Genomic DNA, 120,423 nt, shown 5'->3' with positions numbered 1-120,423 from the left:
AAGGAAATTATTTGAGATTTGTGAAAGGCTTACACCAATAAAGCCCATCAAAGTTAGAGCATTCCCTCTCAGGCCTAGTAGGTGGGCGTGTACAGTGAAGAACAATCTGGGGGTACCTACCCACGACACTTAGCATGCACATGTCATTTGACCAAGAAATTCCACAGAAATACTCATTCAACTGCCCTGTCGTTTAAGTGCAAGGATGTTCATTACAGCCTCAGATTTGAAACAGCCTAACTCTCCATGAGTATGAGATTGATTCAGTAAATCATGGGACCTCCATTCAATGAAACAGTATACAGTAATTACAACCAATAAGGTAGTCTTTCCAACAAATGGTGCTGGGAAAATTGGTCTTCCAAATGCAAAACAAACAAAAATGAACCTTAGACCTTACCTTGCCCCATACATAAAAATTAGCTTGAAATAGATCACAGACCTAAACGTAAGAGCTAAAACTATTAAACTTCTAGAAGAAAACAGGAGAAAATCTTAGTGACCTTGGATTAGGCAAAGATTTCTCTTTTTACATTAAAAAAAATTTTTTTAATTGAGTTATTGATAGGTTACAATCTTGTGAAATTTCAGTTGTACATTAATGTTTGTCAGTCATGTTGTAGGTGCACCACTTCACCCTTTGTGCCCACCTCCCACCCCACCTTTCCCCTGGTATCCACTAAACTGTTCTTGGTCCATAGTTTTAAATTCCTCATATGAGTGGAGTCATACACAGATTGTCTTTCTCTTGCTGGCTTATTTCACTTAACATAATTCTCTCAAGGTCCATCCATGTTATTGCAAATGGAATGATTTTGTTCTGTTTTGCAGCTGAGTAGTATTCCATTGTATATATGTACCACATCTTCTTTATCCATTCGTCTGTTGCTGGACACTTAGGTTGCTTCCATGTCTTGGCTATTGTAAACAGTGCTGCAATAAACATTGGGGTGCACAGGACTTTTGGGATTGCTGACTTCAGGCTCTTTGGATAAATACCCAGTAGTGGGATGGCTGGATCGTATGGTAGTTCTATTTTTAGTTTTTTGAGGAATCTCCATACTGTTTTCCATAGTGGCTGCACCAGTTTGCATTCCCACCAGCAGTGTATGAGGGTTCCTTTTTCTCTGCAACTTCTCCAACATTTGTTGCTATTAGTTTTAGATATTTTTGTCATTCTAACGGGTGTAAGGTGATATCTTAGTGTAGTTTTGATTTGCATTTCCCTGATGATCAGTGATGATGAGCATCTTTTCATGTGCCTATTGGCCATCAGTATATCTTCTTTGGAGAAATGTCTGTTCATGTCTCCAGCCCATTTTTTGATTGGGTTGTTTGATGTTTTGTGGTTGAGTTGCGAGAGTTCTTTACATATTATGGATATTAAGCCTTTGTCAGATATATGACTTGCAAATATTTTTTCCCAGTTAGTGGGTTGTTTTTTTGTTTCAATCCTGTTTTCATTTGCCTTGAAGAAGCTCTTTAATCTGATGAAGTCCCATTTGTTTATTCTTTCTATTGTTTCCCTTCTCTGAGAAGGCATGGTGTCCAAAAAGATCCTTTTAATACTGATGTCAAAGAGTGTACTGCCTACGTTTTCTTCCAGAAGCCTTATGGTTTCAGGTCTCACCTTTAGGTCTTTGATCCATTTTGAGTTTATTTTGGTGAATGGTGAAAAAGAATGGTCAATTTTCATTCTTTTACATGTGGCTTTCCAGTTTTCCCAGCACCATTTGTTGAAAAGACTTTCTTTTCTCCCTTGTATGCCCTCAGCTCCTTTGTCAAAGATAAGCTGTCCATAGATGTGTGGTTTTATTTCTGGGCTTTCACTTCTGTTCCATTGATCTGTGCACCTGTTTTTGTACCAGTACCATGCTGTTTTGATTACTGTAGCTTTGTAGTATGTTTTGAAGTCAGGGATTGTGATGCCTCCCGTTTTGTTCTTTTTTCTCAGGATTGCTTTAGAAATTCGGGGTCTTTTGTTGCCCCATATGAATTTTAGGATTCTTTGTTCTAATTCTGTAAAGAATGTCATTGGGATTCTGATTGGGATGGCGTTGAATCTGTAGATTGCTTTAGGTAGAATGGACATTTTAACTGTGTTTATTCTTCCAATCCATGTACATGGAATGTCTTTCCATCTCCTTATGTCGTCATCCAATTCTTTCAGAAAGGCCTTGTAATTTTCATTATATAGGTCCTTCACTTCCTTAGTTAAATTTACCCCAAGGTATTTTATTCTTTTTGTTGTGATTGTGAATGGTATTGTATTCTTGAGTTCTTTTTCTGTTGGTTCATTACTGGAGTATAGAAATGCTACTGATTTACGCAAATTGATTTTATACCCTGCAACTTTGCTGTAGTTGTTGATTACTTCTAACAGTTTTCCAATGGATTCTTTGGGGTTTTCTATATATAAGATCATGTCGTCTGCAAACAGCGAGAGTTTCACTTCTTCCCTCCCTATTTGGATTCCTTTTATTCCTTTTTCTTGCCTGATTGCTCTGGCCAGGACCTCCAGTACTATGTTAAATAAGAGTGGTGATAGAGGGCATCCTTGTCTCGTTCCTGTTTTTAGGGTGATGGCGTTCAGTTTTTGCCCATTGAGTATGTTGGCTATGGGTTTGTCGTATATGGCCTTTATTATGTTGAGGTAGTTTCCTTCTATGCCCATTTTGTTCAGAGTTTTTATCATAAATGGCTGTTGGATCTTGTCAAATGCCTTCTCTGCATCTATTGAGATGATCATGTGGTTTTTATTCCTCAGTTTGTTGATGTGGTGTGTCACGTTGATTGATTTGCGGATGTTGAACCATCCCTGTGTCCCTGGTATGAATCCCACCTGATCATGATGTATGATTCTTTTGATGAATTGCTGAATTCTGGTTGCCAAAATTTTGTTTAGAATTTTTGCATCTATGTTCATCAGTGATATTGGCCTGTAGTTCTCTTTTTTCGTGGTGTCCTTGTCAGGTTTTGGTATCAGTGTGATGTTGGCCTCATAGAATGTGTTAGGAAGTGTTCCATCTTCCCTAATTTTTTGGAATAGCTTGAAAAGGATAGGTATTAAATCCTCTCTGAAAGTTTGGTAGAATTCCCCAGGAAAGCCATCTGGTCCTGGGGTTTTATTCTTTGGGATGTTTTTGATTGCTGTTTCAATCTCCTTCCTTGTGATTGGTCTGTTCAAATTGTCTGCCTCTTCTTGAGTGAGCTTTGGGAGATTGTAGGAGTCCAAGAATTTATCCATTTCCTCTAGGTTATCCATTCTGTTGGCATATAGTTTTTTGTAGTATTCTCTTATAATCTGTTGTATTTCTGCAGAGTCTGTTGTTATTTCTCCTCGCTCATTTCTGATTTTGTTTATTTGAGTTTTCTCCCTTTTTTTCTTTGTAAGTCTGGCTAGTGGTTTGTCAATTTTATTTATCTTCTCAAAAAACCAGCTCTTTGTCTCATTGATCCCTTCTACTGCCTTTTTCGTTTCAATAGTATTTATTTCTGCTCTGATTTTTATTATTTCTCTCCTTCTGCTGACTTTGGGCTTCATTTGTTCTTTTTTCTCTAGTTCAGTTAGGTGTGCTTTAAGGTTGCTTATTTGGGATTTTTCTTGTTTGTTAAGATGTGCCTGTATTGCGATGAATTTTCCTCTTAATACAGCTTTTGCTGTATCCCATATGAGTTGGTATGGCGTGTTATCATTTTCATTTGTTTCCAGGTATTTTTTTACTTCTTTAATTTCTTCAATGATCCATTGCTTGTTCAGTAGTGTGTTGTTTAGTCTCCGCATCTTTGTGCCTTTCTCAGCTTTTTTCTTGTAATTAATTTCTAGCCTTATAGCACTATGATCTGAGAAGATGCTTGTTATTATCTCAATTTTTTTAAATTTGTAGAGGCTTGCCTTGTTTCCCAACATATGGTCTATCCTAGAGAATGTTCCACGTGCACTTGAGAAGAATGCGTATTCAGCTCTTTCAGGGTGAAGTGATCTATATATGTCTATTAAGTCCAATTGTTTTAGTTTTTCATTCAGCTCCACTATTTCCTTGTTGATTTTCTGTCTGGATGATCTGTCCATTGATGTGAGTGGGGTGTTGAGGTCCCCTACTATTATTGTGTTGTTTTTAATATCTTCCTTTGGGTCTGTTAATAGTTGCTTTATGAATCTTGGTGCTCCTGTGTTGGGTGCATAGATATTTATAAGCGTTATTTCTTCTTGATGAAGTGTCCCTTTGATCATTATATATTGTCCCTCTGTGTCTCTCTTTACCTGTCTTATTTTGAAATCCACTTGGTCTGATATGAGAATTGCAACACCTGCCTTTTTTTCCTTGCTATTTGCTTGAAGCATTGTCCTCCACCCCTTCACCCTGAGTCTGTGTTTGTCCTTGGGGCTGAGGTGTGTTTCCTGGAGGCAACAAATTGTTGGATCGTGTTCTTTAATCCATTTTGCCACTCTGTGTCTTTTTATTGGAGAGTTCAATCCGTTCACATTGAGAGTGATTATTGATGCATGTGGAGTTAGTGCTGTTAATCTGTTGCTCATTATCTTGTTTTCCTGTGTTTCTTTTCCTGTTTGCTTTAGACTACCCATTTAATACTGCAATTTCTTATGCTGGGTTTCTTAGATTTTTCCTTATTTATGATTTGTGACTCTGTTCTGTATTTTAGTGTCTACCTTGAAGTTTGTATTTAGAATCTCATGTATAATATAGTCTATTCTCTGGTGGTCTCTTACTTACTTGACCAATACTGATTTAGACCCTTTGCTCTTCCCCTCCTAAATAATTATTTTCATTTTTTATTCCAACTTGTCTTATTAATTGGTAGTTAGAGTGCTAAGATCGTCCTTGTTTTGGTAGTTTCCTTACCTTTACCCTAATGCTACAATTGAATATTTGCTATCCTGTTCTGGTTCTATCCATCGGTCTCCCTAGTCTGTGGATTGTGTCCCCTTTCTCCGTTTTTTCTTTTTTCAGGTATGAGAGCCTTCTTGAGGATTTCTTGTAATGGAGGGCTTTTGGTTACAAATTCCCTTAACTTTTGTTTGTCTGGAAAAGATTTAATTTCTCCCTCATATCCGAAGGAAATTCTTGCTGGATAGAGTATTCTTGGCTGCAGATTTTTATCCTTTAAAGCTTTGAATATGTCACTCCATTCTCTCCTAGCTTGTAGGGTTTCTGTATAGAAATCCGCTGACAGTCTGATAGGGGCTCCTTTATAGGTTATTCTCTTTTTTTTTCTTACTTCCCTGAGTTTTCTTTCCTTATCTTTCCTTTTTGCCAACTTTACTACTATGTGCCTTGCAGTAGGTCTTTTTACATTGACAAATCTAGGAGATCTAAAACCCTCCTCTATACACATTTCTCTGTCAATCCCTAGATTTGGGAAGTTCTCTTCAATAATTTCATTAAGCACACTTTCTGCTCCATTTTCCTTTTCCATATTCTCGGGAATTCCTATGATCCTTATGTTCTTACTCCTCATTGAATCCATTATCTCTCGGAGATTTTCCTCATTTTTTTTAATTCTTAGTTCTCTTTCTTCCTCTTTCTGGTGCCATTCAGCCTGTCTATCTTCGATTATGCTAATTTTCTCCTCTATGTTGTCTACACGGGCATTCAGAGAATCCATATTCTGTTTTATCTGGTCCATTGTGTTTTTCATCTCAAGTAATTCTGTTTGATTCTTCTTTATGATTTCAATCTCTTTTGTGAAGTAACTCCAGAACTCGGCTTGTTTCTCTATCTTTCTCTCTACCTCATTGAGTTTTTTTATTATAGCTGCTCTGAACTCATTATCACTTAGTTTACCTAATTCCAAGTCCTCAGGACTTAATTCTATGTTTTTATTGTTTTCCTTCTGGTCTGGGGCTTTTATAAATTGCTGGATGGTAGAGGAGCGTTTTTTTCTCATGTTGGTAGAATTCAGTTGCAGTTACAGCCTGTTGCCACTAGATGGGGGTCGAGAGCGGCATGTTAGCTCTCTGCCTTGGGGCAAGATGGCTGCGCCCACTGGCTTTGCTGGGGGGGAGGGGCTGTTACTCACACGCACCGGTCTGGGTTCAGATCAGTTCTGTTCTCTGGTCTCCCAAGGCCCTTGATTTATAGGGTCCCCAGGGACGGAAGCTTTTCCCCCGTCAGCGGGTCTCCACTGAATCAGCGGCAGGAGTCCTGGATAATCCCCCTGTCGCACGGCCCCTCCCCCGCTCCTTCCCGACCCGCGCCTCAGCGATCGCAGACTCTAGGGGAGGGAGCGATGCTCTCTCCTACCGTTCCAGAGCCTCCGAGGGTGTAAAGCTAGGTTTATGATCTCCGCCTTCTTGGTATTGTAGGTCTCTAATGAGCTGGTATTATGTTTATTCTATGAAATTCAGTTCTTCCAATCTTTTGTTGTATTTTGGAGGGGAGAGAATCCTGGGTCAGCTCACCCCGCCATTTTGCTCCTCCCCCTTCCTAAAAAAATTTTTTTAAATAAAAATTCTATGTATTTAAGTGAACACATGTTGTTTTGATATACGTATACATTGTGAAATGATTACTGTAGTCAAGCTAATTAACATATCCATCACCTCATGTAGTTACCTTTTTTCTAGTGAGAACGCTTAAGAACTACTTTTTCAGAAAATTTCAAATACACAACACAGTATTGTTAACTATAGTCACCATATACATTAAATCTCTAGAACTTATTCATCCTATATAACTGAAACTTTGTACCCTTTGACCAATGTCTTTCCATTCTCCACCCCTACCCCTAGTATCCATATTTTACTCTCTGCTTCTACAGAAAAAGAGTTCTTAAGGGGCTGGCCCCATGGCCGAGTGGTTAAGTTCGAGCACTCTGCTGCAGGTGGCCCAGTGTTTCGTTGGTTCAAATCCTGGGCGCGGACATGGCACTGCTCATCAAGCCACGCTGAGGCAGCGTCCCACGTGCCACAACTAGAAGGACCCACAACGAAGAATATACAACTATGTACCGGGGGTCTTTGGGGAGAAAAAAGAAAAAAAAAAAAGAGTTCTTAAATAGGACACAAAAAGTGCAAACCATAAAAAAATAAAAATGTTAAATAAGACTTCATCAAAAATTTGAAACTTCTGCTCTTGGAAAGACAATGTTAAATTGAAACAACAAGGAGGAAATATCTGCAAAACACATATATGACAATGGATTTCTATTGAAAATATATAAAGAACTTTTACAACTCAATAACAATGAAACAAACAACAAAAAGAAATGGGCAGAAGGTATGAATAGATCTTTTACTGAAGAAGAGACCTTGATGGTAAATATGCACATGAAAAGATACACAATATCAATAGTCATTAGGAAAATGCAAATTAAAGCCATAATGAAATACCACTACATACTACTAGAATGGCTAAAATTAAAAAGAATGACAATTCCAAGTGTTAGTGAGGATGTGGAGCAACTGGAACTCATACGTTGCTAGTGGGAATGCAAAATGGTGCAACGACTTTGGAAAATACTTTTGTAGTTTCTTATGAAGTTACAGATATACCTACTACACTACCAAACAAGTCTACTCTTGGGTATTTACCCAAGAGAAACGAAACATATATTTCTACCCAAGATTTGTACATGAATGTTCATAACCACTTTATTTGTTATAACCAAAAATGAGAAACAACCCAAATGGCCGTTAACTGGTGAATGGATAAACTGCGTATGGTGTGATACTACTCAGCATTAAAATGTAGTGAACTACTGAAACAAGTAACATGGATGAATCTCAAATGCATTTTACCAAGTGAAAGAAGCTGGTACAAAAGGATACACACTGTATACTTCCATTTATATGGCGTTCTGGAAAAGGCAAAACTATAGGGATGGAGAACAGATCAGTGGCTGCCAGGGGCAAGGGCTGTGAGAAGAGACCTGACTGCAAAGGGAACTTTTGATGGTGACGGAAGTGTTCTTTACCTTCATTGGAATGGTCGTTTGTCTACTTTGTCAAAACTTATCAAACTGTACTCTTAAAAAGAGCGGGTTTTATTTTATGTAAATTTTCCCTCAATAACCTTGACTTTAAAAAAATAGGAAAAAGATAGTTCATATGTATGCACTGACATGGAAGCGTGTCCATGGAATATTGTTGAGTGAAACTGGAAAGTTGTAAAGCATCTGACCAAACATCTGAACAGACAAGCAAATCTATTTATCAATTATTTATGTGTACACAGAGGAAGATCTAGAATGATATATACTACACACTTGGGGATGGAACTATGTGGGATGAGGGAAGAAGGAGGGAAACATTCCTTTTTAACCTTATACATATTTGTATTGTTGAAAATTTTTACAAGAAGTATTATTTATTTTGTACTTTAAAAATGAAAGGATTTTTTGTTTTCAAAATCGAATTCTCGACAACCTTAGGAGTAACAAAGAAGGAAGAAAGGAAAAAGGTGTCTTTCCTGCATGTCTGAGGTCCAACAAGTCCCTGTCGACGTGCTGAGAGGAGCAGATAGACCGTTATTGATTGGTCGTAGCAAAGAACAGAGCTCTGAGCCTCATCTTTCTGGCCCAGAACTAACGATGATTCACTTATGCCGAGGTCCTGGCCACCTCTGGCTGGCAGCTGCCTCAGCAGGAGGGAGACAAGACTGGGCAGAAGCCTGGAAAAGCCCCTCTTCACAGCTCCCTGTCCCCAGGCAACTTGAGCTGAAGGCACAGGCAGAACTGATGGAGCCTCGAGATGCCAAGGAAAGAGCCATCAGAGAACAAGAAGAACTAAGTCGTCTAATGAGACTAATCCGACTCAGCCAGGCTCTGAGCGTGCAGTTCCAGCCCGGGGCAGAAGCTTGGCTGTCCTCACTTTCAGGGAAGAGATTTGTGCTGGGCTGGCGTTGAGCCACCTGGATGTAATCACAATAGTGATACATCTTACCCAATACAGTCTTTCCCAACCTGTGCTGCAGGTGCACCCATTCTAAGACGTACTTCATCTTTAAAAAGCAGAAGAGTTCACATAAATTGAGAAACGCTATTTTATGTCCCTCTTGGAAATTTACAATATATATTAGCATACCACTGGGAAGTCCTGCAGTAAAGAAACCCATTTGCTTTGCTTTTACCCCTAAAAGTATTTGACCCCTAAACGCATTTTAATTTAATTCCTATTATTTAATTCCCTCTTTCTTTTTTTTGTATCTGTGTTTTATACAATAAACATGTTACTGGTGTGCTAAATAAATAATTATTATGTAGGACTTTATTTTTTCCATCATTTTTTTCCATTTGAAGTTCACAATGGAGGCAGTGGGACTAGACTTATAATTTCCTTTTTACAGATGAGAAAACTGAGGTTTATGTGAGTTTCCGGGGACAGTAGCAGATTCAGGTCATTGTCTGGCAGGTGGAGTGATTACCGGCGAGACTGGACCTGAACCTCCGTGCTGACACACCAGCCAGATGCCATCAGTGCTCCCAGACCTCAGGGCTAGACTCACTCTCCAAGGGAACATCAGTCAACCACGTCTTTCCCTGAAGCCGGACTCAGAAATGCTGTGAATCCAAGAATCGTCCAGCTCTGAAGATACGAAACGACATTCTTGGCAGGGAGATAGGAAGCTCACACCTTTTATGACTGGATGTAAGAGAGGGCTGAAGAGTTCAGAGGAGATCCCAAGATGGTTTATGACGACCGAGGATTGATCGTTCTTGAACTAAAAGACTGTAGGAAGGGAAAACATCCCGAATCCTGAGCAAAGCCAGTTCCCTGACGGTACTTATTTTAAAAATGATAGAAATAAATGAGCTCGAAATAATAGTTAAGCTACCCAAGGGCATAACAAATCTCAGCCCCACTCTCGCAGGTGAGGTGGTAGCTTTGCCCAGGTTTCCCCTAAGGTGAACCCCAGAAAACGTAGTTGACATTTCCCTCCCTCATTTCCTTCCATCCAGTCCAAATGCATAGTCCTAGTTTACCATTCCCTGTTTGTGCTTACCAGGTGTTCATCACAAAATTTTATTTTTATATATTCCTTGGCAGAACGTTACCACCCCCAACCCTACCGCCTCCCCCTTCCCCCCGCATCACCTCCACCACCATCTCACCTGGAGACAATGTTCCTCTTGTGTTCCAAGAGGTCAGAAGGGGTGGGAAGGAAGGTCCACCACACATTTCGATTCGCCCCAGGTAAAGACAAAGCATCATCTATTTCCAAAGCGTGGACCTAGACTGTGCAACTAAAGGTGGAGATCAAGGGCGTGTGGCCGTGTCTCTGGCAAGGCCCCAGAACAGGACTGTTCCTAACACACTGATAGGCCAGTACCGACCAAGACTCTGAAGTAAACGGTGGTCAGGGGCACTGCCCTTGCCACGTATAATTGCGCAAACTCTCCTCCTTGTCGTGGCAAAAGAGATCTCGGCCCATATTGCAATAATTGGGAGCTGTGAGGAGTATTTTAGAATCAAAGACCTTTAGGAAACAATCACCTAAGAGATGGAGAACATACAGAGGCACCCAGCCCCACCCTGCTTTGGGGTCTGCGTTCCAATGAGGCCCTATAATTCCTTTAACTGGGAGATTCTCCCATCCTGCAGGCTATGGGGAACAAACTGTGCAAACGTGGGCCTCAGTATGTTCTGGACTCAATCCGCTTCTTAAAGCCTTAAAGTGCTTTAAAAATACTCAGCCACAGGGAAAGGGCTGTCTGCAAGGCCAAAATATACACCTACACAATCGGGGATAAGAGCACAGGCAATTTTTTTTTTTAAGTACTAGAGAGAGAAAAATTTTCCATCCCAGTATCAGAAATTCTGTGATTACCTGTTTCCTTATATACAGAGTTGCTGAACGTAACTGCAATGTTTTAGAAACACACGGACGTCTTCAGGAAGTAGATGGACAAGGCTAACCTGGAGAAGATGGAAACAGAAAAAGAAAAGTTCGGGAAGGTGAGAGAGAGGTCAGAGGATTCATTCATTCATTCAACAAATGTTTACCAAGCTCCTACTGTGCCCCAGTCAAAGATCTGGGAGTTGGGGATTCAGCATGAACCGAATGTACAAAATTTCTTGCCCGCAGGAACTTACATTCTCCTTGGGGTCTCAAGACAGACGAGAAGCATATACTGTAGTTTAGTGGCATTCAATGTGACAAATTGAAATGGCAAGCAATAGGATATATTGGAGTATATGAGGAAGCCATTGGTATAAACCTAATTCGGCCTGACTTTGTTTTTTCCAAAAGGGCCTGACTGTGGCCATTGAGCATGCATTGTATATCTGCTTAGACATTTTGAGATAAAGGTGCAACTTCCCTCCCCCTCCCAACGTTGGCATCTCCTTAAAGATTAAGCATCTTTCTTTAGGCTGGGAACTGATTGCAGCGCTCATCTGTGACCGCCCAGCTCGAGGCAACAGACCTGCCACCCTGCGGGGTTCACCGAGACGGCAGACCTATCTACTGTTTCCATCAATCACTGTGCCGACAGAGCAGCCTCGTGACTATTGTAAAAGGGACATTTCAGTCATATGTGAAACATCCTCTTTGAGGGTATATAACCAACCTGTGTACCCCCACTTCTTTGGAGGGCTCTGTTCCTTTGTGGAAAGACTCTCCCGGGTTATAATCCTCAGATTTCAGCTCAGAATAAACTCACCCAAATTTTCATTTATAGATTGGTTATGGATTATTTTCGTCAACAAACGTAATGCAGTATAATGGTGAGAGAGAATTAATCAGGAGGGCCTCCATGAAGGGAGGTAAGAGGTAAGGGATGAAGAAGTAAGAGATGAGTTTTGAGTACAGTTCTCACTGTAGATTCATGGAAGAGTCTGAGGCAATTCTAACCCTAAGGGGTAAAAGTACTGATACCCATCAGCTTCACTGTTCACTAAACACCCATTTTGCTTGTACACGTTTTATTTCTTACAAGCCTCATGGCAGCTCCACAAGGCAGATGTTACCAAATCTGTGTTAGAGACGAAGAAACAGGCTGACACAGACAGTTTAGGCAAGTGGCCAGGACCACTGAGCTAGAACACAAAGCTGGCTGCCTATCCCGAAGCCTGTGTTCTTTACCCCACACTATCCAGCCCCGGGTCCAGACACCACAGGGAATGGGGAGGCAGGTGAGGGGAGCAGCCCCGGCCCAGGGCACAGAGTGGGCGTGATCATGGCCCTTCCGGGGCCAGTGGCAAAGCCTCTTGGTCAGAGAGGCCTCAGTGGGAAATAGAACGAGCTGAGCTAAGATGGTAGACGCAGGCAGATTTTGGTGGCCTGGATACCAGAAGGTCACTTCCAAATTCGAATGACTGGACAATAGGGGGCCATTTTATATGTGCTGAGTGCATTCCAGCTCCTGCTCACGCTGAGAGTTGCCAGCAGGGATGATTTGCCTTGAGTTTTCCTCAGCCTGCCGGCCTCTTCCAGAATCCCTGCTCTTCCCTCTCACTCGGAGAGCCATGCCCCGACCCCTTCGTGTCCAAACTCTCCCAGTTCCCCCAAGTTTCAAGGTTCCCTCCTCCATGAGGACTGTGCCGGGAAGGATGTGTTCCCTCCTGGGAACTTTCCTAGTGTGTTCCCTGATTTTCCTTCTTGGCACTTGGAGGGCAGTGTACATGGCAGCAAGAGAACCATGGCGTAAAGCCAGGTAGGAGCTGGTTGGAATCCTGGCTCGGCCACTCACTAGCTGAGGAAACTCTCGGGAGTTCAGTACAGGTAACATTCTCTTACGGGGTTCCGATGAAGTGTTAGGGATTAACCTCGAGGTTCCTTAGACTAGGAATAGCCAGATCTCAGGACTCATCTCTCCCGCTCAGGACGCCTGACTAGGGGCTCCGTGCAAGCCTTAGCGGCCAAGTGGGAATCAGGGACACTATTAATTGTGCTAACAACCAAGACAGATTCTGGCAAAAGCTGAGCTGGGGGTGTGGGTTAGGCCTGGAAGCCACAGAGTGTTGCCTGCTTCCTCCCCAAGGAATCGAGATGACCATTTTAATTCCTAAAATGCCTCATACTTCTTTGGGGTTCTGCCTGCCTCTGGTCCAGGGACAAGAATGAGGAGGGTGGAACAGAGGCAAGACCTGGGCGAGCAGCCCCTAGGAAGCCTCCTGACAGCGTGCACAGGAGAAACATAGGCAGCCCAGGCTGCAGAGCTGGTCTTTAAGGCAGAGTGACCCTACCCATGAGCAAAATGGCCCTATGAATGTCCTGGGTTCTGACCAACCAGACTGACAACTCCTTTTCTTTTGGAGGGCTTGGGGACATGGATTTAGAAGGGGGTGGCCCTGGGTGGCTTTGACATTATGGATTCAATATATAGCTTCTAAAATGCCTTACACAATGCCTTGCCATGTGGTAGGAGTGATCTAAACTATTCAGAAGTAAGAATATTTACATTTGTGTATATGTATATGTGTAAATGTAAATGTGGCTCTAGTCTGTGCTTTCAACCTTGCAATATAGTTATTTAGGTACATGTTTTATTTCTCCAAGTAGATTATTAATTCCTTGAGCATAAGGCCCATGACTCCTTCATTTCTTTATTCCCCCAAGTGTCAAATCTGACACACAGTAGGCCCTCAATACATGTTGAATGAATCAATGAATTGATTTCACAAGATAGATAAACTACATTGCCATATATCCAAAACCTTGAGAGTAATTCAGCCTGGGCCAAGATTCCGTTTGCAAAGCCTCAGAGCAGGCTTGCCCCTTGCCAAAGGAAGCATAGATTTGTAGCTGCAGAGGCTTTAAGGCATCTTTCCACAGTCCGGCCTGTGAACGTGAGGTTCCAGAGTCCCCCGTGTGAGCTGGTGACTGGGTGAGTGCCTGGGCTCCCACCTGCCTCCCCTGAGCTCTCTCCACCACGTGCCAGACACCTCCCACGTGAGGCATGCCACCTGGCCTGGAACAAAAGGACCAGCTCTGCCCAATCCTGGCTTCAGGAAACGTGATGTCAACAACTCCTGAGAAATAGTCTTCAGAGGGGAAGAGGCTGCCATACCCTCCATTATAGTTTATGATGCTCCGCACAATGTCTGGAAAATGCATCAGCTGCGTGTATTCATTTGCTATGGCTGCCAAAACAGAATGCCATAGGTTGGGTGGCTTAACAACGACGTATTTTCTCACAGATCTGGAGGGTAGAAGTCCAAGGCCCAGGTGTCTGCAGATTTGGTTTCCTCTGAGGCCTCTCTCCTTGGCTGGCAGATAGCCACCTTCTTGCTGTGTGTTCATATGGTCTTTCCTCTGTGCGCAGACATCCCTGGTGTCTATCGAAATTTCCTCTTCTTATAAGGACACCAGTCAGATTGGGTTAGGGCCTACCCGTGAAGCCTCATGTGAACATAATCACCTCTTTAAAGGCCCCATCTCCAAATACAGTCTCATTCTGAGGTACTGAGTATTAGAGCTTTGACATACAGATTTGGGGGTTAACACAATTCAGAAGGACCAGATTCAAGTCCATCTCCTGGCTGTGTGATCATGGGCAAGTTGCTAAGCCTGTCTGAGCTTTCACTTCCTCACTTGCAAAGAAGTTTTGTGAGAATCAGAGGAATTACCGTGTAGAGAGTGCCTGGTACACACATTGCTTAAAGAATGCTGGTCCCCCTCTCAGCCTATATGTGGGAATGTTTGGACTCTTTTATGTACAAGGCAACTTGCTTATGAACTCCTGGTGGGATGGGAGGAGAAGAGTACTCATGGCTCCCTTTAGCCCTGTCCTATCCCAAGGAGAAAGGACGCCACTATGGAGCGGGTGTATTAAGGGCATTTTTCTACCACGGTGCTGGTCTAGGCACAGGAAACAGATCAGGTTTCAGCTACCTAGTATCAAGCATACTGAGAGGATTGGAACATCTTTCTAGGTGTGGACACCTAACACCCGTTGATTCAAATGAGAGGTGAAGTTCTGGTATAGATTGGGCTGGACTTTCTAAAGCCCGGAAATGAGAGAGTTCATTAATACCTGAAACTGACAGCAAAAGCTGTGATTCTTGCTTGAACTATCGCCTGAGATCTGTGAAAGGGGGGATGCGATAAAGCTTATTTAGGAGCCTAAAACGTTCAATAAACTGGTTATCAGTACTTATTATTTCTTGTCTCTTTGGTGTCTTATATCCATTAATGCCCCTAAAGCACTGCAAATTCAGATCTTTCAACTTCTCCCACGATATGAGGGTCAATCCACAGCATTCTCCTAACTGAGTTTTCCTCTTTGAATAAAATCTTATATCTCATTTGATTTTCCCATTTGCCCACAGAAAACCCCAAACTTCTTACAAAATGCTTTTTAAAAAGCATGATAAAATAAAGGCCATATATGACAAGCTCACAGTTAACATCATACTCAACCAGTAAAAAGCTGAAAATTTTTCCTCTAAGATCAGAAACAACACAAGAGTGCCCACTCTCATCATTTCTATTAGTATAGTACTAGAAGTCCTAGCCAGAGCCATTAGGCGAGAAAAAGAAATAAAAGGCATCCAAATTGGAAAGAAGTAAAATTCTCTCTGTTTGCAGATGACATGATCTTATATACAGAAAACCTTAAAGACTCCACAGAAAAGCTGTTAGAACTAATAAACGAACTCAGTAAAGTCATGGGATACAAAATCGACATACAAAAATCAGTTGTATTTCTATATGATAACGAAATATCTGAAAAAGAAATTAAGAAAACTCCATTTTCAATAGCATCAAAGAAAATAAAATACTTAGGAATAAATTTAACCAAGGAGATGGAAGATCTGTACATTGAAAACTATAAATCATTGATGGAAGAAATTGAAGAAGACACAAATAAATGGAAATATACCCTGGGTTCATGGATTGGAAGAATGAATATTGTTAAAATGTTCATACTACCCGTGCCCATCTATAAATTTAATGCAATCCCTATCAAGATTCGAATGGCACTTTTTACAGAAGTAGAAGAAACAATCCTAAAATTCCTAAGGGGCCACAAAAGATCTTGAATAGCCAAATCTTGAGCAAGAAGAGCAAAGCTGGAGGCATCACGTTACATGATTTCAAAATACATTCCAAAGCTGTATTAAACTGTTCTGAACAGGATGGTCCTGGTGTATAGGTCAATCAAACAGAATAGAGAGCCCAGAAATAAATCTACACATTTACCATTAGTTGATCTTCAACAAAAATGCCAACAACATACAATGGGGAAAGGACAGTCTCTTCAATAAATGGTGGTGGGAAAACTTGATATCCACATGCAGAAGAATGAAATTGGACCCTTATCTCACACCCATACAAAAATCAACTCAAAGTGGATTAAGGACTAAAGCATATGGTCTGAAATTATAAAATTACTAGAAGGAAAACACAGGGAAAAAGCTTCTTGATATTGGTATGTGCAATGATTTTTTGGATATGACAGGCAGCAAAAACAATAGTAGTAAAATGAGATTGCATTAACCTAAAAAGCTTCTGCACAGCACAGCAAGGGAAACAATCAAGAGAATGAAGAGACACCCTACAGAACGGGAAAAATATTTGCAAATCATATATCTGATTAAGGGGTTCATGTCCAAAATATATAAGGAACTCAAATAATTCAAACAAGAATACAAATAACCCAATCAAACAATGGGCAAAGGTCCTGAACAGACATTTTTCCAAAGACACCCCAATGGTCAACAAGTACATGAAAAGATGCACAACATCACTAAGCATCACAGAAATGCAAATCAAAACCACAATGAAATATCACCTCATGCCGGTTAGAATGGCTATCATCAAAAAAACAAGAGCCAGTCTTGATGGCCTAGTGGTTAAAGTTTGGTGCACTCAGCTTCAGCAGCCCAGGTTCGGTTCCTGGGCGTGCAACCACACCACTTGTCTGTCAGTAGCCATGCTGTGGTGGCAGTTCACATAGAAGAACTGGAAGGATCTACAGCTGGAATATACAACTAAATACTGGGACTTAGGGGAGGGAAAAAAAAATAGAGGAAAATTGGCAATAAGTGTTAGCTCAGGGCAAATCTTTCCCAGCAAAAAAAAAATAAAAAAGACAAAGATAACTAGTGTTGTGGAGGATGTGGAGAAAAGAGAACCCTTGTGCACCATTGGTGAGAATGTAAATTAGTACGGCCATTATGGAAAACAAGAATTAAAATTGGTTCATCAAACATTAAAAACAGAATTATGCCTCAATAAAGCTGGGGGAGAAGCATTTAAAGTGCAATAAGACTGAAACAGAGGTGCCACCAACACAACTGCAGCCTTTGGCTTTGTAACACGGGTTTCTCCAGGCTTGGCTGTATGATGGGTCGTAATAAGAGCCCAGCTCTCCTGTGGGAAGTTCAGGCCCTTAACGCCCTCCATCTCTCCCTTCTGATTCCGGATGCCCTCTTGTTCCATCTAAGGGCAAAGAGCGCTAGCCTGTTCATCCTGATGCATCCTTCACAAGGGGTTGGAAACGTGGGGCTCCTGCTCATTACAGCTCATCCGTGGCTCTTGTAGCCCCGGGGAAAGGCGTTCTGGGTGCCACAATGCCAGGCAGCAGGGAGACATCCTCTGTCGTGTTTACAGTGTATCTACTCCCCCTGCTCCTCCCTCTGGCCCTGCAAGGGTGGTCTGCAGGCTAAAGGGGGGAAATGCTCTCCCACCCTATGGAGAGAGCCCAGTGACTTTAGATCCTCCCCTTCTGAGGGCTCTAATGCAAATGTGGATGATGGGAGGGGCAGAGGGCGGCGCCAGGGCAATCCGTGGCCTGGTGCAGGCGGTCCAGGAGCTCATTCTCTGCAGCTCTCTGAAGGCGTGGCTGGGGCCAGAGGATCTTCAGAGACCCAGGCTCCTTGTAATATCCGTGCCCATCTTTCTCTGCCTTATATGTGGGACGCCCGCCACAGCATGGCTTGATAAGCTGTGTGTAAGTTAGCACCTGGGATCTGAACCAGCCAACCCCACGCCTCTGAGGTGGAAATGTGAAAACTTAACCGCTGCACCACCAGCCTGGCCCGTCGCCTGCTCTTCTTGAATCAAGCTTGTGCATACCAACTTTCTCTTTCCTGAGGGGTTGACTTCCTTCTCATGAGGCTTCTTGGTTCCTTATGCAAATTGATCCTCATCAGCCCTCTGTACTGAATCTGCAGAGGGCACACATCCTGGTCCTTCTCTCGAGCCCAGCAGTCTTTCCTCCAACTTGTATACCACTGTGGCACAGAACCAATTCACATCCAACACCACTTTCCTCTCCTTCTGACAGCCTATGCTTTGGAAATGAGGCCAGACATCAATGTACACCTGGACAGGAGAAAAATGGCCCAAATTTTCTCTCTTAGATGCCTGAAACTAAAAACTTAAGAATCTGGAGTAAATGGGTCTAACTTTAGCATGTGTCGGATCATCCAAAGGGCTTGTTAAAGCACAGATTTCTCAGTTGCTGACTCAGAGCATCTTGGAAGTTCGGTGAGGATTTGCTTGCTTTTTTCCTTTTTTTTTTTTTTTTGCTGAGGAAGATTAGCCCTGAACTAACATATGTGCCAGTCTTCCTCTACTTTATTTGTGGGTTGCTGCCACAGCATGGCTGACTAGTGGTGTAAGTCTGCACCTGGGATCCAAATCCGTGAACCCAGGCTGCTTAAGTGGAGTGCACCAAACTTAATCACTATACCATGGGGCTGGCCCCCAAAGGATTTGCATTTCTTATGTTTCTAGGGGTTGGTGCTATGCTGCTGCTGCTATGGGCCACATTTTAAGAACCACTGGTCTAAGGGTTCAGTTAGTAAAATGAATGTATCTTCAGTGATTGAATTATTGGGGCATTCTTATCCAGATGACCATTTTGAGGAAGGAATTCTGGACAAACTTACTTACAACTTCCTTGGGAAATTCTAATTTTCTAACAGTGCTCTTCTCGTCTCGTGTCTTCTCCCTATGTTCCTCACCTTTAAACATCCCTTCAAACGTTACATCCACCCTAAAAGTAGATATAACCATATTTTCAAATTTTTGTTTGTAACTGCAGTTCCCTTTATTGGTGCACAAATTCTCAGAACTGAGGCATCCTAGAAGAGGCCTGTGGCTTGCAAATTCAAAAACATATTTTGAATCGAGGTCAATTTAAAAATATATCTGATTACTCTTTTTTCTATCTTTCTTACGCACTCCAATTCCCCAGTAACAATTCCCCCCTTACATATCCATTTGAATTCCATTTTTAAAGCTTAACAGTTTTTTTTTTTTTTTCCAGATTGGCACCTGAGCTAACATCTGTTGCCAATCTTCTTTTTTTTCTTCTTCTTCTTCTCCCCAGAGCACCTGCAGTACATAGTTGTGTATTCTAGTTGTGAACACCTCTGGTTGTGCTATGTGGGACACCACCTCAGCATGGCCTGATGAGCTGCGCTAGGTCTGTCCCCAGGATCTGAACCAGCGAAACCCTGGGCTACCGAAGCAGAGTGCACGAACTTAGAAACTCGGCCACGGGCCGGCCCCAACAGTTGTTGAATTAGGAACTTCACAAACTCAAGGCAACTGATAGGTGGTAGCACCCAGTGTGCAAATGACCTTCTATAGTAGTTGTCCATTTTTATTCCTGTCCTATTTCAGTCAGTCTGGGAGATTCCTGGAAAGATCATGTGCTAAAAGTATTTCCATTCATATTATTAGTTGGTTCCATAAATAGCCAATTTGTTCTACTTTTCTCTGGATCATTCTCAACCCTATTTACCCAAGTTGAGTCATGTTGTCAAAGAAAGCTGAGATGACTTATATTCAAATAGCTCCAACTTGTTAGTCCTGGTGTACAATTATAAACACATTTAGAGAAAAAGAAAATAACACCAATTTATAGCATTATTTTGTTGGCGATCTCTCTCTCGCCAGCCAGCTAGTGGTCTATTTTTATTTAAAATGGAGTCTGGCTTTTAAAAAATAATAATGTAAAGTGTCTATTATGAAATGGTTTAATGGCCGAATCAATATGTATTAAAAGATCTATTGGGAAGCAATTTTCAAAGACCCCAAAGCCAAAGTCTTTGGTGAGCACTTGCTCTCTCATTCTGCTGGGTCTCGTGAGCGCTGTCTCCTGGTCTGTTCAGTTCCATGTCGGCAGGAATTTGAGGCGCAGCTTCAGCTGCACGCAGGCAGGCACATTGCCACGTGTTATGGTTGCTGAGAAGCTGGGCTTACCCTATTTCTTTATCACTTTATCGCTGCTGTTTCTTATAGTTTGCCACTGTTCTTCTTTAGGTTATCTTGAGATTTTTTTTTCTCTAAATTTTAACCCCAGTATTTTGCGAGATAATCAAAATGGAAAAATACAAAAGCTCTCAATTCGAAATCATAGGCCCACTTGTTCTCTTTTACATCTTTTCTCTTTTAAAATTTTCCCTTCAAGATAAAACCATACAATATGTGATCATAGAAAAGTCACTTAATTTCCCTGAGCCCATTTCCTTATCTGTAACATGGGGATAATAATAATTGCTCTTCTCAAAAGGTTGCTGTGAAGATGAAATAAAATTATGTGTATGAAAGCTCTTAAGGGTTATGCAAACTTGACTATCATTATCATTACCTCAAATTCAGATCACAACAATACCGATAATCAACATTAATTGCTACCTAAAACAGAACAGCCCTCACTGTTGGAGCTTTCTTTAAAAGTGTTATAGTGGGGGCCAGCCCAGTGGCATAGTGGTTAAGTTTGCACACTCCACTTCTGCAGCCCAGGGTTTGTGGGTTTGGATCCCGGGCAAGGACCTAGTACCACTCATCAAGCCATGCTGTGGAGGCATCCCACATAAAGAAGAGGAAGATGGGCACAGACGTTAGCTCAGCAAGTCTTCCTCAAGCAAAAAGAGGAAGACTGGCAACAGATGTTAGCACTGGGCCAATTTTTCTCACAAAAAAAGTTATGCTATAATACAGTCATGCATTACTTAATGACAGGGATACCTTCTGAGAAATGCATCATTGGGTGATTTCATCACTGTGAGAACATCATAGCGTCCTTACACAAAGCTTGATGGTATAGCCTAAGTACACCTAGGCTACATGGTACTAGTCTTTTGGAATCACCATCCTTTATGTGCCCCATTGTTCACTGAAATGTCATTATGTGGCACATGACTGTATTGAGATTTTAGCCATTTTTTCTTCTACATTTTTGTCTTGTTTTCCCAAAGCCCTCCATTCCTCGAGTCAGTGGCATTCACTACCTTAGGGGGTAGGTAGGTCACCCTAGTCTGGGGAATCCCTGAGCAGAAGCAGCCATTGCTTGACTCCCCAGAGCATGGACTGCAAGGAGAAGTCACATCCAACATGTCACCTGACGGGAACATTACAACATCTGAGGGAGAAGTCCAGGCAGATGGGCCTGAGAGAGGTCTGCAGAGACCTGGACATCCCAGCATACAGCAGGGAATGTGGCAAGAAACTCCCCATGTCCCCAGAGGGACATGGAAGAATGAGCGGATTCCTACGAGGAAGAGCCCTGGAAGATTGCAAAGAGTGGATGCTATTTGTAGATTAACAGGGCGAGGGGCTGAAACCCAAGGCGGATGAAACCTTAGGACGGGGCTGCCATGAGGAGAGGGAACAGTTGTGGAAGCTGGCTTCCAAAGATGGCCCCCAGTGAACCACACCTCCGCACCGTTGTGTCCCTGTGTAGTCCCCTCCCACACTGAATCTGAGTTGGCCCTGTCACTCACTCTAACCAAAAGAATGCAGCAAAAGCAACCCTGGCACTTCTAGGCCTAAATCTTAAGAAAGCCTGGCAGCTTTTACTTTAGTCCTTATGGAAGTCAGCTGCCCTGTGAAAAGCCCAGCTTACCAGCTGCAGAGAGAAGCCATGCAGAGAGGCCCTGGAGGGGAAGACACTGCTCACGGAGAGAGACCACGTGGAGGAGTGCCGAGGTGCCAGGGTGGGCCTAGAACCAACCAGCATGTGACCAACAGGAACAAACCTGCAGTCTGAAAAAGTCAGGCTTATTGATCCGTTGCAATGAGACAGACTGCACCCCAGAGGCAGTGCGGGGCGTCTCACCAAAAAGGGTAGAATTAGTATAGGATTTGAGGGAGGGGTGGAGTTTAGGTGGAATATAAATGAAGTTGGGTTTTTGTTTGTTCATTTTAGAATTGAAAAACCATTTTATTAAATTGAAGTCATCAAGGAAACTCAGTGTAAAGTGACATTAAGAGCCAACAATTTTCATGCAAAGATGTGGAGAATATGCGTGCACTGTGTGAGGAGGGATGAGGTGGCTCGAGGAGTGGGGTGCAGACAGAGGACGGGAGACGAGGGCTCGAGAAGGTCTCAGTGTCCTAGCCCAGTTACAGATTGCAGCAATGGAGTTCCGCTAGGACTCGGGCAATGGGAATGAGACACTGCTGTGCCTGGCTGTCCTGGCAAGTGCCAATGGATCAAAGTCATATACAGCATTCCCATTCTTTCAATGTCCATCATTTTCTAAAATTGAGATGCCACATTTCACAGGCCATGAATTCACAGACCATAAAATTCACCATTTTAGAGCACACAATTCAGTTATTTTTAGTATTGGATCAGGGTTTCAATAGGCTCAAAGCAAAGCAGGCTCCGTGTAAAGGATTCGACAGCAGGTCTGGACTGTGAAGTGGACCCCAAGGTCCTGTTTACTCAGATACTGTAAAGTTATGATAGATGAAGAATGTTGTGTCCAGAAACTCTGCATCTGAGTTGCAAATCAAGGCTGTTTCTCTGTGTCCAAGTGACTTAGCTCCTCCAGGCAAAATTAGGGCTCGTCATTCTTACTGATAAAAGTTTCTGAGGGGCCGGCCCAGTGGCGCAGCGGTTAAGTGCGCACGTTCTACTTCGGTGACCTGGGGTTTGCCGGTTTGGATCCCGGGTGCAGACATGGCACCGCTTAGCACGCCATGCTGTGGTAGGCGTCCCACATATAAAGTAGAGGAAGATGGCCATGGATGTTAGCTCAGGGCCAGCCTTCCTCAGCAAAAAGAGGAGGGTTGGCAGCAGTTAGCTCAGGGCTAATCTTCCTCAAAAAAAATAAAAAGTTTCTGATAATGATTTTAGAAAACAAAGTTTCTCATCACTAAGAAAGACGGTTGTTAGGCATTTCCTGTTGCAGTGTGTCCTTAGATGAAATACCTCCTACTATTACCTTTGCATGTGGCTTTATCCATGTCTGTTAATCCAGCCTGATGAATAGCTAGGCAGATTTTTTTACGTCGTTAGCTTTAGTGAATTTTTGCTTTCCCGGAATAAAGAAGGCAACTCAGATCTTCCAGCCCAGTGGAGCCTATAGAGGACCTGGCAGCTCCAGCTGTCATGAGCGACCTCAAGTGAGGTGAAAAGAATCAGCTGAGCCCCAACAACCTACAAAACTGTTAGAGATAATAATGTCTTGCATTTAGCCCTACATATGGGGATGGTTTGTTACACATAGATTATTGAACCAGCCATGCTTGAAGCAGACTTTCCCTGATGGCGGGTTGATAAGACCCCTGACAATTAGTTCATCCTCAGAGGTGAAGGAGTGAACCTAAATTAGACGAAGCGCTTAGTCCAGAGAGACTGTCAACCTCTGGTAATGGAAGTCAGAGAATGGTTACCTCTCGGGGGTGGAGGGTTGACTGGAAAGGGCAGGAGGGAGCCCTCTGGATTATACATTATACATCTTGATCTGGGCAGTGGTTATGTGGATACGTACTGTATAGCGTTCATTGAGCTCTACACTGAAGACGCCAAGTAAAAATGGAGCTCAGAAGTTCATTTCTATTATAATAAAGAAAAGTCAACCAATTCTGTGACATGTACACCTGCCAAAAACATACTGTACAAGTGAAAATAAGGGATTATGACAGATGCACGATGTAAACAAACATTTATGTAGAAAAAGCTATTAATTATGAGCCTAAGCATTGACTGACCAAGATGCCAAGGAGGAACACGACTGAGAACAGGGAATTTAAGAACAATATAAAATTACAAAATTGCTTGAATATTCATTCTCACAATTCCTGTTTTATGAATTAGATTAGAAGTACACTGTGCCCTCCTCAACGTCATGGTCACTGGAATTAGAGATGGAAGGAAGCTTTGAAATCATCTCTCCCTGGTTCTCAGACTGGGCTACACACTGAGATCACCTGGGGACCTTTAAACAATAGTGGTGCCTGGGTCCCACCCTAGAGATTCGGATGTACCTGGGCTGCGGTGTGGCCTGGGAATCAGGATTTTTAAAAGGTCCCCAGGTGATTTCTGCAGGCTGCCAGGGTTGAGAAGCACTGGTTAATTTCAACCACTCTTTGCACAAATGAGAACACAGAGGCCCGCTACTGACAAATGGCTTGCCAAATATCCATTAATTGGCTGCAGCCAATTTTCTCTGCTGTGCCCTAATAGAGGGAACTGTGGCATGGATAATGACAACCAGCGAATAATCTAAAGATAATTTCTATTTGGTTTGGGAAAGCAGCACGTGACTTCCCGGCCACAGACTGGCCTGGCTAATTCAGTTAGTCTCATATGAATGTGTCTTTTCCTGAGTTTATTCTGACAGCCCAGGCCTGTGCTGAGGTGTGGAAGGAAGGCGGCCAAATTAAATGTTGGCCCTGGCCAGTTCTCCAGGGGGCAAGAGACAGGCTGTCCAAGGCGCACAGTAACTCCACGGATGTGGGGACTTCTTTTACCAGAGGGTTCCACAGCAGGACAAAGCTAGCTTTTTCCTGACCCTTTACTCTGTGAGGGTTGGGGGCCAGGGTGTAAAGAGGGAGTGAGGGGTGAGGGGCTGACGGTGATGGAGGAGCTCTCGTGTGCCAGGGGTCGTGATAAGCATTTCTATAGATAACATATGCTCCAGGAAACATGAGGTAGGCATTCTATTACCCCCAGTATAGAGATGAGGAAACTGAGGCTCAGAGAGGTTGTTTAACCACCAAAGCAGAGCCAGGAATGGAAACTCAGGCTTACTATACTCTGTCCAAGAGGGACAGTCTCGGCCCGAAGCTGAAAAGCAAGCTGCAGGTGGACTTGGGTCAGATCCTTGGATTTTAAGTCCTGCTGACAATCTCTGCCTCTCTAGTTTTCAGCTCTCACAGCCTAAAGGCACAGTGAAGAGACCTCCAGGAGCACCTGTGGCAGCCACAAGGAACAGAACTGACCGAGAGCCCAGACGCTGCTCTCTGAGATCTGCCACCTGCACTGGTGCCAAGCCCACGGCCCCAAGGCCGTGCTGCTCCCCTCCAATGTCTGCGTCCAGTAGGATGGGAAGCGGGGGCCCATTCCTAGGAGATGCGGGACTCTGAGAGAAGCCCTGCCAAATCTTCCTTAGACTGCGTGGCAGCCAGGATGCTTCCACCCAACCTTCCTTCCCTCCCTCCTTTCCTGGGGTCAGGTCTGCACCGCAGGCTGAAGGCTCTCCCAGCCTGTTCCAGCCCCTCCCTTGTTTTCTCTCACACAGATGTTTCCTTTAATAAAATTCTCCCATGTTTAACCCCATCTTGGCATCTGCTTCTCAGAGGACCTGGACTAAAGCAATGCCCCTCCCCGCTGGCACCCTCAACCATCCACACATCACTGTGGGAGGAAAGACGGGGGAAAGGAGGTCACCTTCTGCTGACTCACCTAGGGGAACTTGGTCTGAGATTCTGAAAGTGACTACAGAAGAACAGATTTCTCAGCAAGTTTGCCTCCATCCTTGGTCTCAGTGCCACGAAAGAAGGAAGTCTAGGCCACAAGTAATTGACTAGAACCCCAACCAGCCCTAATTCAATTGCCAAGAAATCACCTTTTATTGCAGGTACCCACGAGCACAAGCATAGTTCCACCACACGCCCAGCAGGGTGAGAAGTGCAGGATAGGTCACCGAGAGGCCGAAGAAAAGACCCAGAGACAGAGAACGAGACATATGGGTTTATTGGGGAGTTACTCACAGGGAAGGTCCAGCAGTGGCCGGCTGGAAGAAGTGTGCACCACTACCACCCCCTGAGAGAAGCTGGCTTAAGTAGGCAGAGGAACAAAGCTGCATGCTTGCCAAGGGGGCCTGTCCCTGCATTCCAAGGATCAGAGCCTTCTGGAGGGCCTCCGTGTTCCCTCAGGCTGCAAGGGTCTCTGTGCTAACTCTGCCATGAGAAAACAGCCGGGTTGGCCAAGCCCAGGACTGTCATCATCATGAGTGCTGGCACGCAGCCTAGACGAGGAGCCTCAAGGACACATGGTTTAAAGGGCACGGAGGCTAGTGCCCCTGCAAGTGCCAACTTGGAAATGGTAGGGGTTCTTTCCCAATCTTGTTATGTCCTTTGGGGAGGACATTCAAACTCTGCAGCCTCAGTAACTCCTTGCAGGGGGATTTTCTTGTCATCTTTTGCTCCTCCTCAAGGAAGACAGCAGATAAATGATATGCTGCTTCTAAAGGTACGCTGATTCTCAAACACCTAGAAGCAAAGGGGTGCATGCCCACAGTCACCAGTATGAGGTAGCTTTGTTCTAGAAGCACTAGCCAATGCCACTAGCTAAAAGAATGGAAGGAGAGGCTTAAAAAATCAATTAAGGCATGGAATTAATATATAAAATATGCGAATAGCTATAAATAAATATAGTGGAAATAAGAACTTATTGACAATAGCAACAAAACAGATTAATGTCTAGGAACAAATTTAACCACAGTTGTATAGGGTCAATATGATGAAAACTTCAAAACTCCACTGAAGGACAGAAAAAATTCTTTAATATATTCAAAGATACCTTATTCTTGAATAGAAATAATCAATATTTTGAGATCCTATTCTCTAAATATTCGTTTAACATGTATATGACTATGTTATAAATATCCATTTAATGCCACTCTGTAGTAACCATGTCTTTTTCTTTTCTTTTCTGATGCTTTTACAACCGGGGCCTTGCTGACCCTGGAGGGGCTGCCCCTCCCAGGTTAGCTAATTCCCAGAAAGCAAACAATTCGCCTTTCACATGCAAATCAACCAATCCAGAGCCCATATGCCAACCTCCCTCTTTATCACACTCCTTATGGACTCTCACATTCGGGACCTCTAGCCCCCTGCCTAATCACCCCAGGGCCATGTACCAGACAACCAGGGGCAGCCCCTACACCCCAGCCCATGGAAATTATTCAAACTAGCGAACCCTAAACCTGTTGATCTTGCCTCACCTCTTGCTTCCTGAGGAAACCACAATAAATGCTTCCACCCACTAGTTCTCCTATCTAGGCCTGAGTCAAATCTTGGCATTTTCTCCTTTGGCCCTGCGTGGTGTGGCATGACCTCTCCTCTTGGGAACAGGGAATAAGAAACTATCCTTCCAATAGCAATCATTTCCTGATCTGTTAGGCTTACTGAACCTCAAGTTTTTCTATTAGTACACTATATTTCAAAACACACTCCAATGAAAATACCAGATTTTTTTTGTGCTACTAAAGTTAATATGAAAAAATAATCAAGTGAAGATAACCAAGAAAATTCTGGAAAAGAATAATGAAGGGAGGGTGGTGGGGAAAGGGGATAGATGGAGCGGCTGATGGAGGGTGGGGTGGCAGGGATGGCACTATGAATTATGAAATGGTTTTATGAATGTAGTGGACATAAATTTCAGTCCACACACAGCACTCAAGTATGAAAGAAATATTCATTTTTAGTTACTCAGTTTTAATTTTGACTTCCATTTTACCAGTGTAGAAACTAAATTCAGTCATGTCAGGGCCTCATGGCCCCAACCCCCAACCCCCATATGCTCTAAGAACTGTCGGGTTCACCCAATACCCAGGCCTCGAGTGGGTTTCTGATCCTTGGTAACTCATCTATCTACCCTACATCCTGTCTGAAGTTGTTTGCTGCAGCTTTTGTGATACAAACCCCCCCGGGTCACCTCGCCCACAAGCAAATGTCCATGATGTTTATATTGCTATACGCCATGTGGAAGTGAACTCTTCAGGGGTGAACTCACAAAGGAGCTGGCCAAACAGGAGCAAGAGGACGCAGGCCCTGGTAGACGAGGAGTGGCTGACATCTGGGTACACAGGCACTCAGTCGAGTTGGGGAGGGAGATAGGAACTCAGTTCAGTATGAACATCGTGAGCACTGACAGAGGCACACACAGGGAGGCAGGACAGCTTCACGGAAGAGGTGACTTTTGAGCTGGATCGTGAAGGATATGTCTGATTCCACATGACAAAAATGGGTGGGAGGGCACAGAGCACTGCAGTGGAAATGGCATGAGCAAAGCTCAGGCTAAGGGGAGACCAGCTCTGATTTCCCGAGCCCACCGTGACCAGTGGAGCGAGGAGGCAATTCCTGGGAACATGCCAGGACCAGGGAAGGAGCCTCGAGATGAACCATATGGCTGGAGATGAACCACTCCACAGAGCTGGCTCTAGTGACCACTGGATAGAAGGAAGGAGATCATGGATGATGCCATCTCTCTGTGGGTATTTCCAGGTCTAAGCCTGAATGTAAAGTGTTCCTTTCAAACTCTGAAACTGGAGATCCAGGAGTTTCTAGATGTGTCTTCCTCTGCTCCCAGATTGGACGGGTACCCATACAACCTGGATTCACCATGGGTTCACCGACCAGCTAGCCCCTCTCCTGAAAGAGAAGGCCTCGGAGGGGAGGGGAGATCCCAGAAAATCCAGTGAAAACCAGGGTGTAGGCAGGCCTGCCTGTCAGATGTGAGTCCGAGGTGTACTTTTACGAGCACTGGAGCTCTGGGAGGAATTCACAGGATCCTCAACTCTCTTTATCCATAGTACTCCATTCTCAGACTAGCAGCAGCAAACACAACCAGAAAACCCAGCTGACTCAAACTCCCTCTGCATACATGTCACTCTCCACAGCAGTTGGCAGAGTCAGTTTTATCAAAGTTATTCAGCCATGTTTCCCATGTGGAATTTAACTGGTTTCCAACTTTCTTCCTATGAAATTCTATCCTAGTCACTCTAAGTTTGCATTTATTTTAGTCACATGCCACTTCTTCACTGGAACGTACTGCTTCCCTACTGCCTAGCTAAGTGTCTTGAAAATAGCAAAGGAAGAAAACTATTTTTAGATTTAATGCTATCTTCATTTCCCTTTGGGGTTCAAAAGTCCTAATAGTTCTTTGTAAGAGATTTGAGACTTTTTTTTCTCAGGAAAACTCACCTCATATAAGCTGAGCTTATATGCTTCTAAGGGGCATGTGCGAAATAAACAGAAAATATCCACTGAGCTCCTTCCAACCATCATGAATTATACTTCAACTATTACTTAGTAAAGCCCTGCAGAGCAGGTGGCTGTGTAAGGAAGTGGAAACACACAGCCCTTCTTTTCCAGGAAATGATGAATCAACCTGGGGACTTAAGATCCACTTACTTGAAAAGTGAAACTACACTGCTAAACAGGTCATAATTCCAGCCAGTGTTCTCCTCTTCTCTAAAGCAGCATCTTCCTAATGCACAGCGGCATTTTTTGAACACCTTCTACACGCCAGGCATTGAGCTAGGAGCTTCTGGATGGCTCTGTGAATCCCCAAGCAACCCCATGAAGTGTGAGAGACTGTGAAAGAATATTAGTAGAGGAACCAGCCCTAAGAAGTCATTTCCCACCCTGGATTCTTAGTTTTCCTAAATCAAGAAAACAACCATAATCTTTCAAAGTTCAGTTTTTATGAGGCACTCGAGTATTCCACATCCCAGGATCACATAAGAGTGTTCATTCTTAAACTGGGAGGTGCAAAAGTTTTATCCAAGTAAGTTTGACTACCAACCAACAGATTCATTTTAGAGGGGCTCGTTCAGTATCTTCTGCTTCTACGGAAAAATTCCTACGGAGACTAACTTCAAGATCACTTTTACAAACTAAGCAGTCAGCAGACAGCGTCAACAAAGTGCTCCTGGACTAATCCGGACTTTATATGCTCCCACTGACCTCTGCTGGACAATCTATTAACCCACCAACACTGTTTTTTCCCTTGAGATAATTTGGCTAGGGAAGGAGCATTTTCCCCAGATCGTACCTAGTATTTAGATTTCGAGAGTTCAATTCACAAATATTCATGAAGCCCTCCACACTACCTTACAGTGAAATCTTGTACCACACTTGGCTGCCAGAGGCAAGCCTCCACGGGCAGAGCGGGACACTGGTGAGGGTACAGGAGCTACCCACTCTCAACCCCACTTTGACACTTGTTTGACACTCGGTGTGATACTCCCTCTGTTCTTACGCAGCCCAGGCTCTCTAGTGTATAGCTTAGAGGTACACAGGAGTACCTGCCAACTGGGCCCAACTTCAGGGGCCTCTCGGATAAAACCCGAGCTCCTTGCAACTATCTGCTAGGTTCACATCCCAAAGCTGGAGTCCGCCCCGGTGTGGAGGTCACGTGTGCCCCTTACCATCCAGTGGAGACAAGCCTGATGTAGACAGTGCAACAAGTTGAGCTTTGATATAAAGGCCTATGCTCCAATTCATATAAAACTGCAGATAATAAACAAGAATGACCCTGAAAATAAGTGATACTTTTCCATTTCTAATATTCTTTTAAAATAGTGTTTCTGATAACGAAAATTACATCATTATTTTGATTTTAAAATTTTGTAAAAGAAGGGAAAAAATAAAGCAGAAATAAAAATTACCTATAATCCTATCATCAAGTTATACTAAAACTTTGGTTTATTTTGGGCCCATCTTTTTTCTCCGTGTACGTGTGTATGTATGTGTATATATGTATGTATATTCTGATCTGGACCCACCCATTTTATAGATTGCCTTTTCACATATTATATTGTGATTGTTTCTCCATTAATAAATGTTCTTTAACACCATTTTTTGTTTCATGATGTCGACAGATCATAATGTGTGTAACCCATGGCTTATTATCAAACAGGGGCATCGTTCCTAAATAAAACTATGCTGAATGGCCTTATATATATTTGACCAAATATTTCATTACTTCTTTGGGATACATTCTCTAAATAGGCTCACTGAGTCAAAAGGTATGAGGTATGAACATTTTCAAGATTCCAAATAGAAGCACGACTAGAATTACTCTGCAGAAACTCCAGCTTCCACCACCGCCGAGCAGGGCCCATCTCACTTCACCCTCACTCATGTTGCAAATTATAATTTAGAAAGTGCTTTGCCAAGTGGATAGGCAAAAAAAGGTTTTTCAGTCTAACTTACACATTTGTATTTATTCATACTCATAATTTTACTGACCATTTATATTTTTTCTGTTAATCATACATTCATGTCCTCACCCATTTTTCTATTAGTGCATTAACATTTTTCTTACTCAGAAGAGTTCTTTATATATTAAGGCTGTTGACTCTGTTGCTCTCAATGGGGTACACACAAGCTAAGGTTGCTAATCCAAATATACCCGGAAATTATTAGTTTGGATGTGGTGTGACTTCTCCTTTGGCTCAATAAGTTCTTTCCAGGAAAACAAAACAAAATAAAAACCCAACTCATAAAGTACAGAACAAGCCCCATTAAATACTGGGGGGACTAAGGTATGAAGTGGTCAACAGATAAACTATGAAGTAGCAACAGCCCACGTACTCCAGCCTCCTGAACATGCCTCTGCATGAGAGAGTTCTTGGAGCCTTTTTCTTCAGAAGACATTTTTAAAAGATGTGTGACCTTAAGAAAGGGTTTATGTAGAAGCACACTGCCGTGGGACTCAGAAGTTAGGCAGCTGCAATGCTATCGTTTAATAAAACCCGCTCACTTCTTTCAGCCGTGAATGGTTACTTCTGTGGTAGAATACTGATTATTTTTCTGTTTTTAGCCAATTACTTTACTATAAAATGTCATTTGGAAATGTTTTTATTTCTTTTTGCACAAGAATTTTAACATTAAGGTAATTTTGCTGTGGGAAATAAAATTCCATCTTACAGGAAAGAGAAAACTCCTTAAGACCACTCATTGGCATCTTCATTTAAATATTAGAGCGGGTCAGCCAGTGAAACTCCTAGAAGAAAAAAAGACAACAAACATTCAGTGAAAAGAAATAAGTGTCTGGGGCTGGTCCACTGGTGTAGTGGTTAAGTTTGTGTGCTCTGCTTCAGGGGCCTGGGGTTTGTGGGTTCGGATCCCGGGCGTGGACCTACACATTGCTTATCAAGTCATGCCGTGGCGGCATCTCACACACAAAAGGTTAAAGGAAGATTGGCACAGATGTTAGCTCAGGGACAATCTTTCTTAAGCAAAAAGAGGAAACTTGGCAACAGACATTCGCTCAGAGCCATTCTTTCTCATCAAAAAAAAAAAAAAAAGAAAAGAAACAATTGTCTTAAACTATATTCTCACTGTTTTGCTTTCTCTAAAACCTAAAACTCTCATTATAATTACACTTACCATGATGGTAGTAAATGAGATTTATCTTTGGTCTACTGCTTTTCCCAAAAAGGAGCTAAAAAACTGTAGTGAACCTGTCTTGTCTTTCGAAACAACCTAAAATGACTTTCTGGGTCCTCCTCCATTAATAGAGTCTGAAAGAACCAGAAATACACTCAAAAGAAGAAAAGAAATGAAGGCAGCCCAAAGAAGGCTGAGCCCTGCGGTCTAAGGCCCTGCGTAGGAAAAGCAGTGCACAGAAGCCTTTCCCAGGACCAACATTCTACACATGCGGCCTGGGCACGGCAAATGCAGAGAGTAGGTCCTCCCTGTATTATAGCAGGAGGCAGCCAGCCTGCACTGCCAATCAACGACAAAGGGCAGATGGACACACAGACAGTCAATGAAAATCAACAGCTTAGAAACTATAACATGTCCAGAATTCTATTGGAATGAGGATAAATAATGTTGCAGTGGTAGATGAAAGAAATATAAGGATAAACCTCATGGAATTATAAAAGAGGAGATAAGAATTTGTATTTCTGCAGCCATACCTCCAAAAATTCATGAAGACTTGGAGAATAGAGCATTAGAAGCAGAGCATCAGAAAGGTGAGCTCACTAGCAGAGAAGGCACAATTCATTAGGGCGCTTCTGTGACTAACACAGGTCTCCAGACTGCCTATTTTGTGTGTGTGTTCTGAATGTGTTCATCAAGCCTCTTACAGTGGCTTTAGTTCCGCTAGCACTCTGATGCTCTGAGGCCAGGAGGAGGGCATCCTGGGTTGCAAAACTAACGTTTCAGTTATTAGAAAGTATATACTCAGTTATAAATAAAATGACATGAGATTTAAAAATCTGTCTGTTGGGTGTCTGGTTAGCAGAAATCATTTCAACAAATAGATTTTTTTAAAAAAAGAAAGGCAATCAGTAAGCCCATAGAAGTACAGAGCAGACTCTGAAAGTTGTTAATCCTACTTTAAAACAGTCTGCCTGCTTGCTCCACATAGACCCCTGCTAATGCCACCTACACATCACCTTTCTGGCCTAGTCTTTCTGTGCTCATCTTCTTCTTCAACACGCTTCTTCTTGAGTATCTCTCCTCTCTGCTATGAGGTAAATGCAAGTATATGCAGGTATCTCTCTCTCTTTTTTAACTGAAGTATAACTGACATATAACATTATATTAGTTTCAGGTGTACAACATAGTGAGTCCATATTTGTAAACACTGCAAAATGATCACCACAGTTAGTCTAGTTAACATCCATCACCACACATACCTACGCGAATTTTTCTTCTTGTGATGAGAACTTTTAAGATCTACTCTCTTAGCAACCTTCAAATATGCAATACAGTATTATTAACTATACTCATCATGCTGTACATTACATCCCTATGACTTATTTTATGACTAGAAGTTTGTACTTTTTGACCCCTTCACCCATTTCACCCCCCCACCTCTGGCAATCTCCAATCTGTTTTTTCTATCTATGAGCCTGGTTTTTGGTTTGTTTGTTTTCAGATTCCATATAAGTAAGATCATATGGCATTTGTCTTTTTCTGTCTGCGTTATTTCACTTAGCATAATGCCCTCAAGGTCCACCCATGGTGTCACAAATAGCAAGATTTCCTTCTTTTTATGGCTGAATAATATTCCATTGTGCATATACCACATTTTCTTTATCCATTCATCCACTGATGGACACTTAGATTGCTTCCACATCTTGGCTATTGTAAATAATGCTGCAATGAACATGGGGGTGCATTTATCTTTTCAAGTTAGTGTTTTCGTTTTCTTCAGATAGATACTCAGAAGTGGAATTGCTGGATCATATAGTAGTTTTAGATTTAATTTTTTTGCGGAATCTCCATACTGTTTTCCATGGTGGCTGCACCAATTTACATTCCCACTTACAGGGCATAAGAGTTCCATTTTCTCCACATCCTTGCCAACACTTATTTCTTGTCTTTTTGATAATGGCCATTCTAACAGGTGTGAGGTGGTATCTCATTGTGGTTTTAATTTGCAATTCCCTGATTATCAGTGAAGTTGAGCATCTTTTCATGTACCTGTTGGCCTTCTGTATATCTTCTTTGGAAAAATATTGTTCAGATCTTCTGCCCATTTTTACATAGAATTGTTTTTTTGCTATTGAGTTGTATGAGTTCTTTATATATTTTGGATATTAACCCTTTATCAGATATACGATTTGCAAATATTTTCTTCCATTCAGTAGGGTGTCTTTTCATTTTGTTGATGGTTTCTTTCACTGTGAGGAAGTTTTTTAGTTTGACGCCGTCCCATTGTTTATTTTTGCTTTTGTTGACTTTGCTTTTGGTGTCAGATTCAAAAAATTATCTCCAAGACTAACGTCAAGGAGCTTACCACCTATGTTTTCTTTGAGGAGTTTTATGGTTTCAGGTTTTACATTCAAGTCTTTAACCTATTCTGAGTTAATTTTTTTGTACAGTGAAGACAGTGGTCCAGTTTCAATCTTTGGCTTGTGGCTGTCCAGTTTTCTCAACACCATTTATTAAAGAACTGTCTTTTCCCCTTTGTATATTCTTGGCTCCTCTGTCGTAAATTAATTGACCATGTATGTGTGAGTTTATTTCCAGGCTCTCTATCCTGTTCCATTGATCTATGTGTCTGTTTTCATGCCAATACCATACTGTTTTGATTACTATTGCTTTGTAACATAGTTTGAAATCAGGGAGTGTGATGTCTTCAGCTTGGTTGTTCTTTCTCAGGATTGCTTTGGCTATTCAGGGTCTTGTAGTTCCATATGAATTTCAGGATGCTTTGTTCTATTTCTATTAAAAATGTCATTGGAATTTTGATAGGGATTGCATTGAGCCTGTAGATTGCTTTGTGTAGTATGAACAGTTTAACAATATTAATTCTTCCAACCCAAGAGCATGGAATATCTTTCCATTTATTTGTGTCTTTTTTAATTTCTTTGACCAGTGTCTTATAGTTTTCAGTGTAGAGAATTTTCATCTCCATAATCAAATTTATTCCTAGGTATTTTATTCTTCTTGATACAATTGTAAATGGTATTGTTTTCTTAATTTCTCTTTCTGATAGTTCATTATTAGTGAATAGAAACACAACAGATTTTTGTGTATTGATTTTGTATCCTGCAACTTTACTGAATTCGTTAATAGTTCTAACAGTTTTTCACTGGAGTCTTTAGGGTTTTCTATATACAGTATCATGTCATCTGCAAACAGAGACAATTTTACTTCTTCCTTTCCAATTTGGATGCCTTTCTTTCTTTTTCTTGTCTGATTGCTCTGCCTAGGATTTCTAGTACTAGGTTGAATAGGAGTGGCGAGAGTGGGCATCCTTATCTCATTCCTGATCTTAGCGGAAAAGCTTTCAGATTTTCAGCGTTGAGTATGATGTTAGCTGTGGGCTTGTCATATATGGCCTTGATTATGTTGAGGTATGTTCCCTCTATACCCATTTCATTGAGAGTTTTTATCATAAATGGACATTGAATTTTGTCCAATGCTTTTTCTGCATCTGTTGAGATGATCACAATTTTTATCCTTCATTTTATTAATGTGGTGTATCACAGTGATTGATTTGTGGGTACTGAACCATCCTTGCATCCTCAGAATAAATCCCACTTGATCATGGTGTATGATCCTTTTAATGTATTGTTGAATTCAGATTGCTAATGTATTGTTGAGGATTTTTGCATCTATGTTTATCAGGGATACTGGCCTGTAATTTTCTTTTCTTGTGGCATTCTTGTCTGGTTTTGGTTATCAGGGTAATGCTGGTCTCATAAAAGGAGCTTGGAAGCATTCCCTCCTCTTACCTTTTTTGGAAGATTTTCAGAAAGATTGGTATTAATTCTTTGAATGCCTGGTAGAATTCACCCGTGAAGCCCTCTGGTCCTGGACGTCTTTCTGTTGTGAGGTTTTTGATTATTGATTCAATATTCTCAATAGTAATCAGTCTGTTCAGCGTCTCTATTTGTTCATGATTCAGTCTTGGTAGGCTGTACGTTTCTAGGAATTTATCCATTTCTTCTAGGTTGTCAAATTTGCTGGCTTAAAATTGTTCATAGTAGTCTCACGAGCCTTTGATCATTTCTGTAGCACAGTTGTAACATCTCCTCTTTCATTTCTGATTACTTATTTTTTTTTTGAGGAAGATTAACCCTGAGCTAACTACTGCCAGTCTTCCTCTTTTTGCTGAGGAAGCGTGATCCTGAGATAACATCTGTGCCCATCTTCCTCTACTTTTTATTTGTGGGACGCCTACCACAGCATGGCTTGCCAAGCTGTGCCATGTCCGCACCTGGGATCCGAACCAGCGAACCCCAGGCCACTGAGAAGCAGAATGTGCGAACTTAACCACTGCACCACCAGGCTGGCCCCTCTGATTTTATTTATTTGAGTCTTCTCTCTTTTTTTCTTGGTGAGTCTAGCTAAACATTTGTCAATTTTACCTTTTCAAAGAACCAGCTCTTAGCTTTGTTAATCTTTTATATTGTGTTTTCAGTCTCCATTTCATTTACTTCTACTCTGGTGTTTGCTGTTTCCTTCTTTCCACTAACTTTGGGCTTTGTTTGTTGTTCTTTTTCTAGTTCCTTGAGGTATACAGTTAGGCTGTTTGAGATTTTTCTTGTTTCTTGAGGTAGGCATTCATTGCTATGAACTTCCCTCTTAGAACTGCTTTTGCTGCACCCATAAGTTTTGGTATGTTGTATTTCCACTTTCATTTATCTCAAGGTATTTTTGGATTTCTCTGACTCATTAGTTATTCAATAGCATGTTATTTAATCTCCACATATTTGTGACTCTTTCAGTTTTCTTCTTATAACTGACTTGTAGTTTCATACCATTACAGTCAGAAAAGATGCTTGGTATGATTTCAGTCTTCTTAAATTTACAAAGACTTGTTTTGTGGCCTAACATATGATCTATCCTGGAGAATGTTCCATGTGCACTTGAGAAGAATGCATATTCTGTTGCTGTTGGAATGTTCTGTATATATCTATTTAGTCCATCTGGTCTAATGTGTTGTTTAAGGCCAATGTTTCCTTATTGATTTTTCTATCTGGATGATCCAGTCATTGATGAAAGTGCAGTATTAAAGTCTCCTACCATTATTGTATTGATGTCTATTTCTCCCTTTAGGTCTGTTAATATTTGCTTTATATACGGTTGACCCTCTATATCCATGGGTTCTGCATTTGGGGATTCAACCAACCATAGATTGTGCATTATGTTTATGATCCACATTTGGTTGAATTCATGGATGTGGATACCGAGGGATGATCGTATTTATGTGTTCCTATGTTGGGTGCATAAATATTTACAAATGTAAATACACTTACAACTGTTGGATCGACTCCTTTATCATCATGTAATGCCCTTTTTTGTCTCTTATTACAGTATTTGTTTTAAAGTCTATTTTGTCTAAGTATAGCTACTCCAGCTTTCTTCTGGTTTCTATTTACACGTAATATCTTTTTACATCTCTTCACTTTCAGTCTGTGTATCCTATATCTGAAGTGAGTCTCTCGTAGGTAGCACATAGATGTGCCTTGTTTTTTCATTCAACCACTCTATGTCTTTTGATTGGAGAATTTAGTCTATTTACATTTAAAGTAATTATTGATAGGTATGTGCTTACTGCCAATTTTGTTCATTGTTTTCTGGCTGTTTTGTACTTCTTGTCGGCTCCTTTTGCCAAAATCTCTGATATCTGTTTTTAGAGAAATAGACTTTCAGTAGAATTCTACATATTTTATGGTTTCCAAATTAGTTGATTTACATTTCATCGATTGTCCAGGAGTCTGTTTACCCATTTGTTCACTGCCTTGTTCAACAAAGAAAAAGATCTCACAGCTGATATATGTATGAAGAACAAAGACAGAAACTACTCAAAAAAATTATCTGCTCTGAAAACAGTGGCTGATATGCAAGGTGTAAGAATGGAGGATGGGTATATAGAGAGGGCAAGTGGCAGAACCAGGATCAGAGTACAAAATTACGTGTGAAAAGCAACTGAATCTGGGATGGGAAAGGATCATGCTATATACTTTATTACTTATTTTACTGCTATAGTCTACACTGTAGTTTTGCTTTAGAGGCCAAAGTAACAAATTTTGAATGTAATTGCACAAATTGTCCTATTATAGTCTCATCTCTCACTGTGCTTCCTCCACTCTCTGTCTTCCAGCCACTCGGGGCTTTCAGTTCCTCAGACCTATCCTGTTCCCTCCTGCCACAGAGCCTTTGCACGTCTCTTTCCTCGCCTCTTTGCTGAGTTGGTCTCTACTTATCCTTTGGATTTCAGCATCACTTCCTCTGAGAAGCCTTCCCTGTGACCCTAATATAAATCAGATTCCTTTGTTGTATGTTCATTCAGAACTGGTTCCTTTCCTTCAGAGCAATGCTTCATTCTGTCATGATGCATTCACTTGACAGGTGACTGGACTGTCCCTCTCCCCTACTGTACTATAAGCTCCATGAGGTGAGGGCTGAGCTTGGTTTTGCTCACCAGGCTATTCTCAGCACCTGACACAGCACGCCTAATACATATCTCAACAAATATTCACTGAACAAACAAATGCATGTGCCAGACCCAGAAATGGTTTAGAAAGGACTTTTGGGGGTGGGAGAGGAGATGCATTTCTGCTTTCTGCTTAGCAATCACATTTACCTGGGGCTTCCGTGTAGCTTGCGGTTCAATCATAATGTTGATAAGAGAAGGTTTAGTTGTGTCTGCCAAGCTCTGACTCAGGCACTTTTGGAGTTCTTCTGGAGTTTGTACAAAATACCCTTTACCTCCAAATGCAGTCATGACCTGCTCATAATGTGCGTTTGGCAGAAGAGAGAGTGGCGGGGCTCTGAAAAAGAGGGTCATAAGTCAACAGAAAAAGAGTCAGTCTCTGAAATAATTTGTGGAAAATTTTAGGCTGAACTGAAAGGCATAATTTTATGTCCAACACTTAGACTGAGATGCCAGTACACTAAACTTTCCATATTTTTTTTATTGTCTATACATCAGTGTCGAATAGAACCTTTGTAATATGTGAGGTGTGACGATGGAAATATTTTATACTTGTGCTAGCCAGTATAATAGCCACTAGCAACCTGTTACTGTGGGCATTTAAAATGTGCTAGTTAAAATGAGGAAATGAATTTTTAATTTAATTTAAATAGCCACACGCAACTAGTGGCTGCTATACTGGACAGTGCAGGCTACACCATCAATACCTATGAATCCAAAAGAAAAAGAGAAAAAAAGAAATGTCACCACAAAATAAGTAAGTAATAACAAAACAACAAATGAAATCAGTGAGGCATAAGCAAACATACCCAGACCTTGCTGCACTCCCAGGCTGACACACAGATTCATAGCTCTCTCACACCCCACAGCCAGCTACAACACTGTCTCAGTTTGGCTCTGCTACCAGATGATCAAGATTTAGCTAGGTGATAAAAAGAAGGAGGAGTTCTGGATCATAAATAATATGTAAACATCCAGATTCCTACACGGTGTAGCAAGAATAGCAGGACTGGGAGCATTTTGCAATAATCTCTTCCATTAACAAGGCTTAGACTAGGGGCTGGCCTGGTGGTGCAGTGGTTAAGTGCGCACGTTCCACTTCTCGGTGGCCTGGGGTTCACCGGTTTGGATCCCGGGTGCGGACGTGGCACCGCTTGGCACGCCATGCTGTAGTGGGCATCCCACATATAAAGTACAGGAAGATGGGCACGGATGTTAGCTCAGGGTCAGGCTTCCTCACCAAAAAGAGGAGGATTGGCAGTAGTTAGCTCAGGGCTAATCTTCCTCAAAAAAACAAAACAAAACAAAACAAAACAAAACAAGGCTTAGACTCAAACTCATTCATCTGAGCCTTCAGTGGCTCCCTGATCATAAACTACTTATTGAAGCACCCAATCACGGACAGTTGTGCAAAGAGAAACTATGCAGACAGGGTTCCTGCCCTTTATAGGGGCTGACAATATAAACAAACAATACTCACACCACAACACATTCCAATACAGCCAACTTTTTAAAGAGAGCTTAAAATAGATGAGAGAAAGTAAATAAACATTGTTCTGGGTTACTTACACAAAAGTAGCATCTCCAAATTTCAACATTTCCTTCCAAGTATCTGCATTGAAACCTTGGTAAATTCCATTATTATTCACCACCAGAAGTACAATTGGCAAGTTGTACCTAAAATTGAGAGCAAAATATAAAGGAAATCTAAATCTAAAGCAATTTCTTTAATTTGGGGTGAAATTTTCACTTAAAAATGGATAGTTTTCCATAAGCTTTTTTGTAATATTAGGGTAAGACGAAAAATTAAGCATTTGTTATCCTAATAAGAATATCAAATCATTAACAGAAACATCATGGAGCAGTGGAAAGAATGCCAGATCACGGGGGCAGACCTGATTCTACCACTACGCAGCCATGGACCTCAAGCAAACAGCTGAGCTCTTCTAAACCTTGGTTTTCATAGATCCAGGTATTCATAAGAATGATACCTTGCATACTTAAAACCCTCTACAGCATCACTTCTACCTGGTGCCCACGGGTACTGTTTGAAAAGTATCTTTTTATTGAACTCCTCACAGACAACTAGCAGTTGCTACATACTGTGGAAGGCACGCAAGAGACTAGTGTACATTTTCTCCTTTCAAACCACTTCACCCAGAATCAGAAAAACATTATATGGTGTGATAACTAGAGAAAAAGAGAGTATTTAACAATGTGCTAAACACTCTGGTGAAGACAAAAAAAGGCTGACTACACTTTACTAATGATTGACAAAAGAACCTGGGCTTTATTTTCTAGAGACATAATTTCTGAGATCAGGTATAAAAACAAATCTAAACTGCAGACTGTTAAGTAACAGGATGGTGGCAACTACTTGCTCACCCTGCTCAAACGGAATCATTACTTTCTAGGAGGCCGCCTTCCCTATAAATCATCTTTTTGGCATAGACCACTTGGTTGTCTATACAGATATTCTAACAGGCACATACCTTCCCTCTGATCTTGAAAGTTTTTCATGCCAAAGCTTTGAAAGCCCCAAAACGCAATTTACAAAAGTCCTAATAAGAGCCCTGGCTAAGAATACAATGGTTTTACTAGAGTTTAAATAATTGGGGAGAAAACTCCCCCATACTTCTGTAAGAGGATCTATAACTCATGCGTTTCTCCATGAATGCTGGTGACTATAAACACAATCTGAACAGGTCGCATTCACCTTGAGCTTCACCTAGATTATCTCACTTGTTCCTCACAACCATCCTCAAAGGTAGGAGCTATTACTATCCCCATCCCTATTTTAGAGGAGACTGAAGCTTGGTTAAGTGACTTAACCCAAGTCACTTGGCTCTGACACGGGTGAGCGAGTATTTAAATCCAGGCCATCTGACCCAGAGGCCGTAGTCTTAACTAGTAAGCTCTGCTGTCTCCCTGCACAAAACAAGCTTTTCTCAGACCAGAACTTTTTCTAGGGACCTCAAAACCAGTTGCACATTTTTGGCATGCAGTAAAGAGGTCATGAACACACTGTCCTGGATGAGAGAGACCCTGGGGTGATGACTGAGTCTTCTCAGAGTGCAGCACAGTGCTGTGCCTGCGGTACCTGGCACATGGCGGACACTCAGTTCAGTATTAACAAGTGCTTAGGCTGCTGGGCCTTGTGCGTGATTTTTCACCTTTTGGAGAAAGAAATGCTCTGACCGGGAGGCTGTTTTACCTGCAGATGGTCTCCACTTCCAGGCCAGAAAACCCAAAGGCACTGTCTCCTTCCACACAGATGACCCGCTGTCCTGGGTTTCTATCTTTAGCCACTACAGCAGCTGCAATGGCAAATCCCAAACCGACTCCCATCGTTCCAAAAGTACCAGCATCAAGCCTGTTGGGGAACAAAGCTAAAATGAAGCCCTCTAAAGCATGTCATAAATCTAGGTATATGCACATGGTTCATGGAAAAATAAAATACAATAAAAACATCCTCTTTCTTTAACGTGAAGTTTTTGAACTGTGAGGAACTAATTTGTCAAGGATAAGCAGAATGAGAAGAAAACGTCACTTGCGATTGCTTGGAAGACCGTGAATATCTTCTTAGAACAATGACTATACAAATTATCACCTTATCTCGAGGACATATGAAGCATAAAAACTCTACAAAACCTCACGGAAGAATACCTTTAGATGAACTACATCCTTAAAAACTGAACATGTATAATTCTCAAACGTTTTATTAGTCTGCATGGTTGTAGTTTCAAATTTAACATGTTACAGTTCATCGATAATTGCTTTCTTTAGAAGGCTTACCTGTGCCGAGGAAGGTAGTTTTGAAGCACAGTGCGTCCAATATCCATAGTATTTGCTCCTTCACTTACCACGAAACAGTCCTTGGGTAGTTGTTCTTGAACATGGTAGAACACCGTAAAATAATTCATAGGCAGGGAGTTTTTGGAAGCTAATTCCTAAAATATTAGAAGGAAATATAATCAGATTAGATTGAGCTACAGCGAAGCTAAACAGTGCCAAAAAGCTACTACCAAACTTACGTGGAAATAGGCAACAACTATAAACTACAAGGTTTCCAAATGGCCACCACATGGCCACTCTGAGAAGCTAATTGATCTGTGAACAGTCCTGGAGGACAAGCCAAGAAAAATACGTCCCAGAGTCCCAGTTTGGGACACAATCAAATAACAGGGAATGTCCCTCTTTCTGGAGATCCACAATGCACATTAGCATATTAAAGACTGAGAAGTCCTATAGTAAAGATAGCTGGACACAGTCGGTTAAATAAAACTAAATCATCTCATTTGAGCACTTTTAGGAAAACACTGACCTAGAAAAAGTGAAATTTTTGTACTAGAATATTTTCGTCTGAAATATGACCCTAAGGGGCCGGCCTAGGGGTGCAGCAGTTGAGTTTGAGCACTCCGCTTCAGAGGCCCAGGGTTTGCCAGTTCGGATCCCAGGCGTAGACCTGCATGCTGCTTATCAAGCCACGCTGTGGCAGGCATCCCACATGTAAGATGGAGGAAGATGGGCACAGATATTGGCTCAGGGCCAATCTTCCTCAGCAAAAGGAGGAGGATTGGCGGTAGATGTTAGCTCAGGGCTAATCTTCCTCAAAAAAAAAAAAGACCCGTGAAATATGGCCCTAAGCTAAAGTCAGAATTTTAGAAAATCTGGTTCTTCCCCAGACTGGAGAATAAAGCAGATACGCTTCATCCACTATTCTAAGGAGTCTCTGAATGGAGGGAAAAACAGCAAGGTAAAAGCCTTCGTCTAATCATATGCCTCTCAGAGCTGAGAGAATGCCATGAGGGGCTTCAGCTGCAACAGTCCCATCTGATCCCAGCACTGCGCCTCACCTGGGCTGCTCTGGTCCCAGCACGGCCCCTTCACCTGGGCTGCTCTGGTCCCAGCACGGCCCCTTCACCTGGGCTGCTCTGGTCCTAGCACTGCCCTTCACCTGCGCTGCTCTGGTCCCAGCACAGCCCCTTCACCTGGGCTGCTCTGGTCCCAGCACGGCCCCTTCACCTGGGCTGCTCTGGTCCCAGCACGGCCCCTTCACCTGGGCTGCTCTAGTCCATTGGAGATGATACCCAGGATGGATGAGGGATCCTCCTACACTCCTGCACCAGAGCAGAGAGGAAGTTCCTTCCATCTTATACTAAGGAGCTTTCCAGGGAAAGGAAGGGATTAATCATGACACTATTCAGAAAACAAAGTTGGACTGGCTCTCAACAGGAGAAACAGTCACTGATTAAAATTCCAATGAAAGATAAATCATGTATAGTCAATTCTGCTTGTTTTGAAAATGCAAATTTACTCCAAGACAACTGATATATTAGGGAACAATATGAGCATAATTCGAACTGCGTATCTGCTTAGGCATGACTGCATCAGTGAAAAATGCTACATGGACACAGAAAGTGGCACCCGGTTGAACCAAGATGCATAGGAATACACAAAACTGAAAAAAATCAGGAACAACTTTTCTCCCAATCAAAGAGAAAACACTCTATATGAAGATTTTTAAACAGAAATAGCCAAATCCTGAAGAAGCGGCTCATTTCAGTGCTCGCAGTGGATGGTTTGGTGGATTCACATATTACTACAATTTCCAAAGCCTTGAGCTAACAGGCAAAACCACGCATGGGGACGAGGGAGTCACAAAAGAACTTCCAGGGGCGACACAAACGCCAACTGAGAAAGAAGGCTGTAAATGTTCTAACCAAAACAAACAAACCAACAAACAAACAAACGTGAGGTGATGGATGTGCTAATTAGCTGGATGAGGGGAAGCTTTTCACGACATATATGTTATCAAATCACCGTGATGTACCTTTAAATATCTTACAATTTTATATGTCAATTATAGCTCAACACAGATGAAATTAAAACAAAAAAAGAAAAAGAAAAAGAAGGCTATACATTAGATCACACTTTCAATTTTGATGAAATACCTATCTATCATAAATGCATGCCTTGGAGGACTTATACCTTAAAAGTAGAAGAACATGCCCCAGGATTTAAGGTTCCAAAAGATCTCTTAAGTGTGAGCTGGTGCCAAGGTCAAACTGAGGACACCCATTCACACCCACTCCCACAGACTCTTACAACTTTCTGTCCAACGTCAGACCCTCCTTCTACCACTTCACAGTAACTCACAGGCTGAAACCCTTCCAGTGCCCACTTTCACAAGAAGCTTCAGGTCTTTTTCAAGGAAAAGTGGCATATTTATTGTTATATATATTTCTTGACCATTTAACATGTGTTAAACTTTCCCACCAGTTTTATTAGGTTCCTATCTTAATGTTCACAAAGTTTTTGAGAGTTATGCCCCTAAACTCTTTTTTCCATGAGCCCTGTGGTTTTACTGCATGATTTTGCATAATGCGGTGATTTTCAGGAATGCGTATCTCACGACAGAACTGACTGAACCATGAACCCGAAGTGTTCTTGACTTTCTGTGGGTCCCGTATTACCTTGGTTACAGCTTCATTGCTCTTCATTTTTTCTCTCAGAGTTTTCCACCACTTGCTCTCTGGAGGATACTGCCACGGTGTTCTATCAAATTGTTCTAAAAGCTAAAAAACACAAACTTTTTCTTTCTTTTTTGAAAATAAACTTAAATCATATTAACATAAAAATCTTTCTTTCTTTCTTTTTTTTTTTGCTGAGGAAGATTTGCCCCAAGCTAACATCTGTGCCAATATTCCTCTATTTTATATGTTGGGCAGTGCCATGGCATGGCAGCTGACGAGTGGTGTAGGACTGCGTCTGGGAACTGAACCTGGGCCGCCATGCACTGAACTCAACCATCAGGCCACAAGGCTGTCCCCGAAATGCCTTCTTAAAGAAGACAATACTGCTATACTATCCTTCCCTTCACATCACTTACACTCTTTGTTTTTCCTCTAGGCAGCAAACAACTGATAGACAATAAACAGGTAAGATGGAAAGCTTTTGTTTGGGTCAGTGCAGACTTCTGCCAGATGCTGGGATTGCCACAGAACAGAATGGAAGGGCCACCTCCTCCACACCACACAGCCAGGGGCTTTTAAGTCCTCCTCAGTCTTTGACATGAAAAAGAAAATCATCCCCTCCATAGGACCCTTGCAGGAAGGCTGACAGCCCCAAATACCTAGGGATTCCCATGATACAGACCAAATGCTCCGGAGCATTCTAATATGTGATTGGGGACCGCAACCTAATATTGTATAATCTTGATAACAATACCAATTTGTATCCAAAATCAAGTGATAAATATGACTATATTTTATCTCTTGTCACAGTGAGATGCTTAAATTATGTACAAATAATAAAAATCTGGACAAGTCACTGATTACAATTTGAAGAGTTAAAAATCTCTTTATTGCCTGAAGAAAGACTAAGCTGGATTTTTCCAGTACATAAAGCCATTTCTTGGCTGTAAGTTCAGTTCCTCTGGACGCTGTATTATAGTTTTTCAGGTAGCTGAATCCTACTTAATAAATCACTATTTGCCTACTGAATGCCTTTAAATTTTCAATCACCTTCCAAAAATGTTAGCTTAACTTACATAAAAATGATACAAGGAGTTGTATATATAAGGAGTTATATACAAGGAGTTGGATTTACCAAGTTCCAAAGTTATACTTAAGAATAGCTTTCCAGGGGGTGGCCCCGTGGCCAAATGGTTAAATTCACGTGCTCCACTTGGGCAGCCCAAGGTTTCGGTGGTTTGGATCCTGGGCGCAGACCTAGCATCGCTAATCAGGCCATGCTGAGGCGGCATCCCACACAGCAGAACTAGAAGGACCTACAACTAGAATATACAACTATGCAATGGGGGGCTTTGGGGAGAAGAAGAAAAAACAAGATTGGCAACAGGTGTTAGCTCAGGACCAACCTTTAAGGAAAAAAAAAGAATAGCCTTCCAGAATAAATTTTGTTTAAAACAGATGTTAGTAGACCTGTTGCCAAGTGAATCAAGATGTAACATTTTCAAGAACTGAGTATTCCCTAAAGACCAAGCCACATAAACCAAAACCCAGGCAAAAGCTCTTACCTGTTTAGTGACAGCATTTATGTCTCCTAACAAAGTCACAGCAGGTCTTACATTATTCCCCAATTCTTCTGCACAGATATCAACCTAAAAAACAGACAAGGCTGAAGAACAAGCCATGTTTATTCTTAAAAATCTTTAAGAAGTCAATTAAGGCTGAATAAACTGTATACATAACATATGATAAAGAAATTCTGATATTCAAGAAGCTTCTTAACAAAAGTAAAAATCCATACAACTTTTATGAGTATCATAGCTAGTACAGAAACCTCACCATCTTCTCTCATTTTAAAATTTACTCTGTAGAATTTTGGTATTTTTCCATTATCCCCACAGGCATGCATTCGACTTGATCAACTATAGTTTTGAATCTAATCAAATAAAGCTGTACTTAATTACACTGGAATTCCTATCTAGAGCAGGAGTTCTCAAATTTGAGCTATCAGAACCACCTGGTAGGCTTGTTAAACTGTAGATTGCAAGAGTCCATCTCAGAATTTTGATCTCAGTAGGTCTGGGGTGGGGCCTGAAAATGTATATTTCCAACAGGTTTCCCAGGTGGGGCTGATGCTGCTGGTCCAGGGACGCAGGAGTAGAGAACCACTCCTAGGGCATAGCATGATTACTTCCCATTTCCCAGAAGCTCCATTTCTGAATGGCCATGGGCAAGCGAAAATAGCTTGTGTAAGGAGGAGTAATTTAGCCACCCCAAAGGGGATGCACTTTATTCTGTAATCAAGAGGGACAATCAAGAGGTGGGAGCATCTTCCAGGTACAACCCAGGTCTTGCTTGTTTGTGGTTTTAGTTTCCAATGGTCCCAGGAGTAAAGGGACTATTAGAAGGTGACTTCTTAAGCAGTAAAAGGTAAACAGGGAGAAGATAACAGTTGTAGCTGTCATCAAATACCAGACACTGTCTGTACACAGTCTGTGTCAACAGGTTTGCATGCCGCTATGTAGGCAGTACTTGCCACAGCAGCAAGAAAACTGGCTTATAAACAGGGTCACAATGATACAAGAGTCATCGGGGGAGGTCACAGTGAAATCCAAACACCCTGTTTAATGACATGTAAAAGCAGCACTGTTTAGAGATTTCCAACCAAAAGGTGTTTGAAAGTTTTGGCATCTAACAGAACACCTCAGTCCCTAACAATACTGAATGTTTTGTTCTAATCTACCATCCTACTTAAAGCTCTTTTGTCTACCTTTTAAATATACTTAAACTATGAAGAAAAGGCAAATTATACTTTTCAGACTATTTAAAACTTGATTTTGAAAGGTTTTCTGGTTAGAAGGAAAGTAGGACGTTATGTCTCACAGGTTTGAAAAGGCAGCTTCCTTTGGAATCTGTAATTATGTTAGACAATTTCTAAAATTCCACTTTTGTAAAAAGACAAATGGCTCTTTACAAAAGCCAAGAAGAAAGCAGAGCTGATCATGGCTGAGAGGGAGAGCAGGAAACTACAGATAGCTCTGATTTTAAAGCTCTCCTCTCCTCTCCGAGTACCTGGATAAACTTCACATCTGGCCGAAATCGTGGAGGCAGTCCAAAATGCAAAATCCAATTTAATCTGGCACCAAATAACACAATTACATCAGCAAGCTGCAAAGCCCTATTAAAAAGAAAAATCTGATGTAACACAAAAAGTACATCTATATTTCTTATTTGAATTATTCTGTAATTAATTTCTAAAGTACTTAGAAAAGTCTAAATAATTTGGAGCTTACATTAGTGTTCAGAATCAGCTTCTGATTCATATACCGTACTGGTCCCGTGGGACCCAATTTAACAAAGAGATAAAAACTACAGCTGGAAGGATAGATTTGTTTACCGATACTCTAAAACCCTTGAAAGTATTGATTCAATGATTTATAGCCCCTTGCAATCTTTTTTACACTATTAAAGTCATTCATATTATATTACCTTCTTAAAATTTGGTTGGAACAAAGATAAACTTCAGCTCAATGCAAGTATATATTAAAAACACCCCTTAGTAGTATAAGAATTAATTTGGTTACTATACAATGTATACTAATATGAAAAAAAAGTAAAGGTGTAATCTATACTTTTACACATTAAGGTAGAATCTATTAAGATAGCAATAAATGAGCAAACGTTACATTTTAAAAATCGTCAAAAATTAATTTTAGTGAGTGCATGAAAATACGAAAAACACCAAATGCATCATGATGGCAAACTGTGGAGAGGGAGGGAGGGAATGAGATTAGGAAAGATATGCAGGGGAACACAAAGGAGTCTGTAATCTTTTATTTCCTAAAAAAATAAGGAACCCTAAAGCAATGATATATTACTTATTACATTACATTTGATAAAGTTGAGTGGTGGTTACATAAGTGTCCATTAAATTATTCTCTCTTCTTGTTTGTAAATTTAGAATATTTCATAATAAAGAAATTTCAAGAAATTAAAGGAAAAAATGTATAGCTTATTAAAAAGTGTGTTTTAAAAATCTAAAAAGAGGAGACTTCTAGTGCCAGCCAGGACTGGGTAAGCCCACTACAGTCTAGCTCTCTGACTAATTACAACGGAAAACTCCCAACGAAAAAGAAAATGCAACTACTTGAGAATTCTGAAAAGTAAATAATAGTAGGTGGACTGGGGAAGGGTCAAAGAAGTGACCCACACAGGAGGTGAGCTTCCAAGGGCTTTGTCTCTTCCTTTCATCTCCTGGCTGTTACTCAGGGCAGCTCTGGGTGTAGAACTGGAGGACAGTAAAAGCTTTGAGAGAGAAACCCTGTCTTTTTGGCCAGAGGATCAGGAAAAGGGGCCCTGCAAGTCAGAGAGCATGGGGAAAAAAGCTCAGATTTTTTTTCTTTTTCTCTTTTTGTCCCTCCCAGCCACGCTCTGAGGGCAGCTCTGTTGCATGGCTGCATTGTGGTAGCTCCCAAGCAGGCAAAACTCCTTTGAAGAGAAACTTCATTTTGCAGCAAGAGGAACTTGGAAAAGGGGCCTCCCCAGTCTGAAGAGTATGGGGACAGTCCCCTTTATTTTTTACCTTTCTTTTTTTTCTGCCACCTTGCCCCAGAGGCAGCCCCAGTTGTGTGGTACTACAAAAGTCAGCAGCAAGGGCCAGGAAAAGGGACTTCTGGAAATCAGGGACAGGTGGGTACTACAGAGAAGAGAAAAGAATTCCCTAATGCTGGATATGAACTGCCACATGTCTGGGGCTCACCCCTGGGCTATGCATGTGTGGACAGGCCCAAATGAGCATAGCAAAGGCTCTGAAACTACTGCCCAGAGTAAGACAGAATTTGCATTATGAACCTAACCAGGCCAATTGCTTACTAAAAGAAACAAACAAAAAGCCAACATTCTACAGAAGATTTTAATATAACTTAGAATCTCACAACATAGTATTTAAAAATCTAGGATACAACCCCAATTAGTCAATACACAAAGAACCAGAAAAATGTGACCAATTCTCAAAAGAAAAGATAATGAATAGATGCCAATTCCGTGATGACCCAGATGTTGGAATTAGTAAACAAAGACTTTAAAGCAGTTATTATAACTATGCTCCATAAGGTAAACAAAAATACTCTTGAAATAAATGAGAAGATAGAAGTTCTCAGAAGAGAAATAAAAAATATAAAAGAGACAAAAGGATTGAAAAGAATTGAACAGATATTCAGGGACCTGTGGGACAACAGCAAAATGTTTAATGTTTGTGTTATGCCAGGAAAGAAGAAAGAGATTGATCTAGAAAAAAATATTTAAAGGAATAATGTCCAAAAACTTTCCAAATTTGGTCAAAGATAAATTTACAGATTCAAGAAGACTAGAGAATTCCAAACAGGATAAACTAAAAGAAAACCACGTGCAGACATATCATAATCAAAATGCTGAAAATCAAAGAAAGCAGCCACTGAAAAACAACACATTACATACAGATGAACAATGATTGATTCAAATGTCTGCAGATTTCTCATTTGAAACCACAAGGATTAGAAGATAGTGGACAACAAATTTAAAGTGTTGAAAAATCTAAAAAGAAGCAGGTGTGCTTAAAATGACACAATTCTTTCAGAACTTCTAGATTCACTGAAATCACAAATAATTTAAATTAGCCTAACATCTACCAAGTCACTGTATTTAAAATCTGGAATGCCACACACCTGGACCTGGCAGCACCTACACAGTTTGGATGGTTGTCAGGAATAACACCCTTTCCCATGGGAGTTGGCAAAAAAGGCAATTTACATTGCTCCACCAATTTCCGCACAGCCTCCTCTGCACGGGCATAAGCCGCACCTACAAGAAACGGAAATTTATTGCTTGTCTGTTAAGCTCCAGGCACTGTGACCCTTCAAACAGTTCATGTGAAATTGCTTTTAGAATTTCTCAACTATTCTCCTGCTTATATAGGGCTTAACCGCAAAACAAATTGTGACTATGGTTTTATCTTTAGTATTTTACAAGGTTCAAGAAAGCTATTTTACAATGTTTAAGAAAGCAATCGTTCTAATTCCTTCCCCTGCCTCACAATATTCCCAATTATTCTGAAGGATCACTCCATATTTGGAACTTATAATTCTTTATTGAGTCCCGGTATATAGTATAGTATACGGTCAGATTCAATATAATGCTTCCCCCCAATAAAACTACCTCAGAATCTTTTATCATACGTGTAGAATGAAAAATAGTTCCTTCTTTTCATCCAGAAAGTTTCCTTATATTCTCCTTCTGGCCTCAATATCTTTGTCCATTCGGTTCTCTCTTCCTGGATTGCCCTTGTTTTGTCTACTTGGTGCCCTATCATCCATTTTTTCAAGGTGTAGCCACAATGTCATCTCTTCTGGAGAGCCTTTCCACACCATCTACATGAGCAAATTGTTGCTGCTTCCCTTGAGAACCCACCCCACTATTCTATACACACCACTTAAGAGGATACCGCACTTATTTGTCACCCGGTCTATCCCCCTACAGTTAGGGACCACTATGTCTCTGTATACCTCCCAAATATTTTCTATAATCCCTGCCTTATCATAAGCACTCATCAAATGCTTGTTAAAGGAAGAATGAAAATTAGCATCCACTGAGCTCTTTCTATTTCCTTTGTCATTTAATTATAACAATAATGTTGAGGTAGTTAATGTCTCTATTTTCCAAGTGAGGTAACGGAGACTCAAAGCAGTTGTTCACCAAGATCGCAGAGCTAAGACGTTACAGAGCCGCACTCAACTCAGCTCTGACTTTAATATTTTTCTCTTGTTCACCATCTTCATTAAAAATATTTTTAGTTTCTATTACTTAGTTTCTAATTAGTTGATAACTGACTAGCATGGTCATAGGTGATTCATAGCCCTTCAGTTCTAGAACATATAATAATACTATACTAAATTGCTGAATTTGATACAATACCTTGGGAGAAAGCAATCTGACAACATGTATGAAAAGCCTTAAAATATGAATACCAGGGCTGGCCCGGTGGTGCAGCAGTTAAGTTTGCGCCCTCCGCTTCGGTGGCCCGGGGTTTGCTGGTTTGGATCCCAGATGTGGACCTATACACCACTTGGCAAGCCATGCTGTGGCAGGCGTCCCACATATAAAGTAGAGGAAGATGGGCACAGATGTTAGCTCAGAGCTAGTCTTTCTCAGCAAAAAGAGGAGGATTGGTGGTGGATGTTAGCTCAGGGCTAATCTTCCTCCAGTAAATAAATAAAAATAAAAACAAAATATGGATACCTTTTAACTTAATTTTCTTTCTGGAAATCCATCTTATAGACTAAATATGGAAAAAGCTTTAAGCACAAAGATGTTTATCACAGGTATTCTAAACAAACAAACAAAAACTGTCAAAGATTTAAATATTCACCAGCAAACTCTTGGTATATACATGAATAGATATTAAAATTTAGATTTAGGAAAAAAATCTAAGACCATGAAAAAAAGTTGCTATAATGTTAAATGAATTAAATAGAATACACAACTATCTATACAGTATGATCACAATGTATAAAATATACATGCAAAAAGGAATAGAAAAGTACTACATATTAAAAATGGTTATCTTTGGATGAAGAGTTTTCTTTCTAATCTTCTGGATTTTCCAAAATTTTTTATAAGGATCACATATTACTTTTATAATGGAAAAAACACATTTTACTCATAAGACCAAAGAAACGTAACTGATGATTTTCCCTTAAAAGGGTAAGATCTCTGGGCATTCTAGAATGATTCTGTGATTTCAAAACTAATAAACAATGCTAAATGGATGAAGAGAACTCTTATTCCAATTTCAAACATTAGAGCAGATGTCAATAAATAATGAAGACAATTTCGAAACAGAATCATCATTCTTTCAAAAGCCTAGCAAGATTCAGAGTTCCATTCAACGCTACCTTTCCCGATGATGATAAGGGGCTGCTTGGCATTCCTAAGAACAGATGCTGCCATACACACAGCAGAGCCTTCTGCCATACTAACAGGAGGTGGCATGCAGCACTCCACGTACCTGGAAATAAAGAGTTCTGTTAATTAAAAGAGGCCAACTTTTAAATTGCTTATGTTCTTATTTTGTTCTTATTTTTGTTTCCTTATAGCCTCCTTCATTGACAGGGAATTTGAGTTAATGGCTTTGCATTGTAGTAGTGGTTGTTATGGTAACAGTAAAAAACAAATTTAACATCTACTGTGTGCCATTCATTCTCATTTAATTTTCTAAACAACGAGCTCAAGGATTACCATTACCTCCATTTCACCATTGGGCAAAAGAAAATTCAGAAAGTAAGTAACTTGCCAGGGTCCCCAAATGGCGTGTGGCAAAGACTGGATTGAACCAGGTCATTTTGTCTCTCAAGTCCATGCTTTTAACTACCTAACTATAATTCTACTCACTTGGTCAGTCAATGTTTTAGTACCAGGGTATGCATTAGTAAAATATTAAATCTGTCATAGTTAAGTATTTCTGGACCCAAGTCCTCAGTGTTTTATTTCATTTATTGTAATTAATAAACATTATACTGTAAAAACTTGGACATATAATACAAAAAAGGGACATTCAAATCTTAACAAAAATTCTAAAGAAGGCTTATAGAGGTAACTTACCTGAGGCTCATTTCTCCCTCCTCCCTCCCAATAATATTATTTTGATTATCATGTACAGATATTATGCAGAATAGATGTCCTTTTTATCTGACTCTCCCCAGTAGAAACTGCTCCTTGGTATACTGAGTGTAGAAATGCCCCCTTCTCTCTCTGTAGTCACTAGAGTACGACTTGGTCCACGACAGCAGGAATGTACTAAATGGTACCCAGGGTGACGCATTAACCCAAGTACTCACCCTTACCAGGGGTGACTTAGATAGTGAAAAACGTTTCTTGTACTTATTGTTCACTCAATGTTTATTTAAGGAATAAGGGAACTTGGAAAATCATAGTAACATCTGATGTTGCAATATGTTAAAATCAGAGACAGACTAAAATGTTTTATGCTAAGTTCTAAGAATCCTTCAACAGCCACCTCATCTTTTGGTGAGCAGTGCCTTTTTTTTTTTTTTTTAAATAGCTCAGGTTTTTTCTTTTTTAAGATTTTATTTTTCCTTTTTCTCCCAAAGCCCCCCAGTACATAGCTGTGTATTTTTAGCTGTGGGTCCTTCTAGTTGTGGCATGTGGGATGCTGCCTCAGCGTGGCTTGATGAGTAGTGCCATGTCCATGCCCAGGATTTGAACCAGCGAAACCCTGGGCTGCCAAAGCAGAGCGTGTGAACTTAACCACTCGGCTATGGGGCTGGCCCTCATCTCATCTCTTGGTTTACACTATGAAGACTAAATACCCACACTACATTAATGAGGATGTGTTATTTACGGTTACTGGAAGAATAATTTCAATGAGGAGTTCAGGATGCTCTAAGTATCTGATTTAGTAAATTATACCATTTTATTTAAGAGAATTAAGCCCTTTGGCCAGGATTCAGTTTAATCACTAAATCATCAAAAAACAAAAGAAGATTAACTTATAAGCTGCTAGGTAAATTCTTGTTAAAAAGTAAGCATTATAACACAATTCAGAAAGAACGCCAATATAACTATTACTCACTTTATAGAACTCACATTCACCTTGAGGTCCACGATATCTGCAGGCATGTCAACATAGCAAGCACCTGGACGGCCATACATACTGCTTCTCACCGCCTAAGTTTATCATAAATAGAAGAAAGTATTTTAGGAATCTCAATCTTTATCATCATATTCCACTCAGAAGTAACTTAAAATTATGAAATGACACTATTTAAATTTTCTAGACATCCTTAGTTGCAGAAATAAACAATTTCAGTTAAAATTGAAATGTTCTCTATTAATCTATATATTTTAAAAGATATTTTTCTTTAAAAGGGGAGAGATAAGAAAGAAATTACTCACTTAGGGCTTTAAAATTCATGTTCTATTACTCCTTAGTCTTAGAAATTATTCACTAGGCTCTGCCTGCCAAGTCTTTGCAACATACTTTCACGGTTTCCTAATCCTAATGATTTAGCAAAGTTCAGAATCTGTGACTTTGTCACATGTGTCAAATGGTTTCTATAACACATGCTTCTGAAACAGCTCAAATGTAACTCACATATAAATACTGGCTAAGTAAAATTAAGTTATAATATGCTGTTTGATCAAGTAAGAGATGGTCTCATGCGTTAGCACTAATTTTCAAAAATAATTCTTTTGCAAAAGTGTAATAGAAAGAGCACCCATGGTTTCACTTTATCTTTTATTTTTTACTTTTCTACAACTAAAAAAAAATTAAAAACTAAAGTAGAGAAGAAACTTTTTCAAAAATAACTTCTCTTTCTATAATTAAATATTTATAATTACAATGAACATTAAAATGTAAATATCTCCTTAACAATATCATTTTTGACTGCTTGAATATATTCTTGTTACTCATTCCACTGAGAATAAAAACACAGGTATGAGCAACTGAGTAAAACCAGTTGACCTGGAGGGCTTGTAACTAAATACTGTACCTTTTCAATAATAGAGGGAATAGCTTGTATGCTGCTTGGCCGGGCAGAGAACTTGCTATATAATCTACAAGTTTCCACCTAGATGTACAGAGAAAACCATTTCAGCTCACAAATCATATTACTCTCCTGAAGAAAGACAAAATGTTAAGTCATTACTTTCTATTATGTTTAGAGGAAAGATGGAGAAAATGTTATTACCTGGACTGTTTCTTTTTTTCTTTTTTTTTTCTTTTGAGGAAGATTAGCTCTGAGCTAACATCTGCCGCCAATTCTCCTCTTTTTTTTTTTTGCTGAGGAAGACTGGCCCTGAGCTAACATCCATGCCCACCTTCCTCTACTTTATATGTGGGATGCCTGCCACAGCATGCCTTGCGAAGCGGTGTGCAGGTCTGCACCCGGGATCTGAAACAGTGAACCCTGGGTCGCTGAAGCAGATTGTGCAAACTTAACCGCTGTGCCACTGTGACAGCCTGGACTGTTTTTTAAAAGCCTATGCAAAGCACAGTCAACTTTCTGCCTCAGGATGAGTCAGTGAGCAAATCAAAACAAGATACCATTTTCCTTTCTCAGATTGGTAAAAATAAAAGAGTTAGATAACATTCAGCCTCTGTCACAACACAGGAAAACAGGCACTCTCATAAACTGCTGGTGAGAGTATAAATGGAAAGGAAGTTGACAATGTCTACTAAAAGTGAGGATATCCTTGGACCCAGAAATTCCACAGCCAGCAATACGTAACCTCATCTCTTACATCTCATTACAATAATTATCTATTCTAACATTTCTGCCAGTTTCCCTGTTATATATTTTGTTGCTGTGCTGTCTGGGTTACGTAAATTCAGTAGGATTAATTTTTCACTGTTTAATAATGTACTTTGAAGCATTAAATAGAAAAAATTTCTCTTGATATTTTTGATAAGAAATCTATGGAATAACTGGTAATGCTAGTTCCACAGGAGTGACAGAAACTATGGAACTGTTGGTAGTCTCGTCCCACAAGCATGACAGAATTAAGATCACTCCCTAACCTTTTAATCTGTTCATGGTTATGTAGTTTAAAGTATTCCCACAAGAAACAGATATTTGTATTTTAAATCAAATCTGTGATCTTTCTCTTCAAATTTTTAATTTCATCTAATAAACTATTCTACTATTTTCCTTTCAGGGAAAAATATTTGCCATGGATATATTATCCTCTGCTTTCTTTTTTCCATCTATAAAGTTTTTGTAGTAAGTTTAAATTTCCTTTTAAATATCTTCTCTACTTATTTTTCAAATATATCAACATTTTTTAAATAACTGTTGTTATTCTCTGCCATTAACTAAGTAAAACTTCAATTCCTTTGTTTTTTGGTTTTGTTTTGTTTTTTTTTTGCAGGGGAAGATTCACCCTAAGCTAACATCTGTTGCCAATCTTCCTCCTTTTTTCTTGCCTTTTCCCCTCCAAAGCCCCAGTATATAGTGGTGTCTAGCTGTAAGTTCTTCTGGTTCTTCTGTGTGAGCCGCTGTCATAGCATGGCTACTGACAGATGAGGGGTGTGGTGCCATGCCTGGGAACCAAATTTGGGCTGCTGAAGCAGAGCGCACAGAACTTTAACTGCTAGGCCATCAGGGTTGGCTCTCAATTCCCTTTTAAAAATATAAAAATATAACTTTTTCATTAACCTATACCAAGATCTAGTGTTTTTGTTTTTGGTTTTTTTTTTGAGCAAGATTAGCCCTGAGCTAACATCTGCTGCCAATCCTCCTCTTTTTGCTGAGGAAGACTGGCCCTGAGCTAACATCTGTGCCCATCTTTCTCTGCTTTCTATGTGGGATGCCTGCCACAGCATGGCTTGTCAAGCAGTGCCATGCCCCCACCCAGGATCCCAACTGGTGAACCCCAGGCCGCCGAAGCGGAACGTGCAAACTTAACCGCTGCACCACCAGGCTGGCCCCCAAGATCTAGTATTTTATATTAATTCTACGCTTATATTTTGAAGTTCTCACAATGATTTCTGATTTAACAACAGACTTTGCCTAATGGTTTTAACTTTGCTCATAACTTTGCACTGTAAATGCTCAAATATATTCATACTCTAAGTGTTAAACTCTCATTCTCACTTATGTGCTTTCTGTAACTATTCTTAAAACCATAGCATTTTGTTGACAAATTCTTCCAAATTTTAAAAAATTTTTATATACTTTTTACTTCCCCACAGTCTGAGAGGCATAGTCTCAAACCATTTTTTATTTCTGCACTTTCTCAACCCTTTGAAGAACTTACTGAGTTTAAAAGCCTGTCAAAAAGATGTATTTCTTGGAAGATTGCTCTTAACCAGAGCCTACGCTTTCTTAATATCCACACTGAGATAGTCTTGTAGTTTAGGAAAATTACCTTTAAATTACCTCAGGCACCTCCATTTTATTTTGTTTATTTTGCAGACAGGTGTTTTAATTTCATCTTCACAAATCTAATGGTGTGTAATTATGCAACTAAACTCTGGAGGAAAAATCTTAGTGTTGGGTACCTGAGGAAGCTCCTGGAAGGCTCCCATTGTTTCCTGACTTCTTTCACAGGAACCACCGATTACAAGCAAGGGCCTGAAATATTCATTTTTTTAAAGGAGAGTTACAAACGAGATCGACATGAAAAATACTCAGCGGAGTACCCAATGATTAATAAACTCTCAACGGATGTTAAAAGAGAGAAGGAATGAATTACGTTTTCCCTTCAAAAGTGTAGATTTACAAAGATTTAGGAAACAACCCGATGTCGAGAACCCTTCCTCAATTTCAGAAAAATCTAAACTTTAGAATAAATGTTTTTCCTCCATGCCCCTCCTCTGCCCCCTCCTCCCTGCCCCTTTGGGATGCTGATGCTAAACCTTTAGGTGTGGTGATGTAAAATGAATTTTTATGCCCTTACTATTATTCTTGGGATTAGAGGAGGAGAAAATTCTTTCACACTTTCCTAAGTGAGTCTATTTGGAAATGGCAGAATGAGAGAAATTCCTCAACAATAAAATTCTCATCCTTCAAGGAGAAAAAAAAAGCTAAAGTTACTCAAAAAGTATCAGACTCTAAAGTAGGTAAGAAAGAGAAAGACTAGGAAGGAAGAAAGTTTAAGAAACACATGTCAAGAAAGAAAACTATTTCCTTCCACTAGGAAGATTCAATACTTTATGAACTGATTAAAACACAACCCCCTCAACATGACCTTATTGGTAAAGCACCCAAGAGGGAGTTAAGGTCAAGCTCAAAGCCACTTATAAAGCAAACTCAATAAATACAGGAATTTCAGCTGTCTTGCTAATTACACAAGACAAGGTGAAGAATTAAATACATTCTTGCATACTGAGCTGGGATCTTTAAAAAATAATTCTTCACTTAAAGAGAACTATACACACATTCACATACATATATAGATACAGGTAATATATACGTATATATTCCAAAATGTTGAGTTTTTATTGCTAGTTAATTGTTTTTTATTTTCTTTCTAATAGTCTTCTTAATTTAACTTTTTACTAAGCCATCCCCTCAAAGCACTTGATTCCAAGTCTTCCCACCCCAGATCAGTGTTGCTCCACTAGGTAAAATCATGCACTGACTTTTTTGTTTTTTAAGATTGGCACTTGAGCTAACATCTATTGCCAACCTTCTTTTCTTTTTTTTCTCTTCTTCTTCTCCTCAAAGCCCCCTAGTACATAGCTGTATATTCTAGTTGCAGGTCCTTCTGGTTGTGCTACATGGGACACCCCCTCAACATGGCTTGATGAGCGGTGCCATGTCCGCGCCCAGGATCCGAACTGGTGAAACCCTGGGCTGCCGCAGCAGAGCACACAAACTTAACCACTCCATGGAGCCGGCCCTCACGCACTGACATGTTTAAGAAAACGTTTTCAATAATAACAATCGAATTACCAGCAGTTCATGTTTGCATTTGCCATACCACTCAAGGCATTGATGAGACCTGGGCCAGAGGTAACAAGGCATACTCCTGGCCTAAAAGCAAAACAGAATTTATTTTATTAAAAGCAGGTCAAATGTAATCCTTGATTCACATCACCTTAGGGTGCAACATGGCCATCTTCTTGGACTTCAAAGGAAGGACATACAGGTCTTTACTACAATTGCTAAAACAATTATTAGAATTTTTTTAATTAGAAAAATAAACCAGAGAAAGATTCTATCAGTCTTCCTGCAAGAAATAAGGTACTTATCATCTTTCCATTGTATTTCACTAACCTCTTTATAGCTCGCTCTTATTATATTTGGGCTAAATCAAGTTGACTACACATAGAAGCAAATTTTTGACTGCTGAATACATTTTTGTGTGTTGGGGGGAGTGTTTTTTAAAAATTTCTCAACAGATAAACATGTCAATTGGTCTTTGATAGAAAGTAACTCTGAAAAGTTGGGTTCTGCCCCAAGTTTTTTTAATGAGCTTGAATGCTTTACCCTAGGTGACTTTCTATGCTTAAAGCACTGAAGGAAAAGGTATCTCCGTATAAATCAGTTTGCTGTTTTACACTTATAAAGTAATTTCTTAAGAACCTCTGTTTAAGACAGCCTTTAAAAGAAACTGAAATAAAATGTTGACTTTAGTTTACCGGTCTGTCAGATATCCAACCACGGAAGCAGCATAACAAGCCTACAAAGAAAAAACACCAAGACTTAAGCATATTGGGGTCAGTGTATAATAATCTACAATTAAGTTAGAGACCAGAACTTAATGGTAAAGGAGGAATTGAAATGCTTTCCATTTTATCAAGTACTTTTCTACCTGTAAATTTCAAATAATGGTTTAGTGTCTAATCTAGTTAGATTTTCAAGGAATTTGTCCGTATTATCTAGTTTATTCATAATATCCTCTTACAATTGCTTAAATATCTACAGGATCAACAGGAACGTTCTCTTTCTTATTCCTAATATTGGCAATTTGCACTTTTTCTCTTTTATTCTTCATCGGTGTTGCTACAGACTTAAATTTATTAATCTTTTCAAAGAACCAATTTTTGTCTTTGTTAATTTTTTCTCTATTGTTGACTTGTTTTCTATTTCACAGATTTCTGCTCTTGTATTTATTATTTTACTCCTTTCATTTTGGGTTTAAACTTGGTTTCTTTTTTTGGCTTCTTAAATGTAAGTTCAGAGTATTGGTTTTTTATCTTCTTTCCTAAGAGATTCACTTAAAACTATTTCCTCTAAGATCTGCTTTAGCTATAGCTTACAAGGTTGATATCTTATCTTTCCACTATCATTCAATTCAAAATGTTTTCTACAGTGATTTCTTCTTCAACCCATTGGTTAATTAGGGTCCACAGTGATGTCTCCTTTTTCATTCCTGTTATTGGTAATTTGTATTTTTCCTCTTTTATTCTTGAACATTCAGTCTATCTGGAAGTTTATTGATTTTATTAATCTTTTCATATATTTACAAAGCATCAATTGAGTAATTTTCAAATATTTTGGGATTTTCTAGTTATCTTTCTGTTATTGAATTCCAGTTTATTTCCACATAGTCAGGCTGTATATACTGTATGTTTTCAATCCTTGGAGATTTGTGGAGAGGTCCTTTATGGCCTGCATGTGGTTATTTTTCACTTTTAAACTGCACTTCAGCTCATAACAGGAAGAAAAGGGAGGTGCTAAATTAAACACAAGATAACCTGGAAAAATGCTAAAAGCCGTCTCAGATAAATCCTTCTTCTTAGTCTGGGACATCATTTTTCCAGTATTATTTCTTCTCATTTTTTGGGAAATAATAATAAATTGGGTACTTTTTAACCTCCATTCAACTTTACATGTGGTATACTGAACTTAAGTAAATCCATGTTAAGAATATAAGTGTCAAAAATTAAAAATAAATTTTTATGAATCATACTCTTACCTGGCACCACTACCATATGGCCACTAAGAAGCTGCACAAAGGCTCTGTACATTCTCTGTGTTGCTCTTCTCTATTGGCCCTTATCTCTTTTCCCTTTGCACATAAGGCCAAATTCACATAGGACAATAACAAGACAACTCCTAAGAAATACAATGCATAAAACAAAATATCTGCTACAACAAGAACACTTATTTGGGTACAGGAACATTGCCCACTTACTAAAGCAGGGTAAGAAATATTGTTGCAGAATGCAAAATACCAAACAATATATATTAAAAATTACATTCCTCTGGTAATAGATGCCCAAAGTTGAAAAGGAACTGGTTTCATGATCATAAAAAATCTACTTCTCTACCAAATTACCTCCACTCACAGTCAGAACAGTGTTTGCAGTACTTAAGAGAGCAGACTCGACCCAAACTGTTTTGACTCAAATCTCAGCTCCCCTACTTTCTATGTGTAATTTGGGGAAGTTACTCTGTACCTTGGCTTCCTCATCTACAGAATGAACATAACTGCTGTGAGGACGAAATCAGTTAATACACATAAACACTCAGAATAGTGCCTGCACACAGTAAGCTCTCCAAAACAGTGAAATTCCTCACAGTATGCCTCCTTCCTGGAAAACTGGTCAATATACGTCTTGATTACTCTACGGATCCGATGAGAGATGGTCAAGTCACAACCAACTACACCTTTCTCCTCAGTACAAACAGGCACTTGGAGCCAAGTCCTCTTCTGCCTCTTGGATGGCTTCTTTGTTCTCACATTCTCTTTCAATCATCCCGTCATTACCCTCAGTTCGGGCACTAGTTACGGCTTCCTTTGACTACTCCAAAGAGTCAGGTTGACTGAGGGGCACATGCACTGGGAATGTCCTACAGGTATCTCCGACTCACTCAGATCAAATGTGAACTCATTACCTTGTCCCTCCAAACTGACTCCTCCCTCTGTATTCCCAATCTAAGTCAGTGGCACCATGAGCCACCTAGTCAGTCAACAAGTCCAAACCTAGCAATCATCTCCAGAAGAGCCTGTCCTCTCTTTCCTAGTTGGCTAACACCTACTCATCCTTTAAGACAACTCAGGCATCATCTCCTCCAGGAAACCTTCTCTGAAGTCTCAGGCTGATCTAGGTATCTTTTTCTGGGCTTCCATAGCACCCTGGATATATCTCTATCACAGCACTCACTGTATTACAATAAAATTGTCTGTTAGTGTCTGTCTCCACAGGTTATAAGCCCCTCAAAGACAGCAAGTGCATATCATTCATCTCCATAGCCAGTACCCAACAAAGCACCTGGGACTGAAGGAGGCCCTCAACTAAGCTTATAGGGACTGAAATAAAACTTCAAGCTGCCCTTCTGAGCCATAGTTTATACTACCATGAAAACCATGTTTCGAAAGTACATAGCTAATTACGTCTCCCACCTATTTAGAAAAACCTTTCACCCAAGGCTTATTGAAAAAAGTCCACACTCCTTTTCCAGCTATAGACTTTCTACCAACTCCCCTTGACATACCTATCCAGTATTACAGTCCAACATGCCTTTAAGCTACCTTGATGAAACAGCACGAACAAACTTTGCCTCTACAGGTAATCTTCTCTGTCCCACACAAAGAGAACTAGTCACCCTTTATATATACTGTTCCTTACACATAGATCGATTCAGAGCTATTATACTAGATAAATTTTCAGTGTGTCTTGCCCTCACCTTCCCAGACTATGATTAACCTCAAGGTCAAGACTAAACCTCATGCCTTCATTGTATCTCCCACAGGTTATGTAACACACAAATGCACCACAATTCTTGCCCTCCAGGAGCTCACATCTGACGGCAGAGGAAGGGCACCACTTAAGGTCAAAGCAGCTGGCTGAGTAAGAGGGGAAGAGCCTCAGGGTGCAACATCAGGGTGGAAAGCAGGAACAGGTAGCTTTAGATGGACTGACAGGATATGGCACTGCAGGAGTGGATTCTTGGTCTGCTAAGCTAGCATTGCTGAGAGAAGGAGGAGGCTGGGTTGACAGAGGAGGAACCAAGACTGGATGGACAAAATGTTCTATCTCCCTTTCTCAAGCTTCCCCATAAGTCTCTAAGAAAGGTGTCAGCAGGATATGTCGGAGCAAGCACTGGAGTGGGATTTAGGACATCTGAGTTCCAGTTGTGGCTTTACCATTTGGGATACCCATCACCTTGCAGGGCTGCCTACTACATAACATGAGACTTGGCCTTCACCCATTCATCTCCCAGGTACTCCCTGAGCACCTACCACGTGCAGGCACTACCTAGGCAGTGGGGATACAGATGTGTCAAGAAGAAATAATATCCCTGCCCTCCTAGAGCTCACACCCTAATAGGAAAGTCAGGCCAGACAAACAATACACAGACACATCACACATATGAGAGGGACGGACAAGGGGCCCAGATACAGATTGGGAAACTGTCCTCACCAATTCTTAAACTCCACACTTGGCAGAGCATAATGCTGTATAGTGTTAAGAGCATGGACTCCAGACCCAGAATACCTGGGTTCAAATCCTGGCTCCACCAATACCAGCTGTCACCTCGGGCAAGATACTTAACCTCTCTGTGCCTCCCTTTGTAGGATTAGCAATTAGGATTGACTAGGATTAACAATAGTTCTTGCCTCATAAGTTTGTCGTGATTGGTACGTGTAAAGTATTGGGATACTGGTAACGCTAACTGTCTGCAATGAATAGGTGCTATTATTATTAATCATTCCCAATAATGCATGCGGCTCCCAGCGTCCATACCCACCGCTTGCTCATTCCTCATCCCGACGTATCTGATGCCCAGCTCCTGGGCGGCAAAGGCGATTTCGGTCACCGGGATGCCCACGACGCCAAACATGTACTTCACCCCCTGGGGACTAAGAACTGCGTGAGAAACGTCCGCCACTCGCTTCCCTCCCGGGGCGCTGAATGGAACACCTCATGCAAACCTCCCTCCCACCCGCACCGCGCTCCGCGTCTCCTAGACAACGTCTAGACCCGCGTCGGCTTCCGTCCGCGCCTTTCCCTCTAGGAGGGTCAGTCGTACTTGCGTTTTCAGGGCCTGGGCGATGACTTTAGCACCAGGCACCTGCTCCTCGTCTCTGTTGCCGCGCTCTGCCGAGTTACTTTCCGACATCGTCCACCTAAAAGTTCGAGGCACTCGCGCGAGGAGAGCAAGCTGACACGGAGTCACCCAGCCAAAGAAACCCCGAAGACAGCCAGGGCCCAGTTGTGGGATCCCTTCTCTACTCAGGAGGAGAGGCGGGGCTAAAGCCAGCCCGCCCTCAGGATAGGCTGCGGCCTATGCCGAGCAGGTAAGAAAGCCAGCCTCAGCGGCCTGTCGCCATTGTCTGACCGCCACCCGAGCCGTTTCCGGGCCGCGGAGGGCGATCGGTGTCTGCGCGTAGTCGGAGCGGAAGGCGAGCCAAGAGCAGGGGCGGAGGGGGCGTGGCGCGGGCGAGCTCCCCGGGCCCCGCCCCCGCCCCCGCCCCCGCCCCCGCCCCCGCCGCTCTCGGGGTGCTGCCGGCTCCGCAAAGGCTGCTAGGAGCCCGGTGGGCTGGATGGCGACTGTCGTTGGGCCAAGTCATTTCTGGGTCGTGTTGTCATGCTTCCGCGTCCCTTGGGTTCTAGGCTTTTGCTTCCACTCGTATTGATGTATGCTTTCATAGCTTTGGCTTTGCAGTCTGTGAAAAGCGTAGTAGTACGCGTTAATTAAATATGTAAGGGGATGTCTGTCCTTTACTCTCATTTTACTGTAGATGAGGACCCCGGGTTCCCAAGCGAGAGTAACTGAGCTCTTGGACCCAGACCATGCTGCACACGCCCACTGTTGTACTTTATTCACTGTTGAGCCTTTAGACCGCAAGAGATAAGAAGTGTATCTTGAACCTAGTTAATCTACTTATCTGTCAAGTAAAATTGACGTTCCAGAAAGACGCAAACCATTCTTTGTGTGGCTTTGAGTAGTCCTTGGCTCAGTCTCTTCTGTCCCTGTTTGAGGAGCATGGACTCAGCCCCCGTTCTATAATGTAGTGTTGTTTATATCATATCTGTGTGGCAGGCTATGTGATGCGATTCTATGCACCCGAATCACTTGGAAAGCTTTTTAAAAATACAGTTGCTTGAACCCTACTGCACATCTGAATCACCTTCTCGGGAGAAGTTAGGCACCTGTATTTTTCTAAACCTGCTACCTAATTTTGATTTGCAGCCCAGCTTGAGAACCGCTAGTTCTGTACTCATGCTACAAGCATGAGTTAATATTAATTAAAAGTGTGTTGCCTATTACCAAAGTAATACTCTTGGTTAATTTGGATTTACAGGTTCAAGGCCAGGTTGACACTGGCCGCACAGACTCTGCAGATCATAGTTCAATGGGCCTTGTGCCTTCTGTGTCGAATGAATCACTGACAGAATCACTCAGTAAACAAGTGTGGTGAAAATTGAACTATCGGTTGGAAGAAATCCTCTGAACTCAGATTAACTGATTTTGCAAAAGGATAAATTGTCAACTGACTGGATTCTGCCCTTTAGCAATGGGCCAAGTCAAACTATTTAAACTTGCTTTCACCTTTGTACCTTTCTGTTTAGGGTACAATGTTACCCTGTTCCCTGAGGTCTGATGATTCAGCGGAAGTGGCGAGAGTCCTCACCCCAGGATTAGCAGGCCCTGGGAGCAACTCCTTTCAATCCAATAAATTACAGGATTCCGCAGTTCTTTTGTAAATTTATCCAAGGCATTTGGTGCAGACTTTGTAAGCGTTAACCACATCTCTATTACTTTCATTGGTGGTAGGCGTGGAATTTTATTTGTTGGATATTTTATTGGAATTTTGTTTGGTTTTGTTTATTTATTTATTGGTGAAAGGAGGTCAAAGGAGGAATAAATCTAATTTTTTTAAAAGAAAAGGCTAAGGTAATGATGACATGCTCTCCGAAGAGCAGAGCCAGTCGTCATAGAGTCTTAATACTGATTGCTCTCTTTGTGGGTTCTGGACCTGAGATTATGAGAGAGTTATTTGGCTGCTTTCTTCCATCGAGGTGAAGAGAATATCCAGGCAACTGGGTAATTTGGTAACAGTTGAAAATATAGCACCTGGAGAAAATATGCTCTGTAAGATGTAAAACAGGTAGCTTCTACAGGTAGTACTCCTTAGGCCCAAAAAGTATGACAGTACGTTTTAATTTCAGTAAACTAACAAGGTCACTAAAAATATTTGTGATTATTTAAAAGCATAACACTAGCTGAACCTGTGAGAAATATTCTCACAATCCTATTTTATGAAAATGATAAGTGTTTGATTATCAGAAGAAGAAATGAATTAGGGTTATTTGTGATGCTTTATAGAATGGCTGAAAGTAAAAGTAAAATGGCTGAAAGAGAAGAGAAAACGGAAACTGAGTATTTTAAATACAAACAAAAAGCAAGCAGCAATAACAAAAAAGGAAATCTATGTAGAACCCTATTTTTATAGACTTTCTTTTTTGTAGATTTTTAAATTTTTTTAAAACTTTTTATTGGGATTATGATAGTTTACAACCTTGTGAAATTTCAGTTGTACATTATTGTTAGTCATGTTGTAGGTGCACCACTTCACCCTTTGTACCCTTCCCCCACACCCCTTTTCCCCTGGTAACCACCAATCAGTTCTCTGTCTCTGTGTTTAACTTCCGCCTATGAGTGGAGTCATACAGAGTTCGTCTTTCTCTGTCTGGCTTATTTCACTTAACATAATACCTTCAAGGTCCATCCGTGTTGTTGTGAATGGGACGATTTGTCTTTTTTTATGGCTGAGTAGTATTCCATTGTGTATATACACCATATCTTCTTTATCCAATCATTAGTTGATGGGTATTTAGGTTGCTTCCACGTCTTGGCTATTGTAAATAATGCTGCAATGAACATAGGGGTGCATGGGTGCCGGGGTCCCACCCCAGCTGAGTCCAGGTTCCTGAGGGATGGACGGCGTCGGCGCAATGTGGGGAAAATAAAGGGGACGTGAGACTTTGGTTGGTGTTAGCAAGTCCACCTTTACTGTGCACAAGTGTCGTTTATATATTTTTCAGGATTCGTACAGAAGTAGTTCTACAAATATTCTCAGAGAGATAAGGAAGTAAAAAATAAGCACAAGAATATTTATTAGCATTCCATTCTATATAGCATAAGGTTAGTGATCGTCTTCTCCGCAACTAACTAGTGTTTGTTGTCTCTAAGCAAAAAGAGATAGGTACCTAGACACCTGTTGTAATTCATGGTAAAGTTAAATCAAAGAGAGAAGGTCCAGGCCTCCGGACAGGACAGCAGTCCATCTGTTTACATCCTGGGGGAGCCATCCCTGCCTCCCTCAATCATTTATGCCATTAGTGTAGATGGTTAATGGGAACAAAAGGCGACTCCAGGGTGTCTTATCCCCAGGGCCATCTGCATTCTCAGTGGGCAGTTGAACCTCTACGTTTTCACGCCCTTTAGGGGGTGAAAGCATTCCTTTGTCTTTTAGATTGTAGAGCTAACAGTCCCTTAAGCACACTGCCGGAGAAAGTATCATTTTGTTAGTAAAGTAAAGGGCTGAAAAGCTAAGCTAAACTATATATCTTCAAGAATAAAAAACAGAAATAAGTATAGACATAACCTTGATAGAAAGCATGCATGTAATTCAGAAAATATCAGGGGTGTCGGCAGGCCATTCTTCACCGAGGGGCATCCCTGTACCCCTCGGCCCTTCTACTCATCAATTGTTTATTATTTATTGCTTTTAGGAGAAAACCTCTATAACATTTTAGCAGAAAGCAGAAGGTCAAGAATAATATATAGATACTTCTTGATCATCCAATTAACCAGCAAACTTAGAAGGACGATGCATATATATTTAGACAAAGAACTGGAGGGAGAAGGAAACATTAACCAGATGGAGGCCATAAACCTAATTCGACATCTTATCTGGGCAGGATTCCTTTCTGATTGTCTCAAATGGGACTGTGTGCTCCTCCAATAATTAACTGAAAAATATCTTGAAAGTTACCTGCAGGTGGTCACATTCTCTTACTACAGCTAATTCTCCCGGGAGGTAGTGCCTCCCAAGCAGCCACCCAAAGGAGTGAAAACTAGAGGTTAAGAAAGGAAAAGGAATGAAGGGCAATTAAAAGCAGCACAGGTTTCAGAACTATGTGAGGGGCCGGCCGGTTATTCTTCACCAAGGGGCGACCCTGCACCCCTCAGCGTTAATCGGCTGGACCCTGTCGAACAGCCAATCAAATGATGTAGCCACAGCTCCCGGCACATGGGACTTTTGGAATTGCTGATTTCAAGTTCTTTGGATACATACCCAGTAGTGGGATGGCTGGGTCATAAGGTATTTCTATTTTTAATTTTTTGAGAAATCTCCATACTGTTTTCCATAGTGGCTGCACCAGTTTGCATTCCCACCAACAGTGTATGAGGGTTCCTTTTTCTCCACAACCTCTCCAACATTTGTCACTTTTTGTTTTGGTTATTTTTGCGTTTCTAACAGGTGTAAGGTGATATCTTAATGTAGTTTTGATTTGCATTTCCCTGATGATTAGTGATGGTGAGCATCTTTTCATGTGTCTATTGGCCATTCGTATATCTTCTTTGGAGAAATGTCTGTTCATGTCCCCTGCCCATTTTTTGATCAAGTTGTTTGATTTTTTGTTGTTGAGCTGTGTGAGTTCTTTATATATTATGGAGATTAACCGTTTGTCGGATAAATAACTTGTAAATATTTTTTCCCAATTAGTGGGTTGCTTTTTGGTTTCAATCCTGTTTTCCCTTGCCTTGAAGAAGCTCTTTAGTTTGATGAAGTCCCATTTGTTTATTCTTTCTATTGTTTCCCTTATCTGAGGAGTTATGGTGTCCAAAAAGATTCTTTTGAAACTGATGTCAAAGAGTGTACTGCCTATATTCTCTTCTAGAAAACTTATTGTTTCAGGCCTAATCTTTAGGTCTTTGATCTATTTTGAGTTTATTTTTGTGAATGGTGAAAAAGAATGGTCAATTTTCATTCTTTTACATGTGGCTGTGCAGTTTTCCCAGCACCATTTGTTGAAGACACTTTCTTTTCTCCATTGTAGGCCCTCAGCTCCTTTGTCGAAGATTAGCTGTCCTTGATGTGTGGTTTTATTTCTGGGCTTTCAATTCTGTTCCATTGATCCATGCACCGGTTTTTGTACCAGGACCATGCTGTTCTGATTACTGTAGCTTGTAGTCTGCTTCGAAGTCAGGGATTGTGATGCCTCCAGCTTTGTTCTTCTTTCTCAGGATTGCTTTAGCAATTCGGGGTCTTTTGTTGCCCCGTATGAATTTTAGGATTCTTTGTTCTAATTCTGTAAAGCATGTCATTGGGATTCTGATTGGGATGGCGTTGAATCTGTAGATTGCTTTAGGTAGTATGGCCATTTTAACTATGTTTATTCTTCCAATCCATGTGCATGGAATGTCTTTCCATCTCTTTATGTCGTCATCAATTTCTTTCAGGAAAGTCTTGTGGTTTTCGTTGTATAGATCTTTCACTTCCTTGGTTAAATTTATCCCAAGGTGTTTTATTCTTTTTGTTGCGATTGTGAATGGGATTGAGTTCTTGAGTTCTTTTTCTGTTACTTCATTGTTAGCGTATAGAAATGCTACTGATTTATGTATGTTGATTTTATACCCTGCAACTTTGCTGTAGCTGTTTATTATTTCTAATAGTTTTCCTGTGGATTCTTTGGGGTTTTCTATATATAAGATCATGTCGTCTGCAAACAGTGAGATGTAGAACACTATTTTTAAAACCAACATTGAAAACTGTACAGTAGGAAATGTGCTATAGGAAATATGTCAACATAAACAGAGCAGGAAATAAAATAATATAATAGTTCTTTAAATAAAACAGATTAAATTGATTTTGTTTGCTTCTCGTTGAATTTGTGGGTTGCAAAGTACCCAAGGCTTGAAGCAAAACCACTGAAAAGCAACTTTATTAGTGAAGTGTCAGGGAGAGATTTAAGGCCATCTACCAGAGGACAGGCACTGGGAGTTTGTCCCAGTTGCCATCTGACCTGGAGAAAGTGGAATTCCTGCCCCTGGCTTGGGCCCAAAAGCGCTTCACCTTTGCTCTGCATTTTAATGCCAGCAAGACCCAGAGCAGGAGCAGGGAACACTGTGGGGCAGAAACTGAAGGAACGTTGTTTCCCTGTTTCAGCTTTGTCTTAATTCATTGTGTGTGTGTGTGTGTGTGTGTGTGTGTGTGTGTGTTTTAAAGCAAATTTGGAGCAGTTTGACATCAGCAATCATTAAATCACTGATAAGGATTTTTATTTTGTGTAAAAATGCACCAGGAAATGGTGACAACTGTATGTCATGCTATGAGGACATAAGAGATTCATCTCAAATGGCTTAGAAATCGTAATCTAGTACTTCTCAGTATGATGGAACTCCACACTTGGGGGTGGCCCACGAGGGAGGGGGCGGCGCCTAGTACCTATGAAACATGGTACCAGGATTCAAATGTTTTCTGTTTTCATTTGTTTCTTCTGTTTTACCGTTAGCCTTCATTACCGTCTCTTCCTTTAGCTTCTTAAATTGTACCTTATTGTTTTGTTTTGATTTTAATCTGTTCTCTGTCCGAGAGACAAAGAATCCGCTCTGGGGCGGAATCTCTGAATGATTCCCAGTGTTTGAGTTGAACTGGAGTTTAACACCAGGTGGGGGGCATCTTCGTAATGAAGAACTCAAGCCCTTAAACTTCTTTCTGCATCATGATCTTTGAGTTCCTCTTCAGAGCTTAACTGTGGTTTATTGTTTCATTCAATTTTTAAAAGACATTTAATATTTATGACATCTTTCAGACACATGAATAGGAACAGAGGTTAATACACGCTCATGTATCCAGCCCCTACCTTAAGAAATACATTACAAATACAGTGATGCCCCCTGTGTATCCCTCCCATTTCGCCTCCTTCCTTATGCCCTAGAGGTAACCACTGTCTTGAATTTGGTGTTTATGATTCCCACATTATCCGTTCTTTGGGTGATGGACATTTAGGTTGTTTTTAGCTTTTCAGTGTTGTAAAAAGTTTTCTCTGGATGTTCTTACATGTCTCCTTTTGCACATGTGTTGTATGTATGTGTATCTAGGAGTGGGTCATCATCAGTTTTACTAGATATTGCCCAATTGGTCTCCTACTGTACCAGTTTATACTCTCACCATCTGTATATGTTGGGAGAACTCCCCTTTCTCCACATCCTCAAGTGTGGAATTTAAAATTTTTTGCCAATCTGATAGATGTGAAATGGCTACTCATTTCCATTTCCATGACTACTAATGAAGAGATATAGGTATGGATATAGATACATAGTTGTAGATATAGATACAAATATGTCATCTGAATTTCTTCTTCTGTGATTTACTGTTTATGTCTTTTGCCCATTTATTTTCTTCTTTTCTTCTTTTCTTATTTATTTGTAGATATTCTTTATATATTCTGAATAGTTATTTTTTGTCTTTTAACTTTGTTTATAGTTACTTTTTTTTTTGAAGATTTTATTTTTCCTTTTTCCCTCCAAAGCCCCCCAATACATAGTTGTGGGTCCTTCTAGTTGTGGCATGTGGGACGCCGCCTCAGCACGGCTTGATGAGCGGTGCCATGTCTGCGCCCAGGGTCCGACCCGGCGAAACCCTGGGCCACTGAAGTGGAGCGTGTGAACTTAACCACTCAGCCACGGGGCTGGCCCCTGTTTATAGTTACTTTTGAGGTACAAAGTTGTGAGTTTTTTGGTGTGTGGTCACATTTGACAATTCTTTTCCCTTATGTTTTATACTCTCTGTAGCTTAAGAAAACTTTCCCTAACCTGAGGTTATGGAGATTTTTTTCTATACGCCCCCAGTTCTCCCTGTAGATCTGTCTCACAGAATAAAGCTGATCTCTTTTCCCAAAAGCTGATGCCATAATTAATTGGCTAGTTTATGCACATCAAGCAAGTGAACCCCAATTTTGTGTGGTAACAGTTGGCAACCAGAAAGGGACGAGGTCCTGTCACTGCTTGCCTGAGGCTCTGGAACTCCTGGCAGGATATGGAGTCTTTTCGTCAACTGTAAGTGGCAGACTAGACAATTTCATCTAGAGGCTCGACTGGTTGTATTCTCATCTCCCCCCTTCCCCCCCCCCACCCCGCTCTAGGCCCCAAGGCATTTTTTTCCTTTGGGAGAAGAAAACAGCTCCAGATCGGAGTCTTTTGGGTGAGTGACCTCATTAAAAACATGGCTGTTCCTAAAATTGTCTAATATCTCTTCAGGATTGTGAGTTAGAAGCCCCAGTGATGAGACTCTTGCTGGGTTAAAGTTTCAAGGCTAGGATTGTGGATTTAAGGGAGACACCATAGAAGGTTTCAGCCGCTTGGGCACTCACTCAAAAGGATTAGGTTCGACTTCTGAGCTCTGGGGTAGAGTCCCAGAGAATCATGTTTGTCTGTGTCTGACTGTGTTCTTTGTTAAAGTTGGTTCTTGAGGACTGAGTTTCTCGGTGATCGTAACAAACTCTTTTTAGAAATTACCTTGTTTGTGGCGGCCACCTTGGGCAAAGCTCCCTAAAATGAGAATAACTATAAACAGCTGGCAAGATAACCTGGGATAAGTTAAAATTACAGTGGCCCCTTTGGCCTTCTTTTGAGCTTTTGAACCAAGAAACAAAGAAATCTTTAAAGAGTCAAGCGCTGCACCTTTTTAACCTAAAGTTTCCAGAAGCTGTAAATGTTTACAAAGAACTGCAGAATCTCACCAAGCTTGTTTTGTATCCTGAGGGCTGGGCTTGATAATTGTCAGGTTGTGGGGGTCCCAGAACTACAGTGGGACAAAAATGTAATTGCATTCCATTTTGCAGTCAGAGATGGTCAGGCAGAATTGCAAGTTGCACTCCCACTTGTGCCTAAGGACCCTACCAAACTGCCGTCAGCCTCAGGGGAATTACATTGGCCATTAGGGGCAAGCCTTGGCTTGGCCTTCATTGTGAGGATCTTGGTTTCTGGAATGCCCAAAATGCTCACGATCTCGTTCTAGCTGAAGCATAAATATACTTTTGGCCAGCCATGTCTAAATTCTGAAACAATGGGAAATGCTAATTCAATCACCACCTGTAGCCCCTTAGGCTGCTTTTTCCCCGAATTGGGCAACTTTTAGCTATGTGTAAGTAGTATGAGCTACTGTGCACTCATTGGTTTATTGATCCTTCTCCTCCGAGAGGTGGTCACTATTTTTCCTTGTCTCTGTCTTTTGGGTCATTTGTCATAAAAAGGGAAAAACTACAGGGCAAGAAGCAGGCGTCTCCATAAGTCTGTTGTCTGGATGGGCCGCAGTTGACTTTGCTGTAGGGCCCACCTATGGAGTATGTGCATAAAGTGGAAGCTGTTGCTAAGGGGCTTCTTGGAAGCCAGAAAAGGCTGCAAAATTGGTGGGCATGGGTTGAACAGTGAAGAGCCATTAGGGCACTCACCACCTCAAGAAGACTCCTGTGATAGGATAAGTTGGTCGTGGAAGAGGGTAGATGACAGGTCCCCTGCTAACCTCAAGAAAATGTCCATGCAATCAGGTACTCTGTAAAGCACCTCCCTTCTAGATACTAATCTGGCTCCCAGAGACTCAAGGTGTAGCTAAAGCTGTTAATGTGCATATAAGATGAGATTTTTTTCCTTTTTTCTTGTTCTGTGTCTTGAGAGCTTGGCTTTGTGACCGCTTTGGTCTCCGCCATCTGGAGGACACACATACTGGTGTGTATCTTGGTGGCCAGTTGACTAGACTGGGGTTCCAAGATGTTCTCTCTTTGTCCTGTTGTCTCAGCTCTCAGGGGAGGTTGTCATGAGGGGTCCCAATCCATTGGGGCCTTTGTCATCTCAGGCTTCGTTGCTTGTTAGTGGACTACTGCTCGTGCAATGGAAGCTTTTGCTTTCTTTGACTATTTTGGGGAGTGAATTTCTGGATCTTGTGAGGGATGCTTGTTTTGCACTCTCTTTTGGGGACACCTCTTGCATCTGTAGTTAAGCCATAAATACTTATTGGTTTGAGTCACTATTAAGGTCCTGCTTGTCAAAGGTCAGAGTATGGATCCTTAAATTGGAAAAACTTATAAATTGAAAAAATGTAGGTGAAAGGGTGGGTCAACCTCTTTTATTGTTGCAAGACTGGAAATGCAGCTCTAGAGGCAGTTCAGATTCCACCCATTTCCCTTATCTCAAAGAGCTTGCAAACTTTCTGGGAAATATCTAGCCCATCACCAATTCCTAAGACTGAAGGGGAAAAAAAAAGGAAAAGAGGAAAGAAAAATGGCCATAACAGCACCTTTGCCAACAATCTAGCATCTTGAGTGTCTTCTCGACAAATATTAGTGAAAAAACCTTAAAAAATATTTGGATCATAACTAGGGAGCTTTGTATTACTGTACCTGATTCATGGCAGTAATTTTAAAACAATAGCTGTGGAGTCTCTGTGTATGTGCATGTATGTTATATATGTATGATATTTTACCTCAGGATGGTATAATTTCTAAAGAGCTCTATTCAATTGGCTTAAAGTAAGCATTTAGATAAATTATTTCTAAATGTAATAGGAACTAACCCAAATGTCTTTCAAGTTAACATGATATAAATTAATTTTTGGTAAATGAAAACTTATTTAAGATTCTTGGTTTGATTTCAATGGATATGTGCTCAGAGTTATCAGCATTGGATATGATGCAGCCTTTGTTCTGTGTTTATAGGTGAAATAAGCTGATGTTATCTCTATTACAAAACTGGTTAGCAAAAATAATAACTTAAAATGATAGCTAATTTGGTCTAATGTCTCATGAAGTTTTGTAGGCAATCTAAATAATTATTGGGAACAAGTAAACTAAATAGATGTGAAAAAGATAAAGAATTGGGTAAACTTATGTGTTACGGCATGTATATTTAAGATAACTTCCAAAAGCTCTCTGGTAACTTGAAACATTGAAGTTTTGCTAGGTGAAATTAAATGATAAAGATTCATTGAGGGGCCGATCCAGTGGCATAGTGGTTAAATTCGTGTGCTCTACTTCAGCAGCTCAGGGTTTGCAGGTTTGGATCCCAGGCACAGACCTACACACTGCTCATCAAGACATGCTGTGGCTGGCCCCCCATATAAAATGGAGGAAGATTGGCATGGATGTTAGCTTAGGGACGATCTAACTCAAGCAGAAAAAAGAGGAAGTTGGCAACAGATGTTAGCTTGGGGCCAATCTCCCTCACCCAAAAAAATGAAATAAAATAAAAATCATTGACTATCTGGGTCATTTTCAAATAAGATAAAATACTGGAACGTTATTGCTAAACATATCTAAGTTTATCTACTTTTGGCTTCTTATTACAAAGAAGCTAAAAGATGTTTGGGTCTCTTAGTAAACATTTCTTATATTTTACTAAAAATTATACTATGGGGGCTAGCCCGGTGGTGCAGCAGTTAAGTTTGCACATTCTGCTTCAGTGTACCAGGGTTCTCCAGTTTGGATCCTGGGTGAGGACCTATGCACCACTTGGCAAGCCATGCTGTGGCAGGGATCCCACATTTAAAGTAGAGGAGGATGGGCACAGATGTTAGCTCAGGACCAGTCTTCCTCAGCAAAAAGAGGAGGATTGGTGGCAGATGTTAGCTCAGGGCAAATCTTTCTTAAAAAAAAATTATACTATGAAGTAGCATGTTTCTAGAAATTATGAAAAGTGTGTAGAATGCTAATATAAAAGACAGTTCAAAATTGCTTACTTTTTAGGTTTCACTAAGGTCTGTAAGGGTTAAAATTCTAATTAATGTATGTAATTGAAGCTACTAAAAATTAATAAGGAAAACATCTTTGTATTCAAAGAATTAGATGTATGTTTTCAGTAAAGAAGTTATAAAAAATGGAAATACTTTTGTTTGTTTTGTTAAGAAAGATAAATTTGTCCCAAAGTATGAGGAAGGGAAAAAAGGGAAGGCATGGGACAATTCTGAATGTAAGAAAAAAGTTATAGAAGGTTTGTAGAGGAGGACCCCTAAAAAAAGAGTTTTATGCATGATCAAGTTGGCTAAGATTGAAGTAAATCTAATTAAAGGAGTTTTAATGTCAAAAGTAAGCTGGAACAAAATTAGAATTTGGTTTTCTCTCTCAAAAGGATAATTTTCTTGAACTTTTAGTCTGCTCCTGATAAAGAGATTATGAAGGGTTTTTTTTTCTTTCAGGAGCCTACCGGAAGGGTAGGGATTTTATGTTTTATCAAAATAAATTTCCGATATTTTTTTGTCAGATCTTTAGTCACAAGTGCTAAGGTTTTTCTTACAGCTATTTAATTTTCTGCATTGGCCTGAAAATCTGGAATTGTCACCATGGTTAAATAGATAACTAAACCTTGTTTCACAGAGACTTATGATAGTATGAGAGTAAATGTTATTGATATAAGTGTTTTTAAAATTATATAACATTTCTAAAATTCTGATCTGTCCTTATTGTCAGCTGTAACTCTAGTTATTATCTTGAAGTGTTGTATGTCACAGAAATAGCCAAGTGCTTTGTCAGTTGCCCTTTTTGAGTCTTTTGTCACTTGCAGATAGTTGTTGTTTTACTCTGATGTTTTTGCAGGTATGTTTCATCTTCAGAGAGATTCATGGAAAGGACTTTGACAGTTGCTCTAGCATACAGGTTTCTGATAAACTTTCAGATCGTAAAACTGAGCTGGGTAAGAAATTACAGAACTCTAATGGAGAAATTGATGACTTCATGAAACTTCCAACAGAAGATTAAGATCAGGGATCGATTACACAGGACTGAATGAACTGATAAGGATGATTATAAATTTTATGACTTTCCATTTTAGATATTGCTGATTTTTGGTGTTTTGGTTTTTTTCCGGAATTAAGGAAACCTTTTTCTCTTTTCTCTTAAAAGCACTGCTATATTGACATATAGCAATTTGGCAAATTATACTTTTGTAAGAAGAATTGAAATATTTATCCTTTTTTCTCCCTCCCTGACCCCTTTGGCATTTGGAAACTCTTAGTGAGTATTGTTTTCATGGCATTACAGTTATTTGCATAAGTTCAGTAAGAATCCGTTCTCCATATAACAGGACACAATTAGAAACACTGGTTATATTATCAAAGCTTTGACTGGAATGTCGTATTTGAGAGAAACATACAGACTCAGATATGACAAGACAGCTTTTGAGCAGCAAAGATTGGACTTTATGGAATAAAGCCCCTTGGAAATATTGGCTTGGTCCCTTGCTTACAGGGTTCCCAGCAACCTTAGCTGTTGAGTAAAGAAGGAAACTCAGGATATTTTGGAGACCTTGAAAAGAGAGGAATTCACACAAATCTGTAGGTATTGTAGGTGGAGTCTGATGACAAGTTCTTTGCTTGGCTTTCCTGGCCTCAAGAGGCCTTTAAGTTTCAATCTGAGATTCCTTATGAAAAGTTCCAGCAAAGCAGATTTAAAAGAGCCTATATGATCAATTGCTATTCTTGCTGTACTTATGTAAATAATTGGGCCAAGCTTATTGAAACTAGACTTATTTTGCCAACCAGTTAGTCTTAATTTGACTATCTTTGGTAAAATGAGGGTGATTTTAGAGAGAAAAATTATATTTCAATAGAAACTATAGTATATATTCATGATATTAGGTTCTCATTCTGATAATTGTCTTTGAGGTTTTGTTTTATATCTGTTAACTGCCCTGGATCCTGAATCCTTCCAGTCTCTTGAAATATGTGGCTACAAATCTCCAAACTAACATTTTAAATTTTTTTCCATCATTTTCATTTGGAATCATTGAGAACTGAACCTGCCCTTTTTCCAGAAGCTTTGCAAACTGAAGCTGGACAATTTGGTATAAACTTAAGAGAGGTTCATGTCTGTTGCTGTGTAAGCCATTCAGAAAGATACCTGAACACCTGATGACTTCATCAGAGACATTTCAAGCTGCAAAAGATGCTTTGACTCTGACATCTAGAAATCCTTTGACTGGCTGCCCCCTGGGCTCAAAAACTGGTTTATAATTTGTTCAACCATTAACCTTGTTTTTCTTTTTGTTTCTCTAGAAATGCTGCTTATTAAATACATGGTTACTTGCTTACACAATATAGGCCTAACTTTTGGAGCCCACCTGCATCACTGTCTTACTAAAAGACTGATTTGATGAAATGTAACAACCTACACTCCTTATCAGGAGGAGGAAGAGCTGTTGTTGCCCTGCGTCCCTCAAGATTGAGGAGTGAACAACAAAAAGGAGGGATTCTTAACCATGGCCCCTCTAGGACCAGTTCAGCTGACCCCATCTCTTATCAACAGAGTGATTAAGAATTGCCTTTCAGAAAATCTGCAAAGTCACATAGCCAGAGAGTGCATAAAAGAAGAAATCTTGACCTGAAATGACCACAGAACCAAAGATCCTCCTTCCCATGGAACCCAAGGACTGGGACATGACTGGAACTTGAAAGTTGGACTCTTATCAGAAGTGAGGGGTCCCTCATTCAGGAAGATCCAGTGTTAAAATTCCTTCCCCACCTCATAAAAAATATTTAGAACCCTATCATAAAAGTTTAGAACCTCATCATAAATGTTTAGAACCCTGTCATAAATGTTTAAAACCTTACCATACATGTTTGAATCCCACCAATCAAGACCTGTCCCACCAGAAATTCCATGTGCCAGCCTGTTCTCCCTACCCTCTTAAATTTCACCTCAAATCCTGAATCATGGAGACAGATCTGAGGGCACATGCCCCATGTTCTCACTGCAGATTGATCTCACAGGATAAAGCTGATTTCTTTTCCCAAAGGCTTGTTTCCCAAAGCCATAATTAATGGTCTTGTTTATGTGCATCAGGCAAGTGAACCTGAATTTTGTGTGGTAACACAACCATCATTTGTTTAATTTATAATTCTGTAAGGATGGGCTCAGCTGGGCTTCTTCATGTGTCTGTGGTCAGTTGCTAATCAGCTAGGTCCCTCTGCCATTGCAAGTTGATTGAGATTGTCCACTGGAATGGTGGGCATATCACCAATGAGCCATGTATTTCTCCTCATTCATCAAGCTTTCCTGGGCTTCTTCAGATGATGGCGTCAGGTTGCAAAAGGGGACAGACCCCATTGTGGAAGCCTTTGTGTGTCAGGTTTGCTAACATTCCATTAGCCAAAGCAAGTTATGTGGCTGAGCTCTGACTCTGAGTGGGATGGCGTTAAAGTTACGTGATAAGGGAACATGAATAGGGAGAGAGGAATAATTGCTAGTGAGTTTTTGCAGTTAATTTACCAAAATATCCATTGTTCAAGCACCATTTATGATATAGTTCATTCTTATCCCAGTGATCCATAATGTTATCTCTGTCATATATCAAGTTTCTGTATACTTGTGGTCTGTCTCTGAATTCTGTGTTCTTTTCCTATCCCAACAACAATCCTACGCTATCTTAATTTCTGTATTTTTAAAATAAGTCTTTACGTTGGTAGGACAAGTCCTTCCACTTTGTTCTTTTGAAACCATCTTATCTATTGTAATTGGTTTCCTATTGCTGCTGTAACAAATTACTGCAAACTTGATGGCTGAAAACAACATAAATTTATCTTACATTTCTGTAGTTCAGAAATCTGAAATGGGTCTCACGGTGATAATAGCAAGCTATTGGCAGGACTGCGTTCCTTTCTAGAGGCTGTAGGAGGGAATCCATGCCTTACTCCTTCCAGCTTTTAGAGGTTTCCCATACTCTTGGCTCCATCTTTAGAGTGAACAATATTAGGCCAAATCTTTCTCATGCTGCCATCTCCCTGGTTCTCCTTCTGCTTCCCTCTTCCACTCATAATGACATTGGTGGTTACATTGAGGCTACCTGGATCATCCAAGATAATCTCCCCGTCTCACTGTCAGCTGATTAGCAACCTTCATTCCCCTTTGCCGTGTTACCTAACCTAACAATAGGTTCTGGGAATTAGGATGTGAACATCTTTGAGGGCCATTATTCTGCGTACTAGATCTATTTTTGGCCTTTTTCTCTTTCACACAGATTATAGAATCAGTTTGTCAAGTTCCATGAAATACTTATTGGGATTTTTATTGGAATTACATTGAATTTATAGATTAATTTGAGTAGAACAATATCTATATATTATTGAATTTCTCTGGCCATTAGCATGATATATCTCTCTATTTATTTTAGTCTTCCTTAATGTCTTTCAAAAAAATGTTTTATTATATTTATTCCTAAGTACTTTAATTTTTATTTATTTATTTGCATTTTCTAGTTTGGGCAGGGGGCCAGTGTATTAGAATGCAATTAATTTTCATATGTTGATCTTAAATCTAACTACTTTACCATGCTTTCTTACTAATAATAATAATTTGCCTATAGATTCTCTTGGGTTTCTTTGTAGATAATCACATCAAAAATGAAAGTTTTGTTTCTTCTTTTCCTGTTCTTATATCTTTTCTATTTCTTGTTTTATTGCATTGGCTAAGACTTCCAGTACAATATAGGTGAAAAGCACTGATAAGTGGAATTTTTGTTTCATTTAATCTGTTAATGTGGTGAATTAAGTTGATATACTTTCTTATTTTAAATGATTCATCATTATTGTGATAAACTCAACTTTGATCATCATTTTCTTCTTATACATTGCTTACTTCAGTTTGCTATTATTTAGGCTTTCAGCATTTGTGTTTAAGAGTGCGAGTCAGCCATTACTTTCCTTTGTTGAACTATCCTTATTTAGCTTAGGTGTCAGGGTTATACCATTCTTTAAAAAAATTTTGGAACAGTTTGTATAAAATATGTATATATAAAAAAGACACAGTATGTATCTTTTCCTTGAAAGTTGGGGAGGATGTCCCTGAAAAATAGACCAGGATTGGTGCTTCTAGAGAGAGTCTTTGATAATTTAATTCTTCTTTGGTAGTTGGTCTGTTTCATTTTTCACTCTTTTTGGGATTTTGGTAAATTTTATTTTTCTAGAAAATTATGCATTTTATTCACATATCCTTTCAACATACATTTGTTCCAGAGCATCCAATAATCAGTTCTAAAATCTTTGTTGTAATCATAGTTATGTTCCCTTTTAATTTTTCCATTATGCTCTCGTGTGTGTTTATTGCTTTTATCCTTGATCAGTCTTCATGGAGGTCTGTTTATTTCATTAGTCTTTTCAAAGAATCAGTTTTGGACCCAAGGCTTCTTGGAGAAATGGCCAGTTCCAGATCTGAGCCAGGAAATGTACAAGATAAGCTTAGGACATCTTTTAATGTCAGATTACAAAGAAGCTATCAGAAACTACTAGGATAATGTCAAGAGGAATCAAGAGCCAACTTGAAGAGGCTACTACTGGCCAAGGATGGGATAGTTTGCGTTTCGATAATGATAATAATTGCAATGGAGAGAAACCCATCAAATATGTTTAAATCTATGAGTTCATAAATGATATTTTTAAAAGTTGGTCTCCTTCAGAGACTAGTAGAGAACCAATTCATTCTCTTGAAAACTGATTTTAAAAAGAATGGGAGAGAATCTAGCATTTATCCTGCCTTTCCTATATGAACTGTGCCAACAGATAACCAAATAGTAGATAAATTAAAATGTCTCTTTATAAAAAGTATTCCAATTAATAAATAAAAATGAAATGATAGAATTAGAATACCAGCATTTTGCAACCCCCAAAGAATAGGTAAATGCATTAAGTGTCAGTGTTTTGTGTTAAGATCATGTTAACACGTGCCTCATGATGAAAGAACACATACTCATAGTCTTGCCAAAGGGAGGGAAGCTGAGTCTGATCCAGTCTCTGGATCCAGCTGCCTATTTGCAAGAAATACCAAGGAAAGAGGTAAAGTTTGCAATAAGCAAAATCCATTCTCTTGGAAAATTTATAGGTCAAATGACCAGGCTTCTTCAATAGGTTGACTTTAAGGAAATAAAAGGGATAGAAAAGGAACCCATAGATTAAAAGAGACCTAAAGGATATATCAATTTTATTTAATTGGGAAGACTAAACTGTAATGCCCGGGGATACACATTGGGTAATAAAGGTTGTTTTTTTAATAAAGTAAGTGATAACTAAAAAAGTCAAGGTAATGGTTACTTGCTCACTTATGGTAGAGTTCCTAGATTTAGAAAAAACGGGACACCCAGGACTGCCAGTTAAATTTGAATTTCAGATAAACAATGAATAATTTTTTGGTACAAGTATGTCCTGACATACCTGTTTATCCGGAATTCAAACTTAACTGGGCTTCCTGTATTTTATCTGGCAAAATCTTGATTTTATTCAAGATGGTAACGCAACTTTCTTCCCAGCCTTCCTTGTAGCTAGGAGTGGTCATGAGTCTCCTTGTGGGCCAAAGCAATTTATTTATTTTTGTTTTTCCTTTTTCTCCCAAAGCCCCCCCCGGTACATAGTTATGTATTTTTAGTTGTGGATCCTTCTAGTTGTGGCATGTTGGATGTTGCCTCAACGTGGCTTGATGAGCAGTGCCACGTCCGCACCCAGGATTCAAACCGGCAAAACCCTGGGCCGCCAAAGCGGAGCGCATGAACTTAACCACTCGGCCACGGGGCTGGTGCCCCAAGCAATTTAAATGAAGTCAGTGGACAGGACTTTTGGGAAGCTGATGCCTTCTTACTGTTTTTCCACGCATCTTGCTGTTGGAGTTGTGGTAGTCCTGTTGCTCCCACAAGGTGCCCCTGAAGGTGGAAGCTGTGTGCTGAAGACAGAGGGGCACAAAGAGAGAAGGATCTTAGACCACATGGTGGAACTCTGCCTTTGCCCAGTTTTGTTGTCAGAGTTCGATCACTTAAAAGAAAAATTTTTCTTCTTTTGCGATGTTCTGGAACACTAAGTAGCATATTAGGATAATCTGCTCCTTTATAGTTAGGGAGACTTCGTTGGGAAATTATCGGGGCCTGTTTTGAGGATGGAAGATGGGAGGGAATAGATGTTCGATAACTTGGTATTTCTGCTATGACTGTTGGCTTGGTTCAGTTTTCTCTTTTATCTGAAGGAAGTTTTGGTAAAATACGTTTTCCTGGGAAATTATCTGTTTTATCTAAATTTCAAGTTTATCGGCATACAATTGAATGAGGAGATTGTTCATTAGTCTTTTAATTCCTTCTGCATTTGTAGATATTTCCTCCTTTTTATGACCTATTTTGTATATATTGTTCCTTTTTTTCTTAATTAGCTGATGATTTATCTGTATAATTGGGTTTTTTTTTTTGAAAGAATAACCTCTTGGACTTATTTATTCTATCATTTTTCTGTTTTCTAATTTGTTAATTTCCCCTTTTATTTTATTTCCTTCCTTCTGCTTTCCTGTGTGCTGCACTACTCTTTCCCCTGTCTTCACACACCTTTTGTTAGTTTTATAATTTCTATGTTGTCAGAGTTTATAAAATTTGTGTTGTGTTCCATAAACATAATCCTCATATATAATTTATGTGTAAGGGTTGTTGGGGCTCTGATTTTGCTGTGTTATTTTGACTCTCTTCCGCATTGGTTTCTCTTGCACAATAGTTTGCTTTCTTGTGTGTTCAATAATTTTGAATTGTGAGCTCATGCGTACTTGACCTCTAATTGTGGGACTTGCAAGTGCCTGGGTTGCAGATGAGTTCCGTTAGAGAGGATGTCGATTGGCTTTTCCAGGCACCCCAGAACTGTTAACATCTCAAGATTATTTTGTGTTCATTTCTTGGGGCTATGTGGGTCACGTATGTTGTGTGAATTTGAATCCTAAACCCGCTTTAGGAAACCTTTGGTTATAACTTCTCAGGAGATATTTTTTTTCCCTTCTCAAAGCTCAAGATGAGATATACAAGCTTCTACGTCAGATAGGTACTTTTGCTGGCAGGTAAGGTTTATATGTTTGTTTGATTTTGTCCATCCTCTCAATGAGGACATAGCCCATGGAGAGGCCTAGCTATATGCGCAGATCTCACTCCAACCTCAAGATCTTGTCTTCTGCCCTATGTAGCCCCCAAAATCTAAACCTCTTGGATATCAAGATTGGGAAATGTCTCAGTACCACATAACCACTTTGGTTTTCAGTTATTTATTTTTAACTTTTATTTTTAAAAAACTTTATTTTTTTAGAACGGTTTTAGATTCACAGCAAAGATGACCAGAAAGTACATATATCTGATATGGGTACAGTGTATCATATCATGTAGCAGGAGTATAGTTCCCATTTACCCATACCCCTACACATGCACAGGCTCCCCCAATATAGACATCTTGCATCAGAGTGGTACATTTGTTACAGTCAGCGACCCTGCAATGACACATCATTATCACCCAAAGTCCATAGTTTACATTAGAAATCACTCTTAGTGTTGTATATACATTCTATGGGTTTTGACAAATGTATAATGTCAGGTATCCATCATTATAGTATCATACAGAATAGTTTCACTGCCCTAAAAATCCCGTGCTCCACCTATTCATCCCTCTCTACCCCCAACTGTGGGCAACCCCTGAACTTTTTACTGTCTCCATAGTTTTGCCTTTTCTAGAACGTCATATAGTTGAAATCATACAGTATGTGCCCTTTTCAGATTGGCTTCTTTCATTTAGTAATATGCATCTAAGTTTCCTCTATGTCTTTTCATGGCTTCATAGCTCATTTCTTTTTAGTGCCAAATAATATTCCATTGTCTGCATGTCCCACAGGTTGTCCATTCACTCACTGAAGGACATCTCAGTTGCTTCCAAGTGTTGGAATTATGAGTAAAGTGGCTGTAAACATCCATGTGCAGGTCTTTGTGTGGACACAGGTTTTAAACTCATTTGGGTAAATAGAAGGAGTGTGATTGCTGAATCATATGGTAAGAATATGTCTAGTTTTTAAGAAACTACCAACCTGTTTTCCAAAGTGGCTGTACCACTTTGCATTCCCACCAGCAATGAATGAGAGTCCCTGTTGCTCCACATCCTGGTCAGCATTTGGTATTGTCAATGTTCTCGATTTTGGTTATTTACTAGGTGTTTAGTGACATGTATTGTCATTTTAATTTGCAGTTCTCTAATGACAGATAATGTGGAGCATCTTTTCATATGCTTATTTCTCATCTGTGTATCTTCTTTGGTGAGGTGTCTGTTAAGATCTTTTGCCTATTTTTTAATTAGTTTGTTTTCTTATTGTTGAGTTTGAGTTCTTTGTATAGTTTGGATAACAGTCATTTATCAGATGTGTCTTTTGCAAATATTTTTCTCCCAGTCTGTGGTTTGTCTTATTCTCTTGACATTGTCTTTCACAGAGCAGAAGTTTTTAATTTTAATGAAGGTCAGCTTATCAGTTATTTCTTTCATGGATTGTACTTTGGTGTATCTAAAAAGTCATCACCATACCCAAGGTCATCTAGTTTTTTCCTATGTTATCTTCTAGGAGTTTTATGGTTTTGTACTTTACATTTAGGTCTATGATCCATTTTGAGTTAATTTTTGTGAAGAATGTATGTGATGTAATTTATAATAACAAATGTATATTTGGTCTTCATCCACATTTCTGGCACAGAGCTCCTAAAACTCTTGGAAATACTTAAGTGATAAGAGCAATAAAGGTATCTCTTTTTTTGGAGGAATATTAACCCTGAGCTAACATCTGCTGCCAATCCTCCTCTTTTTGCTGAGGAAGACTGGCCCTGAGCTAACATCTGTGCCCATCTTCCTCTACTTTATATATGGGACGCCTGCCACAGCATGACTTGCCAAGCAGTGCGTAGGTTCATACCTGGGATCCAAACCAGCGAATCCTGGGCCACCGAAGTGAAACGTGTGTGAACTTAACTGCTGAGCCACTGGGCCAGCCCCAATAAAGGTGTCTTTGATAGTCATAACAAGCCCCTTTGTACCACACCTGAGTTTATGTTAATGAGATAATTTTTGGGAGGCTCCTAAGGGTGGGGTCTGATTGCCAGGGGAATCAACCATGTGATAAAGGATTGTAACTTAGATTCATTCCCTATCTCCACACTTCTGACCTCCTGGGAGGGGAGGGGGCAGAAGACTGAGTTCAATTACCAATGGCCAATGATTTGATCAATCGTAGTGAAGCCTCCATAAAAACCCAAAAGCACGAGGTTCGAGGAGAGCTTCTGGGTTGGTTAACACATGGAGATGCAGGGGAGTGCATCCCTTCCCACATACATACGCAAGTACTTCTTCATCTGGCTTTTTTATCTGTGTTCTTTATAACGTCCTTTATAATTAACTAGCAAATGTAAATAAATGTTTCTGAGTGCTGTGAGCCACTCTAGCAAGTTAATCAAAAAGGAGGAGAGGGTTGTGGGAACCTAGTTGGTCAGAAGCGCAGATAACAACCTGGATTTGCAATTGGCATCCAAAGTGAGGGAGACGGGCAGTCTTGTAGGACTGAGCCCTTAACCTGTGGGATCTGAGGCTATCTCTAGGTGGATACTATGAGAATTGAGTTAATTGCTTGATGGTGTTGGACAACACACATAGAGTGTAAGATCAGTGTCTAGATTCATTTTTTTGAATGAGAATGTCCACTCGTTTCAGCATTATTTATTGACAAGACTATCTTTGCTCCGTTCTGTTTCCTTTGTGCCTCTGTCAAAGATCAATTGAGTATATTTATGTGGGTCTCTTTCCGGGTTCTCTGTTCTGTTTGTCCTTTGATCTGTGTCTGTTCTTTTGCCAATACCACACAGACTTGATTACTGTAGTTTAATAGTAAGTCTTGAAGTCCGATAGTGTCAGTTTTCAGACTTGGTTCTTCTCCTTCAATATTGTGTTAGCTGTTCTTGGTCTTTTGCTTTTCCATATAAACTTTCGAATCAGCTTGTAGATATCCACAAAATAACTTGCTGGGACTTTGGTTGGGATTGCATTGAATCTATAAATCAAGTTAGGGAAGAACTGACATGAAATTTGTCTGGCAGAGCTCAAGAAAGAAGCAGGAGAAAAAAATGCATACATGTTTTACTTAGCTATTATCATTGTAAACATAGAAAATTTTTCATTATGTGTTTGTTTAGCATGTCTTAAACATATTCTGTTGTCTGAGTCTTCGTAACTATCTTTTAAATTTTTGGTTAATGTTCCACCTGGTTTGTATACATTAACTTTCATAGCTTTCATCATATTCTATATTGTCTTGTTTCCAGCTTTCATCTGTTGGGGCTTATTCTTCACTTTTAGCTAGCTTCCAGTTGTTGAACACTAAGGACTTTTCATCAGGTATTTTCATTTCCAGCTTGTAGATGTAGAAATTGAAGCTTAGTTATTTTAAATAATTTACTCAAGTTTATATAATAAGTATCAGAGCCAGGATTTCAGCTCAGATATGTTGAAACCCAAAAGCCCATCTTCTTGACTTCCATGCTATGTTGTCATTTCACCTAATGTTTTTCTTCCTTTGAAAGACTTCCTGAGATAAAGTCCCAGAGGTGTACTGTGTGTAATTCATAATATGAATTGTCAAACTTTTTTTCCCAGTAAGAAATTGCTGTTCTCTATCACTTTACTAGTTTACCTTAATTTTTTTCCAAATTTACTATATTTAAATAGTACCAGTTAATGTTTATTTTGTACCTAAGTTCAAAGTCTTTCAAAGTGTTTGCTTATGATTTTTCTTCCTGTTTCAGTCTGTTCTTGTTCATTGCCTGTTTGTAAGTGTTGTCTTGATGTTTGTATTTTGCATGTAAATTTTAATTTGTCTATCTGTTTCTGCTGTTATTTTAACTGCTTTAAATTTTAGAAAGTTGTGTCATCAAATATCTGATATCAGATTCTAATTTATGCTAGTTTTCTTAGCAGTCAATGTTTAACTCCTTATTCGGAGTTTATTTGTGTATGTGGCCTGAAGTGTTTGAATTTATTTCCAAACTGTTATTCAGTCATCTAGTGTCACTCATTCAACCACACTTTCCCTCTCATTGTTTTGAATGTGGTGGCATAAAAAGAATGTAGTCTTTTGGACAAAACAGATTTGGGTTAAATCCTGGCTCTGGATATTGATCCCGTTCAAGTTTAGGGGTAACCTCTTTCCAAAAAAGAGCTAGAATATCTTCCTCTGCTTTTCCCCTAGTGCTGACGAATGTGGCACCAACTACCACAGGACAGCCTGAAACCTCCCCTACCCACCCTGGTCCTCCCACCATCCCCAGGGAGCCCCAAGCTCGGAGGACTTGGGCCTTCATGCCGGGTAAAGCTGCAGGACATAGGCGAGCCAGTCAGAGTCTGCCCCCCAGAGGGTCTGGATGGCATAGGGCAATGGGATTTGCTTTAGTGACCAGGATGTATCTATGGCTGAGCTGGGACCTTTGCTAGAGGCAAAAAGGCACACAAGTAATTAACAGTCTAGCCAAAGCAGAAGAAAACAAAGATGCTCATTGTGTCCAGGAAGAGAGACGGAAGTGAAGACACTAACCATTGCTCTGCACGTTTACCATACCATGGACAGAAAAGACTGCCAAGTTTGTGAGTAGGTCTGGAAAGATCACTGTCATTCTTGATCGTGTGCTGCCCTCTAACTGAATGCCATTGACCACCTGCCTGTGCTGTGAGTCACCTGCGTCTTCCCTCCATGCTTGTTTCAAGAGCATCCTCCATAGGTACTCGGAACTGACAGCATCTGGACCCATTTGCCAGCTCTCTGCTGTGACTCTCTTGGTGATCTTGACTCTGCCCTCCCAAATATGTGCTTCCTGGCCTCTCCACAGGAGAAAGTGGCCTCTACATGTTATCTGTAGTGCTGGGTTTTACTTTAGCTTTTTTTGTTGTTTCTTTGACACTTCCTACTGTCATTCATTCTCAGTGTTTCCAGACTATCCTATTGAGGATTGTGCTTTTGACTTGGGCAACACGTGTCCTTAGCTCTATTACCCATTCCATTGTTCTCCACTGTCTGCATCCAGGGTGTCTTCACCATCAGGTTGGTCCTGTGATCTGGTTTTGACTCCTGAGCACTGGCAGATAAGAGCACAGGGATGATGGGACTTTATGTAGCGTTGTTTCGTCGCTCACCATACCCTTAGAGATGTTGCATCCACCATACACTTAATAATCACAAAGAGCCTTTAAATTGCCCACATTTCTGAGCATATCTTCCCTGAACAATTTGACCTGTGGCTTTAGGGCATCATACTTTCCATACACTGGTTGTGTTTTTCCTGGATGTCTATCCTTTAGGTCTTCGTTATCTAGAAGGTGGTTCTTCTGATGACTCTAATTGAAGGTAGTCCAACAAGGAAATGGAGGAGAAATTTCCCAATGGCTTTGAAAAACAATTCTTTGCTGACACCTATTGAGGTTCATTTTGGCAAAGTTCATGATAATTCTTGGAGGATCAAGAAGGTAAAGCCAAGCTGGAAGCCATAAACATTCTCGAAGAGCAGAGTAGCTGCAAGTGGCCCCACCATTCTGCTCTCCCAAGGCTGGCAGTGAAAGAAGCCTTCTCTGTGCTCTTTCCTTGCTCTCTGGTCAAGGTCTCTGGACTCAGTTTAAGACTTACTTCCTCCGCTATTCAATTTTGAACCCCAAATATTTCAGAGATATATATTTATAAACAAATTTAAATTATTTTTAATTAAAAATTTTTAATTAAATTTATATGTTATCTATATATTTATTCTCATTGTCTATTTATATAATAGAATATCTATTCATACTATTTATATAATAGAATATCTTTATGTAATAGACTATCTGTTCCCCCTATTTTATTCTTTTAAAATCGGGAACTCTATTTAAACAAAAGAACACCAGAAACAACCTGATTCTACGATGATGTTGCTGTCAAGGCTAAGGCATGCACCTGACCGAGTTGTTTGGGGGAGGTTTTTTTCCCCTTAGTTTGAGTGTTTAAATACTCTGTTGCTCATTTTCACCAAATTTAGTGGAAATGCTCTGAAATCTACCCAAATTCTATAACCCCCATTGGAGAGGCACTGGGAAATAAAGGTGATGGTTCTGACTTATGTCTTTCTTTGACATGAGGGAAAGATAGGTGTCAGAATATAGGTTCTACACACCTTTAACCTCTAGCCAAGTGGTTCCCCAGTGTGACCCCAAACCAGGACCATCAGCCTCAGCATCACCTGGGAACTTGCAGGAAATGCAGATTCTCAGGCCCTACCCGAGACCTGCTGAATCAAAACTTCTGGGCGTGGGGTCCAGGGATCTGTGTGTTCAAGCCCTCCACGTGACCCTGACGGCACACTCACATTTTCGAACCCCTGCTCTGGTCTGACCGCCCAGGATCTCCCTTGGGAATGCTACTGTGAGTTTCTGTTTATTTTGCTGCAGCTGCATTGAAGACGCCACAGTGGTCTTTGAAGGCTTGACTGATAAATAGCCCCAGTTCTTCAGCAGGTGCTAGGAGGGCTGCACCAGAAGCCAGGAGATCTGGTTTCCAGTCTGTTCTTACCACTAACTAGTCCTGAGGTTTTCTTTCACCATGAAAATAGAATTTTACCATCTGCTTTTACTGCTTTGTGTAGCTGGGAGAGAAGATGAAATAATGGATGTTAAAATGGTTTGAAAATGTTAACATGTAACTTGTAAAATGCAGTGTGGCATCGGTATAAAACTTTGTCCCTATAGATCCCTTAACTCAGCCAGAGTTCCCCACGCATAGTGCTGTGCATCACAGTGTGGATGGCTCTGTCACTTTGCACATCCAGTCACATCCTATGGAGTGCACAGAAAATCGCAACAAATTTAGAACTTGTGAATATAAAAGATGCAGTAGGTCCTGGAAGCATGACGAACAAAAAACAGCTTTCATGAGACCCAAATCTTGGAAAGTCATTTGTTTTCTGATTTTTCTACTGTAAAAGAGAGAGATGAGGGGCTGGCCCTATGGCCGAGTGGTTAAGTTTGCACACTCCACTTCGGTGGCCCAGGGTTTCACCAGCTCGGATCCTGGGTGCAAATATGGCACTGCTCGTCAAGCCATGTTGTGGCAGCGTCCCACACAGCACAACCAGAAGGACCTAAAACTAGAATATACAACTATGTACTGGGGGGCTTTGGGGAGAAGAAGAAGGAAAAAAAAAGATTGGCAACAGATATTAGCTCAGGTGCCAATCTTAAAAAAAGAGAGAGAGAAATGAAGTGTTAGAGATGAAAAGGAGAAGACAGAGAGGAAAAAAACCCGTCCACTTACTGCTTAAGAATCCCTCTGCTATTGTGATACTCACTTGGGCTAGTGATACTCAGTTTGTCCACAGGATGGCGGTAGCAAACCTGTAAAGTCTGTCTCAGCTGGGGCTCTTTCCTTCCACACAACAAAATGAAAAAGAGAGCGACTTCTTACGTTAAACACCTGGGCATTTCAGGGAGTTTTATTTGCTTTATATTATGAAGATGATTTCCCATTTGAGGAAAGGAAAGATGACATACTGTATTTAGGTTCCAGTGTCACGATCCTTTGATTGCTCGTTTCGTGTCCTAAGACAACTCACTCTAGTCAATGGAGCAGAAGGAGGCCCTAATTGATGGCCTGGTCCAAAGGTACTCTTCTGTATGTCACTCTCTTTTTTGAAGATAAGAGCTGGACTCTTTTAAGTGAAATCACAACTTCCCAGTTCAACTCAGAGGACTTGGTCATTTATTCACTATTTTGAGTTCAGCTTTGAATTTCGATGTCATCATCAGTTGTCACTCACAAGTGTTTACACTTGACATTTCCGACTGAGACGTCAAAAGTTCTGTTGGTGGATGGGTTTGCACGAAGCCATCCAAGCTGAAGCTGTTGTGGGGCTGCTTGTTCCAGGGGCCGGTCCTGGACAAGCTCACTTCTAGCATCATCAGAGGGGAGAACCAGGAAGCAAGAGGCTTTCTAGGAAATACAGGGTCTCTTTAGGGATTTCTTTAAATTCAAATTATGTAATTAGGTGGAGATGGACATTATTTCTTCTCCCTATGTAAAGGGATTTAGAGAAGGAAATCACAAAATTCCTGAGAATAGGTTTAAAATTACTTGGAACCTCACAGGCTTGTTCTTGGCAAACACTGTCAAGATATACACAGAAAAGTATATGTGCTGAGTCCTGATGGCTGAGCAGGTCCCTCGGGCTTTGTTCCACAGGACAGGACATTTCCTCTGCTGACTTTTCCTACCTCCTTTTCCAATCTTTGGACTGTTTTTCTCCCTGACAAGTAAAGAGTGACAGGATCTTTTATTAAAAAGATCAGTAGGTCTATATATAAATTTTTAAACATATATACCTGCCTCTGAAATTGTCTTATTAAGAATACCTTAATAATAATCCTTTCACTTTATTGCAAAAGACACCATTGTAATAGCATGGCTAGGAAGGAAATGCAGCTAATTATCAAGATGAATCATTTAGCGAGATGGAAAAAGTTCCTTGGGTGTAAAAATATCTAGTGATTGACATGTTACCAAATTTCCACAAAATAGATTTCTCTGTAATTTAGACTTTGATTTCTTCTTCTCATAGATCACAGGAACCTTCCTGATCAGCATGAGTGTCGGGGGATCATTTTTCATTATGAAATGAGAAGCAAGGGCTTCTCTAGGGCAGTGAAAAGCTCAGGATGCTTGCTTAAAGATGTCAGCCCGGCAGTGTTCTCCCCTCCCTGCGGGGATTTCCTGTCTCCTGGATCTTTCCTGTTGGCGTGCTGTAAGGTCTTTGGCTTTTACTCTGCATGCATTGGGGAGTCGCTGGAAGATTTTGAGCAGAGGCATGTCGTGAGTGACTCAGGCACTCACTGGTTCTCACAGGGCTGCTCCAACAATATTAGAGTGGACGAGGACAGGGGAACTGCAGGGGCGTGGTGAGGAGGCCAGTGAGCGCGGCCCTGTTGTTTCTCTCTTGGACTTCATTTTCTGCCACCTTCCTCTGGTGCCTGGGCTCCAGCCCACTGTTCTCCTTGCTGTTTCTTGAACCACCCAGCAAAATCCCACTAGGGCCTTTTGATGGGGCCATTCCCTCTGCCTGGAACCCTTCCCCAGGCATCCACAGGGCCTCTTCTCTCCCCTCCTTCAGACACCACCTTCTCATGGAGGCCTTCCCTGACCATACTGTTTAAAATTGTCCTCTACCCAGGCCAGGCCCTCCCTGTCTTTCTCCCCTATGTTCCTTGTATGCACTTACTGCTGTGTGCCATACTCCATGTTTATTTGATCGTGGTCGGTTTCCTCATACATCCAGAGTGGGGGCTCCATGCGGAAGGGCTGGGCTTGTTCACTGCTGTGTCCCTGACACCTACACCTGTGTCTGACTCACAGTTGGGTGTCCTGAGAGTGTCTGAAGTGGGTGCCCTTCCAGCGCTGCTCTTTCCTGGCAGTGGGATTCAGGGCACCTCCCGAGCGCCCCCATCTCAGAGGGCTGTGGTGAGCCCTGAGAGCGTATGAAGTAGGTTATGGGAGCACACTGTCACCTCAGTAGTGCGTCCATGCCAGGCCCTTCCTTTACTTTAGTCTTATATGTCAAATGTCCTCCAATGGAAGAGAGCGCATAGCTACCTTTTCAGACCAGGCACACACCTCTGGACACCATTTTGTCTATGGTCCACGTCCTGGCCAGCCGTAAAGATAGATCAGTTGCTGGATTTCCAAGATCCCCCTGACTTCCAGGGCCTCCCTTGTTCCCAGGGAGCCCCTGCACCCCACCCCCCTGTGCATGTATCATGAGCCAGCACCTGGCAACCACTGGAAATGTCTGGCATTGCCTCAGCCCTTCTAATGGAGAAGGCCCCCGTCTCCTGCCTGCTGGGCCCTTCAGAGCCCCTACCTCAGGCCTCATTTGGTTTTTCCTGAGACAGTTGAATGGGGCCAAATAAAGAGGAAGACCAGCATTTGTGAACTTGATTGAAATAGCTGCTATTTCACCACTCTCCCAAGGGCAAACTGTTGTACCTATTTTTTTTTTTTAAAGATTTTATTTTTTTCCTTTTTCTCCCCAAAGCCCCACGGTACATAGTTGTATATTCTTCGTTGTGGGTCCTTCTAGTTGTGGGATGTGGGACGCTGCCTCAGCGTGGTTTGATGAGCAGTGCCACGTCCGCGCCCAGGATTCGAACCAACGAAACACTGGGCCACCTGCAGTGGAGTGCGCCAACTTAACCACTCGGCCACAGGGCCAGCCCTTGTTGTACCTATTTTTATTATAATTGCTCATTCTCTCCTACCTCATTCAGGGTGCTTGTTTCAAGCGTGAATACCTGGTTGAATCTGTATAACCCCTTATTATCAACCTGCCTTTGTTTGCGCACAATGATTGCCGTTTCAGCTCTCCTACTGGGCCCCTGTTGTGAATAATCTAAATTTTATTTTCTCAAAATAGAAAGAAATGTGATATCTTGCTGGTTCTTCAGTTCCTCAGGATTGCAAGTCCCTGAAACAAACAAATGTTCTGTGTCCCCAAATTGGTGGCATACAGCTCTTAGTTGAGAGAGGAGGATGCTGGGAACGCCGCTCTTGGCCCCAGGACCTCCTGACCTGCCTCCACCGGCACTGGTTCATACGCCTGTCCTCCAGCCTCAGTTTCTCCACCTCTTAGTGAGGCCGTAGGCTTATACTTTAGAAATATTGTGAATATGATTTTGAAGATGAAAGTTTTCCCCCCAGACCACTCCCCATTATCATCACTCTGCAACCAGAGATGAAATGGAAAATAGACTTTGGGACTTTTAAAATGATTCATTGCTGGTCTTCAGAGGCAAAATTCAGATAGGAAAGCTTATCAATTATACTTTTGTTTCTACTCAAAAACTCATGACTGCTCACTCAAAGGCGCCTTGTTCTCATCTTAAAACATTGTTTACAGTGTCCCAGATGAAGGGCAACAAGTCCTGGGGTTTGGTATTTGGGTGGTGCCGTTATTCCCTGGGGAAAGAAGTAACAGTTTGAGACGAGGCGGGGTTGGGAGGGAGGGCTCGCTCCTTCCAAGTGTTGGATTTTGTGAGGATTCTGACTGAACAGCCCTAGTACTTGTTCTGTTGCTGAAAATAATTATGGTTACTTTTGTTTCTGGAACGTTTGAGAGGAAATTAAAAAGAGATTTGTGGCCTGGAGAGTTTGGTTTTAAAATGTAAACACAGGAGTTATGAGTCCGACTCGGGCAGCGAGTCACTTGCTTCTTGAAGAGCAGCAGCTTGCTTCCTCGATTTGTCTCTGTTATCTTGATGTTTAATCTGTATTCCTGGGCGGATGGTCAGCCCCAGCACATCTCCACGGGGCAAGTGGCCTGGCCTTGGCACGCCACCTGGTAAATCTGTGTGCCGGGGGAGGGGCTTCAGCTGGCAGCCCACGCCGATTTTCAAGGCGGAATTGGACTGTTCACTCTCAAACACTTAGTAACATACAACTGTTAGAAATAAAAATCCCTGTTCTTGGGCAAAAAGGCACACAGGGGTGTCCTTGTAAGTGACATAATTTACTTCTAATCTCTTATGGTAGGAGCTACCAAGCTGAATTTACTTTCCAGAAAATTCTAGTTTGTCTTCTAGAAAATTGCATTTTGTCATTGCAGAAGAATTTTATTTCCAAACGAGTATGCTTTTGAGCAAGAGTTTGGGAGTCACAGAGACAGAGGTTGAGAAGGTGGTGATGTGCAATGGCAATCCTCAAGTTCAAGGAGAAAAAAAAGTCATACTTTCATCGGGAAGCTTCTTTTTACCTGTCCATACCAGAGAGTAGGTCCTGGCATTTAAGCGGAAGTCAGCATTTTCTCTGCTGTAAATAAAGAACGTCGCGCTCAGTAAAGGGAGACTTAGCCTTCATCTTCATTACTAACCAAAGAAATGCGGGGAGAATTCCCATCCCTGAGGTTTCTGAGGCCAGGAATGCTGAGCTGTATTAGTGGGATCACCGCAGTGGTAGCTGGTGTTGACCGGTAAGCTGTTATGTGTCTATAGAGGGCAGGCAGTGGGATGTGGAATATGTCCCAGAATTATGTAAAATAATCAGAATAATTATTATTGCCTAAAACTTCAGTGCGCAGCTAGAAAAGCAAGTAGTGACGCACTGACGCCTTGCTGAAGATGGCGTAGGAAAATCCTGGCAAACACTGGGTCTGTTTTGGAAATGTTCTAAAACCAGACTATTAACACAGTGAGGCATTTTAAACGTAGCTTGCTACGTGTTTGGAGAGAAACACATACCCTTTTCTTAGGAACATGAAACAAACTCTTTGAGCCGCAGGATCACGGTGGGTGAGTTTAAACTGCTGGGATTAATAAATCACAGCTGCAAAAGTGAAATTCTTGGCAGGATTCTTGATTCAGCTGTTTTCCCCTTGCCCTGTTACATTCCAGATGTATGGTCTGCATTATGTCCAGAGCGAGCAGCCAGCTTGCTTTTTTCCTCTGTGGCTGTTACATGGCTGCCCTGGGAGTCCACGCTGGGGAGCATTACGTGGCTGATCATCACAAGGCTGGATATTACGTGGCTGCCGTGTACGAGCACCAGTCAATCTTGAGTCCGAATCCTCTAGCTCTCACCAGCCGCAAGGAGGCCTTGGAGCTAATGAACCAGAACCTCGACATCTATGAACAGCAAGTGATGACTGCAGCCCAAAAGGCAAGAAATGCTCCTGGGTTAGAACCTTAGCTTGTCTTGCAGAACAGAGCAAATTGCTCTTTAGCCTCTGTCAGTGGTTCCTGCAGCCCCTCTGGAAAGGCAGTCCAGCTGGTAAAGCTGAGTCGAAGTGGTCAGTTGGCTAGAGTCTCACTACTTTAGAGAGTGATCCATGGACCAGCAGCATCAGCATCCCCTTGGAGCTTGTGAGAAATGCAGAATTTGAGCCCTGCCCTAGACCTGCTGAATCGGAATCTGCATTTTAGCAAGATCCCCAGGTGATGCTTTTCACCTCAAGTCTGGGAAGCTCAGGGCTAGATCCCTTGTCCCCAAATGTGGCTGTGTGGAGCAGTCACAACTGATTGTAAACAAATGTGGGTGCCTGGGTCCCACACCCGCAGAGTTGGATGGGATGTGGGCTGGGCATGGGGATTTTTAAGGCCCCCCAGGGGATTCTGATGTGCAGAAAACTCTGAAAACCACCAGGCACGGATGGCCTCTCATGCTGTCTGAGGCATTCAAAGTGAACTGAAATAATGAGCAGCCACAGATCTGCAGTTTGCTGCCTTCACATTTTGGGGGGCTCATTTCTTGTCTCTGTGCCAGACTATGAACAGTCTGAGGCCGCAGTCCAGACAGAACCGAGCCCAAATGGATGAAGGGAGATTGGTGCCAGCCTTTGTGAAGGCTTCCTGCTTGGCCGGCGTTTCCCCTCCTGCCAGGAAGGGTAGGGCAGAGAGGGAAATGTCGGTGCCAGATGTTACTGTGAGAGAAAATGCCCTGTTGGGAAATCTATAACTGAAGGGAAGCATGTCCTTTAACCTGAACCCTGGGGCAGGGGTGACCCAGCCCAGCCGCTCCTCGAGGAAGCCCCTCTCTGCCTCCGCGGGAGGTAAACTCCATGCGAGCAGAACCTCCCCATGTCCAGGAGTGCAGCTGGCAGACCCGGTCCTGCCAGCAGGTCCTGCCCCACGTAGTCCCCGCCTCTGCTCAGGGTGGCCAGGATCGCCTGGACAGCCACCATGTATTGCTACATTAAACGTTCTAGCCTGTGATACGTATAAATATCTGTGTCTGTCTGTCTATAGATCTAAAACCAGTGTTGGAAGGGAGCCTAAAGAGCTGGTCCAGCTGCTTCTGACAGGTGACACTCCTCTCTTTTGTTCCCAGCCTGACATCCAGGTTCTCCTTAAACACCTTCAGCAGCCCAGAACTCCCTGTCTCACACGTCCACTCATTCCACTTGAGGACAGTGGGAACTTCTGGAAAGATCTTCCTTTCAGTGAGCCACCATCAGCCTCCCTGTAACTGCCACCCATTGTTCTGGCCTCGGAGCTAAACAGAGCAGGCTGAGGCCCTTACTGGGGCGGGCCGTCTCCCCAAATGGAGGATGGCTGTCATGGTCCCCCGCGGCATCTTGCTCCCAATCTATATATCCCCCGTTCCTTGCGAGGGGCAGTTTCCAGCTCTTCTTTCCAGGTTGTCTCCAGGCCCAGAGTTGTCCCACTTCTCCCAACTCTGTCTGGCAAGGGCAGGATGGAGTAGACCCATCACTGTTCTTATTCTAGACGTTGTCCCCAGAAAACTTTTGGCCTCCACACCTCACTGTGGCTTCATAAGGCACTTGCTGTCAACAAAAACTCCAGAGCCTTTTTCACACACACAGACACACATGCTGTCATTACCATCCTGTACTTACAAGGTTGATTATTTAATCTGAGAGCAAGACTTCACATTGATGCTGTTAAATTTCGTCATTCCGGCCGGTTGGGCTATTTGGGGACCTTTACTGACATCCCAGATATCAGTTACCTTCACGTCATTCACACATTTGATACACACCTCATTTGTGTCTACGCTGAAGTCAGTGTAAAAAAATCTGGGGCTGTGCACTCAGACCTCCTGATGACACAGATCCACTCGAAGCGTTCTCGCACAGTGTGTGCTTGCGCAGCCCTAAAGTATCACCTCCTGCTTCTCCATCCTGTCCCCACAACCATTCTAAGACATTTGCAAATGCCATTCCGAAACCGTGAGACAGTGACTGGAGGCCCTGCATTTTAAGAACCTGCCCGCCAAACGTACAACGTGTTCTTGTGGAACCCGTGCCGGCCGCAAGGCCCCAGTCCTTCTCTGTTTGTGATCAAGGCGTGGGGTGAAGATCCTGGTCTGGTCATTCCTAGTGCTTACAGATACCTTGGCTTCCCTACAGGGTCATATGTCTTAAAGCAACTTCTCAGACAAAGCGATGCCAAGCATGTGTCAGAGTTTTATATCAAACCTGTTATAAGGGCAGAGGTTCATGAACAAGCCAATAAAAATATTTCTCTCTTGGTAGAGGCATTTATAGGGAAGAAAAGTCCAGCCAAAGATAGTAGCCTGGTCAGTCACTGGACTGGCAACCTTACTTCCTCAGTAGTTCTTGATCTCATTAAGGTCTATCAGAAAACTGCTCAGGCCATTTATCAGGAATGCTGATTATTTCGTAGAATGTTCCTAAAACGTTGGCGATCACATCAGATCCAAAGTGCCGCCCCAGCTCTGGTTGGCTCCTCTCCGCATCCCTGGCACATATGAATTCAGGAATGCAGTTCAATTTTGATGTTAGTCTAATATGCATATGTAACTTAAATGTTATTGTCCATAAGAAACCACTCAGTGCTCTCAAAGATTTATTTTTAATAATGGAAAATATTTGTCCAAGTATAATTTTCAAAAAGTTAAAAACATGACTATATAAATGTAGAGTGGACATGTGTCAAAGCTTTTATTTAAGTCATTAATTAATGAAGGGACTAGTAAGATGGTAAAACTGATTCAAAAGAGAATTTGAGAAATAGAAATGTGGGTATGTCAGCCAGTGAAATGAATGAATTTTCCAATAAATGCAAAACTGACTAATGTCCTACAGGACAATAAAATTGTAATCTCTAGGGTGATCTTTTATTAAATAGCAAAGTGAAAAAGTGGTACATTCACTAGATAAATACTCCTTAAGTGAGCCTGGTAATCAGTACCCTAGTCTATCTTGGAAAGATGTACATTCTTCATCTTACTTTATTTCCAAGTTTGTGATCATCGTTCTTTACAATGTGCAATAAGATGTCCAACCTCATACTCTGCTGGAGGGAGTGTACATAGATATAATCTGCCAGTGTATATTGAGAACTTAAAATTTTTCACACCCTTGACCCAGTACTTTCACTTATAAGACTTTATTCTAAAGAAATAACCAGAGATCCTATCAAAGATTTGTACCCAACACTTATTCGGTACGTGTTTTGAGTGCCGTGTATGCAGGTGGTCACCACAGTTTTCTTTGCTGTAAAAAGCTGGGAACAATTCAAATGTCCAAAAATAGAGGATAAAATACGGTGTCCTCTTAAATATAATACAGCTATTACAAATGATATTCTTGAAAGTATCTTTGTAGTCTTGATATGCTGTGTATTGGGAAAGTCTAGATGGAAAACCATGTATTTATTACTATTTCAATTACACACACACACACAGAGAAAAAAATGAAAATAGCCAAGATATTAACAGTAAGTGTCTTCATGCTATAGGATTATAAATTCTTACTTTATGTTTTCTGTTTTCCAAATTTCTACAGTTAAACTTTTGAAGCTTTCATAACCAGGAAAAAATTGCAAGGAAAGAGTTTGCAGTGCATTCCAGAAGTAAATGACACAAGTTGCCTTGTAGATTTTATTTTAGGTTATTGTGCATTATTCATGCCTTCTCTGCCTTCCTCCTCTACCTCTCACTTTGGAGCAATGCTCCAGGCTTGGCATCGTAAGCCCCGTTGGTGGAGAGCAGAGGCCCTGGCTGAGCACTAAGGGCTGCCCTGTGTGTTTGGATTTCCTTAGGTTGCTGCAGATGTCACAGGGAGCCCCAGCCTGGCATAGTCAGGGAGCCCAGGGTGTCTCCAGGTGTGGGAAGAGGCCTGTAGGGTGGTCAGGATTGTGGAGGGAGCCTTCTAATTCCCATTTGGGGAATTGCGAGTTAGAGCAAGTCCTTGTTTCTATGGTGGAATCAACACTCTTGAGTTTTACCAACCAGCCCAGCAAGTCCCAAATTTGCCTGCACATTAAAATCACCTGGGGACTTTTAAACAAACACTGTTACCAGGACCCCACCCACAATCAATGCAAGAACACTTTTTAGGGGTGGTCCCAGCATCACCCTAAAGAAAGATTGTTTTTTCAGAAGCTCCCCATCTGATTTAGATGCACAATGAAGGTTGAAAACCAATGGACTGGAGATAGTACGTGAATGAGCCCAATATTCAAGGCCTTTCATAATCGGCCCCATCTCTTTGCACCACCAAGAACTCCAAACCCCTGTTAACCGCTCAGCAAACTGCTCCCTTCAACCAAGCTCAGCCATTCCCTCCTTCCCTGACATGTCCCAGGTGAACCGTCAATGGTTGTTCCGAGAGGACTTTGTCCTTGTTTTCTCAGAGTTAGGCCAAGTGTGTTGGTTTCCTCAAGACTAGGATATCTGATGAGAGTCCATCTTTGTACCTCTGGTTCCTGGTACAGAGCAACTGCTTGATGGCTGTCAGAGGAATGAATGAAAGAATGAACGAATGAGTGAAGTGGTGCTTCCCGTTATCTGATCACATACTCTACTTTGATGTTTTTGACTTACAGGGTGTACAGATTATAGTGTTTCCAGAAGATGGCATTCATGGGTTCAACTTTACAAGAACGTCCATTTACCCATTTTTGGACTTCATGCCGTCTCCCCAGTTGGTCAAGTGGAACCCATGCCTGGAACCCCAACGATTCAATGACACAGAGGTGTGTAAGGGTCTCAGCTTTCCTCCTCAGTAGGCCGAAGGCATGCAGAGATGAACCAAGCCAGGGGCCAAAAGCCAAGACATGTTAAATGAGGCTGAAAGGAGACCCTTGGATCCTAACAATCTCAAACTCCATGTGCCACACATCCATTCAGTAAAGAATGTCTGGTATTATGAGGCATTTACTCATCTATTGGTCATTTTATTTATTAACAAGAAATACATGAACATATGCTTATAAAACAAACAAATCAAACAGAAGTAAAAAAATGAGAGTCCACCTTCACCACCCCCCCACCCTCGTCCTACTTTCCTTCCTAGAGAAACTGCCATCAACAATTTGGTGTGCCTCCATGTATATTCTTTTCTGTGAGTTTCATAGTTCTTGACAGCCTCTCTTGCAGCATGCTATATGCTTATTCTTTAAGTTTTGCTATTGTAAACAATGTTTCAATGAATATCCTTGTACACATACTTTTTTTTTTTTTTTTAAGATTTTATTTTTTCCTCTTTCTCCCCAAAGTCCCCCCGGTACATAGTTGTGTATTCTCCGCTGTGGGTTCTTCTAGTTGTGGCATGCGGGACGCTGCCTCAGCGTGGTCCGATGAGCAGTGCCATGTCCGCGCCCAGGATTCGAACCAATGAAACACTGGGCCGTCTGCAGCGGAGCGCGCGAACTCAACCACTCGGCCACGGGGCCAGCCCCGTTGTACACATACTTTTGTAAACACGTCCAAGTTTTTCTGTAAGGTTCCTAGAAATGGCACTTCTCCTCTGAAATACGACTCTTAAATTATTTTAGAGTACCAAATTTCCCCTTTAAAAGAGTGTGATTTCACTTTACATCCCCGGTCATGGTACATGAGTGCCTGTTTTCCCACTTTTTGATCAATGAAAGATGGAATAATCTTTTGCATTTTTACCAATCTTTTGAAAGTGAAAAGTGATATCTCATTATTACTTTAATTTGCATTTTCGTATTACTAATACGGTTGAGCATCTTCTCAGATATTTGTTGGCCATTTGTTCTTCTAGGAATCACCTGTGCACATTCTTTGCACATTTTCAGTAGTAGTTGCTTTTTTTATTGATTATATTATATATTATGGACGCAACACAGGTATTTTTCTATTTTAAAATTATAAGGCAAAAGATAGGATTTTAAAAATCTATTTGGGGGCCGGCCCCGTGGCCAAGTGGTTAAGTTCGCGCACTCTGCTGCAGCGGCCCAGGGTTTCGCTGGTTCGGATCCTGGGCACAGACGTGGCACCGCTCGTCAGGCCATGCTGAGGTGGCGTCCCACATGCCACAACTAGAAGGACCTGCAACTAAAAATATACAACTATGTACCAGGGGGGCTTTGGGGAGAAAAAGGAAAAATAAAATCTTTAAAAAAAAATCTATTTGTTTCTTCCTTTCTTTTTCTTTAGGTGCTCCAACGCCTGAGCTGTATGGCCCTCAAGGGAGAGATGTTCCTGGTGGCCAATCTCGGAACAAAGCAGCCTTGTCACAGCAGTGACCCAGGGTGCCCAAATGATGGAAGATACCAGTTTAACACGGATGTTGTGTTCAGCAGTAATGGAACCCTTGTTGACCGCTACCGAAAACACAACCTCTACTTCGAGGCAGCGGTTGATGCCCCTCTCAAAGTAGATCACATCATTTTCGATACCCCTTTTGCCGGCAAGGTTGGCATCTTCACTTGCTTTGATATATTGTTCTTCAACCCTGCCATCCAACTCCTCAGAGACTCTGAGGTGAAGCACATTGTGTATCCGGCCGCCTGGATGAACCAGCTCCCGCTCTTGGCAGCTATTCAGATTCAGAGTGCTTTTGCCATTGCCTTTGGCATCAACTTTCTGGCTGCTAACATCCACCACCCGTCTCTGGGGATGACTGGAAGTGGAATATACACCCCTCTGAAGTCCTTTTGGCACCATGACATGGAAAGCTCCAAAGGTCATCTTATAATCGCCCAGGTAGCCAGGAATCCACAGGGCCTTGTTGGTACAGAGAATGCCACAGGTAAAATGGACCCATCCCATAGTAAGTTTTTAAAAATCTTGGCAGGTGATCCATACTGTGAAAAGGATGCTCAAGAAGTCCATTGTGATGCAGCCACCAAATGGAACATGAATGCTCCTCCCACATTTTACTCTGAGATGATGTACGACAATTTCACCCTGGTCCCTGTATGGGGAAAGGAAGGCTATCTCCGAGTCTGTGCAAATGGCCTCTGCTGTTATTTACTTTACCAGAGGCCCACTTTGTCGAAAGAGCTGTACGCCCTAGGGGTCTTTGATGGACTCCACACTGTACATGGCACTTACTATGTTCAAGTGTGTGCCCTGGTCAAGTGTGGGGGTCTTGGCTTTGACACCTGCGGGCAGGAGATCACAGAGGCCACGGGGATATTTGAGTTTCACCTGTGGGGGAACTTCAGTACTTCCTACATCTTCCCTCTGTTTCTGACCTCAGGGATGACCCTGGAAACCCCTGACCAGCTTGGCTGGGAGAATGGCCACTATTTCCTGAGGAAGAGTAGACTGTCCTCTGGCCTGGTGACAGCAGCTCTCTATGGGCGCCTGTATGAGAGGGACTAGGGAGAGTGTAGGGCGGGCTCTGGCTGCTGTGGGACAGCCCTGCACTCACACAGCCTGTAGCCTACAGCCCTGGGGCTGCCCCTCTGCCCCAGAGCCCCTCCTGGGAGCTGTGGGAAGAAGTAGGGGAGGCAGATTCCGCCGTGTCTCTTCCTCTTAAATTCAAATTATTGAGATATTTTCTACTCGCATTCATCTTTTTCAGGCCCCATCGTCTTTCAGCAAATCTCTCATTACACAGTTAATTTTAAGAGCTAAAACAAAAATAAATGTCAGTTTATATTTTACACATCCACAAAGCAGTGGGTTTTGTGAGTGTCTGTGTGTGTGTGTTTTCCTCGTTCTTGTTGTTGATCAGGAGACACCCAGGACATGCAAGTATTTCACAAGCCTCAAACATTTTCAAAGTTAAGAAACAAACTCTCAAAGCAGAAGCTGTATTAGAAACGGCTGCTCTGGGCCCCTCTGCATTCTGGTTGACCAGAATTCTATCCAGACGAAACCGTAACACCAGAGCCACCAGCAACCTCAGAATAGTGGATCTTGAAGCAGCTTTTAAAAATAGAAGGGAAGTTTTTCTCACATCTGCCCGTCTGTCAGTTAAAGGAATGTGTCAGGCAGGACTCATAATGACTGGGAAGAAGGAGTGCGGTGCCCCAGAGAGAGAGAGACTGGAAAAAAGTGCTGAGGAGAGGGCAGCAGTGGGAAGGTATGAGTAATAGGATTCTTTCAGCACAACGTGTCTCATCAGGGATTCCAGGGACTCTAATAAATCACACCGGCTTTGGGCAAGAGCCGCACAGTTGCCCAACTGCGCAGCATGGAATGATGCTGGCACAAGTCAACGCGCAGTCCCCCAGGAGGGCCCTCCCCCCGCAGAGAGGCAGCGCGCCTCCTGCGGAGAAGCGGCAGGGACTGTGGTAGAGGTGGCCCACTTAGTCATTTATTTAATCCCTCAACGGGGGTATCTGGAGAGCCCACCAGGTACAGAGCAAGGCCCTTCCACACTATTAGTTCCAGATGTAAAATCATCATATTCAGGGGGGAAAGACATTTTTTTAGGTCACTGATTTCTGTATTATTTGTACCCAACGTTTCAAAGTCACTTAGACTCGATGCCTAGTGACTGTCTCAGTTTATAAGGCGGAAAATGAATAATTTGTAACGAGAATGGATAGTTAGCCTCTGGGATTTGTCTCTGCAGTGTTGTGGCTGTTTAGTTTTATCCTCTTTTTAAATTAGGTTTTTAAAAACAGTATGTGCGTATATAAAATTATATAAAGAAGAAAATGAAATGCCTTCCCTCTCCCCCTGCAGTGTAGCCTTCCAGACCCCTCTCTGGCTTCCAGGCAGGATAATGAAGAGCACAGATTCCAGGGTCAGACTGACCAGCTTTGCTGCTTGGCCTCACTGTGGACTCTTCCCCGCGTAGACCGTGGACAGTTTGCGTAGGCCTGTCATGCCCCGTTTTCTCATCCGTAGACTGGGCAGTACATAACCCGTGTGGGAAAGCAGCGGAGCCCCGGCTGACTCACTGCTCCTTCTTGAAGGCCCAGAGTGAGTCAAGTCTCCAGGGAATAAGCAGGAACAGCTCAGGATTCCTGAGGAAGCCCTGGGACGTCCCCTGGAATGGGAGCGGGGCCTCTCCCACCAGATGGCAGAGCTCACCCGCCCTCCCCAGTGCAGATCTCGCCAAGGAGGAGTGAGCTGGCAGGCAGCATGTGGCTCCGGATGTGGCTGTCCGCCGCCCACTCAACTTCCCTGCCCCAAACCCCAGGGAAACAGAAATTATCTTAAAAATGCATAGTGTTGCTTCATGCCAAGATGATTCACAACAGCCTGAGAAAGAGAGAGCCAGAGAGGCCAGACCTAAACACAGACTTGGTGGAACCGCTTCACCCGGTAAACGTTTATGAAGCACCTGTCGGATGCACATTCTGCCCTTCTGAAGAGAGCACCCAGAACTTTCCCTCAGTTACTCTCCACTGACAATTTAGAACTAACTGCTCATGAAGTAGAAATGAGACGGGAAAGAAAGAATAATGGTGGTGAAACAAAATGATTTTTACAGTAAAAACTAGTGGTAGCCAGATGGCAGAACAAAGTAGAGGAGAGGGGGAAAATGAGTAAATCATTCTCAGAAAAAAATACACCGATGACTAATGGTTCTGACGTGCTTTTGTCAGCGGTGATCTAGAAATTCAGGAAGCAAATGGCAATCTTGACCATCACATAGAGGCAGGAAATCAAATGTATTTTTGGCCGAATCCGACTTGGGGAAGTCGCTGCTCCGTGTGGTTTCCCATGTGGGTGCAGCTGAGTGCCTCTCTGTGGTTTTCCTCAGGGAGGAAGTGAGAGGCACAACGAGCTGTGTTCACACTGGACTTGAAAAGGCCTGTTCCGAGAGAGGGCAGAGCCATGCCCTGCTCACAGAGCATCCAGTCCCAGCGCCCACCACACCCTCCCCCGAGGGGACGGCCTTCCCTGTTGGGGAAACCCACCTGGGCCACCCCTTACCTACAGGTGGCCCTGCTCAGAACCTGTGGCCCACGCCCTGGCCATCACACACTGAACCAGGAACAGGCGCCTGCCCCAAGACCAGCTAGTTAGAGGGCCGGCTGGTCGCCTATGAGGTGGCCTGGACGGAAACCCTGCCCAGAGAGGGACAATGGTGAGTCAGCCGCTTGGATTCTCAGTGAACTTCAGAACTGCTCAAACACCAGTTACCACTAAATGAGCAAATGACTTCTCAACAAAGAGGGATTATACGTGGCAAAATTTTTAAGAAGTTTTAATAATATGAAATGTGCAGAAAGGCCCAGATTTAAAACAAATGCTGATGTGAAGATCTGTGAACAGAACTGCCATGGAGGCCTTCAGTCTCTCCTTCCCGAGCCTCCCTTCGTGTTGGTTGCCTATTCCCACGTAACAAATTGCCCTAAAACTTAGTGGCTTCAAGCTGTCCTGAGCATGATTAACTCACACAGCTTCTGTGCGTCAGGAATCTGGGAGTGGCTGAGCCGGGTGGTTCTGGCTCAGGCTCTCTCATGAGCTGCAGTCAAGATGTCAGCCGGGGCTGTAGGCAGCTGAAGGCGTCACTGGAATTGGAGGGTGTTATTGGTAATTGTGTCCCCTAACAAGGTATGTTGAAGTCTTAACCCCTACTACTTCAGAATGTGACCTTATTTGGAAATAGTGTCTTTGTAGGTGTGATTAAGATGTAGGTTAAGACGAGGTTACACTAGAGTAGGGTGGGCCCTTACCCCAATAAATGGTGTCCTTATAGGAAGAGAAGACTTAGACACAGGGAGAAGACACCATGTGATGACAGAGGCAGAGATGGGAGGGATGCATCTATAACCAAGCAACGCCAAGGCTTGCTGGCAAACGCCAGAAGCTAGAAGAGTCAGGAAGGAGTCCCTCCCACAGGTCTCAGGAGGAGCATGGCCCTGCCAACACCTTGACCTTGTACTTCTAGCCTCCAGAACTGTGAGATGATAAATTTCTGTGTTTTAAGCCACCGGTTAGTGGTACTTTCTTATGGCAGCCCTGGGAAACTAATCCAGAGGATCGCTTCCAGGACAGTTCGATCACATGACTGGCAAGTTGGTGCTGGCTGCTGGCAGGGGGCTCAGCTCCTCACCACAGGGACCTTTCCGTAGAGCTGTTTGGGTGTTCTCATGATGCAGCAGCCGGCCTCCCCTGGAGCAAGTGATCCAAGAGGGAGCGAGGTGGAAGCCACAGTGTTTTTTATGATCCAGCCTCGGAAGTCACACTTCATCATTTCCATACTATCCTATCGGGTTACTGAGGTCAGCCCTGCCCATTGGCGGAGGGGACATAGGGCATAGATGCCAGGAGGTGAGCATCATTGGGGACCATCTTGGAGCTGGCTATCACTCCCCTCAGTCCAAATCCCATCTCTCCTGTTTCTCACCTCCCTCAAGTTCACACCCTGCACAACCTGTGCCCTGCCTGCGCTGAGCCCTCACGCTGACCCCTGACCAAGAATATGGCTCTCTGGTCCAGCCATGGCCAACTCCTCTCAACTCCCCAATGTGCTGAGCACCATCTGGTCTCAGCATTGTTGTGTTTGCTTGAAATGGCCTCTTCTGATGGGGAAACTTGTCCATCCTTCAAGGTCCACTCCATCATCAACACTTTGTGAATCTTCTCCCACTAAACTGACTTTTCCTGCTTCCAGTTCCCACAGCCCTTCCTCGTTGGGCCATAATATTTATCCAGATTCTCTCTGCCAGAATGGGAGCCACACCTAGAGTAGCCACCCCGTAGTGAGTGGCAGCTCCATGCTGGATGCAGCACATAAATGCCTCCCTTAACCTCCTCCACAAGCCCTAAAGAACGTTTGATATGGCCACTTTGCAGATGAGGAAAACTGACACAAAGATGTTAGCAAATTACCCACGTGCAGATCAGTGCTGATACAAGGATTTGCCTCTTCTCGACAGTCATTAGAGTCCCACCCTCAGAGAGCAGAGAGGGAAGCCATGCGGAAAGAGCAGCCTGGCAGGAGCAGTGGCCTTCAGAAGAGAGCCAGGCAGACGATGGTGATCTGACAGGGAGGAAGCTAGGGAATAAATATCATATCTTCTGTCTCTTCTCCCACTCCCATTGCCTGCTGCCGCTTCCCTTTGGCTGGACCCAACAGGAAGGCAGAAGGCAAGAAAGTCTGGTCGGTGCCACCATCTATAGGAGTCAGTGTTAGGGTCACACAACAGAATGGAAAGGTGGAGCATGCAGGGAAGGGAAGTGCAGCATAGGCATGATGCTCCCATCATGTTCTGGAGGCTCCTGAACCAGTTCATTTCAGAAGTTAGAGGAGTTAGGACAGAGAGCCCAGTGAACAGATGGACTTCTTAATGAGTGGACTCATAGTAGCTAGGCTCAGGATAGCCCCCAGTGAGCTCTTCCTCCTGTTATGCCCTGTGTAGTGCCCTCTCATGTTGTTCCAGGGTTTTTCTGTGTGACCAATAGAATATGGCAGATGCAATGGCATGTGACTTCTGAGATTAGGTCATAAAAGATCCTGTGGCTTCTGTCTTGCTTCACACTTGCTCTGTACCTTGGATTATTTGCTCAGGGGAAAGCCAGGTGCTGTGTCCCAAGGAACCCTGTGGAGAGGCCCATTTAGCAAGGAACTGAAGCCTCCTGCCACCAGCCACACAAGTGAGCCATGTTGGGAGTGGATCCTCCCGCCCCGATCAAGCCTTCCCATGACTGCCGCCCGGCAATATCTTGGCAGCAACCTCATGAGAGACCCTGAGGCAGAACAAACAGCTGGGCCACTCGTGAATTCCTGATCCTCAGAAGCTGTGAGATATAAAAGTTTGTCGTTTTAAGTTTCGGGATAATTTATTATGCAGCAATAGATAATGCAGTAATCTTCCTGCCAGCACCTAATCCCCTGCCAAAGTTCAAATCCATGTGATGCTGTCTCCCAACTGTCCCGACTGCCCCTTGACAGGTCTCTCCCCTGCTATTATGTGTTGGGTTACCCAAGGTCAGAAATCATCTTTCTTTTCCCATGGTTTTGAAGAGTGAAGTGCACCAAGGATGTTCTCTGATGGAGGGAGAGGAACGCAAAGAGGGATCCATGCTGAACACAACCTGGTTGCTTTGAAATTGGAAGTTCCAGAGGAGGCATTCTGAGCATGGCCAGGAAAATCTCCTGTCTCCAGAATTGACCTAACCCACCCCAGGCGGAGTCATCCACCAAGCTTGGTGTGGTGTAGACCAGGGGTTCTCACAGGGTGATCCCAAACCAGCAGTACCAGCAGCACCTGGGACACTGTTAGAAACACAAACTATTGAGCTCCACCCCAGATCTGCTGGATCAGAAACCCTGGGGCAAGTCCCCTCAAGCTGTGTCTAATACGCGCTCCAGCTGACCCGGATCCCGATGAAGTGCGAGGCCACTGCTCCAGTACTGTGCCTTCCCCAAAGCAGGTGTGCAGGCCGTAATCAGCAGCTGCTCACCAGTTCTCTGAAACAGGCAGTGCACCCATTTTACAGAAGGGGAAACTGAGGCTTGGAAGGGAAGTACCTTGCCCAAGGCTAAACAGCTCGCCAGCAACAGAGCCAGAGCCTGCCTGGAATCCACGCCCCGCCCCCAGGACCAATGCACAGCCAGAGTTTCCAGATTACCAACCCAGAACTCACTTCTCTCCTCTCCTCGTGCAAGTTTTCAACCCATTATTAACCCCCCTGGGTGACTTTTTGTCATCCAGATATATTACTCTGCTTTTGTTTTGTTTGACCGAAAGCAAATTAGTGGGGAAATCCTACCCAGAGCTGAGAAACTGCCTTTCCTCAGGGTCTGTGTAATTCTGAACGTTCACGGGAGGCTTCACGGGAAAGCAGAAATCTTCTTGAACCAATCAATTTATTTGCAATTATTTTGAGAATAACCCCCTTATTCAGTTCCAACGTGAGAAAGCTGGCAGTGGAATGCTTTTCAAATCTTTTAATCTGGTGCTTCAACATTTTGAATAAAATATGTGAGATGGTTGCTTGTGTTTATGCTTCCTGGACATGTCTGTATCGAACGTTCCATGCAAGTCAGATGGTTAATTTTATCAATACTTTAAGTGTTTAAAATTGCTGATGTATTATCACCTGCTTTGGCAGAATGAAATCCTAGATCCCTTTAACTTCAAGACTTGGTTTGCAGTTTATCTTATGAATCCCGAGTCTATTGCCAGAGGCTCTTGATGTGTTAACTGAAAATACCACTACGCTAAAAGCAAAGACACCTCCTTTCTCACTTCCACACTCTAAATACACCTACAGAACACGTAAACGATCAGCATTTTACATTTTCTCTGAGTATTGGAATGTGATAGTTGAAATTTGTACCACTGATCTGGAATTCCTGAATAATCAAAGACAGACAAAATTATGTACAGTGCCATTTTAAGATAAAATGTATATCTGGGGATTCTAATTCTTTAAAAATAGTTGATCCAACTGTGGATATCTTGCAACTTTCATAAAATGAGGCGTGAAAATTAAGTATTTGCTCTGTGTAAAATACTGGGCTAGAAATCGTGTAGTGTGCAAAGTCACGTAAGAAAAGACTGTTACCTTTAGAGAGGGCTTATTATCTAGTGCTCGTATAAACACGGAATGTAAACAGACACACACACGTATGTGTGCACACCCCCCACAAAACAAATCAGTGAAGGATACTGTGGCAGATTGTATTCTCCAAAAAAGGCTGCAACAGTTATTTCTGGTTGTACTTGCTCCTCCAGAACTTTGCCCGGCCATATCAAGAGGTGGGGTCCATCCTCCTCCTCTTGAGCCTGGGCAGGACTTTGTGACGCTCTGTGAGCAGAATGAGCAGCCGTGGCACTGCATGACTCCCAAGCTGGGTCATGAACCACCTTACCGCTCCTCTCCAGCTGTCCCTCAGAGCCTTCACCCTCAGAACCCAAACGCCGTACTCTCAGGAATTGCGGGCCACATGGGGAGACTCACCAGGAGAGAGGGAGGCCCCCAAGCCTCAGCCCTGGCGGAGCCCCCAGCTGACACAGAGCCGGCCCCTCAGCCATCTGAGGGAGCCCTCTTGGAAGTAGATCCCACAGGCCTCAGACAACTCCCCAGCGGACGCTGCAGAGCAGACAAGCCTCCCTCGCACTGCCCAGATCGCAGATGCCCAGCAAAAGAAGTGATCGTTGTTGTTTGAAACCACTGCATTTTGAGGTGGTTTGTTATGCAGCATTGATGGCTAGAGCTGATTTAAACCAACCATAGAAGTTTGTCATATTTGAAGAACTAAAAAAATTAAAAACTAAAAACGGCCCCCGTGGCTCCCCTGCGGCAAATGAGGGAGCCGTGCAGTCAGGGCAGGGAGGCAGGGCCGGTGCGCAGGACTAAGGCGGCGCCAGCAGCTTCTGCGGGGAGCAGGAGGGGGTTCCAGGCAGGGATGCCACGGTCCAGGAAAGGGTTCCTCTGGCTGTGGAGGGAGGTTTTCCAAGAGCCCCAGCCCCTCCTAGGTCGGTTGCACCCCACGACCAGCCAAGAGAACTTACCAAGGGACTGTGATAGACTGCAATTAAAGAAAAACTGTTTTTTAAATTTATAATAAAATAAATAAATAGCAACTTAAGGGGGAAAAGACAGTACTTCTTTGGGATTATCCATTTTAAAGTTAACATTTTCTAATACAGTCTTGCGTGAATTTTTAAGACTATTAGACTCGTCAAAAGAAGGTGGGAAAAAACCCTACATTCATGGGTAACAGAAAGGCATTTGTTTCCAGTAAAAATACAGATCTTCAAAGACTGGTTGCATTCCAAATTTTTCAGCAGTCATCAAAAAAAACAAAGAAAGATGTGTCCTCTGAATTGTAATGTGCATTTCATTTAAATTGCTGAGTTTTGGGGGGTCAATCATACAAGGACTGTGACGTGTGTAAGGCTAATTACTGGGTTGATGGACTATAGAGACAAAGAGATAATAAGAGCCATTATTTTGCCATTATAAATGAATCTGAAAAGAATGAAGAATTTCATTGTTTGCAATTAATACAGCACAGTTTCGCCCCTGTATTCTCTAGGCCCCTGTAAAATTCTGTTTCAGATCTTTCCTAGGGATGGGCAATATATGTTGAATATGTAAAATGAACATATGTCACAAAATGGATTTGTTCTCGCAAAGCAGCACAACAAAAATATAAAACAAGAAACTAAATATTTTTAAAGCACTAGCGTGAGAATGCAGAGACCAGGCCTCGCTTCCTAACTTGCTGTGTGACCTGGGGCATGTTGCTTTACCTCTCCAGGCCTAAGTTCCCGTCTCTGTAAAGGTGGGCATTAAACCAGGTGGTTTCAGTTCCAGCTCCCTGGGAGACTGTCCTTTTCCCTCTGTCCTTGCTAATAGAAAATAAGGTAGTAAACAGCATCCACATATGCAGGGAAGCTCTCATTATAGAACACTTTGTTAAACAAAAACAAAGACTGCTTTTGTAATATGAGTCATCTCTCCCCAGCCTGGAGGCCACCCGCCTCTTCCTAGCTCACTCATTTGTTTAACCTGTTTAGATTTTCATAATCAGTGTTGTGACTATCTGCTGCTAAGTGACGGAACTACTATGAAAGTTAATGACTTGAAATACCCATTTGAATTTGCTGGTGGATTTGTGGGTCAGGAGGTTGGGAAGGGCTCTGGTGTGTCGCTCGTCTCTCTCCAGCTGGAGCGGCTGGGGCTGGCCAACCCACTCCCCAGACAGTTTCCCCACTCATGTGTCTGGCACACTGACAGGACAGCTGGCAGGCTCTGCTGGGCCCCTCCACGTGGTCCTCCAGCACGGTGGTTTCAGGGTGGTCAGACTTCTAGCAGGACATCTCGGGGTTTCCAGAGAGTGTTATGAGAGACAGGAAGAGGAAGTGGCCTGTGATTCTGAAGGCTGGGGCCAGACATGGACACGGCAGTACATCTGGCATATCCTTGTTGGTGAAGTTGCTGCAGAGCCCACCTGCATTCAAGGGGAGGGAACACAGGCCCCACCTCTTGGTGGGAGGAGTGCAAAAGAACTTGTCGCTTTTACAAATCTACCTCAAAGTAGGCTGCTATACTGATATCAGCTTTTATTTATTGAGTGCTTCCTATTGCCGGGCATAGTGACTCACTTAATCTTTCCAATAACTGTATGAGATAGATATCTTTATTATCTCCATTTTACAGATGAGGAAACTGACACACAGAAAGGCTAAACAACTGGCCTAAGGCCACTCAGCTGTATCTGAGCCAGGTTTTGAACCTGGGCAGTGTGTGCACATTAATGAATTAGCTATGCTACTTCTTAGCATAACTTTATGTAATTCTTAAGAGCAATGATAAAGCATATTGCAAGAACTATGCAAGAGTGTGGCCTTTCCATATTTCAGGTCAACGCCCTTCACAGGTGTGGATGGTCCCCGCTGCCTTTTTGCTGTGAGTCTGTGGGTCCAGAAGATGGCGGGGATACTAAGGCAGAGCCATTCCTGGGAAAGGGGGCACCCCTCTGTCGGCCAACTTTGGCTCAAGGACTCCCAAAATGCTTTGTCAAACCTTCGTTAGACTATATGGCAGGCTAGGATGCTCCCACCCAACCTTTGACCTCTCTCTCCTTCACTGGGGTTAGACTTGTTTTGTAATCTGACAGCTTCCCAGCCACCCGTGACTCCATCCCTATTTTCTTTCATCTCCCCCAGTGCAATTCTTGCATGTTTAAAACTGTCTTGACATCTGCTTCTTGGCGGACCCTGACTAAGAGAGTGGATATTTCAATCTTTTATTGCTTTCCTTACCATTAATGACTAGCTGTTTCCATCTCCTCTAAGAGAAGACTACAGATTAGGGAAAGAATCAAAGGCTTCTTTTCTTAGCTGCCTTTTGGGAGTGCTTCCCATGTACCCGACACTGTGTTAAGTCCTTCATATGCAGTCTTCCTTTCATTCTCCAACAACCCTGTGAGATCTGTAGAATGACCTCCATTTCATAGATGGGACATCTGAGCTTTAGGGAGATTAAGTTATTTGCCCAAGGTGAGCCAGCCAGGATGTGGCAGAGCTGAGATTCTAGGCTGTTTGTGATCTCATTCAATCCTTCCTATTAGCCAATGGAATAAAGCAATAATAAGGAGAGCTAACACTTCTGCATGCTTACTACGCACCAAGCACCTTTCATGTATTTTCTCATTTAATTCCCACCACCACCCCATGAGGGAGATAGTTATTGTCCTCATTTTACAGATGAGAAAACTGGGGCAGGGAGAAATTGTTTGCCTAGGGTCACCCAGCTAGGAGGTGGCAGAGCCAGAATTCCTCCTGGGCAGTCTGGCTCCAGAGCCCACGTTCTTGCCTCTGTCTCACCTCCCACTCAAGGCAGTACTGTTGCGGCCATGTGGAAAGGTGCTGCACAGTAGCTGCTGTTCGTGTGGTTCTGCTTCCGTCCTACACTCATGAAGGGAATGCCAACTCAGAAAAGCTGACCTTTCCCTCTTCCGATTCCCAGGCCAGATATGGTGGTATTCTTGCTTCTAAACACTGCTCCCTCTGCTTTTCCACAATTTGAACCCACATAAAACATACTAGCCTAGGTATCTGTGATGGTTAACTTTATGTGTCAGGTTGACCGGTAAAATATTTCTGGTTGTGTCTGTGCGCATCTCTCTGGAAGAGATTAGCATTTAAAATCTATAAACTGAATAAACATCACCCTCACCAATGCCAATGGGATTTATCCAATCTGTTGAGGACCTGAATGGAACAGAAAGGCAGAAGAAGGGTGAATTTGCTTTCTCTGCTTGAGTTGGGACATCCATCTTCTCCTGCCCTAGGACATCGGTGTTCCTGGTGCGTGGGCTTTTGGACTCAGACCAGGACTTACCCATTGGCCCTCTGATTCTCAGGTCTCAGAGTGAATCACACCACTGGCTTTCTTGGGTCTCCAGCTTGCAGACGGCACAAGGTGGGACGTTTCGGCCTCCATAAATACATGAGCCAATTCCTATGATAAATCTCTCACATAATTATCTTTTATTATATTATTTATTACATATGATGTATATGTATTTGATATATATATCTTATTGGTTCTGTTTCTCTGGAATCCCCAACTAATACAGGATCCAGTCTCTTAAAATGGAACACTAGGAAGCCATTAAGCACCATGTGTATTTATTGTACTTATTATTTTGTATTTATATACAATACATTGACATGGAAAAAATTTATAAGATAGCAAGTAAAAAAGCACGCTACAAAAATGATATATATTTTGGCCTCATTTAAAAAATATGGCTCATATTCATAGCTGTGGATTTGGAAAAATAAAACCACTTTTAGTGTTTATTGTGCACTCTCAGAGGTAAGATTATGGATGGTTTTGTTTGCTCCTTTTTGCTTATGTTTCTAAATTTTCTACTATAATGTATAACTGTGTAGCAAGAAAAATGTTAACACACATATTTGATGTGAAATTGACATATGTATGCTTTCTTCACTTGATTGTAAATCTTATCAAATACAATTCTATAAGCCAAACAATGCCATTTAAACAGGACCGAAGTTTTCAACAGGCCTCCCTTGAGGTGAAGCATCTACCCTGGTACACCACTATCTAATATGTTTACATCTACTTTTAGATTTTCTTGTTTTTGCAGCCATTTAAGTTTGGAGATAAATCTAAACTAATTGTTTAACATTTGTGAAGAGGAAAACAAGAGATACAGATACAGAAGGCTGTTTAATGAGAAAAGAATTGCAGAGAATTTTAGATCCAATTAACATTTACCATTTTGAAACATTTTTTTCTAATTAAAGAAATACATGCCCATAAAATTTTTCTATATGATGACTCGAGTTTTTAGAAAACCGTGCTAGCCATTGTTCTGTGTACATACTTCACCCTTTTAAGAGCCACCGTTACAAAGCTGCTTCTCTCATCTAGAAGACTAGCGCCCAGCATAGTATAAACATTCAAGGTATTTATGGAATACCTCAATTTTGCCATAATTTCTTTAGCTCTGTCCCTCTCTTCTCCCCAAGTGACTTTGTGAGATGGGAAGTAGATGAATCACATGCTACAATCCAGATGAGACTCTGGGTCTGCTCTGCTAACACAGTGAAGAACAAGTCACAAATTTCAGGGGCAGCCTATGTGCTTTACATGGCCATTAGCCCAACTCACAGGTTTAACAAGTTAGTCTTGACATGAAGTCTCACCCTATTGAAAGTAAATTCCAGACATCAGTATCATTTCATTTGTAAATATTTCAGTATATCTAAAAGATAAGGATTCCTTTTAAAAGCATAACTCCTTTTGAAAGCATAACCACATTATCATTATCACATCTAGAAGAAATTAACTGCATTTTCTTAATACAATCACTCAGTATTCAAGTTTCCAACAGTCTCAAATGTCATAATTGCTTTTCCACTTTTTAAATTGAGATATAATTTACATACCAGAGGATTCCTCATTTTAAAGTGTACAAATCAATGGTGTTTAGTATATTCAGAGTCCTGCAACCATCATCACCATCTACTTTTGGAACATTTTATCGCCCCAAGAAGAAACCCAGTACCCACGAGGAGTAACTTCCATTCCCCCTCCCTCATCCTCTGGCAATCACTGACGTACTTTCCATCTCTATGGATAATGGATATGCCTCTTCTAAAAGTTTTACATAAGTGGAATCATACACTATGTCGTCTTTCGTTCCTGGCTTCTTTCATGTAGCATAATGTTTTCAAGGTTCACCCATGTGTAGTATGTATAAGTGCTTCATTCCTTTTTATGGCTGAATAATACTTCTTTTTTGGACATACCACATTTTGTTTATCCATTCACATACAAGTTTTTGCATGAACATATGTTTTCGATTCCTTGGACATATACCTAGGAGTTTAACTGCTGGGTCATCTGGAGAGTCTAGGTTTCATTATTTCAGCAACTGCCAGACTGTTTTCCAAAGGAGCTGCATCCTTTTACCTTCCTATCAGCAATGTATGAAATTTCAAATTTCTCCACATCCTTCCCAATGCTTATGATTGTCCATTTTTTAAAATTATAGCCACCTTAGGGGCTGTGAAGTGGTTCCTCATCATGGTTTAGATTTGCATTTCCCTAATGGCTAATGATGTTGAACATCTTTTCAAGTGCTTCTTGGCAATCTGTATATTTGCTTTGAAGAAATTATTAAAATCTTGCACCTAGTTAAAAATTCAGATTATTTTTCTTTTTGTTATTGAGTTGTAGGAGTTCTTTGTATATTCTGGATATTAAACCCTTATCAGATATATGATTTGCAAATATTTTCTCCATTTTGTTGGTTATCTTTTCACATTCTTGTTAGGTCTTCTGGTACACAGAAGTTTTTAATTTTGAGGAAGTCCAATGTATCTGTTTTTTCTTTGATTGCATGTGCTTTAGGTGTCATAACTAAGAAACTATACCTAATCCAAGGTCACAGATTTGCAGCTGTTTTCTTCTACAAGTTTTATAGTTTTAGCTCTTACATTTAGGCCTATGATCCATTTAAAGTTAATTTTTACATATGTTGTGAGAAAGGAGTCCAAATTCATTCTTTTGCATGTAGACAACTAGCTGTCCCAGCACCATCTATTTAAAGAGTGTTTTCTTTCTCCATTGGATTGTCTTGGTTCCCTTATTGAAATCTATTGACCACAGATGTATGGGTTTACTTCTAGACTCTCAATTCTATTCCATGGATCTATATGTCCATCCTTAAGCAAGTAACACACTCCTGATTACTGTAGCTTTGTAGTAAGTTTTGAATTAGGAAGTATAAGTTCTCTTTTTTGTTCTCTATCAAAATTCTTTTGGCTATTCTGGGTCCTTTGCAGTTTCATATGAATTTTAGGGTCAACTGGTCAAAAAGGCAGTGGAATTTTGATAGGGATTGCATTAAATCTGTAAACCAATTTGGGGGATATTGCCATTTTAACAATATTACATCTCTCAATTCATAAACACAGGATGTCTTTCCATTTATTTAGGTATTCTTTAATGTCTTTCAATGATGTTTTGTAGTTTTCAGTGTACGAGTTTTATACTACTTCTGTTAAATTTATTCCCAAGCATTTTTTTTAGATGCTATTAAAAGTGGAATTTTCTTAACTTCATTTTTGGATTGTTCATTGCAAATATACAAAAATACAATCGATTTTTGTATATTTATCTTGTAGCCAGAAATTCTGTTGAATTTCTTAGCACTATTTTTTGGTGGATTCCTTAGGATTTTCTATATACAAGGTCAGGTCATCTATAAATAGATAGTTTAATTTCTTCCTTTTCAGTGTGGGTACCTTTTCTTTTCCTTGCCTAACTGTTCTGGCTAGACCCTCTGGTACAACGTTGAGTACATATGATAAGAGTAGATATCCTTGTCTCATTCCTGATCTTAGGGGTAAAGCTTTCAGTCATTCATCATTAAGTATGAGGTTAGCTGTGGGCTTTTCATAGACATTATCAGGTTGAGGAAGTTTCCTTCTATTTCTATTGTTAAGTGTTCTTATTGTGAAAGGGTGTTAGATTTTTGTCAAATGCTTTTTCTTCATCAATAGACAATCAACTGTTTCTCTCATTCATTGAATTGAGATAGTGTACTACATTGATTTATTTTTGTACGTTGAAACTATCTTGCATTCCTGGGATAAATTCCACTTAATCACAGTGTATAATACTTTTTACGTGTTGATGGATTTGATTTGATAGTATTTTTTTTGATGATTTTGCATCTGTATTCATAAGAGCTCCTCATGATATATAATAATTTCTAGATGGTGATGGATTGTTTGATAGTATTTCATGATTTTTGCATCTGTATTCATAAAGAATATTGGTCTACAGTGTTCTCTTCTTGTGATGCCTTTGTCTGGTTTTGCTATCAGGTTAATACTGGTCTCAGAGAGCTGGGAAGTACTCCCATCTCTTCTATTTTTAAAAAGAGTTTGTGAACATCGGTGTTAATTCTTTAAATGTTTTGTAGAAATTACCAGTGAAGTCATCTGGTCCTGAGCTTCTCTTTTTAGGAAGTGTTTTTTTTTTGTTTTTCTTTTTTTTTTTGAGGAAGATTAGCCCTGAGCTAACTGCTGCCAATCCCCCTCTTTTTGCCGAGGAAGGCTGGCCCTGAGCTAACATCCGTGCCCATCTTCCTCTACTTTATATGTGGGACGCCTACCAGAGCATGGCGTGCCAAGAAGTGCCATGTCTGCATCCGGGATCCGAACCGGCGAATCCAGGCTGCCAAAG

At 41.5% G+C, this 120,423-nt stretch overlaps 2 protein-coding genes across 9 annotated transcripts; one reads left to right on the top strand and one right to left on the bottom strand.

The window, feature by feature from the left end:
- Positions 1-31,733: 31,733 nt before the first annotated feature.
- HACL1 (2-hydroxyacyl-CoA lyase 1) lies at positions 31,734-65,124 on the bottom strand. Of its 8 annotated transcripts, none has more exons than XM_008536126.2 (17): positions 64,757-65,124; positions 64,475-64,586; positions 60,415-60,455; positions 59,726-59,806; positions 58,330-58,402; positions 55,820-55,897; positions 54,898-54,992; positions 53,201-53,313; positions 50,975-51,110; positions 48,345-48,450; positions 46,841-46,924; positions 45,276-45,377; positions 42,595-42,749; positions 42,014-42,172; positions 40,369-40,476; positions 38,950-39,136; positions 31,734-31,896 (listed from the first exon to the last, which is right to left on the bottom strand). In XM_008536126.2, the coding sequence occupies exons 2-17, from the start codon at positions 64,565-64,567 to the stop codon at positions 31,864-31,866; spliced, it is 1,644 nt and encodes a 547-aa protein (XP_008534348.1). In that variant the 5' UTR covers positions 64,568-64,586; positions 64,757-65,124; the 3' UTR covers positions 31,734-31,863. The 8 variants fall into 8 exon arrangements, with proteins under 8 accessions (XP_008534348.1, XP_008534347.1, XP_070432105.1 ...); XM_008536125.2 differs by having other exon boundaries at positions 64,475-64,579; positions 64,757-65,000; XM_070576004.1 differs by lacking the exon at positions 45,276-45,377 and having other exon boundaries at positions 64,757-64,982.
- BTD (biotinidase) lies at positions 64,715-104,939 on the top strand. The gene is made up of 4 exons (XM_008536124.2): positions 64,715-65,024; positions 96,975-97,239; positions 101,892-102,041; positions 103,471-104,939. The coding sequence occupies exons 1-4, from the start codon at positions 65,014-65,016 to the stop codon at positions 104,641-104,643; spliced, it is 1,599 nt and encodes a 532-aa protein (XP_008534346.2). The 5' UTR covers positions 64,715-65,013; the 3' UTR covers positions 104,644-104,939.
- The last annotated feature ends 15,484 nt before the right edge of the window (positions 104,940-120,423 follow it).

This window comes from Equus przewalskii, chromosome 15 (assembly GCF_037783145.1).
Source record: "Equus przewalskii isolate Varuska chromosome 15, EquPr2, whole genome shotgun sequence".
Taxonomy (NCBI): domain Eukaryota; kingdom Metazoa; phylum Chordata; class Mammalia; order Perissodactyla; family Equidae; genus Equus; species Equus przewalskii.
This window is presented reverse-complemented; position numbering and strand designations above follow the sequence as displayed.

Coding starts and splice junctions, on each gene's coding strand:
- HACL1 (XM_008536125.2), bottom strand. CDS start 64,846: ATGTCGGAAAGTAACTCGGCAGAGCGCGGCAACAGAGACGAGGAGCAG. Junction 64,580..64,756: donor CCCAGGCCCTGAAAACGCAA/GTACGACTGACC, acceptor CTTAGTCCCCAG/GGGGTGAAGTACATGTTTGG. Junction 51,111..53,200: donor CCTTATCATCATCGGGAAAG/GTAGCGTTGAAT, acceptor CGTTTCTTGTAG/GTGCGGCTTATGCCCGTGCA.
- BTD (XM_008536124.2), top strand. Junction 97,240..101,891: donor TGATGACTGCAGCCCAAAAG/GCAAGAAATGCT, acceptor TTTGACTTACAG/GGTGTACAGATTATAGTGTT. Junction 102,042..103,470: donor AACGATTCAATGACACAGAG/GTGTGTAAGGGT, acceptor CTTTTTCTTTAG/GTGCTCCAACGCCTGAGCTG.